At 41.5% G+C, this 121,896-nt stretch overlaps 2 protein-coding genes across 3 annotated transcripts; both read left to right on the top strand.

Annotated features, from left to right (window-relative positions):
• Positions 1-6,159: 6,159 nt before the first annotated feature.
• Positions 6,160-59,006, top strand: LOC142143723 (allantoinase, mitochondrial-like). The gene is given in 12 exon segments (XM_075201802.1): positions 6,160-6,347; positions 9,706-9,863; positions 10,544-10,695; positions 14,670-14,784; positions 18,715-18,861; positions 23,525-23,567; positions 27,712-27,805; positions 37,913-38,099; positions 43,483-43,618; positions 55,824-55,996; positions 56,603-56,635; positions 58,669-59,006. Coding segments are annotated over 12 exon segments (1,422 nt in total). The 5' UTR covers positions 6,160-6,325; the 3' UTR covers positions 58,831-59,006.
• Positions 59,007-74,713: 15,707 nt separating this feature from the next.
• On the top strand, positions 74,714-120,346 carry AGXT (alanine--glyoxylate aminotransferase). 2 transcript variants are annotated; one of them, XM_075201800.1, is made up of 11 exons: positions 74,714-75,011; positions 88,184-88,376; positions 107,424-107,488; positions 108,093-108,193; positions 109,202-109,272; positions 109,652-109,736; positions 110,811-110,906; positions 113,730-113,799; positions 116,296-116,391; positions 117,392-117,520; positions 120,038-120,346. In XM_075201800.1, exons 1-11 carry the CDS (start codon positions 74,781-74,783, stop codon positions 120,143-120,145), a joined length of 1,245 nt encoding a protein of 414 aa, XP_075057901.1. In that variant the 5' UTR covers positions 74,714-74,780; the 3' UTR covers positions 120,146-120,346. The 2 variants fall into 2 exon arrangements, with proteins under 2 accessions (XP_075057901.1, XP_075057902.1); XM_075201801.1 differs by lacking the exon at positions 74,714-75,011 and adding an exon at positions 83,118-83,295.
• Positions 120,347-121,896: the final 1,550 nt, after the last annotated feature.

Here is a 121,896-nt window from a genome sequence, read left to right as displayed (position 1 = left end):
CCCCCCCCCGAATTAGTGCAGCGTTAAAGTTATTACCGTTATTACGGTAATTTTAACCCGGCCTTCTGCTTGCAGCTCAGGGAGCTACGAGAAAAAGCCTGCGTTGGAACTACCGTAATAATGTTAATTAAGCGCATTAATACCCTAATAACAGTAATAATGTGCAGGGCGCGTTACTCTTACCCATGGCCAATTGAATTCCCCCCTTAGTGGCATTGAAGTCTGTTGCTCAAAATGTCACTGATGTTTTACTATACTTTTTTTTTACATAACTTAGGATACTAGTGAAGTTTTTGAAGTTTGCTTGTTTTATTGTACATTGTGGTACATATTTGGGTTTGTACTTATTATGACAATGTTAATGTCCAGAGTTTCTGCTCATTTTGACCTGTCCCGCCTCTGTAGCAAATAGCAAGCACCATGGGTATTTTGTACAATAGCCACAGAGCAGCGGACTCATCAGCATTCTGCATGCAGATCCATAGTATTATGATCTAGTGTATATAATGGGACTTTTATTTAAATACTTCCTCAAATTACACTACTGCACTCTCATTGAAGTTAAAAACAACACAGAGGTGCCCTATAAATAAATTATGAATAATGAATAAAGACTGTCCCATTGTCCATTCAGCACCATAATTAGTTTAGTACATACATGAGGCTAAACTGAGCAGCATTGTAGTTGAAATGAAAATAGTTAAAATCAATGAAGGGACTGGTACTAATGTGTCCTCAGATGAAGTTATGTTTTTACTCTTTCCACCCTATGCATTCCCAACTGGACTCACAAATACATTTTTGTCTCCAGTTCTCTATGATTTAATATAAAACTAAAAGCTCCGTTTTGTAAGATTGCACCTTTTTTGTTTGTTCCTTTTTTATTCTTTTGGTATTCCTAATGTTTTTCATTTTCTTTTGAAGACTATGGTTTTTAAGAGATTCTCTTTGAGCTGCCTTTCATTTGAAACGGTTCTTCTGGATAAACAAAAAGATTTTAGGAAACCAACAAACCCTAAATATCGAAGTGTCCAAGTGTCCTGGCGCTTCTCCCAATTGACTTGAAAGTTTACAGCCCTGAAGAACTCATTTGGATTTGGACCTATGATGTCCATGCTCCTCTAATTTTCAAAAAATTTCATGTATTATCAGGTCATCCATAACAGGGGTCAGTATCACCTAGTGGTCACCACATTTTTGGTTATACTTGAGCCTCACAAGACATTCAGTTGCCCGTGATAAAGCCAACACCATTCTTGTACGTAAGCTTTGTGCCCATCGCACTCAAAATAGAATAATGTTACTAAAAACGTCAGTGGGTTCCCTTCTTTATGACCCCCAAAAAATTGCACAGAGATTTCGTGACTACTATGCTTCCCTCTACGTTTATGTCCAACAATAGATGTCCCAGCCTTGCTTAAGGAAAGCAATTAGCGTTCCTCAACACAGAAGTCACGTCAGAGTATTGTCTCTGATGCTATGAAACCATTAAAACGCCAGTCCACCCCTGGCACTGACGGATTCACTGCTATATACTATAAAAAAATTGCTGGCCAACTGATCCCCTTGCTCACAGGGTTGTTCAACTCGATTTTAGAGGGAGGAAAATTTTACAGGACAACCACCGGAGCTGGAATTGTGGTGATACCCAAACCAGATCGATATCCAACTGAAACGAGTAGTTATAGACCCATATCTCTTCGAAAAGTGGATTTAAAGCTTTTTGCAAAAATACTGGCAAAAAGATTGGGAGCTGTCCACCCCTCACTAGCTCATCCTGATCAGGTTGGTTTTGTACCGGGTAGGCAGGCTACCGACAATACCAGAAGGATAATCAATTTAATTATGGGGATCCAAGGGGCTTTGTGTAAAGGTATATCAGCCCTATATCATAATCCTACAGCGTCCGTATATGCTAATGGACACATTTCCATATAAACAATGGAACCCACCAATGTTGCCCCTTATCCTCGTTACTTTTCGCTCTCATTATGGAACCCCTAGCAGTGAAAATTAGAAATAATCCTGACATCACAGGCATATGGCATCATCTATATGCCGATGATGTTATAATAACAATATTTAAACCTCACATCTCTCTACCTAACCTCTTTAAAGAAATATCTGACTATAGTTCTCTATCAAACGCAAATAAATCTGAAATACTAGACTTCAATATTCCCCAACAGACTGTCCAATCTCTCAAAGCTAATTATAATTTCTGTTGGCAACATAAAAAGATCAGGTCTGCCTAACAAAGAATTATTCCCAACTGTATACGGCCAACTTTCCCAGACTCATCAATACAATAAAATCTGAATTAGCACAATGGAATAAACTTCTTATCTCCTGGATTGGCCTCTGTTAAAATGAACATTTTAACCAGACTACTTTACTTCTGGCAAACACTTCCAATCCAAGTTCCCACACACATACTCAAACACCTACAACAAATCTTTTCCAGATATATTTGGGCGGGACGTAGACCTAGGGTATGAATGGGAATTCTCTCTAAACATCAAACTGTCTGAGGTCTAGTCCTCCCAAACATATTAAAATACTATCATGCAACTTACATGTCCCAATGTATTCTTTGGCACTCTCCCCCCTATTGCAGAGTTCGGACCCTTATTGAGTCAGATATGCTACAACTATACTCTTCGTATTCACTGCTTTGGATCCCGCCCCAACACCTGACCAGACGCTTAGCTCAAATCCCTACAGCACGAGTTTATGTTTCCATATGGGACTGGGTAACCCGGACCTATAAATTATGATCCGAATACCCGTTATTAGTCCCACTAAGGAACAATAAAAACTTTGCGCCAGGCCTGGACCATAAAATGTTTCACCATTGGACTTCACATAATTTACTTTGTATATGGGATCTAGCACAGATGAAGTTTTCCCCTACATTCTCGGATCTCCCAACATGATTAGGTGCCACACAAAATATTTATCAATACCTGCAAATCAGACATTTTTATAGTTCTTTACAGACACCTCACATCGGACCAATGCTCGACTCCAGAATCTCTGTGTCGCATTTCTCCCACTACAAGGGGCCTAATATCTACTCTGTATCAACAAATTAACAAGTACAATCTACCAGACAAAGATCCCCATGAAATAGCCTGGGAGTGGGACGCAGGGGAGATCCTGGCTCCTAAAGAATGGTCGAAAATTATATCAAATTTAGCTAAGTCGTCAATTGCAGTTAAATAAATGAAAATTCCTTTCAACTTTACTATAGATGGTATTTAGTCCCCTCCCGTCTACATACTAATTCCAAAGATAGATGTTGGAGAGGATGTGGATTACATGATACCCTGGTGCACGTTTGGTGAAGTTGTCCAAAAACACAACCCTATTGGGGACAAATTCATACCCTTATTGATTCTATTACTCGGATTAAATTGCCGGAATCCCCGTTATATTCTCTTCTTCCTAGACCTGGTCCCGGACACCACTCGACATATACAATAACTTATCAAGCACATCTTACACGCAGCTAAATGTTTAATAGCTGCATCTTTGAAAAACAACCCCCCCTCCCACCTTTCCTGCAACTATCAACAAAATTTGGTCAGTTTATCGAATGGTAAACATATCAGCTTTTTTTAATGATGCTCCAGTAAGTTTAAAAAACACATGGGGCTAGATTTACTAAGCTGCGGGTTTGAAAAAGGGGGATGTTGCCTATAGAAACCAGTCAGACAGATTCTAGCTTTCATTTATTTAGTACATTCTACAAAATGACAGCTAGAATCTGATTGGTTGCTATAGGCAACATCCCCACTTTTTCAAACCCGCAGCTTAGTAAATCTAGCCCATGGTCTCTCTGGACAAGTCATTATGAAGCTGAACCTCCACTAACAACCGTTTGACATCCTCTTGTTGCTGTAACTCCCAATTAACATCAGATTTGGTGACTTGTACCTCACCCCTCCAGGTATATATCTTACCTACATACCCTTCTGCATTCCTGAATATTACTGCCTTCGTTCCTCAACATTACTTTATCATTCCAAATATAAAAAATCTCCCACATCTCTGTCATTCCTCCTGTACCCTTTTCTACCCCTGTTTGTCTCCCTTAAAATACATGTCTCTGCTGTAGTAACATGCATACTTTCTTGTAACAAATCAGAGCTTCTGTCAATGTTTAGTTCCTTTTTTATTGTCAATTCACTCTGTCAAGAACATATATTGTATGGTATATATTTTATATGTTGACTTTAAATTAATAAAATATTTTGTTTTCAAAAAGAAATTCAGTTGCCCAGACTACAACATGTCCTTTTTTAAGAATTTATTCTGCCAGTCATGACCATTGGCTTGCCCCTGATTCTGTTTTTGTCCAAGCCAGTAAACTGCTGTGTAATGGGTCTGAAGAATGTAACCCGTGGGGCTTTGCTGTGGAATTCAAGCTCCCTTGGTTTTCTAGTGAATACTGAGATCCCATTATGATGACTACATCCTCACTGGTGTCTTATATATAAAGTGAAGCCAATTCTGGTGGTAACTGTACAAGACTGAGACAATTTTTTTTGTTTAGTATAAAAATCAGAGCCCATTATTATGGATAGTGTTGAAAGAAGAGTCCATTCTGGACTTAGTTGTACATTTCCGAGCACATTCTGATAGATAGCATACAAAATACACCCCAGTCTGGTGACTAGTATGGACAGCAGACTACCCATTGCATAAAAAGGTATAACATGGTGGCTAGTGTATGGTAGATCTCTAATATCTGTGGCTAGCAGACATTATTCCCTCTCCATGATGTATTCACCGTCCACCCTTCTCTGACAATGGTTCATTGCTAGAAGGGCAAACCACTGGAAGCTGTAAGTAATATCTAGTAGCAACCAATAAGAAGCAGAATGGGCGACCTGTGCTATAAACCTTGGGAGTGCCAGGCAACCTTTCCACCACTGATCCTCTTTGCCGCCCTGCCCAGCTGGTTATAAGAGTCCTTTCAGATGCTTAGCTTATGACAGAAAAGAGGGATTTACCTTTTAGGTGACAAAAGTGCTTTAGCCTCCTGATGACAAGGCTAACTTTTTCATCCTGGAGTTGAGCTGGTCACAAGACACAGCCACTCTAATTGGAGAACCGATTTGCGGCAGTGGGAGAGTACCACTAGTACCACTAATTGGTGTACTCTCAATGTGATTGGCTGGTTGAGAGCACCTTTAGACAAGAATGGGGGTCTGTCTGCACAAGCTAATTTGGGCTCCACCACTCCAAGGTTTTCCAAGCAGAAATTATTCTATATAGACTGTTTCTTTCCTGGTTGCTAATTAAAGATTTCCCCATCGGATACCAAAGCTAGAAATATATAATATATCATCTGCATCTAAGATGGTTCTCTAGACATAAAACAATATATTATTATATCATGTTTGTTTACCTGGGTTCTACAAACTGACATTCAGCACAACAGATGTCTATGCCAAATGTTTTTGAGGTATCAAATTTAACTCGGATAAAACCAGTGATGCCTACAGGACCAGTACTAGACATCTGGGGCCTGATTCATTAAGGATCTTAACTTAAGACGTTTCTTATTTAGGTCTCCTGGACAAAACCATGTTACAATGCATGGGGTGCAAATTAGTATTCTGTTTTGCACATAAGTTAAATACTGACTGTTTTTTTATGTAGCACACAAATACTTGATAGCTTATTTGTACACTGAAATTTAAAGTTGGTATTTGTGTGCTACATGAAAAAACAGTCAGTATGTGCAAAACAGAATACTAATTTGCACCCCTTGCATTGTAACATGGTTTTGTCCAGGAGACTGAAATAAGAAGTTAAGATCCTTAATGAATCAGGCCCCTAGTTAGTCACAAAAAGGCCCATGCTCATAGACCCTGGAGAATAGGGATGATTTTGTCATGCTAGTCTGCCTGTAACCTAACATATTTATTTAATGATGGTGATGATGATTTTTGCAGATAATAAAATTCTGCAACTTACAAAAAATGATAAACATACTTAAAAAACCTAAACATTTCCTATCCACTCTCTGGATATTAATGTCTATGTTTGCCTCTGTTTAGGAAGGGATGTCAATCATTAATCTTCATTTAGGTAGAATCAGCAGACTAGGAGGGATTGAACATTATAACAATTAATAAGGTCAGCAAACAGGACAGAAGAAAAAAACTTTAAAAGTGGTCAGAGAGCAAAGATTACTGGGGAAGCCAGAGGTACATGCAACAGTGAGGTAGAGTCAAGCAAAGAGTAGCACGGAGTACAAGTAGAACAGATATTAAGGGAGAGCGAAAGATCCAGACTGCAGAGTGAGACGACAATGTCTTTGAAAACAAGACCAGGTAATTGACACTGAAATTAATTTATTGGTATTATATCAAGCATTTTATACTGAGCTGCAATGCTGCATACACTTCTGTCCGGACTCTCAGTAAAACTGTACTATTGTATTATGAAATATCTGGTTGACCCTGTTGTCTGTCCTAGGTTTGACAATCTGTCTCGTGAAGTTTAAAGCTCAACGACTATACAGAGCAATTTTGTTTTGTTTTATATGGTCAATGCAGTTTCCAATATTTATTTTTATTCTGCTAGTGCAAGAGCCTGTACCCATTATTTCCCTGTCCAAGCCTTGGTCCCCCACTAATATACTGTATTTGATTTGCTGAATAGGATCTAGTGGACTACAGTGAAAGGGGTCGACACTATCAGCAAGATGGTGAAAAAGAGAATATACGCACCAGCTCTGTACTGTGATATATAGATTTGATACGAATATTAGATTTGGTTCGATTTTTCAAATAGGACATGACATTACACATTCTTGCCTACATGTTCTACCTTCTCTCCAGGAGATCCCAGAGGGGAGCTCGAAGGGGCAAGTGTGGTGGGTGTGTAAGAGGGTAGTTCTACTACCTGCTCTGTACTGTGATATATAGATTTGATACGAATATTATATTTGGTTCGATTTTTCGATTAGGACATAACATCAAATCAATTAGCCAGTGAGCGCACAGGATTTTTATTCTTCTATGATACCTGAATGTCCTTAAAGCTTCCCCCTCTCACAGGATAGGTCCAGGATTTTCCTCGCAATGGCAGGATACCACACCCTCCTAAAATGTAGCAGAGCAGAAGCTAGTATTCTGACAGAACCCCTATTCACTTACAACCAGGCAAAGTAGTAACTATCCTCTTACATTGGGGGGTGAATTCAATTCCCTTTGATGACATCACAGTGGTGTCCTGCTGCGCTCACATCTAGGTACTAGGGTACTACGGTACCCAAACATCATGTGCACCTCTAGTGGATGTGGGGAAAAATCCATTGTGTTACATTGCTGCAGAATGCGTTCCAGAGGAAATTTTAGGAGTCTAAACTAGAAGACATTATTCTAGAAATTAATTTATGACAATGACATTCCCCCTCTCATCAACATAGCTCTTCATTTATACAGTTCTTTCCTTTACTAAGTATTTGAGGTTATTCAATGGTAGTGATAACAATTCTTCTAATACATAGTGATCTGTCAGTGTGGTAAGGAGAAAATTGTTATGTTCATTGAACGTATGGCAAGAGAGAGACAGATAGGGTAGGGCCTTGTTAAGTTTGGAGAAGACCAAACTGTTTTCAGAATCTAACTTCAACATCTATAATTCCAAAACTGTCCCTGGCTGTTTCTCCACAACAATTGTCAAAATGTCACTGTTCCAGATTGCTAAGAAAATGTAAGTTTCTTATTAATCAGCTCTCAAACCCGTTTCTTACCCTCCTGTGTTACTTTCATTCCTAAATAGCCGGTAGGCCATAAATGGATGGTACTAGTGATAGCTAGCAGCAATGTACATTTGTATGCAAAAATATATTCACCCCTGGTCAGATTTTTTGGGATCTCTAAGTGAAAAGACCTTCACACATCTGGGGGTAAATGTATCATAGTGCAGGTTGTACAAGTCGGCGGAAATCGGCGAGATGACAGCTTACATTTAAAGCGGCGCTGCCTTGTAAAGGGAAACTTCCCTTTACAAGGATCCCAATTTTTATCCCTACATTATTATTAACCTCATTAACATTAATTTCCAATAATTTCCAGTCAATTTTTGTCAAGTGACAAGAATATTGCTACCCCTCCTGTTTCTGTATGAGCAATGGCACTGAGCAATGTCACTGGAGACTGGAGAGTGACAAGAACACTGCTACCCCTCTTTCTGTGTGAGCAATGGCACTGGATGTCCTGGGGAGGGAGGTACTTATGGAATCCAAAACCCACGAGATCCGTCAATGCAACAATGACGTTTTGCATTGATTCAGATCCAAGGATGCGCAAAAGTAACGAGCTGGCTCGTGAGCTTACTCGGATCCCCTAAGTTCAGATGGGCTCGATTTTCAGAGAACAGAGCCTGAGCATCTCTAATATAAATACAGTGGTAGAAGTGGGGGTGTTAACAATGGTATGCCGCACTGCCACTTCTCCTACTGCCGGCATCTTACAACTATAAAATTCCATTCACTTACATTCCCATTATATTTTCCATAATGCCACTTCTGATTTTCTATTCAGCCACTTCTAAATTCCCCTTCAATCACTGTATATATAGCAATGCGATACTGGCTGGCAGCAGTGAGAGTACTCTTACGCCAACCATTCTTTCGTCCATCTAGAACTGGACACCCGGACTTGTGCTTCCAATTCCAGATTAATTAAATAATAAAAAATCATTTAAAAATTAGAATAAAATTTTAAACATAAAAGTAAGTGAATCTGAGTACTTGTATTGCCACTATTCATGATAAATAGGCTTTTCCATACTTTGCACGAGGAAGCTTTCCCGGAGGCCCACAATGAAGGCTACCACCAGCGATACCCAGGGTATTGTTAAATAAATAGAAACCTTTTATCCGCAAAACACCCTGTTTTCGGCTTTTCTCCCATTGTTATATAGACCCCATTGACTTTTGTCTTGGGGTCATAGGATAGGTTTCCTTCTTACAGCTCTTCCATGCAGATCAATTATATAGCACCGCTCTACTGTGGTGCGCTGATGTCAGATAAACCTTCCTGCAGGGTCGTAACTAGGGCTGTGCGACAGGGGCGACAGCCCAGGGTGCAACGCTGAAGGGGGGCGCAATTTAGGAATATTTTAGGTTAATTTGGTTAAAATTGAGGGCTAGGGAGCGGCTTTCTCGCCCCAGGCGCTGGAATTCTAAGTTATGGCTCTGCCTTCCTGTATGTCTTCTGTAGTGATTCGTGGGTTCCGCTTAGTATATTGGACCAGTTTTCAAGATGATTTTGTCTTCCAGAGTTCCCTTGCCTTCAACATTTCCTGATTTATATTCAGTTAAATATTTAATTGGACCAGGTGTGCCCAAACATTTGCATACAAATGTATACTACCTCCCTGTAAAGGTAGTGCAATGGCCATTTGTCTTTACAAGCCCTAGTCATAGGGTATCAAATGGGAGCCAAACTGACTGGGGGGGAGGAGGGAGTCATATTGGTTGTCATTTCAGGTACAACATATCAAGCAAGAAACCAGGTTCATGCTGAAGGTCCACAGCAGGAGATTCACTTTATTCCTATGAATTTAGGGATGTTATGAAAGATAAAACTGCCAAGATGGGAAAACACAACTTAAAGATTATTTATATTTCTTGGACCACAGATATGTCACTGACAAAATTTTATTTTTATATTTTAGGAATTATGGATGCAGCATTAGGGTCACCGTTGAGCATCATTAGGAGTAAGAGAGTGATAATAGGTAACACCATCGCTCCTGCTGACATCATCATCAGTGAGGGCAAGATCAGTAGTATTTTACCTTGGGGAAGACAACTACCAAACGCTGGGACAAAGGTAATACTCTGGGTCATTAGGCCTAGAAATATTTTTTTTCTCACAATTTTATAAAATGTTGTGATGACCATTATTTTCCACATTATTATGTAGATTCAACTGTATTCATTAAGGGAATGTAACAGTAGCAATATACAAAGAGAATGGCATGTAAACTGTGTTCTACAACAAGGGAGAATATGGGGTGGAAGTAGGGATTTCTCAAATTTATACAGTCTTAAAAACAAGCATGTGGTGCTTACCATTTGTGCTGGAGGATGCTGTATTGTTACCAGTATCTGTTTACTTAAATAATACTTTTTCATGGGAATTCAATTCTGCTGAGAGTAACGCGGCGCTAAGTCGATTACCGCCGTGTTACTCACGGTAATAGTAACCCTGATTTCTGCTAGCGGCTCTCCGAGTGGCGAGCAAAATCCAGTGTTAAAGATTACCGTATTAACAGTAATAATGCGCACTATATCGGTAATAGTGCGCAGGCCGCATTACTTTCGGCAGTAACGTTCACAATGTCACCATTTTAAACATGTCGACAGACTGGATATGTTGACATTTATACTGTCACCATTTTGATGTCGGCAGTATAAGTGTCAACATATTCACCATCCCCAGAATGACTACATCCCCATGGAAGTGGTTGTGTTTAGTTTTCTTATAATGTTGTTGTTTTCATTCAACAGTTGCTGGATGTGGGGGACCTTGTGGTCATGGCTGGCATCATTGACCCACATGTACATGTTAATGAGCCAGGACGCACTGAGTGGGAGGGTTATCGGACTGCCACACTGGCTGCTGCTGCTGGAGGAATTACTACTATTGTAGATATGCCACTGTACGGAAAGTACAATACCCAGGCTGCCTATAACTGCTCTTTCACTATGATTTTGTACCTCTTACTTTCACTGCTGTTTGTGTTCTCACATTCAGAACATTTATTATTCACCTCTCACTACCTCTCACATGTGGTCTTTCTTTTTCTTTGTTTCATCACGATTTACTAATAACCTGTACACTTTCCTCATTCATGCTCCCAGCTATCCAATTACTCCCGCTGTCAGTCTTACATAAATGCTGCATGCTGTTATATTAGCTTATCCTGTCGCAAATGCTGACGGTTGTTGGAATGACCTTTGGCTAGTGTGAACATTTCCTACTCCATACCGTTATTATATATTATACGTTATTACATACCTGCTACCTGCTCACCCCACTTGGCTCTACATTATTGTACTTGCTTTCCACACTTCTGTATGCATCTTACTCTGTCTACTCCATTGTATCCTCTCTATGCCCTTCCTCACCTCTCCCCCTCTATTTCCCCTGCTTTATTTCCCCCTTTAGTCCCCTCCTTCTAACAGCCTCCATGCCCTCAACCCTGGCACTGTCTCCTTCTATACCACTGCTAGAGCCCCTTGCCCCACCTCTTCTCCCTACCCTGCACTTCTGCTACTGCTTGTCATCATCATCATCATCATTTATTTATTTATTTATATAGCGCCACTAATTCCGCAGCGCTGTACAGAGAACTTAATCACATCAGCCCCTGTCCCAATAGAGCTTACAGTCTAAATTCTCTAACATACACACAGAGACAGACTAGGGTCTATTTGATAGGAGCCAATTAATTAATTAATTAAGTATGTTTTTGGAGTGTGAGATGAAACTGGAGCACCCGGAGGAAAACCACGCAACCGCAGGAAGAACATACAAACTCCACACAGCTAAGGCCATGGTTGGGAATTGAACTCATGTGCTGTGAGGCAGAAGTGCTAACCACTAAACCACCTTGCTGCCTGTCCTCCACCTGCTCTTTGCCTAACCTACCCCTACTGGTTCTACCCTATCTCCACATGTCTCCTGCCCTTATCCTGTCTCTCTCTCAGATCCTCATCATGGCTACTCTTGACATCAGTCAAAACCCCAGGCCTGTTGCATCCCTACTAATAACCCACAAAGCTGCAAAAACTCCCACTCACCTTTCACCTTTAACGCCTCCAATTTTATTGACATACTTACCCTCACCCAACTCCCCTTCTACAGTACTCCCTGGAGTGCTAAATCTGTCTGCAAACATACTTTCAACAACTCATCATCCCCCTGAACCCTCTCTCTCCATCTCCTACTTCAAAGTTCACTCAGATTTTCTTTCCTCTTCATCTGCGTGTCACCGTTATCCCCTGCTCCCCTGGTTCCCTCCTTCTAAATTCCTAGATAACTTTGCTGCTTGGCTTTACCAGTTCCTCTCTGCTGATCCCTCCCACTCTTATTCTCAGAGAATTTCAACATTCCCGTTGACAACCCTTTCAGTACTACTGCCTCTAAACTCTTCAAGCTCAGCTTCTCCCAATGGACATTGTCTCCCACCCACAGTGACTTGATCAACCTTGTGATTCCCCACCTTTGTGACATCTCCCATTTCTCCAATTTAGTCTTCCACCCTTTCTAATCACAATCTCCTTTTCCTCTCTCCACCTCCTACCCCACCCACAAAATTACATGTACTCAGAAACATCTTAAAAGCTTCGACCCTATCCTCTTTCAACCTTTTTAGAACCCCTTTCTTCTAAGTCCTGTCCTAACCCTGTCATCTCTGTCTACAACACCACACTCTCTAATACCCTTGATAGTGCAGTAGTAGGCACCCCACTTCATATCTGTCACTACAACCCCCAACCCTAGCACTCCCTACAGACTCGTCACCTCCAAAAGTGCACTCGCTCTACAGAGCACCAACAGGGAAAACCTGCTCCGAAGTTGACATTATCCTTTCTTCTTACACCCTCCGCTCACCAAACATACCTACTTCAAGTCCCTGATCTTCTCCCTGTCCAACTGCAATGGAGCTTATATATGAACTATAGTTTAATTGTAAATTCCATTTATTCATGATTCTGGCTTTATTAATTTATTATTTTAAAATTAGTATGTTTGTCTCCAGGCTATCACGCTTTAAGAATACATGATATTCAGATTGGTTGACTGTTTAACAATTGCTTGTATGTTACAATCACACCCAAGCTGTAGTTAAAGTTGCTTTAATGTTTGAATCAAAAGCAGTGAAAAACAACGGAGAAATAACTCACGATACAAACACTGCACAAAATAAGATAAACAAATAATATGTATTATTCAATATGTAGCAGAAGAATGGTTTCTGGTGGTACATGTACCACCTGGATACTTGTTAACTAGGCTTCCCAATGATCTATTTGGGGATAAAATAAGTTGGTCACCTCCAAGTACTGTAGGTAGTTTTACAGCTGAAAATGAATATGTTGGTGACTGTAGCAGTGGTTGTTGCGTATTTGTGCTTGGGGTATAACTGTGTAGTAGTTACCATGCTGATAGTGTCTGAATTATGAATATTTACGTGGGCCTAGACATGGGTGTTGTATGTCTGTGTATATATAATTAATGTATTCAAATCCAAAACCAGTTTAGATACAATGGAAAACCCACATGTCTCGTCACTGTTGTCTGTTTTCAACAATGACTACTTTAGTTTTAAATCTTAGTTAAAGGTCCAGTAATATACACAAATATTGTAACATGTTCATTTGTCTCACCATCAAAGAAAAATACCTCTAAATTATTTATCTCTGCATAGCCAATTTGCAAAATGTATATATTGGATAAAAATAGAAATGACATGTCAAAACTATTATCACACACTTGCATAATGACATAAATTCTAATTGTATTTTGAGAATAAGTTTTATAGCTTACAGGTTCTATTTATGAATCGGATAAAAGCCCTTTCTCCTGTTTCTGGCAAATTTAGGATTTTTCATATTTATCAAAGTCTCCTTGCGGACAAGGACTAGTGCCGGCTACTACCAGCCTTTGCCGGGAGCTGCCAGTGAAGCTTCCCAATGCCTTGTCTATTTAACAAGGATAGTGGCAGTGCAACTAACCGCAGCCCTCCAATTGCTACCGCCATCTCAGGATGGCAATAGCCAAGGGTGCCCACAGGAAAAAAATGCTTATTTTTCTACAATTTTTTTTAAGAATCTGGGACTGGAAGCCCAAAACAGGCTCCCAGTCCCACTGCGTATGTGCTAGCGCATTCACACAGAGACCCTGGTTTGGCCTGGTGCGCGATAAGTCTGCTGTCAGTCAGTATTGCCGGGGAGCTGAACATCACCCAGCTGTCCCTGTGGCCTTTTAATTGTAAATTGGGCGATAGAAATTTTAGCCCATTATAGCAAACACTGGCCTCTATTTATCGAAGGACAAAGTGCCCATTGCCAGTTAAAATATATGTTTCTGCCAGCGACAGGGCCCTATCAAAGGAGTTACTCTGAGATCAGAACATAAGCATTATAAAATAAAGCCTTTTAAAAAAGAAGTATTGTTTAAATAATATTTCTTTAATTATTATAAATAATAAAATTATGTTTATTAATTGTGTCAACAAACAACATTATGTACAATATAAGTTATATAATATATTGTATATTGATTCTAAGATGGCAGTAGAGATAGGAGGCCAGCGGCAGTACAAATAGGAGACCCTCGGAAAAGGCTTCCAGTGGTGATAGGCAGTAATAGTTCTTACTGTACAGGGGCTTTGATAAATATGGATTTAGGGCTTTTCTCCCTTTGATAAATAGACTCCTAGATACATGAAGTGGTCCATTTACATTAGACACCTATTTGAGTCACTTGGAGAGTTTTGCCTACAACTACAACTAAAGGAACGGTATTCTGGAAGCAAAGTAAGCAGAGGAAGATAGACTAATACGAGCGACTACTGAAGTACAGTATGAATAAAGCACAACACAAACATTTTTACCATCTTTGCAGAAACAGCCTCCCACCCACTACATCTGTAAGCAATTTTGACACCAAGCTTCAGGCTGCTGCAGGACAATGCTATGTGGATGTGGCATTTTGGGGTGGAGTCATTCCTGATAATCAGGTAAGCATATGATCTTCTTCCAAATCTATGTGGGCTATGTTTTTATTTAAAAAAATTAAAAAAATGCCCTTTTGTTGGAACAACTTTTTTGCAGCCTAGAATACGGGGTGTCTCAAAGGGAAGAAATGTGGGAGATAATCAACCAAGATCAGTAGTCAAAGATGGCTGGTATGTGGTGGTTCCCCCATACCACCGCTTCTCCCACTGCTTTGATTGTAAAACTATCAAATTCTAGTCACATATATTTTCCATACCACCACTTCTAAATATCCACGGCTGCACAAGATACCATAAAAGTGGGAACAACTGCTTATAGTTTTGAAACATTCATTGTGGGCCTGATTCGGACGTAAGTCTATTAGCGTGCTGTATCTTGTGGGAAGAAGCTCTGTGCATGCGCTAGAACGGGACTTATGCCAGTGAACGCAATTGCATGAAATTCATGTTTGAACGCAAATGACACGAGTGTCTACGACTTGCAGAGCGGAAAAGGGTTGGTAAAGGAGGATGGCCATAGGCAATGTATAGTTAAGGCAGATGCAGCTGCTGTAGCTATATGGCAGGTGTAAGTGCCGACTGATAGTGATGACTTACATGTGTGAGTGGCAGAACATGTGTTTGGATGTAAGAGAAACTATAAAATGCATTTTATGTACAGTAAGCATTAAAACATCCTGATTTATATATTTCATGAAAAAACAAATGAATGATTACAGAGTTGTAAATTTATTTTAGAAAATATTTGTTTTGTCCTACGTTCTGATGGGACTTTATGTGGCACATATGCATGTGCGTATCCTGCACTGTGTTCTGTCTGTCTACATACAGCAAGTAATGTACAGCCAGAGTGTATACCCAGATTCAAATGGAAACATATATTGGGACCCGCTTGTATTTGAATACGGACGGACGCGTGTACAAGTTATGTGAGTTCTTTTAAAATGCAAGTTGCGTTCACATTGCATTCGAAGATTAATCAGTTCCAGAGTCTCTACCTCCGTAATGCAAGACTCTGAAACTGAGACTGTGTACAGTAGGATTATCTGCACCCTAAGAGAGGTGTCAAGTTCTAGCTCTAAGTATTGTTCTGCCTCTGATTGTTGTCTGTAATGATATAGAGCTTGTTCTAGGAATTGTGCTTATTACACAATATCCAGAGGTTGAAGTGGAGATTTAGAAGCGGCAGTATGGAAAATGTAAGTGAATGCAATTTGATAGTTCTACAATGAAGGCAGTAGAGAAGTGGCGGTATGACATTCCACTGTATACACCCCCACTTACACCACTGACAACATCTGGTGCAGTTATTGGTCCTAAAATTAAACGTATACATTTTTATACTTTCCTTGCCCGCTTTTTTTTATTGATCATGGGGAGATGCAGATGGTTCTTCCCAACTGCCAGCACTATTAGATTCAGTAGGCTTTGTTCTAGAGACGGAAGAATTTAGCACATGAAGGATGGGAGAGAATGATACATACACTGCATGATAATGATTAATCTCATTACCATGCGTGCTGTAGCTTAGCCCTGAACCTCCTCAGGACACACCAACCACCACACCCCAATCCGACAGACACGCAAAGTGGTACAAAGAAGGCAAAGATCTCTCTCTCTTCTTCTTATAACTTTTCCTAAGTACATAGATCCCAGTGGACCCGGATCTAATAGTTTGTAAACTTGAAACAGAGTCTTTATTAGAATTTAAATCAATACTTGGATTTATCACCTGCATGGAGTGTGTGTGTCTAGTCTGATAAAAGAGGGAGTGGCACATTCTAAGGAGTATTCCTTCAATATATATATTAATATTATTAATTCAATATTAGTGATATATTATTACAATATAGAAAAGAGTGCGCTGGTAAAAGCCAATAATGATTTATTAAAAAACAATATAAAGTACTATCAAATTAATCATCCAAATTCTTGCATATACGCTCAACATAGCAGATGTGTCAATTAAATGCCCAAATAACGATCAGACGTAATAATATCATATAAAACCCGTATCCCTTAGGATTCTCCAGATTTGTATAGAGAACATAGTTCCTATGATGCCACTTAAAGGATAATCCAATAAAGATTGATATGTACAAGGTACTTTACAAATATAAAACCAGCGAGTCTAATAGCAACAAATCCAGATTAGCTGCATCTAGTGTTTGCTGTACCTTATAACGATTATAAACATGTCTCCTTACAAGTATTTTAATGGCTGGAACTCCTGAAGGCACAATGTTTACAAACAGGCGCTGCTATTCCGGAGTTTGCATTAAGCTGGACAATGATGGACAACGTCTGCACATGTGAGCGTCATCTGATGCGTTTCTCCACCTATTGATTGGGTGGTTTCATCAGAGGATGAACGTCTAAGTTGAAAGTACCCTTAAATACCCATTCATATGGGGTATTATCCAATTGCATATAGTGCAACATCAAGGAAAGTAAATACTAAAGTGTCTAGTGAACCTAATACCAAAATTATTACTATACAAGTGAGAAAAAATAAAGAAAAAAGTTTTACCTGCCTATTAAAGTCACTAGCCCTAGAGCAACTCCTCCGAAACCGTAAAAACTGTCCCTTAGGCATGTTATTTTTCCACTTACTGGCATAATTGATTTTGTAATTTGGATAATTAAAGGTATCTACCTCCTTTGTATAAGTTTCAGAAGCTATCTTAATTTCCCTCACTGACAGTGCAGCATCAAGGAAATTAATTGATAAGTGTCCTGATGACTAGTGAACCTAATACCAAAATTATTACTATTCAAGTGAGAAAAAAAGAGTCTTCATTACCATCCCAAATGAAAAACAGATTGTCTATATATTGCCATGGAGAACCAGATTCGCCCCGAAAGTAGAACCCCAAATGTACCTCTCCTCAAAGAGGCCCATATAGAAGTTCGCATAACTTGGGGAAAACCTGGTTCCCATTGCAGTCCCCTTTGTTTTTAAATAAAACTGTAAGTCCAAAGGAAAATAAATGTGCTCTAAAATGAATTTGATAGAATCAATTAGAAAATCACATAATCTGCCATCCAAAATATTGTCCTTACAAATATAATAATTGACTGCCTCCAAGCATTGATCATGTGGAATATTAGAGTATAGAATAGAATATGAGAAAAAAATTTAACATTACATGTTAAAAAACAGTAGGATTATTTCCAATCGATAGCATCAATCAAATGCAGAAAATTAGTGGTATCCTTAATATGTGATTTTAACAAACAAACAAAGCTTTGTAAATGTGAATCTACAAAAAAAGATATATTACTAGTAAGGGAACCCACACCCAAAATAATAGGTCTCCCGGGAGGTGTAGTCAGTGACTTGTGAATCTTGTGCAACTGATAATAAGTGGAAATGATCAGATACAAGCGTAATAAAAAGTGAAATGTGTCTTTATTTTTTACACTGCCAGTGAGGGCCCCATCCAATAGACATCTCAAGTCAAGTGGAAATGAATGGGGGATCTTTCTCAAATTTTTTATAGAATTGCTCATTCTCTAATAGTCTCAGGGTCTCTGCTTGGTAGTCAGAAACAACCTAAACAACCAGCCCTCCTTCCTTATCTCTGGCTTAATTATTATTAATTCATCCAATATTAGTCTTGCTAATGCTTTTCTTTCATACTTAGTTAGATTATACCTTAGTGGTCATCTACCTGATTCTGCACAGAGGACTTTAAAGTCCTCCATTGTACTATTGTAGAAACAAGTCGTCCTTTATATCGCAATGGGTAAATTATTATAATAGACAGCAAAAGTAAATAACATGTTGCAGAGATTTCCTCAGTGGCTCTCATGAATTATTACTGTTATTATATTATTAGTGTTATTATTATTATTATTATTATTATCCTTTATTTATACAGTAACATATCATTCAGTGATACTAATTGACTATGTTACATCCTATGAAAGGTGGAACTTATACCTATGCTGCATGCCGGTGTGGCTGGATTTAAGTGCTTCCTTATCGACAGTGGGGTTCCGGAGTTTCCACATGTCAATCTAATGGATCTGCACGCGGCCATGGCGGAATTGCAGGGGACCAAGTGTGTTCTACTGGTTAGTGCTATATGCTCAGTTCTATGGCTTGTTTAACTAATGTAATGGTAATGTGCACTTTTCATTTACTTTTTCATCTTGCTTGAGAAGAAGAAGGGGATAAAAAGCTATGGGATCTATAAAACAAAATGATTGTTCCTAGCTATAGACAGAAATCTTCTAAGCAGGCAAATATTTTAAGAGAGAGTGGTCTCCTCTGTTGCTATTGTACGCAACACATGCAGTTACCAGTCTACAATATTTAGGTAGTTTGCCTCATAATGATTTGTTATTTTGAATTCAATGATGTTTGTAAACTCACTATTGGTCTAAGAATAATATAAGTGTGTTAACCTGGAGGTACCTGGAGTTTACTAATAGATGGAATGCCCATATTATTATTAATGCTGCACTACCACCAGGTAATATATATTGATAAAGTGGCCTTCCAACCTAGCCAGAGCCCCTGGGGTTGATGCATGCTGCCATTTTCCCAGGGCTCTGCTAGTTGTGCAATAAAGAAACAATGTAATAAATGTAATGTAATGTAAGCAATGTAATAAATGGTAGCCAAATTTACATGCTAGGGGGAGGGGTGATGGGGCAGAAGAACCAATCACAAGCTGCAGGACTCATGATTGTGTCATGTGATTGGTCTTCCCACTGAACCCCTCAGTGAGGCTATGAGAGGAAAGAATGAACCCTAGAAAAATGACTGTAGGGGGGGAGGGAATTGTTAGTAAATTATTTTACTAGGTGGTAGTGAAGCTTTAATATTAATGTCCTCCAAACAATGCTCCTATTACCAGCCCCTCCTGCTGCCAGTTTGGGATCCAGAAATCAGTTATGCAGAAAGTTTTGAAAAATAGAAACAGGAAAAAGTAAATTATTGTGCTGCTTAGTGATTTTGTCATACACATAGACTCACCTAGTATATGTTTCTGCAGTTACTATGAGGAGCTCTGGTAAATAAATTAATAAGAAGGGGAATACTAGGGCCACTATGGGGGAACCGGTATCAATAGAATGTAGCTGACAGATCCACGTACAGACAGATGTTTATTTTATACTTTTAAAAAATTTTATTAGTGGTTTTCTTTTCTGATGACATAGCCTCATTGTCCATACCTGATCCCAGGGCTTATACCCGTTTATGATTGTTTTAAATCAGACATTAGTCATTTAGGCATTTAAGGAGTGTATTAAAAGCAAATCCACAGCACTGAAGTGCTTCAAATACACTCCAGGAAAAGGGTCCATTTGGAATTATCATTATATAGTGGAAACAGAGCACATTCATTACATTATTACCATTGTTATAATCAATTATCTATAAGATGCCACAAGAGGTCCGCAGCGCCTTACAATGGGGGGAGCAAATAACACAGAATTACACAAAGAACAAACAGCATACGTAGTACATACATAGTACCTACATAGTACCTACATAGTACATACATAGTACATACATAGTACCTACATAGTACATACATAATACAAAGCATATGACAGTGACATAGTAGGGCAGGACAACTACCAATTCCATGACGAACAAAACAGCAACGGGGAGCTACAGTGGAGGGAAGGGAACAAAAGAGGGAACATACCAGTTTGAGGCGGTATGTGCCAAGGAGCATGGGCAGAAACCGCCTCAAACAGGGCCACAGTCGCTGAAGGCGGTGACTGAGCAGGTGCATAAGATGGTGAAGGCAGGAAAACACGAGGAAACAGGAGCCTGCTCGTGAGGAATTACAGTCTATATCAAATATATTACCAGCCTGGGCGCAACTGAATGTAAAATTTCACTGCTGGTTCATAAAAGGTTTCTATGTATTTTTTATACATCTGTATGAATTAGAGATGGGCGGGCTCGGTTCCCTGAGATCCGAATCCATCCAAATTTAGCCTATCCGAGTACCAAGCCGAGCAGGCTCGGTACTCTCCCGCCCATTCGGAATCGAAATCAAGGCAAGACGTCATCGTGACGTATTCGTATTTTTGAGCTCGGTTCTCGCCATTTGACAGAGGGAGAGAGCAGGGTTAGGTCACACTGGCTATATCAGCGCAGGGACAGAGCAATAATTGGACACATTATTGTTTCTATTCTATACAATTCTAATCTTAATACATTAATTGTTACAGCAGTAAGAGGAGGATAGAGGAGGGTTTTTTTTCAACTTCTGGCACTCCAAATGCTTTTGGGGTGTCCTGTATTCCCCATTCTTTTGCAGTAATTTTTCTGGCTGTCAAAAGTCATATTTGTCAGCAGTATAAAAAAAATAATATTTAGCACTCCAAGTGCTTTTGGGGTGTCCCATATTCCCCAGTGTTTTACACTAATTTTTCTGGCTGAAAAAAGTCATATTTGTCAGCAGTATCTCAAACAATATTTAGCACTACAAGTGCTTTTGGGGTCTCCCATATTCCCCAGTGTGAAACACTAATTTTTCTGGCTGTCAAAAGTCATATTTGTCAGCAGTATCTATCTAATACAATTTTGGCTTTACAAGTGCTTTGGCCTCATTAAAATGGATTCAAAGCAGTCCACATATGAGCAGAATCAGCAACCCGGTTCTGTCACCAGTCCTGATTATAGTGTTCCCAGTACGTCATCTGGGAAAGATGATGTCAAAATATATAGTCTTTTTAAATCAGGGAAAAAAACACACACCAAAAGAAAATTTACCGTGTTGAAGCGAAAAAGAAGTGTAACTGAGGAAAAGTGCAGATACAAAAAAAATTGCCAACATGCCATTCTACACATGCAGTGGCAAAGAAAGAATGAGGCCTTCGCCTTTCTCTATTAGTGGCAGATCAAAAAATGTTACTGAGCCTTCTTCTTGTACGATCACTCGTGACCAAGCAAGACCAAGTAATTTGGAGTCTAAAAGTGGTGCACAACTACTGTTACGCGTGAAAGCCGAGCTGCAAGAAAACAGTAAGGCATTAGAGGATAATGTATGCTCTGAATCAGAAATGACACCAATCCCTGTGGAGAGTCCATCCACCAGTGGTATGTCTAATCGTGAGCATTCTGTTAGTGACAGTGTACCCATAAAGAAGGGCCCTTTCAGCACTTCCGCTGATGTGTGCCTTAACAGCCCGAGTGTAGCCAGTGATACATCAATTCAGGATGCCACTTTGGAATTAGAAGAGGATGAGGGGGAGATTTGTGTAGGCGACGAGGGCACTAATGATGATGTTGATGATTATGATGCAGACAGATATCAAATTGCCTTTCTCAATTTTTATTTATATTCTAGACTCTATAACGGCTGAATAGTTTTCTATTTTACTCCTAGTGGAGAGGGGGTCTGATGCAGACAATTACCAAACTGCCCTTTGTCCATTTATTTTTATATTCTAATTCTACAGTCTATGCAGGCTGCTTTTTTTCTATTCAACTACAAGTGGAGGGCGGGGAGTCATAGACAGCCACCAAACTACCTTGGTCCATTTATTTTAATTTTCCAATTCTACAGTCTATGCAGGCTGCTTTTTTTCTATTCAACTACAAGTGGAGGGCGGGGGGGGGGGGAGGGGTCATAGACAGCTACCAAACTACCTTGGTCCATTTATTTTTTATATGGTTCAGTCTAAGCAGGCTGATTTTTTTCTATACAACTACAAGTGGAGGGCGGGGGGGGGGGGGGGGGGGGGGTGTGTCATAGACAGCCACCAAACTACCTTGGTCCATTTATTTTTTATATTGTTCAGTCTATGCAGGCTGCTTTTTTCTATTTAACTACAAGTGGAGGGGGGCTATAGAGACAGAAACCAATCTGCCCTTGTCCATTTCTTTATATATTTAACTAAAAACAAAACAAAACCAAAACACGCAATGCCGGTTTGGCAAAACCAAAACCAAAACACAAGGGTCAGTGCGCATCTCTAGTATGAATAAACATTGTGTTGACTACTAAAAAAACAAACTTATGTTGTTAAATGTTGTTTCTTCCACTGCCATGTGTAATCTCTTTGTAGTAAGGTGGCTGTATTTAACTAACCCACCCAGTGTGAATCTGGGGAATATAACTATGTTAGTGCCCACAATTTAACAAAGAGTAGGAATTGTGTAGGATTTGTTCCAACATGATGCTGGTAACCAGACTGCAGCAAATTACAAAGGTTACTGTGGCATCATCTTTTGTATATCAGTTTGGTTAATGCTGCTTTTGCGATGTTTTTAAACAACCTCACTATTTTTATTGCTCTTTATCATTCAATCATTTTTATTTAGTTATACTCTATGTACCCATAATGGGCAGCCACTCAATGACACTGTTCAGAGAACAGAGATGCTTGCCATGGTAAATAAGAAAATAAACATTATTTGGGATACATCATTATGCCGTGTTGGTGTATTGGTGAATAAACTTGAAAAGGGGTAAATTGTATTTAGTGTTTATAAGGCCAGCTAGATACTGAAACCATTACATTCTGCCTTATAGGATATCATTCGTAACATGGTAATGGGGTGTGTTAAAGAATGGTGTTGATAGCGGTTTAGCGGTCTATTTTTATTAACATAGTGGTCCATTTATATATATATTATTAATTTTTTTTTTCAAATAAAAAGGCCCATACCTACTTGTGCTTAAAAGCGAAGACAAAACAATATTAGACACATAAAACATGACATATATTCAGTGCTTTTAACCGCGTTTTTGTGTTTTTTTTAAAGTTTCACGCAGAACTTGAGTCAAAAGGTGCCTCAGTCCCTGGAGGTAAGAAGACATATTTGATATCATTCCAAATGTAAACTGCCATAAAAAACTGATAGCCACAAATTATCATAAAAAGTTATCAATGCAAAGCCACAGATCCCAAAAGAGCTGGGGCTATATTTGCTAAACCGCAGGTTTGAAAAAGTGGAGATGTTGCCTATAGCAACCAATCAGATTCTAGCTGTCATTTTGTAGAATGTACTAAATAATTGATAACTAGAATCTGATTGGATGCTATAGGCAGCAAATCCACGTTTTAAAACCCCCAGTTTAGTAAATATACCCCCTGGTGTTTGGAAAGAGAAAGCAGGGTATGTTACAGGGGCCCTCAAATGTCAAGAGATCTCAAATACTTCTGACATCTACAATGTCAGGCACACTGGAACGCTGCTAATGTAAGATACTCTGCCACCTCCTGGACACTCTTGGCTACATTTATAAAAGTCAGATTAAAAAAAAGAAAAAAAACACATTTGTTGTTGCAAATTGTCTCAAAATAAGACAACTTGACAGTAAATTGCAAGAAAAGTCCTAAAAAAAAGGTGAAGGAGACCTTCCCCCTTTGCACGTCCTCCCCCCAACAGTTCGTTTTTCTATAGAAATTTGGAAATATTGCACCCGCACTTTTAAACTCTTGTCTAATCCCAAGCGGATGTTCCCTTTGTGGCATAACCCCTCTTTCCCTCCAGGGGTCAATCCTAAATCTTTCTCCCAATGGACAAGACAGAATATCTTGTTCCTGTCTGATATAGTCCCAATGGGTTTTTTCCCGACTTTTGCTGATCTCCGTGAGCGTTTCCATCTCTCGTCCTCCGTGTTTTATCAATATCTACAAATTCGACACATTTTCTCCACCTTAATAGACCTTAGTGCTCCTCACAATCGCTCCCCCCTAGAATCCTTCTGTAAAAACAAAACGTCTTCTAAAGGTTTAATATCCACTTTCTATTCCCTACTGATGAATCACAATTTGCCTGAAAAGGAGGCTCATGAGCTCCGCTGGGAGGAGGAGATGGCTGAATCTTTGGATCCGGAGGAATGGACGGAGATTCGCGAGGCAGTCGCTAAATCCTCTATCTGTACACAGATAAAGGAAAACTCCTATAAACTCTTATTCCGGTGGTATTTAGTCCCATCCAGACTGAAAACAATTTATCCGGCAACCTCTGACCTTTGCTGGCTCAACTGTGGTCAGCGCGGCTCCCTGTCCCACATCTGGTGGAGCTGCCCAAAAATCATCCCCTTCTGGAAGGAGGTAGCTGATCTTATTCATAAAATAACGAATCAAAGATCTCCATTCCATATATCTTACTTTCTCCTCCCTCGGCTACCTCCTGACACCCACAAAATAATGTGGTTACTCCCGGGCCATATCCTGACCGCAGCCAGATGCTTAATAGCCAAGAAATGGAAGCAATCGGAGAGCCCTTCTGTTTCGCAACTAATTCAAAGTGTTTGGCATATACATAACCTAGAGCACATGACTAGTGTAGTTAATGATCGGCCTTACAAATTTCTCTCCACATGGCATAGGTGGCAAGATTACTTTTCTGCTACACAGTCCTCTTCTTGAAAAATGAAAATAATGATACTTTAGTAATTGTTTGCGCCGAGTCTCGCTAGATCCTGTGCCCCCCTTCTTCTTTGTTCTTCCCCTTACTAACACACCCTCCTCCCCCCCCCCCCCCCCCACAAACCCTCTCCTCTCTGTTTTCCACTTTTCTTATTTCCTCTCCCCCTCTCCATTTTCCCATCATGGTACTCTGGATATCTCATAACCATAACCCTTGATTTTCGTTTACCCGTATGTTACCACTCTTGAAGACCACTCAGTTGGTGGTGGTTCGGAGTTCTTTACCTCACTTGTTTTACAAACTCTTGATGTTAATACTGTTATGAGATGTATGATCATAATATATGCTGTACCGTTTATATTTGACAAAAACCTGAATAAAATTTATTTAAAAAAAAAAAAGGTGAAGGAACACAAAAATGTCACACATCCTTCTTATGGGACAAAAACTATACTCAGGGATATCAGGGTTAGCGTTTATAGCAATATGCAGGACAGTTGGTAAATATAATTAAAAACGGAAGTGAATTTTTTTTCCGCCAAAGACACTTGTGTTAATGTAACCCTCGGTACTGGGACATAGGGATGAATGTGTTGTGATCAACTGTGAGTGCCTCTCTTTTTAATGGAGCAGAATAACCAATGTTTAACTTTTGTATCATATCATTGTATGTTATTTACTTGTATTATTGTACAGCGCTATGTAATATGTTGGCGCTTTATAAATAAAGGATAATAATAATAATAATAATTGTAATAATAATAATAATGAGGACCAATCCTGTCACTGAGTAACTGAGGGTCTGATCACTCTCAATGCAGCAATTGTTACCATAGGTGCAGTTGAATTACTATAAGATGCTATTGCTGTTACCAAGTGGACACTGTGTCCCAGACCAAACATATCCTCACAGTATAAAGTCTCATTTATTCATTAAACGTAACGATAACCCAAGGTGGGAAATAATATATAATTTTGCACCCACAGTGCTCAGTGTTAGTAAAAGCAACAACTAGACATAGTGGGCAACTATCTCTATTTTAAAGGGACCATCCAAAGATTTTTTATTTGTATAGCACTAATATTATGCAGCACTCTCCAGGGGAGATATACATATTTGTCACTGTGAATGCCTCTAATTTTAATTCTAACAAACTGCACAATACATCATAATTCCTTTTAGCCTGTATTTAAAGTGCAGACAATTTATTCTTACTCCTGGGGCTTTATATGTCAATATCTATGTAAGAGGAGTATTTAAAATGAGGTAAAATTGCATAAAAATAGTTGTTGTACACAAAGGTCTATGTATATAAATCCATGGGTGATATACTTAGATGCACCTGCTAGGTGTGTCATTGTAAACTAGAGGTAGATGTCGGCACGAGACATGACCTGGTGGAGAAGCAATACAAAATAACACAATATGATAGAAGGAAAATAGAATAGGGTGGTCATCACTCTGAAATGACAACTAAGTAATTAACATTTTAGGACGGGATAATAATAATAATACAACAATTGACCTCTCTAGAGCAGAGTTGCAATACATTTATTAATTGAAATAACGATACTGATGATGATCGGATAACCTGTATCAATATGTTTTACTCTGTATGTTGAAACATATGGGTTTTGCAATGAATTAAAATATGCTAAAAAACATAATTATGTGCAGCATTGTTACTTGGTGATATTTACGCTCACTGTTGTAGCTTTAAAGGATAAATCCACCCAATATTTTTTTTCCCTTATACTCATGTCCACAATCCTGGAGTCGAGAGGTATTACATTGGTACCCCTGCCTAAACTCAGACACATAGTTATCCAGGCACTGAGGACAAAAGAATTGTAGAGCACTCACAGCAATATTCAGGCATTGGAGGACAGCACCACCGTCCAATAAGGAATCGTGTGCACTCAAACCCTTCCTTCAACAGTACAACACTAGTAGTATAGTTTGTTGAGCTCTGATAATATATAATCATTTGCTATTCAGTGGAGTACAAGCTCTGTTGTGGCGCTTTTCAGACAAATATAAGCTGGCTGCAGTGTCCTACAAAACATTTATTGACAGAATCTACTGCCATATAAAGAGAAAACATCTTATTAATAATCACAACTTTTACTCAAATATCTTTCATTCTGAAAGGTTAAAGAATCGTTTAAGCATACACTTTGATATTGATGTCTATATCTTGCATTTAGTCCCAAATTGCAATGTTTATGACCCCAAAACAATTGAGGTATCAGATAATAATGGTATCAAAACCGATCTATATGCGGACTTCTCTCAATTGTACTAGCAGGCCTCATTTAGACCAGAAGAAATCCAGCTGCATAAACTTTGTGTGGCAAATATTACATACATACATACATACATACATATATTTTATATACATTTATTAAATGCTGTTTATATATAATTTACGTGTCTATGGAAAACTCCTGTGATGTTTCATACATGGTACACACAAATGAGCCTAGAATTATTGGATGGTTTCTACGTTGTATGTCAACAATCAACTACAAAGGAACTTACTGCCTTGAACATGTTCTATTCTTCTCAGACCCTACTCTATATGAAACATTCCTTGCCTCACGCCCAGATCACATGGAGGTTGCTGCAGTGGAATTGGTGGTTGATCTTTGTCTTCAGTACAAGTTAGTGTCTGGTAAATATTTTGGTGTCTCCTGGAATGTCATCCTTTCACCCGGCACATTCTTAAATTATTTTAATATAGCTCAATTTATGAAATATACAGAAGGTCTTTGCATATTTTAACTCTAATGTTAAAAATAGGCCTAAAACACAGTTATTAATTATACTTTAATGTAATATTTTTATAGATGAAAGACATTGGCAAACTGGGAAGTGATTTTCTCTGTTTGCCTTTTCATGGATCAATAGGAGAGCATGACTATACCGATCTATAAATCGCTATGTAATATCATTCTTCAATATAGTATTTCGCTTTGGGTAAGAGGTTTTAAAGAGTCTTTAGGGAACTCGAAAGTGAATGCTGGCAACTAATTAATAATAATGTTAGGTAAGAGGAAAGGTGAGAATGATTAAACCTATTTTTCCAACAAAAATTTTAAAGGGTGCCCTTAAAGACGATCTGTCACCTTTTGTTAAGTACAGTCTTTCGTAAAACAAATAAAAAAACCCTTCCCCCATTGTCCCAGGCTCCATACCTTGATGATTAGCATGCTAATCTACTTAGCTGGTATGCCAAACCCTGTGGTCACCATGCTAATTAATGGCAGTCATAAGGAAGGCTCTTTAACAAGAATCAAAGGGTACAAGTACCACCAAAATCCTTCTGTTATCACCATCTCAGGAGCAAAAGATATTCCATGAAAAATGCTGTTAATATTGTAAAGTATATATGTTTTAATATTGTATAGTCCCCGCTCCACTGTGGGGCTATGGATGCCGGAACCTGCTTGGACTACATCCCCCAACAATCCTGGTGGCCAGGGGATGCAATGGCACATGCACAGGACCTGAGGCCAGGTCTCGTGGGTCTGGGGGAAAATGCGTAAGTAAGAAAGGCGCGAGAGCACTAGTGAATGGAAAGAACAAAATTCAGGAAGCAGGAAAAAGAAAAGTGACATGAGGGAGGATCAAGGAGGAAGAAGAAAGTGATGACATTGAGAGGAGGAAGGAGCAGCACCAATGACGGGCCATTGAGATGGGAAAAGAGAGTCTGGACAGTGAAATCCCTTGTGTGTAGGAGAGAGACCCCAGAGACAGTGAGTGACAGCATGTAAGAGAAAGACTGTCCTGGTTTAGAGTGTACCAGAGGTACCAAGACAGCCCTGAACATAGGAAATGTTTTATGAGTGACAAGTACTATTGAGCTGCCGGGGAAGCTGATTGTTTTATGCAGAGGGCTTTCAAAATGTCTCCCAGGGCAGAGAGGGAGACTCTCACCTGGTGAATTGTAAGTGAGCTGTAAGACCTGCAAGCAAGAGGAGGCTTGGGCTCACACCGTTGCTGAAGAGACATGCTGTGGAGACAGATAAGTGTGTTAACTTGTACATTGAGTCTATGCTGGGAATCAGACGAAGCCATGTGCAATTATACAGTAATAGTTTGAGAGTTAATCTAGAGCCCTGTAGTGTCTGCCCCAGAGACTGTGCCATATAATGTGAAAAGATTAACCCAGATATTCTGTTTGTTTATCCATTCTACCTGTACTATCCTTCACCTTGGGACATTGTTATTGAAGGTATCAGAGACTGCATCTCTTAAGCTTTCAATATCCACTGTATACCGGGGTAAACAACTCAAGTGCACCACAACTACCCATTGCAATCCTGGCCAGGTGTTAATACTGTTTATATTATTGCTTAGTCAGAAGGACGCCTGATAACATATATGAGTGTTGTTGTAGGACTTTAAGTGTCTATTCCAGACCATAATGTATATGTGGTAACTTATCATGATACAATTGTAGAGATATTTTGTCTATGTTAAAACCTTGATCTATTCTAATGTTCTACCGATCCCTATAGTTTCCCAAATGTTTAAATTGTACACTGTTGTCTTTACTGCCAGTCATCCATCTGTCAGGCGCCATCCCCGCACACAAACTGGGTGCCTGGGTGCCCCATTGCTGGGCAATGGAGACGCCAGCCACACTACTTCCTGTCAGCGGTCAGAAGAGCTGACCAACGACCCCACGTCCACCAATGACAGGGTGACAGCATATATTTAAACCTGACCCTGGGTTTCATGCTCAAACTAATGGCCAGATGGAACAAGTAAATCAGGATCTTGAACTTTTCCTCCGTTGCTTTTCCTCCGGTAATCAAGATGATTGGTGCAACTTGCTTCCTTGGGCTGAATTCGGCCATAATAATAATGTACATGATTCCACTGGATCCTCCCCTTTCTTTACGGTCTCTGGCTCCCACCCCATCCTACCTGATTTCTTTCCTCCTTTGGTACCTACAGTTCCGGCTGCTCATTCTTTGGTCCGGGACTTTGCTCATATTTGGGCCTCAACTAAAGAAAATCTATTAAAAGCTTCTCAACGGTACAAATGGGCTGCAGACCATCATCGTAGATTGATTCTTACTCTTCATCTGGGTGACAAAGTGTGGCTCTCCACACGGATCCTTAGACTCCGGCTGCCATCCATGAAATTGGCCCCACGTTTTATTCTACAAATTATCAACCTGGTAATGTACAGACTGTGCCTGCCCCTCTCTCTGAAGATCCACAATACTTTTCATGTGTCTTTGCTGAAACCACTTATCCTCAACAGATTTTCCTGCAAATCTTCTCCTCCACAGCCTTTGTTATCCGCATCGGGCAATGAATATGAAATCAGTCACATTCTGGATGCCCGTAATCTGCATGGGCGTTCCCAGTACTTGGTCCACTGGAAGGGCTATGGACCTGAGGAACGGTCATGCGTGTATAAGGAAAATCTTCATGCTCCTCATCTTCTAGCCGATTTCATCAAGAAACAATTTTAGAAGAACGCATCTTTCATTGGAGAGGGGGGTACTGTCAGGCACCGTCCCCGCACACACACTGGGTGCTGGGGGATGGTTGCCTTTGCTGCGGCCCGGGTGTCCCGTTGCAGCCAACGGGACGCCAGTTCTGGCGCATGTGCCTGAACATTGCGTCTCCGCAGGCAACGGAGATGTCAGCCGCACTTCCTGACGGTGGTCAGAACAGCTGACCGCCGACCCCACCTCCACCAATGACAGGGTGACAGCATATATTTAAACCTGACTCTGGCACCACTAGGGTGCCAGAGTATCTTGGTCCCAAGACTCTAGGATCTGTTTCCTGAATTTACCTATTCCCTGGATTTTGACCCGGCTTGTTTGATTACTCTTTTTGGATATTCCTTTGGACCTCTCTGATTTCCGGGTTTGACCTTTTGCTTGCTGACTCTTCTTCTGCCTATTCCTTCGGTACCTGATTTGCCCGCTCGGTTTGACCTTTGGATTCCACGACTACGCTATCACCTATACCTCGCTGGTAGCTAACTGAGAGGGCTGCGATCTGCACGCCTTGGCAGCGAACCCCAAATCCCCTTGCGGGGTCCCTTTTGAAAATCTGAGGCATGTTTTGACTCCGCGCTTCCTATCTTAGCAGCGTCAAAACCAGCGGGTAAGACCATCAGAGAAAGTTTGTTCTTGACACCATCATTTGTTAAAATATTGTTAAAATTGAATTTATTTCTAACGAGGCCTCGGTGACAACTAGTTATTCTTCTGTGTTTTGCTAAGTCTCATTGTCTTTTTTGTACACCTCTAATTACCAACACCCACTTCTCAATTAATAAACTCTGGGGGTAGGGGGGATGTTTCTTAAAATTCTGTCTGTGTGGGTGTATTTGTAGAGTCAATTATGTATGGTCCCAAGTTGTCCCTGGTGGAAGAAATCACAACCTCAGAAGATTATGAAGACTTGGGTGGAGGCACTGCCCCACAACAGATGAACGAAACAAACACATATAAGATATCTGCCACACTTTCCCCAGGGCGGAGTGAAGGGGTGTTACAATGTTTTTCTATTTTTTATTTTTTTTTAAACTCTTTATTTATGCAAAAAAAAACACAGAAGTTCCATATAGCAGATAATAACAGGGAAGAAAAACATTTGAACATAAGGGCCAGAACATGACAATTGAGAAACGGGAAGAAAGTCAGGCAGATGACAAATTGTTAAATAAATTCCTAAACATAAAAGGAAGCAGTAAATTAACCCATAGAGAGGAAATAGGCTGGCCCAATTAAAGATTTGTTTTTCTATTTTTAAATATTTTTTCTATTTTTATTTTCCAACAAGTAAAACTGAAAGACCATGTTTGCGCACTTGTGAACTTCCTAGCCAGGTCATGCATGCACATATCCCTAGATACAGGCTTGGCAAAGCAGTAAAGTAATCCAGTTTTCAGTGTTTATTTTTTGGTGGTATTTATTATTCCTGGTCAGAGGAATTCACATGCAAAAAATATGTTTTTTTTTTATATTAGGGGACAGGGTGCCAGGACATTCTCCCTGTTGACAGGAAGAATGTCCTACTCCAAGGTCACTGGGTACAGAAGAAAGGGTCCCCGGAGAGGGGTGTGAGAGGGAAGAGTGGGCAATGCTAAGGGCTAGGTCACCCACAGGTGTGACAGGGGAACACATCTCATGGGAACTATAAAGTCAGGGGGCCTGTGGCTATTATTGCAAGAACTTCGTTCTACCCCACAAACTTTTTACACACCCAAAATATAATAACATTTTTGTTTTAAATGGAATTTTATTATCTACATGTACATATGTAAATATTTTCAAACTCAGCTCTCTAGGAGAGGTGGATGCTAGATAAAAAATGATCATGGGCCGCGTAATTCTTATGGACAAGTATAGGGTGTCAGGGTACAGAGGAGATGGCCCAGGCGTGACATTAGAAGATGCCAGGGGTGAAGGGGAGCATGTTAAGGGATAGTATGCCAGGAGAGAGGATCCCAGGGTACAGAGGAATAGAGGAGAGGCCTACACACCAATCAAAGATACCACTTGTTATGGGAGTACAATGCTACATGAGACCTTCTGATCAAACTCTTCCCAAGCTGAAGCAGCCTGATTGAAGGCCTTTAGGCCTTGATGGAGATCCCTAGAATACCTAATAATAATGTAGTAGAGAAGCCACCATGGTTGCCAAACATTAGTAAATGTACTGATGGTCATGGAACAAAGTAATAACATTAAAATGACACAGTCCTGAACTGACTAAGTTGCATATCTCATTCCCCACACCACTAGTTTTGCATCCACATAGGGTTGTGTATAAATTATTTTCAGTCCTTAATTGTCTATTGTCATCTAGAAGATTGATACATTTTAGAATTGGATAAATAACAGGTCAGCTCAAAAAATTGACTGTCTGAAAAAAATATATATATATATTTTTTTATCTGTTGTCCTCCCTTGTCACAGGAGCCCTATGGAGGCACGAGTCCACAAAACCCTCAAATGGTTGTCATGCAGCTGATAAGGGTAATAAGGGTAGTGGGATTAAACATTATAGACTAAGAACCACTTGAGCGTGCTTTGAGGGTAGGAGAAAAGTGGTTCTATCAGAATAACAAAATGTTCTTTACTGTAAAAGCAGTAAAGATGTCAAACAGACTAGGAAGGACTGTATACTGTATCCTTTCAAGAATCATCTTGATATATTTTTGCAACAGACATTTGTGACTATTTAATCTTTGCATAAAGCAATGTATACCCAGAGAGAAATGTAATTGCAGAGTTTTATCCCCTTAAATCTGGCAATCTGAGCAAATGAGCAATGGCTTTGATGGAGATTTTTTTTTTTTCTTGTTCACATAGATCAAGTATATGACAGCAATGGGATAACTGTGAAAATATTGATCATTGTGAACTGGTGTCTTTTATGTTATTCTAAATAGTAGCATTTCTATACTGTACAGCTCTGCTGTCCTGCTGGTGCCCCACCTGTACTTGATGTTAGGTATGCACAGGAATAGCGAGGTAGTGTTGTAGTGAAAATCGTTATGGACTTTTTTGCAGAATCAAGAGCAAACAGGTAAAGCATAAACATTAAAGTAATGCAGGAATGAGTAATTGCCACAATGAAATGCAGGACTTCAACAGTCTTTTGTTGAATCACTAGAAAAAAACAATTCTTGAAGTTGACATTGAGTATATGCCATGGCAAGATAATGCAGAATGTCTCTTGCAGCAAAACTGGTGTAAATTAACACAGAGTCCAGTAATCACTGCAGTGGCTCCCTAGAGAGCAAAGGATAGTTACCACAGGTCGTGTCTGGGGATTCTGAATTGAGCTCTATGAGAATAACTTGTAGATGCAGACCCATAAACAGAATCCAGAAGACAAGCAGAAAGAGACTTGAATGATGCCATGAGATATCAGGAGTCCAATATGAGCACAGCCTGTACCTAAAGGATTTGTATGATGCAATCCAGACATAAGAATACAAATAATGCAGAACCAGGAACTAGTAGAAGAACAGAAACAAACTTGGAGAAGATAAACTGGATAATATAGAGCAGTCAAGAAGCACACATATCCAGTGCTATCCCGGTCTATCACTGCCAAGGCATGAGGACAGGAGGAGTCTTTAAATAGTGCAGCTCAACAATCAGCTATTCAGGGAAGCCACGTCTGCACTGCAGCTCAGAATTGATTGAAAGCAAGGAACTCACAAAATATTCATGTAATTATATCTAATATTATATAATTTATTTCTGTTGCTCATATTTACTTAAAAAAAACACTAGTAAAATTGTATCATTTTTGTGAAACAGCACTAGGATGCAAAAAAGAGGAGAGGCAGCAGACTTTTTTTGCAGCTGTTCCTGCTGTTAATATTGATACCATGCTGGGCCCAAATACCTCCACCATCAGCAGTAAACTGAGCAGGGTATGATAGGAAAGTGAGACAGCTCAGACAATTGGTGCTCTCTGACTAATCAGGTGGCAGTATTAGTAAGGACAATCCCACTGGTCAGACAAGGAAGGGTGTGTGTTTCATTTAAATCCCCAGGGAGGTGGCGCTCAGAGTTGGGACAACATGGAGTAATTATAACACTGACTTATGTCAAACAAGCAGTGGAATGTGGATTAAGCAGCTGCTAAACCTTGAGGCTATTTTTATATATATATATATATATATATATATATATATATATATAAAGTTAACCCATGCATGATACTCACGCATTCTAGTCAAATCAAGCTACTTAAGGTGTTAAAAAGGTTCTTGTCATGCATTTGGGCCATAGCCCAGGCTTCCTATGGGGAAGAGCATTACTTCCCGACGCAAGGGCCCTTTTTTAACGTGTTAAAAACTCCCCACTGTCACCCCCGGCAACCACCAACCACTCCCAACTGTCACTTCTCCTTCAAGAAATATATAAGTCAGTGTATAACTCTGCCCAGCAGGTGGCGCTGCAGCTTGTTTTTTTTTTTACACACACACCACTAGGCATTTATATAGTAGATACATATATATATATATATATATATATACTTACATTTGTGGGAACATAGCATGCTGGGAGTCTAAAGCCTGATTAAGATCCTGAGTAGAAATGTTTGTGCAATTCAAGCCTGTTTCAAATTTGATCGAATCAGCCCAATTCAACGAAAACAAGGTTTCAGTTGAACCAGTGTTAAAAATTCGTTGTTCAAGCTTAGATGGTTGCAGTTTATGGTATTTTTGACATATTTTTTTCTTAACTTGAACAATGCACATTACTGTGTTCGAGTTCAAATTTTCAGTTTGCTTGGTAAAACAAATATACTTAAATATAGAGAATTTGTTGAAAATATTCATATTTTAGAATTGACTCGATGAACCACTTTGAACATATTTCAAACACCTCTAGGCTTAATGCAGAAAGACCTAGTTACAGAACTTATGAAGTGTTTTTTTGTGTTTGGTGTTATTGTAGTTATACTTTGTTTTGCTCCTTACATCTGAATGAAAGACCTCTCTCACAGACAACATATATTTTACTATAACAGTTTAGTAGCTATAGTCAGGGCTGTTAGATATGTTGATGCTTTAGAAAAATGATCACAATATTATAGTACATACATTGATCATTGATACAGGAAGGAGTTATGGAACTTCATAGAGAGATGATGACTTCACAAATATTGCTATAATATCAATCAAAATTGTGGCACAGTTGGTAATAAATCTTCCAGTTAAGATGGAGGCACAGCACTAGAAATTGATTTTGAAAGGGCTGTTTTAGGAATGAAAAATGGTAAATTTACATCCCTGCAATGAAGGTGCTGGACATTCTGGATACCTTACAACTCACATTAAAATTGCTCTCTACATCAACAGGGGGGGGGGGGGGGGGGGCAACCAAGATTTGGCATATAGTATCCACACTCAAGCATTTCTCTCACCACAAAGAAGGCAAGTGATTGGCCTCTCCTTATATACTACAAATCCAAAATGTGGAACAGCATATCACTTTCCTTGTTTACGAGATGCATGTCTGTCCAAGCTTTTTGGGTAGAGGTAGCCAATATCCTAATAATACGTTACCAATTCAAGTGTACTCAGTGGGTAATATATGGTTGTTTGACAGAGCAATCAATCATTCCAAGAGTAGCTATAATGCTCCTCCTAATGTTAGCAGCAGTGAGACCTAAAGTCATACTACAACAGAGGTTCCAAATTGCGAACCCTACACTAGAATTTGTCAAGAAAGGATTGATTTGAGACGACACACAACAAGGGAACACTAACTTCAGCTCTATTGCACAGTTGGGAAAAGTATATAAACTCTCACACCAGTCACTAAACAGGTAATTAAAAAAATGTTCTCAACACACTGCTTGGTATTCTTACCACATGCTTACTAATCAACACCCAATTGATATCTAACTACTTAAAAGACTTGACATACTACCATTGAACTCATTAAAAAAACTTCCCTGTCAGATCGTGACTCCATACAGTCCAACTCCATGGATGGACCATTGATTTACAAAAATTGGGTGAGCAGCCACTGTTATATTGTATTTGTTAGGGCTCACGCCCCAGGTATCAACTCCTAGAACTGCTTCAGAGGTCTTCGCCTATAGTAGCCGCCTTTCCCGTAGAGCTAGATGTGCTCACAGGTACTCAGATGCCCCCAGGTCTTGTTCTCTAGTAGTAGGAGATGATAGCCTGAGAATGTAGCGCAGGTGTTTACACAGAGGTGGAGTGAGGATCCCGGCGAAAGGTTTCAGGGTCACAGGCGATACAGCAGCGTCAAAATCCAGGCAAGGGGTCAAAGGTCACAGGCAATTCAGCAGCGTCTAAATCCAAGCAAAGGGGTCAAGGTCACAGGCATATCAACAGTGTCAGTATCCAGGCAAAGGTCGGCAACAGAAGGGTATTGAATCTCAGAAACAGCAACACAGCAGGGAAAGTATGCTAGGAAGCATGGATAACCGGCAGGGAGGATTGACCCTTCCTGCTTTATATACTAGTATGGGCCAATGCAAATGATTGGGGTACAGGAGGAAGAAATTAGCCAGCTGAGGCTAATACCTAATTTGGGTGCCGGGACGCGGCGCTACAGAAAAAGAGCGTCCCGACCGTTGCCTTGGCAACGGCCGTGACAAACCGGAAGTGACGTCCCAGTCGTCATGACGACGGCCGGGACGCTGGGCCACAGAGGGAAGCCAGTCGCGGCGGTGCCCGGAGCCGCCGCGGCTCCGGGCACCGCCACGGCTCGTGACAGTATTTAAGTTAAAATTGTTATGCATTGGATTTTATAAAACTGGCTCCACTAATATCACTTTGAAAGCTGTCCTTAGAACACTAAATTTGTAGGATGAGTAAAGGTTATGAATATTAATATACCAGTAAAACTATACAATGTCATCCATTTCTAAATGGCAGATTCAATTGACCGCGGTACTCTTGAGAGTAACACAGTCTGCACACTATTACCGTTAATACGGCAATTTTAACCTGGATTTCAAAAATCAGTGTTGAAATTACTGTGCTAACGGTAATGATACGCACTATTACCGTAGTAATGGTAATAGTGCGCATGTCGCGTTACTCTTTAGAGTAATACAGTCAATTGAATCTGCCTCTAAATGTGACAAATGTATATTACTTTTCACGGTGTACTTTTATTTATTGATTGTATCCATAATAATAATAATTTGGAAAGAAAGGATGCAACATGTCTCAGAATATAACAAACTATTTGTCACAAGGAAACAAATCTATTTACCCTCAGAGTACGCTGTCACATTGTACATCTTTCATCGGCGCGATCACTTCCTATTATCTCAAGAGCAAAAAAAGCTGGAGCGCCCATCACTGTAGAGACTACTCACCATTACCTGACCCTAAGCGCTGAAAACATTCCCTCTGGTGCCACATACTACAAATGCTGCCCGCCTGTGAGAGGACAAAGCAACAAGGTACAGTACTGATATCCACTTACAAACATCTTTATAGTCGATAGCTACCTGTTATTTATTGATTGGTAATGGTAAGGAAATGTAACATTTAGCATATTGTCAATAAAGAACTAATGTGGTCATTTTTGAAACTCTAGTATAGTATAGAAGTATACTAGAAGTCATATTGTACTACACATACTTAGAAACTCAAGTCTAGATTTTAGCATGCTCAGACTTAGAAAGGGGTGTGTCTATGTGACAATGTGGGTGTGGTTTTTCCAGAACAAGGGAGGAGTTTATTTTGTCTCAATTTTGCTTCTCAAATGTTGGGAGGTATGATTTTGGATGTCATACTTGTATGTCATTAAACGGAGTCTGTCATATGATTTTGTATTGTTTTGAACTATCATTTCTGAAGAGTAAAATAAAGCTGTACAGAGGAACAGCAAGGGGTCTATTTATGATGCATTGTATTTTTCTCACGTTAGTTATCATTTTTTATCACATTGAAAAGAAATTATATAACATGTCTATTTATTAACATTTTTCAGCCAGGACAGCAGGCTCCGGCTCCTATAGGGGTCTGTCCAGGTGAATAGTTTATAGTAAAGTGATCGTAATTGCGATCACTTTAATTACAGGTTCCTATTGTAATACCCTGCATATCACAGGTATTTTACTGAATGCATTCATCCAGAAACCACCATCTCCCAGCCTGCCTCTGGAAAGTTTAATGCAAATTGCATCGGCTATTTTGAGGTGGACAAACTGCAAACTACAGCTCCAGGCTGCTCACTAGAGCTCCAGAATGTAGTAAAAGGCTCCAGGAGCTTCTTGGGAAGGGGAGGAGCCAAAAACGGACTGCTAGAGGCTAGTGTGGGTTTCGCTGTGAAGGCTGCCTGGCATAGTAGAGGATCCTCTCACAAAGAGCCACTATTGATGAACTGTTGTCCTGAGGGATGTTTGCATCCAAAGTATGTAAACACTAGCTTATAAGGAAACATCTTTGGAGAAACAGGAAAAATATCCAGCTTGCCACTGCCTATCAGACGTCAGCAGGACTCGTAAAACAGAAAATTTTATGGTTTATGTTGCTTTGCTATGTTCAATTTATTTAAGTCAAACAAGGGAGACATCAAACTGTGTTATTACAACCTCTGACTGGGACTGTAATATTGCTATTGAGAGGTTATGCTGCTCTCTGAAGGAAGAGTTTATTCCAGCCAAATCTGCTGTGTTTATCGTTACTTGCAAGATTTTGTCTATATTGCATCAGAAGTTTGAGTCTATGGTGAAACGGCCTAAAATGGTTGCTGATGAAGAGAATTGCTACAGTTGCTGCAAGAGATTGATTACTGATTGCATGCTGTACAAGTAAATAAGCTTCATGTGTCCAGCTGAAACTTTGTTTTAACCTGTGGATTACAATTTATCCCCGTGGGTTCTCTATTGTAAAGTGACCCTAATCTACAGTAATTTCTGCTAAAGCATCTAACCTGAACAAAATGGATTCATGCTTGTTGCACCCCTAATGATTTTATGTGACAAGTGTAAATTGTATAGTTGCAATAAAAGTCTATCATGATAGATTTGTCTCGATAATCTGCTGCAGTGCACTTCCTAGTATAGTGGGCAGATCCGGGAGATTGCCACATTCTCCCGGGAGTCCGTGAGACTCTTGCAAAATGCGGGAGTCTCCCAGACATTCCGGGAGAGTTGGCAAGTATGATCTAACATCCCCTGAAAATAGCACCCTTATGCCACCATATCTAATAATATATGAGGAATATTTTACAATGATGTCAATGCTATTATTTATATTCTTATAAATAAAAATTATATTTTTTTTAACAAACAAATTCTCCACATGTAAGTCAGGATTTTTCTTGTTTTATTTTTATTTTTTTACTATTAAATCTAGAGATGGCTATTATTGTCTTCTTAGAAATACCTTAATTACATGTTATCTTGGCCACTAGAGGGTGTGCTTCCCATTGGGATGTGGTTGAGGAGTTTTTTGGTACAAGCAGATGTCCGCATTGTAGTAGTAGCTGGGTGATCATGTATGAAATGTAGTAAGATAAGATATAAGTAGCACAAAAAAGTGTTAACAATTCATTCATTTTACAAAATATTAAATTAATGAGAAAAGATAGTCACTCAAGGTATGTTTGTGATTTCATTAAAGTCCTCAATAAAACTAATAGAATAAGAGTCTTCATAAGTAATGAGTTGGTAATATACTAGAAATGACCTATGAATACACAATATTTTTATGAAAAAGCTTCATGTCTGAGTTATAGGTTTCTCCTGTTACTTAGGGTTTACAAAGTAACGGTGAAGTTCAATTCCCAGAGGCTTCATCTTATCTTATATCTGGATGATGTGGTGTCAGATAAGACCCTTGAGACTTCAGAAAGGATGAATCAAGATTGCAGTTAGAGGAGCTCATTTACAATGCACACAAGATGCTTACCGCAGAGGGGTTTAGCATTGCACTAGTAGGCCTACCAGGAGCGTCCAACGCATTCCAAGGTGCTTTTCTGTCTCTGGAAACACCCCTGGGTGGAAAAATGTGAATATGTGCACCATGTAAGGTGTAAAAAACACAACAAAACCCAACCTATTGTCACTTCAGACGCTCTTTCATTTAATTATATTTTTCTCTTAAAATACTACCTTTTATTATTAATTATGGCTTAAATTATCAGTGTGAGAAGATATTATGACAGTCTTTATTAGTTGTGGGATTTGTGTGTGTTTGAAGCTTTTATTTTATATATAGGGCTCTTAGAAATGCACTTGAAGAGTGCAGAGTGCACAGCAGTAAAGACTAGGGGGTAAATGTATCAAAGTGCAAGTTTGCAACTCCAGCGATTTTCTCGGGAGAGTTGAAACTCGAGGATGTATGAAGCTGAGTTCTGCTTCTGTCAAAATCGCTACTTGCAAAATCGCCAGAGATCAAACTCACCACTGTTTGCCACTGCAGCTATACAAGTCTCCAATGTATGAAGCTGCGAGTTAGCAAACTCAGGAGAGTTTGCTTCTAAACACGCCAGATACAACACGCTGCTTGATAGCAGCGTGTTGTATCAACACATCACTGTTACACTGGCCCTGGTAAAAAGTAAAAGAATAGATAAAAGTTTTTAAAAAAAAAAAGCGTGGGGTCCCCCTGCTATTTATGTTTAACCCTAGTGCTGCCTGACTAGTGCTGGTCCCATGAAAATCGGGGAAAAATTTTGCGTGAGGTCCCCCCGATTTTCACTTTACCAGCACTAGGCAAACCAGCCAGGGTTGGCGGCACTATAGCAGGGGGACGCGCGGCAGGGGTCCCCCTGCCATAATGACTAACCAACCCTAGGCTGTTCAGCGCTGGGCTGGATTCCCTAGGGAGTGGGGTCCGCCGAAAAAAATGAGCAGGCCCCCCCCTAGAAAGAACCAGCCCAGTGCTGATAGCACTAGGGCTCTTCCTACTACCCCATGGCTGTGGGTAGTAGGGTAAGCACTAGGGTAAAGCATAAATAGCAGGGGGACCCCACGCTTTTTTTTTTTTTTTTTTAAACTTTTATCTATTCTTTTACTTTTTACCAGGGCCAGTGTAACAGTGATATGTTGACAACTCACTGTTACAACACAGGCGAGTTTGCCAAACACAGGAGAGTTTGCTAAACTCGTGAGTGCTTACATCGCTCAAAATCTTAGAGATGACCAGCGATTTTGAACATGAGCCTCAAAATCGCAGCTTGATACATTTGCATTTATTTATTTTTTACCCGCGATTTTCCGCGATTTAAACACGCTGGCAAACTCGCACTTTGATACATTTACCCCTAGGGGGTATATTTACTAAACTGGAGATGTTGCCTATAGCAACCAATCAGATTCTAGCTTTCATTTATTAAGTGCATTCTACAACATGACAGCTAGAATCTGATTGGTAGCTATAGGCAACATCTCCACTTTTTCAAGCCCGCAGTTTAGTAAATCTAGCCATAGGATTAGATCTGATCTCCATGCAAATGTTTGTGTGGAGTGAAAATGACTGAGAGCCCATCTACAAAGCAAAGTACAGTCCAAAGAGTGCAGTGTCTGTGCAAACGTTTTCTGATTGTTCTGCAAACCCATACACTTCTGCGCAAATTGAGCTGCCCTTGTGCAAAAATAGACCTACACTGGACCTAAGTAGTTTTTCACATAAGTAGAAATGTGACCTCAGTAAAATATTATCAACACTAAATGTAAAGTCTTGAAAATGTAATATTGGTTAAACATTTTGAGATTCAATCTTCTTTGTAACCTTTTTCAAGTTTAATGCGCAATCTTTCATCCAAGAAACTCTCTTTTCTGCCCATCAGGTAAAAACATATGGGAGTAAATGTAGCAATGTAACCTTCTAAAAAGGAAGAGTGCAGGTGTTGCTTATAACAACCCATCAGATTCTAGCTATCAATTATCTAGTACATTATAGAGAATGATAACAAGAATATGATTGGTTGATATGGGCAACACCTACACTCCTTTCTAGAAAGTTTGATACATTTACCCCGTGGGTATATTTACTAAACTGCAGGTTAGAAAAAGTGGAGATGTTGCCTATAGATTCTAGTTATCATTAATTTAGTACATTCTACAAAATGACAGAGAATCTGATTGGTTGCAATAGGAAACATGTCCACTTTTTCAAACCCGCAGTTTAGTAAATATACCCCCTGATGTCTATGTTCCTCACAACAAATTGATGGATTGCTAGTGCTAATACATTCTTCACACATATTATATTCACACCTCTATAGTCCTCTTATAAAAATATCATGTATATTGTGTTTATCTCGTGTTTAGCTTGCTGTCCTCCACAACTCTCCCTGTACTACTGTACTTCAGTACCACCTTCTTATATAGCAAATATATACAATCTGAATGTGGCGATAATGACCTAGGGGTTTAAAGTGTTTTTAAGGTCTAGTTGTTGAGTTTATCAGCATTGTTTAGTCAAATATCTTATAATGTGCATTAATATATTTATGTCTGAGTGTTATGTTGTCTTCTACTGTAGTGAGAAATTAAAGTAGATGGCTGTATGGTAGCACAGTGGTTAGCATTGTTGCCACACAGGGCTGTGGTCATGAGTTCAGTTCCAACCAGGCACTTATCTGTGTATAGATTGTATATTCTCTACATGGTCTCTTAGTCTAAAAACATACTGATATGTTAATAGGCTTCGTACGAAATGGATCCTAGTGTTTGTGTGGTAGGGAATTTAGACAGGGGCTTATTTAAATGAGTCATTATTCTCTGGAAACACTGCATAATATTTGCCCTATACAAATAAAGGATAATAAATAAATAATCAGCAGATTATTGCTCTTACCTAACACATACCTTTCTTCACCTGCATGAGGCGCTATGGAACGCACTTCTGTAGGGTCAAATAGACATGGTAGTGTCTGATCATTCACCGTGCACCCCAGACCTCAAGCTCCTGAAAAATGGAGATTTCCTGAAAGCCTGGGGAGGAATCTCCTCCCTACAGCTTGGTGAGTATTAATTTCATTTCAGATGACAAATGCTTCTGGGTAATCAGTGCACTGCCATGGTGGCATTATATTCAAACATTACAATTTCCTGGGTGAAAAGAAAATCCAATGTCCACATTCAGGTAAAAATTTAAATTAACCATCATAAGTGGTCCAGTCGCTGGCAGTGACCTAATAGTTTGAGGATGGTTTTATAGTGCAACTATTGCCTAAACACAGCGGAGGTATTATATGATGTACACTACAAAATGCCTTGGTTTTCCCCCAGTGCAATTGACGACCCACCCAACACACTCCACTCAGTGTGCGGAGAGGTGCACTATGCAGAAGTGTAACATTCACCTCAAAATCCCTTTACATCCTTTAGATAAAAGAAACTTTTTCTCCTAAATGAACACTCAGCTTAGTCATACAGTCGGGTCCATAAATATTGGGACATTGACACAATTCTCATATTTTGGGCTCTATAAACCACCACAATGGAAATGAAACTAACAAGATGTGCTTTAGCTGCAGACTTTCAGCTTTAATTTGAGGGGATTTACATCCAAATCAACTGAATGGTGTAGGAATTACAACAGTTTCTATATGTGCCTCCCACTTTTTAAGGGACCAAAAATAATGGGACAAACTAAACAATCCTACATCAAACTTTCACTTTTTAATACTTTGTTGCAAATCCTTTGCAGTCAATTACAGGCTGAAGTCTGGAACGCATCACCAGATGCTGGGTTTCATCCCTGGTGATGCTCTGCCAGGCCTCTACTGCAAATGTCTTTAGTTCTTGCCTGTTCTTGGGGCATTTCCCTTCAGTTTTGTCTTCATCAAGTGAAATGCATGCTCAATCGGATTCAGGTCAGGTGATTGACTTGGCCATTGCATAAAATTCCACTTTTTAGCCTTAAAAAACTCTTTGGTTGCTTTTGCAGTATGCTTCGGGTCATTGTCCATCTGCATTGTGAAGCGCTGTCCAATGAGTTCTGAAGCATTTGACTGAATATGAGCAGAAAATATTGCCCAAAACACTTCAGAATTCATCCTGCTGCTTTTGTCAGCAGTCACAATAAATACAAGGGAACCAGTTCCATTGGCAGCCATACATGCCCACGCCATGACACTACTACCACCATGCTTCACTGATGAGGTGGTATGTTTTGGATCATGAGCAGTTCCTTTCCTTCTCCATACGCTTCTCTTCCCATCACTCTGGTACAAGTTGATCTTTGTCTCATCTGCCCATAGGAAGTTGTTCCAGAACTGTAATTACTTTTATAGATGTTGTTTGCCAAACTCTAATCTGGTCTTCCTGGTTTTTTTTTATAATTCTTTATTTTGAATGGTCAAGCAATACAAGGCATACAAGATACAAAATCTGAAAGTCACAGTGTGTACATAAGAAGACATTTACATTGTAATGAAATCCAGGAAGGACATCCACAGGGAACTTAAGATGTAAACTGACCATTATTTTTTATATTATTTCTTGCTTTATCTTACATAAACCAGACAACATCAAAATAGAATGGGGGGGAGGTGTGTAAAAAAAGGGGGGGGGATAATAGGGGGGAGGGAGGAAGGAAGACCACAAAAGATAGACAAGAGTGCGGTCAGAGGGAAGGCAATTAAAGTGTATTAGAGGGTCAAGGGTTGGTAGAGCAGGAGCAGGGACTCACTCGCCACACATGGGCCTCCACGAGGAAATTAAGAATCGGAGGGAAACGCGCTTGCCGCCATTTGCCATGGAGCCCAGACTTGGCTGAAAGCATAACCTCTGTCGTGTAAGTGGTAAGTAATCTCTTCCATTGCTGCCACATTCCAAATTTGTTTTTTAAGAGCCGAAAAAGATGGAGAAGAAATATGCTTCCAGTTGAGGGCAATAAGAGATTTGGCGGCTGTGAGGATGTGCGCCGTCAGTTTTTTGGAGAATTTATCAAGATCCGAGGAGGATAACAAAGGAGAAAGATCCAGGGGTCCTTCGCAACGGGAGTCTCAAATAAGGTATTGATAAAGAAATGGATCGCATCCCAGAAGGGAGCGATAATTGGACAAGTCCACCAGATATGTATCATAGAACCCCTGTGGCCACAACCCCGCCAGTAGTCAGGCGACGAGGAGGGGAACATTGCATGAAGTCTAGTGGGGGTATAATACCAGCGATAGTAAATTCTATAGGATGTTTCTTTTAGTCTGGTCGACATAGAGCTTTTGGCAATCCCCAGTCTCATGTCCTCCCAGGCCTCCTCATCTGGCGGAGGGCCGAGATCTCTCTCCCATTCAACCTCGTGGGGGAGCTGAGGGTGAAGAGTGGAATCAAGAAAGATACTATAAAGCTGTGATATCATGCCCTTGGACATGGGGTGGAGTTTGCATAGGTTCTCAAATGGAGTGAGGGGACGCAGTATAGAATTGGGTGACAGGGATCGCAAAAAATGGCTGATTTGAAAGAACTCAAAGGTGCTAAGCGTCCGGTCTGGGGAGTGAGACTGGAGCTCAGCTAGTGGAAGCCACTGGCCTTGTTTCTGGTCTTTCTGTTTTTGTGGCTCGCCAATGGTTTACATCTTGTGGTGAACCCTCTGTATTCACTCTTGTGAAGTCTTCTCTTGATTGTTGACTTTGACACATATACACCTACCTCCTGGAGAGTGTTCTTGATTTGGCCAACTGTTGTGAAGCGGTTTTTCTTTACCAGGGAAGAAATTCTTTTTTCATCCACCACAGTTTTTTTCCATGGTCTTCCTGTTATTTTGGTGTTGCTGAGCTCTACGATGCGTTCTTTCTTTTTAAGAATGTTCCAAACAGTTGATTTGGCCACACCTAATGTTTTTGCTATCTCTCTGATGGGTTTGTTTTGATTTTTCAGCCTAATGATGGCTTGCTTCACTGATAGTGACAGCTCTTTGGATCTCATATTGAGAGTTGACAGCAACAGATTCCAAATGCAAATGTCACTCCTAGAATCAACTCCAGACCTTTTACCTACTTAATTGATGATGAAATAACGAGGGAATAGCCCACACGTGTCCATGAAATAGCTTTTGAGTCGATTGTCCCATTACTTTTGGTCCCTTAAAAAGTGGGAGGCACATATAGAAACCGTTGTAATTCCTACACCTTTCACCTGATTTGGATGTATATTCCCTCAAATTAAAGCTAAAAGTATGCAGTTAAAGCACATCTTGTTAGTTTTATTTAAAATCCATTGTGGTCGTGTATAGAGCCCAAAATATGAGAATTGTGTTGATGTCCCAATATTTATGGACCTGACTGTATATATCCATTATATCAATCATAAGTGTGTGGGCACACAGACTATCTTTGTTATAGGTGACATAATGTTGTGTGTGTGAACCATTTTCTTACAGTGCTGAAGTCTAACATGTAGGTGACGATTCCTTTTAAAAGTATCGGACAAGGCCTGAGCTTCACCATCTCTGAGCTTGAGTTAAATATGCAGAGTGGAAAAGGCTGTGTGTTCCTTCACATGGCAAGCCTTTACCTCACACTCCTTTATCTCATTGCAATAATCTAATTTCTGTAATGCTCCACAAAATGAGGCGCACGAGGGTCTTTGCAAGGCATGCCTTCTAGCTGTGTATACATGCCCTGGTGGAACTCGAGGCACTAGGCATGCCTTCTAGCTGCGTATACATGTCCTGATGGAACTCGAGGCACTAGGCATGCCTTCTACCTGCGTATACATGCCCTGGTGGAACTTGAGGCACTAGGCATGCCTTCTAGCTGCGTATACATGTCCTGATGGAACTCGAGGCACTAGGCATGCCTTCTACCTGCGTATACATTCCCTGGTGGAATTTGAGGCACTAGGATGCCTTCTAGCTGTGTATACATGCCCTGGTGGAACTCGAGGCACTAGACATGCCTTCTAGCTGCATATACATGTCCTGATGGAACTCGAGGCACTAGGCATGCCTTCTAGCTGCGTATACATGCCCTGATGGAACTCAAGGCACTAGGCATGCCTTCTAGCTGCGTATACAGGCCCTGGTGGAACTCGAGGCACTAGCCATGCCTTCTAGCTGCGTATACATGCCTTGGTGGAACTCGAGGCACTAGGCATGCCTTCTAGCTGCGTATACATGTCCTGATGGAACTCGAGGCACTAGGCATGCCTTCTATCTGTGTATACATGCCCTGGTGGAACTCAAGGCACTAGGCATGCCTTCTAGCTGCATATACATGTCCTGGTGGAACTCGAGGGATTAGGCATGCCTTCTAGCTGCATGTACAGGTCCTGGTGGAATTCGAGGCACTAGGCATGCCTTCTACCTGTGTATAAATGCCCTGGTGGAACTTGAGGCACTAGGCATGCCTTCTACCTGCGTATACATTCCCTGGTGGAATTTGAGGCACTAGGCATGCCTTCTAGCTGCATGTACAGGTCCTGGTGGAATTCAAGGCACTAGGCATGCCTTCTAGCTGTGTATACATTCCCTGGTGGAATTTGAGGCACTAGGATGCCTTCTAGCTGTGTATACATGCCCTGGTGGAACTCGAGGCACTAGACATGCCTTCTAGCTGCATATACATGTCCTGATGGAACTCGAGGCACTAGGCATGCCTTCTAGCTGCGTATACATGCCCTGATGGAACTCAAGGCACTAGGCATGCCTTCTAGCTGCGTATACAGGCCCTGGTGGAACTCGAGGCACTAGCCATGCCTTCTAGCTGCGTATACATGCCTTGGTGGAACTCGAGGCACTAGGCATGCCTTCTAGCTGCGTATACATGTCCTGATGGAACTCGAGGCACTAGGCATGCCTTCTAGCTGCGTATACATGCCCTGGTGGAACTTGAGGCACTAGGCATGCCTTCTACCTGCGTATACATGCCCTGGTGGAACTCGAGGCACTAGGCATGCCTTCTAGCTGCGTATACATGTCCTGATGGAACTCAAGGCACTAGGCATGCCTTCTAGCTGCGTATACATGCCCTGATGGAACTCAAGGCACTAGGCATGCCTTCTAGCTGTGTATACATGCCCTGGTGGAACTCAAGGCACTAGGCATGCCTTCTAGCTGCATATACATGTCCTGGTGGAACTCGAGGGATTAGGCATGCCTTCAAGCTGCATGTACAGGTCCTGGTGGAATTCAAGGCACTAGGCATGCCTTCTAGCTGTGTATACATGCCCTGGTGGAACTCGAGGCACTAGCCATGCCTTCTAGCTGCGTATACATGCCTTGGTGGAACTCGAGGCACTAGGCATGCCTTCTAGCTGCGTATACATGTCCTGATGGAACTCGAGCAACTAGGCATGCCTTCTAGCTGTGTATACATGCCCTGGTGGAACTCGAGGCACTAGGCATGCCTTCTAGCTGCGTATACATGTCCTGATGGAACTCAAGGCACTAGGCATGCCTTCTATCTGTGTATACATGCCCTGGTGGAACTCAAGGCACTAGGCATGCCTTCTAGCTGCATATACATGTCCTGGTGGAACTCGAGGGATTAGGCATGCCTTCTACCTGCGTATACATTCCCTGGTGGAATTTGAGGCACTAGGCATGCCTTCTAGCTGCATGTACAGGTCCTGGTGGAATTCGAGGCACTAGGCATGCCTTCTAGCTGTGTATACATGCCCTGGTGGAACTCAAGGCACTAGGCATGCCTTCTAGCTGCGTATACATGTCCTGATGGAACTCAAGGCACTAGGCATGCCTTCTAGCTGCATATACATGTCCTGGTGGAACTCGAGGGATTAGGCATGCCTTCTAGCTGCATGTACAGGTCCTGGTGGAATTCGAGGCACTAGGCATGCCTTCTACCTGTGTATACATGCCCTGGTGGAACTTGAGGCACTAGGCATGCCTTCTAGCTGCGTATACATGCCCTGATGGAACTCAAGAACCTAGGCATGCCTTCTAGCTGTGTATACATGCCCTGGTGGAACTCAAGGCACTAGGCATGCCTTCTAGCTGCATATACATGTCCTGGTGGAACTCGAGGGATTAGGCATGCCTTCTAGCTGCATGTACAGGTCCTGGTGGAATTCAAGGCACTAGGCATGCCTTCTACCTGTGTATACATGCCCTGGTGGAACTTGAGGCACTAGGCATGCCTTCTACCTGCGTATACATTCCCTGGTGGAATTTGAGGCACTAGGCATGCCTTCTAGCTGCATGTACAGGTCCTGGTGGAATTCGAGGCACTATGCATGCCTTCTAGCTGTGTATACATGCCCTGGTGGAACTCAAGGTACTAGGCATGCCTTCTAGCTGCATATACATGTCCTGGTGGAACTCGAGGGATTAGGCATGCCTTCTAGCTGCATGTACAGGTCCTGGTGGAATTCGAGGCACTAGGCATGCCTTCTAGCTGTGTATACATGCCCTGGTGGAACTCGAGGCACTAGGCATGCCTTCTAGCTGCGTATACATGTCCTGATGGAACTCAAGGCACTAGGCATGCCTTCTATCTGTGTATACATGTCCTGGTGGAACTCGAGGGATTAGGCATGCCTTCTAGCTGCATGTACAGGTCCTGGTGGAACTCGAGGCACTAGGCATGCCTTCTAGCTGTGTATACATGCCCTGGTGGAACTCGAGGCACTAGGCATGCCTTCTAGCTGCGTATACATGTCCTGATGGAACTCAAGGCACTAGGCATGCCTTCTATCTGTGTATACATGCCCTGGTGGAACTCAAGGCACTAGGCATGCCTTCTAGCTGCATATACATGTCCTGGTGGAACTCAAGGGATTAGGCATGCCTTCTAGCTGCATGTACAGGTCCTGGTGGAATTCGAGGCACTAGGCATGCCTTCTACCTGTGTATACATGCCCTGGTGGAACTTGAGGCACTAGGCATGCCTTCTACCTGCGTATACATTCCCTGGTGGAATTTGAGGCACTAGGCATGCCTTCTAGCTGCATGTACAGGTCCTGGTGGAATTCGAGGCACTAGGCATGCCTTCTAGCTGTGTATACATGCCCTGGTGGAACTCAAGGCACTAGGCATGCCTTCTAGCTGCGTATACATGTCCTGATGGAACTCAAGGCACTAGGCATGCCTTCTAGCTGCATATACATGTCCTGGTGGAACTCGAGGGATTAGGCATGCCTTCTAGCTGCATGTACAGGTCCTGGTGGAATTCGAGGCACTAGGCATGCCTTCTACCTGTGTATCCATGCCCTGGTGGAACTTGAGGCACTAGGCATGCCTTCTAGCTGCGTATACATGCCCTGATGGAACTCAAGGCACTAGGCATGCCTTCTAGCTGTGTATACATGCCCTGGTGGAACTCAAGGCACTAGGCATGCCTTCTAGCTGCATATACATGCCCTGGTGGAACTTGAGGCACTAGGCATGCCTTCTACCTGCGTATACATTCCCTGGTGGAATTTGAGGCACTAGGCATGCCTTCTAGCTGCATGTACAGGTCCTGGTGGAATTCGAGGCACTAGGCATGCCTTCTAGCTGTGTATACATGCCCTGGTGGAACTCAAGGCACTAGGCATGCCTTCTAGCTGCATATACATGTCCTGGTGGAACTCGAGGGATTAGGCATGCCTTCTAGCTGCATGTACAGGTCCTGGTGGAATTCGAGGCACTAGGCATGCCTTCTACCTGCGTATACATGCCCTGGTGGAACTTGAGGCACTAGGCATGCCTTCTAGCTGCGTATACATGTCCTGATGGAACTCGAGGCACTAGGCATGCCTTCTACCTGCGTATACATTCCCTGGTGGAATTTGAGGCACTAGGATGCCTTCTAGCTGTGTATACATGCCCTGGTGGAACTCGAGGTACTAGACATGCCTTCTAGCTGCATGTACAGGTCCTGGTGGAATTCGAGGCACTAGGCATGCCTTCTAGCTGTGTATACATGCCCTGCTGGAACTCGAGGCACAAGGCATGCCTTCTAGCTGTGTATACATGCCCTGCTGGAACTCGAGGCACAAGGCATGCCTTCTAGCTGTGTATACATGCCCTGGGGGAACCCGAGGCACTAGGCATGCCTTCTACCTGCGTATACATTCCCTGGTGGAATTTGAGGCACTAGGCATGCCTTCTAGCTGCATGTACAGGTCCTGGTGGAATTCGAGGCACTAGGCATGCCTTCTAGCTGCATGTACAGGTCCTGGTGGAATTCAAGGCACTAGGCATGCCTTCTAGCTGTGTATACATTCCCTGGTGGAATTTGAGGCACTAGGATGCCTTCTAGCTGTGTATACATGCCCTGGTGGAACTCGAGGCACTAGACATGCCTTCTAGCTGCATATACATGTCCTGATGGAACTCGAGGCACTAGGCATGCCTTCTAGCTGCGTATACATGCCCTGATGGAACTCAAGGCACTAGGCATGCCTTCTAGCTGCGTATACAGGCCCTGGTGGAACTCGAGGCACTAGCCATGCCTTCTAGCTGCGTATACATGCCTTGGTGGAACTCGAGGCACTAGGCATGCCTTCTAGCTGCGTATACATGTCCTGATGGAACTCGAGGCACTAGGCATGCCTTCTAGCTGCGTATACATGCCCTGGTGGAACTTGAGGCACTAGGCATGCCTTCTACCTGCGTATACATGCCCTGGTGGAACTCGAGGCACTAGGCATGCCTTCTAGCTGCGTATACATGTCCTGGTGGAACTCGAGGGATTAGGCATGCCTTCAAGCTGCATGTACAGGTCCTGGTGGAATTCAAGGCACTAGGCATGCCTTCTAGCTGTGTATACATGCCCTGGTGGAACTCGAGGCACTAGCCATGCCTTCTAGCTGCGTATACATGCCTTGGTGGAACTCGAGGCACTAGGCATGCCTTCTAGCTGCGTATACATGTCCTGATGGAACTCGAGCAACTAGGCATGCCTTCTAGCTGTGTATACATGCCCTGGTGGAACTCGAGGCACTAGGCATGCCTTCTAGCTGCGTATACATGTCCTGATGGAACTCAAGGCACTAGGCATGCCTTCTAGCTGCGTATACATGTCCTGATGGAACTCAAGGCACTAGGCATGCCTTCTAGCTGCATATACAGATCCTGGTGGAATTCAAGGCACTAGGCATGCCTTCTACCTGTGTATACATGCCCTGGTGGAACTTGAGGCACTAGGCATGCCTTCTAGCTGCATGTACAGGTCCTGGTGGAATTCAAGGCACTAGGCATGCCTTCTACCTGTGTATACATGCCCTGGTGGAACTTGAGGCACTAGGCATGCCTTCTACCTGCGTATACATTCCCTGGTGGAATTTGAGGCACTAGGCATGCCTTCTAGCTGCATGTACAGGTCCTGGTGGAATTCGAGGCACTAGGCATGCCTTCTAGCTGTGTATACATGCCCTGGTGGAACTCAAGGCACTAGGCATGCCTTCTAGCTGCGTATACATGTCCTGATGGAACTCAAGGCACTAGGCATGCCTTCTAGCTGCATATACATGTCCTGGTGGAACTCGAGGGATTAGGCATGCCTTCTAGCTGCATGTACAGGTCCTGGTGGAATTCGAGGCACTAGGCATGCCTTCTACCTGTGTATACATGCCCTGGTGGAACTTGAGGCACTAGGCATGCCTTCTAGCTGCGTATACATGCCCTGATGGAACTCAAGGCACTAGGCATGCCTTCTAGCTGTGTATACATGCCCTGGTGGAACTCAAGGCACTAGGCATGCATTCTAGCTGCATATACATGTCCTGGTGGAACTCGAGGGATTAGGCATGCCTTCTAGCTGCATGTACAGGTCCTGGTGGAATTCAAGGCACTAGGCATGCCTTCTACCTGTGTATACATGCCCTGGTGGAACTTGAGGCACTAGGCATGCCTTCTACCTGCGTATACATTCCCTGGTGGAATTTGAGGCACTAGGCATGCCTTCTAGCTGCATGTACAGGTCCTGGTGGAATTCGAGGCACTATGCATGCCTTCTAGCTGTGTATACATGCCCTGGTGGAACTCAAGGTACTAGGCATGCCTTCTAGCTGCATATACATGTCCTGGTGGAACTCGAGGGATTAGGCATGCCTTCTAGCTGCATGTACAGGTCCTGGTGGAATTCGAGGCACTAGGCATGCCTTCTAGCTGTGTATACATGCCCTGGTGGAACTCGAGGCACTAGGCATGCCTTCTAGCTGCGTATACATGTCCTGATGGAACTCAAGGCACTAGGCATGCCTTCTATCTGTGTATACATGTCCTGGTGGAACTCGAGGGATTAGGCATGCCTTCTAGCTGCATGTACAGGTCCTGGTGGAACTCGAGGCACTAGGCATGCCTTCTAGCTGTGTATACATGCCCTGGTGGAACTCGAGGCACTAGGCATGCCTTCTAGCTGCGTATACATGTCCTGATGGAACTCAAGGCACTAGGCATGCCTTCTATCTGTGTATACATGCCCTGGTGGAACTCAAGGCACTAGGCATGCCTTCTAGCTGCATATACATGTCCTGGTGGAACTCAAGGGATTAGGCATGCCTTCTAGCTGCATGTACAGGTCCTGGTGGAATTCGAGGCACTAGGCATGCCTTCTACCTGTGTATACATGCCCTGGTGGAACTTGAGGCACTAGGCATGCCTTCTACCTGCGTATACATTCCCTGGTGGAATTTGAGGCACTAGGCATGCCTTCTAGCTGCATGTACAGGTCCTGGTGGAATTCGAGGCACTAGGCATGCCTTCTAGCTGTGTATACATGCCCTGGTGGAACTCAAGGCACTAGGCATGCCTTCTAGCTGCGTATACATGTCCTGATGGAACTCAAGGCACTAGGCATGCCTTCTAGCTGCATATACATGTCCTGGTGGAACTCGAGGGATTAGGCATGCCTTCTAGCTGCATGTACAGGTCCTGGTGGAATTCGAGGCACTAGGCATGCCTTCTACCTGTGTATCCATGCCCTGGTGGAACTTGAGGCACTAGGCATGCCTTCTAGCTGCGTATACATGCCCTGATGGAACTCAAGGCACTAGGCATGCCTTCTAGCTGTGTATACATGCCCTGGTGGAACTCAAGGCACTAGGCATGCCTTCTAGCTGCATATACATGTCCTGGTGGAACTCGAGGGATTAGGCATGCCTTCTAGCTGCATGTACAGGTCCTGGTGGAATTCAAGGCACTAGGCATGCCTTCTACCTGTGTATACATGCCCTGGTGGAACTTGAGGCACTAGGCATGCCTTCTACCTGCGTATACATTCCCTGGTGGAATTTGAGGCACTAGGCATGCCTTCTAGCTGCATGTACAGGTCCTGGTGGAATTCGAGGCACTAGGCATGCCTTCTAGCTGTGTATACATGCCCTGGTGGAACTCAAGGCACTAGGCATGCCTTCTAGCTGCATATACATGTCCTGGTGGAACTCGAGGGATTAGGCATGCCTTCTAGCTGCATGTACAGGTCCTGGTGGAATTCGAGGCACTAGGCATGCCTTCTACCTGCGTATACATGCCCTGGTGGAACTTGAGGCACTAGGCATGCCTTCTAGCTGCGTATACATGTCCTGATGGAACTCGAGGCACTAGGCATGCCTTCTACCTGCGTATACATTCCCTGGTGGAATTTGAGGCACTAGGATGCCTTCTAGCTGTGTATACATGCCCTGGTGGAACTCGAGGTACTAGACATGCCTTCTAGCTGCATGTACAGGTCCTGGTGGAATTCGAGGCACTAGGCATGCCTTCTAGCTGTGTATACATGCCCTGCTGGAACTCGAGGCACAAGGCATGCCTTCTAGCTGTGTATACATGCCCTGCTGGAACTCGAGGCACAAGGCATGCCTTCTAGCTGTGTATACATGCCCTGGGGGAACCCGAGGCACTAGGCATGCCTTCTAGCTGTGTATACATGTCCTGCTGGAACTCGAGGGATTAGGCATGCCTCCAAGCTGCGTATACATGCCCTGGTGGAATTTGAGGCACAAGGCATGCCTTCTAGCTGCGTATACATGTCCTGGTGGAACTCGAGGCACGAGGCATGCCTTCTAGCTGTGTATTCATGCCCTGATGGAACTTGAGGCACACAGAAGGTACAATAGTGCTTCTGCGCTACAAAGCTACCGTTCTGCCCTTCAAAAATGACACCCAGTGAGAGCATCCAAAGTGCCTCCATGATAGGCTGCAAAGTTAGGAATTCTTATGACAATTAGTTTAGTCCACAAAGTAGCTGTCCCTACTGTACATAGACAAAAGCTGCACTTTAATTGTTTCAGATAATTTTCTTTTTTCATCATATAAAATGCCCATTCATCTTCCTTAAGGGCTGTCTCTTTTCTGGAGCTCTGCAAGGATGCGGGGGTTCTCTCTGCCAGATGTGTCCCGCTTACTGAGCAGTAACCCAGCCAAACTGTGCAGCCTCAACAATCGCAAGGGATCCATTCAACTGGGATACGATGCCGACCTGGTCATCTGGGACCCTGACAGTGAGTTTCAGGTAAGGAAAATGGTAGGAGTAGTTCTACTGTACTGACAGCTACAAATGTTGTATAAGCTTTACTAAAACATTACAAATATGTAAATAACTCAAGAACTGTAATGGTGACCACCACAGGAGTACACTTTATAAGAACACATTCACTAGTATGAGACAAGTAGCTTACACTACCTATGATTAATTAACTAACAATTTTAGTGCAATTGACTTTATTCTATCAATAAAAACAAACTGTACTTGATCTATGTGCATATTATTCTTTTGTCTTGTGCATTCCAATCAAAAAACCTACAATTAACCCCATTGCTGTGGCGGTATTACTTAGGATCCTACCTTTCACACTTAAGTCTGGCTTTTAGCCAGACTTAGCTTCTTATTATCCTTTGTTGAGCACTCACTATGCTAGAATGAGAAGAACTATGTCATGTGATCCTGCGCCTTATGTACTCAATGCAATATAATACTATACATTTATCCACAAATGTTCCAAAGGGGTGTTTATGTTACATTATCCTCGCTAAGTCAGAGATCTCTTCATGTATGATTTCTTGTAGAATTCCTCATTACTATCTACAAACTTAGTATTGTGATTTTCTGTTTTTATAGGTGCAGGGGAAGAATATTCATCATAAGAACAAGGTATAGCAAAACTGCAATGGAATGCAAAATGTTCATGAAAATGTAATCACTTTTTTCAATACTACAAATATAGCCAAGCCAGGTATTTAGCCAATTAAATAAACAAAACTGATATCCTGTTTGGAGAAAAGAAAGGATTTCTTTTTGGCAGGAAGGTGGGAATGTGGAGAGTGTAACTTTTGAAAGTAGTTATATCATCATCATCATCACCATTTATTTATATAGCGCCACTGATTCCGCAGTGCTGTACAGAGAACTCATTCACATCAGTCCCTGCCCCATTGGGGCTTACAGTCTAAATTCCCTAATATAGACACACACAGACAGAGAGAGAGAGAGACTAGGGTCAATTTTAGCCAATTAACCTACCAGTATGTTTTTGGAGTGTGGGAGGAAACCGGAGCACCCGGAGGAAACCCACGCAAACACGGGGAGAACATACAAACTCCACACAGATAGGGCCATGGTCGGGAATTGAACTCATGACCCCAGCGCTGTGAGGCAAAAGTGCTAACCACTTCGCCACCATGCTGCCCGACAATATAGTGTTAGAGAACTATAGTGTGTGACTGAATGATCTGTAAGTGCCCTGTGATATTCCACAGCATACATTAAAGGAGCCTGTGTACACAGCATGTGATGCATCATGTGACGGACATTATAACAGTTATTTCAGTGCAGCAAATTTATGTTTAATTTACGTCAACATTTCGAGCTGTTAAAGAACTTCTTTATTATTTTACCACATAAAACAATAAACAGAAAAATAACCCCTCCCACTCATGACATCACTGCCCAGCTGTAATTCACAACACCATGGCAAGAGGAGGTGTGACTGTCAATCACATGAAAAACCTGAACAGGTATAAGAGTGACAGGTAGATTCCACCTAATACAAACAGTATAAAACATGCAAAGAGGGATATAGTACATAGATCACCAGTTACTGAACTGAAGTGGTTACCGGGCTGATGATGGTTTGGAGGAGTCATTACAGCCTCCCCCCCCCCCCCCCCCCCAACCCCGACAAGATCATCCTCCATATTTGTCAGAGAGGTTAAATACTTCATAGGTCTCATTTCTCCATACCATGGTTTGCCAAATTGAACTGTAATTTTGTTGCTACTTGTGGGAGGTGTAGTTCTTCAATGGGAAATTATTTCACATAATTCAGTGTTCGCGGTAAAGGTGAATTGTTGCAAGGTGGGGATTTCAATCACAACTCCCAACGAAAGTGTCAATATATCCCGCAGTGTACAAACCTTACTACATTATTCCAAGAGAGGAAGATCATTGTCAGGCATTGGATATCCTGTGAGACCCCACATAAGGACAGTGGTTTGATTACATTATTTCATACACAAAAAGGCATAACTGTCCTGAAGATTTTGCAAACCAGGCCGGAGTGAACTGAAACATCTGTTCTAGAACTGTAATATATCAATTTCATGGGCATAGCTGCTAGGGTAGTACAGGGCCCAGTGCCTGATGTGGCCCATTAGGGCCAAATACATTAGGCACCTGGACCCTTCTTCCATCTCCTCTGAGGAATGCACTGAATATGCTATGTAACTACCAACACACAAGGCATTTGGAATCCCAGAATGCTATAACTACAAAAACTAAATTCTAAGTGCAGGTAGGGTATGGATGGGATTGATGGGGGATATGAGATGTGTTCCTCTTTAGAAACTTTGGGGGTCCCCTAAAAAGTTTGCTGTACGACCCACAGATTTATAGCTTAACACCTGGCCTTTTCACTCCATTGAGCTTCAAGGGCATAATGCCCATTGGTACATGTTATAATGGGCTGCACATACTATAAACATGCCCCCCTTTGTTGCGCATTCAGTATAACCTCCTGTTTATATGGGTTAATTGCTTGTGTCCATAATAGGCCACACATAATTGTGTTCTAAATGAGTAGGGCATCCCCAGAGGCTCACTGTAAAAATACTTTACCACAGTACTTCTTGACTGTATAACTTATACTGAAAAACTGGAATAGCTAATGCTGCTATTGTATCTTACAGCTTACCCCATATCTGGGATTCCTTCTTTCGGGAGAAGTTGTGGCAACTGTTGTCCGAGGGACTCTGGTTTATCACAAAGGCAAACACGCTCCACAGCCCACAGGAATACAACTTCTCATACACACGGTGGACCCCCCAGAAGCCAGCGCCCCCTATTATTAAGGAGAACCTACTAAATATCCAAACCCACCCCACATATTATTCTAAAACATGATCATTTTTAGATTGAGCCCTGTATAAAATAAGGAATCTGTGGTTGCCTGGTCTAACCTGTATATGTTTTGGTTATCAGCAATATAAAAGGTATTATTGTGAATAAAAAAAGAAAGCTAAAAATGTTTTATAGAAGTTTACTTATTACTATTCAGACCCATTTTCAATGGAGTAAATGGAAGCTGCACAAGCCTCCATGCTGCAAGTCAAAAGCTGGATATATATTTTACAGTTTCACGCTAAGTTCCCTGGAACAACTCCCATCCTCCCGTTCTATTATTTCTGTTTCCAGAAGCAGGTGGGACAGCTAAGTACAGGCAAATTTCTGTGTGTACATAGGGAGCAGAGGCTGCTGAAAACATCAGTAGTGTATAAAAGCCTAAACTAATAAGCGTATATGGCATAAACAGAACATTTCCGCACACCTGTGACATTTGTCCTATTTGGCAAAATGCAGTAAATCAGTAATAGGAATTTATTCAAACTTACATTGTTAATCTGCAATCTTCTGTAGTAGGAATACTACAAAAATAAGCATCCAAAGTTATACATTTATTCTGGGACTGTCCTGACAAATCCTGGACATATTGGAAATTAGCGCTCAGGAAGCATTTTCAATGAAAAAAAAAAAACTACAATAACAGAATTTATACAATGTTCTGCACGTTTGAGGATGTCAGGTACTTTGTGCCTATATGCCAACCTTCCTCCTATTCTGCTACAGAAGATTACATTTAAACAACACACACCTCAGTGACTGCACTCACCCATTTGTTTAAACTGGTCTATACAATAAAACAGTTGTAAATTAACCTGTGGGCCAGAATCCAAACATTTTCAAGGTGTTCAAGCCTTGGGCTAGTTCATATGATCCTCATCTTACCTTCTAATTATTAATTATTTAATATTGTATGCCACAAGCCCCCAATTTCTTAATTATTATACTTACTACTACTCATAATATCTGAGCCTCATGTCCTAGCACAAGATGCCATCACTGGCTACAATTATTTATTCTTATTATTTCCATTATATTTATTAATACAAACATATAATTGCAGTGAAGAAATTAAAAGAAAGTTCTTATTTTTCAGATACATTATCCTGGTATATGAAAGTTTAGAACCAAAGTCCCAGAGGAATTAATCTAGGTGCAGTTTTCTTCCTAGTGCTGTACCCCCCTTGGAACATACAATCGTATTGAGCTAACAGACTGTGACTTTGTGTATTTGGTATTTACAAGGCACATATTACACAGACAGAAGGTATAAAGCAGCAGTCATTACTTTTCCCACTCCACCAACAGAAGAATGAATGTGATACCTCATAATGCCAGTCTTCAGCCTCACACAGAGGTACACCTGCTGCAGCAGCCATGACAGGATATGACTTCCCCACAGGCCGGGCATCTATCAACGTGGAGCACACACAGCTTGTAGGCATACAATAACACTACAAGCATACACAAATGGAAAAGTCTGAACAACAACTATACACGTCACTCTAAGCAAGCAATTAAGGCACGATGCAGATCATAAGGCAGCATTGGAGGCATATTACTCAAAATAAACTATTCATTAAAATAAGTTGTAATATATGTTCTCCTTTTTTTTTTTTTTTTTTAAATCAAGTAAAATTTTATTGTATTTTTTACTTTTAACAACAAAAAAGAGCCCAAAACATTAGGCTGGTACAACAAACTAAAACCCACACAGGGGCACAGGCAGTGTCAAATATTCATGAATAGCACAGTCAAAATGCATTATAACTCAGATTTTATGAACAGATTATGCACATTGTCTAAAATACAGGATACAATGAGGTAATAACATAGCAATATTGACGGCAAATACAAAACTTTGTCTTTAATAATAAAGGCGGCTGGGTGTCTGCTCTGAACGCTGCATTAGGAAAGCTCCACCTCCCTCAATCCTTCTGTAACATATGGGGATGTTCTCCACCTGTACCAGATCCTTTCATATTTATCCACTAGATTCCTACTGGTGTACATGAACCTCTCATGGCCTACTGTGTCAGTAACAAGATCAATCCAACTCACTGTCGGGCCTTCCAGTGCCATCCACTTCCTAGCGATGACCACTTTCGCCAGCATAAGTATCGTGTTAATGAGTAATCTAATTAGCTTATGAATGTTTTTGTCCAAACCCAAACCAAATATACATAGTTTTTGGCGTGGCAGATACTCCCACCTCCAACCTGTTAATACAAACCCCCACCTCTCTCCAAAAGTATGAGACCAACGGGCACTCCCAGAGCATATGCCAAAAATTTCCTCTCTCACTCCCACACTTATATGTTCTCCTTTTTAATGCTTTATTTTCAAGTGATGTTACAATAATAATACAAAATGCATGCACACATATATATATATATATATACACTCATTTATATTAGACAGAATCTCCCAACAAATGAATTAATCCCTGGCTAGTCAGGAAGGAATTCCTCTTATCGTATAGGATCAGCAGTGTTCTTAGTACTGTTCTTCCAAAAATATGGGGTTCTTCCACAGATATATTGATTCAAGAATTCATAGAAAATCCACTTGGTTTACAAAAAAATGAAAAGACCACTCGTCCCCAAAATTTACATTTTCAGATATGTATTATGAAGTAAAATACATTCATTGTTCAGTGCTAACCTGACATAACTCTGCTAAAGTGTAAAGTAATAACTCCCCACTCCATTATTACAGACAGCTGAAGCTCCTCCGACATCTTTAGTGTCCTGATGGGATCTGATCCAGGTCAAAATGCTGAAACTGCAGTAATTTGAGTGTCTGTGACATCATTGCCCCTGTCTATAAGTCCACCAGTTTACCCAATGCATATCTGCAAAGCAAGTCTGCCAAGCTGTCAGTCACTCTGTGTCTGCTTTGTCAGAGACGTGTGGACCTCCTAACTTGACAACCTGCTGCAAAGGATTGAAAGAGAGGATGGTAGACATTATCTCATGTATATTATTCAACTCAGAAGTTTACAGCCCTTGATATATATTATTGTCCAATATTGGCTTTACTTGCTTTTTTAAAAATAGTAGATTAAGCCTACAAGAAATCAGTATAGTCTTTATAGTCTTCAACCTGCAACTGAAGAAGTTACATGCTAGGAGATACACTTGTGTGCAAGCCAGGGTTATCACATATGTTTCATATTGCCTATGTGACTGCATAGACAAAACACAAAAGAGATTATGCAGAACTATATTTACATCACTTACTGTCTTTTTCTTTATGGTACATCAAATCTATCACCAATTAGGTTGAAAATTGGAGTTCTTGCAGATCAGACTCCCAAGCAATCATATAGGCAGTAGGTGTGGATATCTGATGAGAGAACACCCTAAGAGAGAGAGATTAGATAGTGTACGACAGGGTTTCCCAAACCCAGTCCTCAGGGCTCCCCAACAGTGCAAGTTTTCTGGATCACATCTGACATAATTAGGACCACCTGTGGATCTGTTACAATGTGTCAGTCAGTAATGAATACACCTGTGCTCCAGCAAGGAGATATGGAAAACCTGCACTGTTGGGGAGCCCTGAGGACTGGGTTTGGGAAACCCTGGTGTACGACATTATCTGCCTCTCATACACCTTCTATTCTGATAAGCCCCTTCAATTTTTACATATACATTATATTTTTGACCACCATTAGTAACTCTTTTTTTTTTTTATAATAGACCAAGCTGCATTTCAGGCTCCTCAATATATAATTTGTGGTAAAAATGAGCATAGAAGATTACTTAAGCTTAATCATTTCAGTAATGGGGGCTCAGATCATTCCAACCAAGTATTAGGAACAATATATCAAGATTTGCAAAAATTATACATTTTTGGTGTATAAAAATCTGACATTCCCAAATATATACTGTATATATTTACTTATGTCTTCTGTATGCTAGATATCTATATTTCTGTATCAGGGGCATATTCAATCACCTTCCGGGATCGTGGCTACGCATGTCCGTGCACGTAAAGTGCAATTACAGTACCACCACTTTGCAGATTTCCCTTCACAACCCTATGGGATGCGAAGGGAAATCTGCGGTGTAGCGTTATCAGGATGGAGGAGGCCGGGAGTAGACGTGATCCCGGAAGGTAATTGAATATGCCCCTAAGAGTTGAAAAAATGTTGTTATGACATCAGACAACCACTTTTGCATTAACCTTTGTACCCCATCTTTACATGTAAGAGCACGGATTTGGCGCAATTGCAAATGTTTGTACTTCCTAATGAGTGGAGTTGGGTGGATGGGGCTATTCCTTGCTGAGTGCGGCTTAGGTGCACGACATGGAGAAAAACAAAATTAAATTTGGAAGTTGAGATTATTTAAATTAGATGAAGGGGTGTAGAAGGTGTGTTTATAAAGCATTCCATACTTTGCAGGGGGTGGGGGGTACATTGTCTTTTTCTGCCTGGAGAAGTTCTTCATTTCCAAACCACCTCTAATGTGTCAGAGATTGTTTCTCATCCTATACACAATGGGATGAATTCCTTATGTTCCAGCAGCACTTTTCTAGATCAATATAAAATACACAAACACACATAAGTGACACATGTAATAAAGACAGTATCAATGTCCCATCACTCTCATGATGATTGTAAGGCACCAATGCTAACAAAAAGCATTTTTTATAAAAAAAAAAATGTAAACGTTGAAGATAATGAAGGAAGTGTCCTAAATTATTAGTAGGTTGAACTGTGAAGCTACATTTTTATTCTTTCCACCACGCAAACTTTCATATGGATCTGCAGACCTGCAAAACAAGGCATAGATTGACTTTCCAGGGGCAGTTTCAAGGACCGGCCAGAGGGGGAGCACTTTCAGGAGCATCTGCTTACAGATTTTAAACCTATGTGTTCCATTCATATGTACAGATATGACTGGGACTCCAGGAGCTCAGTGTGAGATGAATTAAATAGTAACTTTAGCCAGTGTTTTTCACTGACCCAGAAACAAACAAGGGGAGTGAGAGAGAGGTGTGACGGGGGCGAAGCTGATCAGAGTGCATGATGTTCTCTGCTGCCTCTGAAAAGAGCAATAACAAGACACAGAAATGGGAATATATTGTGCGATAATAGTGTTTACAGCAGATCGGAGGTGACTGAACTCAATAGAAACAGTATGAGACATAGTCACCATGTAAAAGACTAAGGGGCACATTTATCATGTATCGGACAAAACAAGAAATACTTATCAGTCCTTATCGCATGGATAAGGATTGATGTATTTATCAAATTTATTAAAAATGGATCACAGAAACAGCAGTTCCGAAAAACTGCTGTTTCTGTGATAAAAAAACCCATACTCACCACTGCCTCTTCCGTCGCGCTGGCTCCGGATCTCCTCCTCTTCGGTGTACTTTCTCTTCTTCATGCTACTGCACATGTGCCGACCAGAGAACTTGAGGCTGTGACAGGGAGGGATCACAAGATCACTCCCTGCGCATGCGCTGTCCAGCTCTGCTCTCCGGAGCAGAGCTGGACATATCAAAGAACAGAAGTTTTAGCAGCATTTCCTATGATGTACGTCAGCTTCAGCTGGCGTACATTAACACAACAAGTTCCCGAAAAAAACATTTTTTCGGGACTTGTTAGATTGCGGCCAGGAGCAGTCACCATTCTGTTGAATGGTGACTGCTCGCAAAAACGATCAGGAGTGCAAAGTAGCAGATATCAATGATATCTGCTGCGATGCACCTTTAATAAATTTGCGGAGAGCACATCCTGGCCTAATTTACACGGTAAGTGCACGATAGTGCACTACCGTGCTTTCTTAAATATACCCCCATATGTGGCTAAAATGTCACACAGTCTATTGTTTTCATGTGTCGTTTGAGTACATTTCAGTTTTCTTTGTGTAATTCTCAAATTCCTTTGTGTGCCACATTTTATACTATTGTTCTCCTTGAGTAGTGATTACCTTTTCATAAGCAGCGAATAAAACCCTCACTCAGAATCTAGGCAGCGGTGGACTGGAATGTCCTGGCAAAGATACCAACTCACTTTTATCGCCCCCCCTAGCAGGTGCTTGCTGCCGACAGCTGCACAGTATGTGCAGGTCCGTTCAGCAGGGCCAGCGTGCTGCCCGGCTGCTCTGATTGTGTTTTAAACACAATCAGAACAGCGGGACAGCACATTTTCACTGCTGAACGGACCTGCACAGTGTACAGCCGCCGGCAGCCTTAGAACACAGGAAGGGGGCGGGGCCTAAATCGCCCCCCCCCTAAAATCGCCCCGGGTAGGGCAAATGTCTGGGTCCGCCCCTGCTTTTATCTGCAAGGACATTATCAGGTTTTCGAGATTTGCCCCTGGAAGTTTTTGGGTGACAGCTTCCCTACTTGCCTTACTCTACAAATATATAGACAGAAAACCACAATCCAGGAGAATGAAGCTCATGTTCAGCATGTCCCATTAATAATTCTTTGTGCATGCATCTTAATCACAAAGAAGTCTCTACAGAATTGTTTTGCTGTGCTATAAAACTGCTTAGATGTTATTCTAAACACAACTATGTGTAAGAATTGCTTTATACATACTATTCCCTAACAATTATCCATCCCATGCCCTTCATGTCCTTAATTTCTTATTGCTCCTTATTTTCAAGCTATATACCATTCTGTACCACACTACCTGGCCACCACTATCCTAATGCCAGACACCACTATCCTAATCCCAGACACCACTATCCTAATGCCAGACACCACTATCCTAATCCCTGACACCACAATCCTTTGCCCGGACAACACTATCCTATCAATGGGCATATTATAACAGCATATTCCCAGACACCTCCATCTTTTTCATGGACCCCACCACCCTATTCCAGGACACCACTATCCTTTCTCTGGACATAAGCACCTTATTCTCAGACACCTCCTTCTTATTCCCAGACACCAAAATTATATTACTGATATCACCATCCTTTCCCCAGTGATCAACATAATATTCTCAGCCACTGCCATTCTATTCTTAGCCACTTCCAGACACCCCAATCCCATTCCTGGAGAGCACCATCCTTTTCCTGGTCATCACAACTGTATTCACAGACACCACCTTTCTATTCACAACCAGCACTATCCTATTCCTAGACATCACCATTCTATTCCAAGACACATCTATCCTATTCACAAAAACCACTATTCTATTTCTGGATATCACCATCCTTTTCCCGGACATCAATATCCTATTCTCAGACACCACTATACTATATCCGACACCATTCTATTCTTGGACACCCCTGTCCTATTCCCAGACAATATACTATATCCAGACACCACCTTTCTATTCTTGGACACCCCCGCCCTATTCCCAGACAATATACTATATCCAGACACCACCATTCTATTCTTGGACACCCCCGTCCTATTCCCAGACACTATACTATATCCGACACCATTCTATTCTTGGACACCCCTGTCCTATTCCCAGACAATATACTATATCCGACACCATTCTATTCTTGGACACCCCTGTCCTATTCCCAGACAATATACTATATCCAGACACCACCATTCTATTCTTGGACACCCCCGTCCTATTCCCAGACAATATACTATATCCAGACACCACCATTCTATTCTTGGACACCCCCGTCCTATTCCCAGACAATATACTATATCCGGACACCACCATTCTATTCTTGGACACCCCTGTCCTATTCTCAGACAATATACTATATCCGGACACCACCATTCTATTCTTGGACACCCCCGTCCTATTCCCAGACAATATACTATATCCGGACACCACCATTCTATTCTTGGACACCCCTGTCCTATTCCCAGACACTATACTATATCCGGACACCACCATTCTATTCTTGGACACCCCTGTCCTATTCCCAGACACTATACTATATCCGGACACCACCATTCTATTCTTGGACACCCCTGTCCTATTCTCAGACACCACTATCCTTTCCTCGGTCATTAAAATCTTATTCTCAGACACCACTATCCTAACTGCAGACACTGCCATTGTATTCTAGGACATGTTCAACTACAATATAGTTATTTGGGAAATGGTATAAAATATGCATTCAAGTAAGGTGGCCACAACAGCAATCACAAAATAGGAAGATGTTCAGCAGATATTTATAAATGGACAATTCCAAATTTTGGCTAAACATAGCAGCCTGTTTCCCTTCCCCGGATGTCACTCACTAAGTGAAAATAAACACCATGGGGTAAATGTATGAAGCTCCGATTTCTGCAAGTTGCCTGAAATCGGCGACTTTCCAAGAGAAATTTAAAACAGCGGTCGCTTGTAAACTGGCCTTTACAAGCCATCGCCGCTTTACATTTCCCCTGCAAAATCGCCAATTTCCGGCGACTTGCAGAAATCGGAGCTTCATACATTTACCCCCATGACTCTTTGGACTTGGCTCTCTTGCAACTTAAAACTAGGAGGATAGCAATTAATTTGTGTGGTTAGTCTCTGATTATCTATTAGCTACACAAAATGTAATGCAGTGCTCTAATTTATTATACAATGACAATAAGAACAGAGGGCTGGATATAAGCCCGAGGGATAATAAAAGCTAAGGCTGTGTTGAACTGTATTGGACTCTGGGGGATTAAAGGGGCTGGTCTGATCAGGACGTCCGGATGAGTCATGGGGAGGAGTTACGGAGGTTATATATGGGATAGGCGGAGAAGAATCCATCTCTTACACTGCTGGACGTTACCCTGCTGGACGTGACCCTGCTGGACGTTAGAGGCTTCTTGACAAAGATAAGTATATCTCTTAGTTAGCTGTCCTTATTTCTCAAGACTTGTGTATAGCTGCTTGTGTCTCCTTTCCTTGTCTGTGCTCTTTGTTTATTTTCTTTTTTACCTTATTGTATTGCACTTTAGTTAGCGTGTATATCCCTGTACCTGTACCATCTCCCGCTACATCCCCTTCCACCTATCTCTCCTCTTCCTCTCTCACGCCCCCTCTCTCCCCCTCCCTCCTTTTTGGTGTTTGGTCTCATTTTTAACCCAGCGATATGGAACATCGCTCCCACGCTAACTCCCGCTCCCCCCCCCCGCCCGGTGCCTTACCTTTAGCTGGCCAGGCATCCCGCTCTCATATGAGAGCCAGCAGTCGCCGGGCCTTCCCCCCTTCACGCGATGCGGCGGAGGGGTATGTTACAGCCCTCCATGGCCGCCGCCCGACAGGAAGTGACGTCGGACGTCACTTCCGGTCCCGTCGCCATGGCAACCCCACGAGCGGAGGAGCCGCTCGTCTAGTTCCAGCTAGGGGTAGGTCTAGTGGCCAGCATTCAGCGGCGGAGGGGGCAACGCACCTCCCCGCTGGCAGGCATCACCATAGGTCTGTGGGCCAGCAGGAGGATAGCGCTGGCTCACGGACAGTACAGGGGGGTGGTGTCCCGTCCCCCCCCCCCCAAGGAGTGTTAGCAGGCCCAGCAGTTCCCCCCCTTTTAATAGGGGGAGTAGCCCCAAGGTTCCTGTAATCAGCCAGTCCCAATCCCTGTCACGTGCAATCAGTGTGCATGGTAGTTTACAGGGTAGGGGTAGTCCTGTTCCAGGGGAGGGCAGGGATGAGCGGAATGTCCTGCGGGGGATAGACAGTGGTCTTCCTCCTTCTTCATCTCCAAGGGGTAGTCACCAGGGGCAGGTTCAGGATGTTGTGCATGGGCATAGCCGGGCCAGAGTGAATAGAGCCCTATCCCAGAGTAGTCAGCAGTCAGACCGGGCAGCAGGGGGCAGCAGACAGGTGGTTTCCAGGTCCCGCAGGGGTAGATCGAGGAGTGGATCAGGTCCCAGCAGTGTTGCCCCGAAAGGACAGGGGGAGCGGCCTAGACGGTTGGTGCAGGAGACTCACAGGCCGGGTAGTCAAGGAAGGCGCTCTTTGTTGATTGATGCTGTGTCTCTGGCGTCATGTAGTAACGTATCTCTCCCAGCAGATGGCGTCGCTTTCAGTGGTGGTCGAAGGGATGGGTTCGTGACTCGAGAACGACAGGCCTCGGCTGAGGCGGAGATGGAAGGTCAGTGGACGGGCTTGGAAGGAGGGTCCGCGGAGCAAGGTGAGATGAATGTCTTTAATATGTATGACGAGCAATCTGGGGGGTCTGGTAGCTATAGCTGTAGCTCAAGCATGTCTTCTTCGGATTCACAAGGTAGTCCGCAGCGGTTAGTGAAGCGCTTGCGGAAGCATTTTGTTACCAGACAGTCAGAGCGCTCTGCGGATAGACACAGACATTTCAGGGGCTCCAGGCTCACGGGTGATGACACTATGCGCTGCGCAAGCACAGGTATATTTCAAGGTGTCAGGAAGACAATACGCAGTAGAATTCACAGGGGGCGTTTTGTGGATATGTTTGAAGTCTCCAAGCAGGGCAAGAAATTGGTGACAGAGGCCATGGCCAGGGGAGGGGGCGGGGAAGCCAGTTACAAGACCTACAAGAACTGGCTGTCGGGCGCTTACCTCTTTGCGGCCTGTTATCTGGAGTCTCGCCCTAGCGAATGGATGGATATGCTAAAATATCTGCATATGATACACGAGATGTACGTGTCCTCCCGTCCCGGGGTTTGGCTGGCCTACGATGAGGTGTTCAGGGAAAAATATAAGGGACACGCCAGCCTTATGTTAGGTTACAAAGACGTTGAGACTTGGTTGAAGGTGTCCCAGGAAGGGTGGGGGGCCGCCGCCACAAGCGTCACGTGGCGGAGACAGACAGGGCGGGTGAAGGGTAACGCGCCCTTTCTCAGCAAGGGCCGCTGTTTCCTGTTCAACCGATCAAGCTGCCCTCACGGACAAGGGTGCAGATTCACCCATGCATGTATTAAGTGCGGGGGAGGGCATCCAGCAAAGGCATGTGACAAGCAGGATAGAAGAGGTGGCTCAGGTGGTCAGCCCAGCACTGGCGTTGGGGAAGGCAGGGTCGCCGATTAATTTAGTGAGCCTGGGCAGGTGGCTTAGCCGCTATCCTCATAGGATGGAGGCAGAGTTTTTGAGGGAAGGTTTTAGAGAAGGGTTTCGAGTTCCTATCGAGGGAGCGGTTCAGTCGGGAAAAGGGAGAAATTTGAAATCGGCTAGTTTGCACCCAGGGGTTCTATTGGAGAAAGTTCAGAAGGAGGTGAGGCTGGGGCGCATGAGTGGACCTTTTCGGGACCCCCCATATCGGGAATTGGTGGTGTCCCCGGTAGGGGTGGTTCCTAAAAAGGTGGCAGGGAAATTTCGACTCATTCAGCATCTCTCATTTCCACATGGGGCGTCGGTGAACGATGCGATCCCAGATGAGTACTGTAGTGTCACGTACCAGTCCTTTGAATCGGCTCTGGACATGGTTCGGGGATTCGGGGAAGGGGCATTGATGGCGAAAGTTGACGTGGAGTCGGCTTTTCGTCTGCTGCCGCTTCATCCGGATTCCTTCCCCTTTATGGGTTTTAAGCTAGAGGAGGGCTATTATGTAGACAGGTGCCTTCCCATGGGGTGCGCGGTGTCCTGTGCATTCTTCGAATGCTTCAGTTCGTTCTTGCACTGGTGTATCTGCGCGGGCACAGGCCACCACGGAGTCGCCCACTACTTGGACGACTTCTTGGTGGTAGGGCCCGGGGAGGATGAGACTTGTAGAGACATGTTGTTTGCGGTGAGGGCTCTTTTCCATTCCCTGGGGGTACCAGTGGCTGGGGAAAAAACTGAAGGCCCTACCACCAAGTTATCATACCTGGGTATTGAGATAGATACTGTCCGGGGTATCTGCTGCTTGCCAAACGATAAAGTGAGTAAGCTAAGGGGAGCTATAGGTGAAGTGATAGGCCAAGGGGGAGTGTCGTTGAGACAAGCGCAGGAGTTATTGGGACGTTTCAATTTTGCTTGCCGGGTGATACCCATGGGCAGGGTATTTTGTAGGAAGCTGGAGAGGGCAACGGCGGGGAACAGGCGATCGCATTGTCGAATCTCACTCTCGGAGGAAATCCGGGAGGATTTGGCAGTGTGGGACCTGTTCTTACAGGATTTCAACGGAGTACGGGTATGGCCCGGTCCTCCGGTGTCCAGTCCGGAGCTGGAGCTATTTACAGATGCAGCTGGGTCGGTAGGGTTTGGGGCATACTTTGCCGGCGAGTGGTGTACTGCTTCATGGCCCGAGGAGTGGGTGGCGTCCGGCTGGACAGCTAACATGACGCTACTCGAGATTTTCCCCGTGATCGTGGCACTGGAGCTATGGTCAAGCAGGTTAACTGGAAAACAGGTAGTTTTTTGGTGTGACAACCTCGGTGTTGTGCAGGCAATAAATGGACAAAGGTCCAAGTCCCCCCCAGTAATTACACTTCTGCGTAGGTTAGTCTGGCGCTGTCTGGCCTGCGATATATCCTTTCAAGCTCGACATGTGCCGGGAGTCGAGAATGAGTTGGCGGATGCGTTATCTAGGGGTCAGATGGAGAGATTTAGGGTCTTGGCTCCTGGGGCATCCCTAACGGGTGTGCCCTGTCCCTCTTACGTATGGCAGATTGTCAAGCCAGCATAGAAGGGCTGGCCGAAGCCTCCCTGGCTCCCTCGACGAGGAGAAAATATCGGGCTGCATGGACGGAATGGTGCACTTTCCACAGCCAAGGCCTTAGCGGTAAGGAAGGTGGGGATAAGAGGATGCTGGCGTTTGTCTGGGCAGGGTATCAGGCAGGCAAGTCTAAGGCCTCCATGGTGGCCGCATTGGCAGGGATATCATTCTTTGCTAGGATGAAAGGAGAGAGAGACTTGACAAAAAGTTTTTTGATTTCAAAGGCCCTGAGGGGTTGGGCGAGAGAAAGACCGGTTCATTCGGATCAAAGAAGGCCGATCAGTGACTCGTTGCTAGGGAATATGGTGGCCGCAATCTCGACAATTGCTAGGGATAGCTACGAGGTTGCTTTGTTTCGCGCTGCTTTTGTTATGTTATACTTTGGCGCTTTGCGGGTGAGCGAGCTAGTTGCTTCCTCTCGGACTTTCCCCTTGTCAGGTATGCTAGGTCAGCACGTAATAATATCTAGCAGCTCTGTTTGTTGTAAGGTAAGGAAGTCTAAATCTGACCAGTTAGGGAGAGGGCGCTGGGTTACATTGGTCCCAAGGGTGGGTTGTGCGGTATGCCCTATTGTGTTAATCAGCCAATTTGCCTCACTTAGACCGAGGGGTGCATTACCTTGGTTGGTGCATGTCGATGGTTCACCTCTCACAAGGTACCAATTTTCAGTGGTCTTTAAACGCACATTGACAGCTGTGGGTGTGGATTGTAAGCAGTTTGGCACACATTCTTTCCGTATTGGTGCAGCTACATCTGCTGCGGTTGCAGGGGCATCAGAACCTGCCTTGAAGGAACTGGGCAGGTGGAAAAGTAATGTCTACAAACGTTATGTGCGACCCTCTCTTCTTCCCTGAATTTTTGCTCTCCTGATCTGAAGCTGCGGGCGGATTCACAGGGCTGCGGCTGCTCATGCTTTTTAAGCAGGGCGCGAGGGTTTTGTCCGTTTTTTCCCTCTAAAGTGGGGCCATGATTGGCTTGTTGGCTCCATGAGGTTTTAATGGTTTTACCCTCGCTTGTGTTTCAGCTCCCCTCTTTGTTTCCTGTTGCTACTTGTGTGAATGTGTACCTCTTGTGTGGTGGTCTGCTGAGTTGCCTGTTATGGGTGTGCAGGTTAGAATCCTGGGGCCATGCTGGTCTTTGCTTTTCTTCTTCTTATTTTTCAATTTCCAGCCGCTCAAAAGTTGCTGGTATTTGTCGTTAACATATATATTGTTTTTCACTGCCTTCTTTACAGAGCACAGGACCCCGCGGCTGGTATGGGTTTTGGGACATTCGTTTGTGCATTGGGCTGCTTTGCATAGGGCTATAGGTGACACTTCAGCTATTCCGGGGTCGGTTGTGGTTCAGTGGATTGGTCAGAGGGGTTTAAGATGGACGGGTTTTCGTAGGTTGTTAGTAAATGAGATTGCTAAAAGGGGTGTGCCTCATGTGTTGGTTATTCATCTAGGAGGAAATGACCTGGGTATAGGTAGGACCGTAGATTTGGAGTTCGTAATTCAGTCGGAGTTGGCTTGGGTCCGTGCCTCCTGGCCTGACCTGTTAATATGCTGGTCGGATATAGTGCCTAGGTTGTCTTGGAGATATTTTAAGGAAGGCAGAGTGGCTGACGAGGTACGGAAAAAAGTGAACTCGGTGATTGCTCGATTTATTCGCTCGATTGGCGGAGTCCGTATACAACATCCTCTTATACGTTTCCAAAGTCCTGGCCTATATCGGTCTGATGGTGTTCATCTGAATGAGGAAGGCATGCGTTTGTTTATTGAGGATATTTATAGAGGCTTAGCGGGAATTCTTTAGGTGTGGTGGCGGGCCGCGGGTCTGGAGGACCCGGGCGTGGCCGGAAATCACAGTACAGTCGACGGCCAGTGGTAAGGGCACATGATGGTATCGGGCACACTTAACCCACCTGTTTTCAAATGGAATAGGCTATTAGTCTCGGTCCAAGTACTTCCCGACCGGGTTGACTTGTGGTTGCTTCCGTTAGCCTAGAAAAGGGGAGGGTTCTGTAGTGCCCGGGGCGGTAGCCCCGTTTAGGTAGATATGTGCGCCTTGGGGTGTGTGGTTGTCCCCCGTTTGCGGATGCCCCCTGGAAGGCTTGGGGCATCCTGGTTGGCCTGGCGGATGTCGACTCGGTCTGCTTCTTTCTCCACCACCATACCTTCAATAAATCCCGTGTTACTTTCCTCATATTTAAGTTGTCGTGTCTTTATTATGGTTATGGTTAAAACGATAAGAGAATAATGTAAGGAAAGGTATCAGCCATTAAGCATTTTATAAGAACAGAGGGCTGGATATAAGCCCGAGGGATAATAAAAGCTAAGGCTGTGTTGAACTGTATTGGACTCTGGGGATTAAAGGGGCTGGTCTGATCAGGACGTCCGGATGAGTCATGGGGAGGAGTTACGGAGGTTATATATGGGATAGGCGGAGAAGAATCCATCTCTTACACTGCTGGACGTTACCCACCCTCCCTCCCTATGCATCAACAAAGATGGTCATCTGCGGTGATCGGGGACCGGTACAGTTAGCGGTGGTGGTTATCATGGAATAACAGGGCCGGAAATCGCAGTACAGTCGACGGCCAGTGGTAAGGGCACATGATGGTATCGGGCACACTTAACCCACCTGTTTTCAAATGGAATAGGCTATTAGTCTCGGTCCAAGTACTTCCCGACCGGGTTGACTTGTGGTTGCTTCCGTTAGCCTAGAAAAGGGGAGGGTTCTGTAGTGCCCGGGGCGGTAGCCCCGTTTAGGTAGATATGTGCGCCTTGGGGTGTGTGGTTGTCCCCCGTTTGCGGATGCCCCCTGGAAGGCTTGGGGCATCCTGGTTGGCCTGGCGGATGTCGACTCGGTCTGCTTCTTTCTCCACCACCATACCTTCAATAAATCCCGTGTTACTTTCCTCATATTTAAGTTGTCGTGTCTTTATTATGGTTATGGTTAAAACGATAAGAGAATAATGTAAGGAAAGGTATCAGCCATTAAGCATTTTATACATTTTGTCATTATTAATCAAGGGAATAACAGTTCAAACATGAAGGTTTTCCTTTGATAAATTGGACATACTTTACACTGCTTTGATACATGTTTTGCCTCAAGGAGTCCTTGGCAGATAATATTCAGTGTGATTACATGTCTGGTTTCAGCGTGGAAGATATTTTATCAACAAGGTGTAACGTCCCTGGTGTTATAGAGCACAGGTCAGACCCCTGTGACCCTGGTGTTGGAGGGAGTAACATTGGGTGACAAATCGTGAGAGAGGGAGGGAGGAGAAAAAGCAGCATTGAAATGAGGCTTGATCTGCAGTTTCAGAGATTGGGTTAAGGTTCAGGGTGCATCATCCTCTATTGTCCAGTCAAGGGTTAATAAAGATGCAAGGGACAGTGAGAACTATATCCTGTTCCATACGCTGTGCTGTCCGGCTGTCAGGACCTGTCAGGATGTCCTCCCATGTAACTGTGCCTCAATCCCCAACCCTCCTGCAGCCTCTAAATGTCCCCCAACGTCTAATGCTGGGCCCTGGCCCTTCCAATGTACCTCCTCGGATACAGGCAGCTGGGGCTCTGCAGGTGATTGGCCACATGCACCCCGAAATATTCCAGGTGAGTCACTAACTTATTAAGGACTTGTGCTGCATTAAAAACAGACCATGCACTGCATTGTCCTCCTTGCCTGAGTTAATAACTATTTAAAAACAGCTTTGTTACAGAATTGCAAAATATATATTTTTATTGTTTAAATTTTATAGCTGTCCATTGTTGTGACAAATATATGTCTTTTAGTAATGCTGTTTAACATTAATATGCAGGTGCACGTACAGTTGGGTATACAAACAATAAGAACTTCACTGAAATGAAACATTTGTCATCAAAGCATCTGAGACAAAGGCGGCCTGTAATCCTTCTTGTCCAGTTGCTTTATCTCTAGACATAAATATTGTTGAGGGTTAAAAAATTACTAAACTAGATGTAAACTAAAAAACTTTTGTTATAGAGAAGAATGGAGTGTTTTATCTAACTTTCCCTTGAGAAGCAGGACAGGTATTTTTACTTATAAAGACATACAGAAAATGCTGCTCACTGTAGGCTTTGACGAACAAGCTGACCTGCTAAGCAGCACTGCATATGACAGCAGACTTCTTACTTCCTCTATAGTACACTTTCAAGAAATATACCATATTATTTTCTTAGCTCTCAGTATAAATAGCACAGTGTTGTATTACCGTGGCAGTAAGTGAAAATTCAAGAAAAATTCATGTCACTATAAATTAACCATTTATCACTTTTACGCATATGAACAGATTTATAAAACAAGTAATTTTATTCCTTCAGTATTCATTAATTCATTTAGTGTCAGTTTTGTTCTACTTTAAAGAGTAAGTAAAGTCATTCCCTGAGATGAATATATAACAAAGGTAGTATTATATGTCACACATCTCCAAGCTGATTTCTGATATTTGTGAAAGTGGGGGATGTTATACTTTATAATCATCATCATCATCATCATCATTTATTTATATAGCGCCAACATATTCCGTAGCGCTTTACAATTGGGGACAAACGTAATAAACTAATAAACAAACTGGGTAAAACAGACAAAGAGGTGAGAAGGCCCTGCTCGCAAGCTTACAATCTATGGGATCAGTGTTATAATCAGTGGTCAAAGTGGACATTTAGAAGTAGCGGTATGTGAAATGTAAGTGAAAACAAATTTTACAATGAAGACAGTGGGAAAAGTGGTGGTATGCTCTACCAAAGTATACCAGCCCACTTCAACCACTGATTATAATATTCATGTTTTCCTAATGGCCAGTAAAGTAATGATATCAGAACTCGCCTTTTATACAGATGTAACTTACTGGAGTTTATATATGCTGTATATTAGCATCAAGTGTGTATTACCGGTACATTTAAATATGACCACCATGCTCTCTTTCAATCCTTTACAGCAGGTTACTGTGTTAGGAGGGAAGTGCTTCTCTAACTAAGCAGGAAGAGTTTGTGTGATAGTCTTGTACACTTGCTGTGTAGAAGTGCACTGTTTGGATTGATTGATTGATTGATTCAAAGGGGCAGGGCCAGTGATGTCACTGTAATACTGAACAATGCATTTTACCACATCTGAACATTTCAGTTTTAGTGGTCTTGGAATGTCATGGAACTCAAGCTATAGTGTATAAAGCAGTTTTTGTTAATAAATGCAAAAAGATGGACATAGAACATGCGCATGGTGCAACAGACTGCAAACAGTTTTTGATGAGTATTGAAATGATATCAGTTAATTTAAGGAACCACACATTTTTAACAATTGGGTTGTGTTGATTCCTGCATCTATCCTTGGAGCATAAGCATAGATTAAAAAAAAAACCATCACTATGCTAAATATATAGTCCGTGGACATGGACTAAAGTGCATAACTGAGCAAGTGGTGGGTGCACATATTTTTAAAATAACTTTATCAATAATGTTTTTTGGATGAATCTGGAACTGGAAGCCCAGCACCAGTGTACATGCATGAGCTGGCTTAGCGCAGAGGTCCATGCATTGTCTGGTCAGTGGTAAGACTCCTCTACCGCTGCCGGACAGTGTCGCTCAGCTGCTCCCCTGACATTTAATTTTTAATAAATTCTGATGAGTGAAGATTTTTAATAACCAAGATAAGCAGAGCTAGAATATCTTCATAACTGATGGCTCTTGATAAATAGACCCGATAGTGTTAAGGAAGGGCTGGATAACTAATGCTGTTATAGACACGGACTGACACAATAGTGATTAAATAGGGATATATAAAAAAAAAATGTCCTAGTTTGTACATGGGGAACTACTGCAACTTCCCTTCAATGTTTGGCAACCTGCAGCCAATCTCTATTTGTTTAGGACATGACAAACATTGTTACAAACTACAGAACACTAAAACAGTACACACTGTTTCCAAATACAGCCTGTACTTAATTGTGCAAACACTATTTAGGTTATAGACATCTTGACCTCCTCTCTCTTAGATGGAACAAGATAAAGAGAGTTCAGTTGTGTTAAAAATAACAATCTGATTAATGTTCATATTTAAATTCTATGTACATTCCATACACCTGAACATTTCATATGGCCAAAAAGAGACACATAAAGACATAGTGGTATAGTTACTATTGAAAAACTGGAAATGTTGCCTATAGCAACCACTCAGATTCTAGCTGCCATATTGTTGAATGAACTAAATAAATGATAACTAGAATCTGATTGGTTGCTATAGGCAACATCTCCACTTTTTCAAACTGCAGTTTAGTAAACATACCCCAAAGCGTAAGAAGCACCTGCTGCCCTATGAATATGCATACACCTAGGTAGACAGGGACTATTTTATCATTAAGCAGAATAGTATCTAGAGGCAGCAGAAAATTCTAAGCACCTCATTCCTCTGCACAACAAGTTTACATAAAGCCAAGGACTGCGATGGATTGATTTGGAAACCTCCAGTTGCAAAATATCATTTCTGGGTTCAATATTATATGTTCCGAGTGGTGACAGACCTACTAAAAAGTAATTTTGTTGTTTCATTCACCTGTTGAAATATAGGACTATTGTAGACACCAGTTTAAAACCACGTCAATTCCCTCCCCTATATCGCCTCTCTGCCTTCACCCTGGGACATTGCCTCTCTGGACTTAGATCCTGACAGGAGAAAACAGTCAGGGTAGTTAGAGATAAGTTGGCCTCAGGTCAATGTATCTCGCTGCCGGAGATGCAAGGAAAATTTAACATTCCAATTATTAACCCATTTTCTTACTTACAAGTTAGACATTATAATGACTCCCTTCCAAAACCTGATATAACTAGATCTTTAACTCCTATGTTTACTAAACTGCGGGCTTGAAAAAGTGGAGATGTTGCCGATAGCAACCAATCAGATTCTAGCTTTCATTTATTTAGTACATTCTACAAAATGACAGCTAGAATCTGATTGGTTGCTATAGGCAACATCTCCACTTTTTCCAACCCACAGTTTAGTAAATATACCTTATAATGTATTCATACACCCTTATATAAAGGAATTATATCCACTTTATATAATCTCCTCACCTCCTCCTTACAATTCACCACCGCTATTCATGAACTTAAATGTGAAGCTGACTTGGGCAGACCACCAGATAAGATTAATTGGCCAAAAATTAGGTAAACGATCTCTAAAACCCCTATTTCTCCCTTAAAGAAAATGCATACAAAATATACTGTACATGGTACCTGGTTCCCACCAAACTGAAAAATATTTATAGAACCACTTCTGACTTATGTTGGAGAGGTTGTGGGAATCAAGGATCCTTTCTCCATCTCTGGTGGTCCTGCCCAAATATTATTCCTATTTGGGATGATGTCGCAGCTTTGATAAGTGAAATTACCTCAATTTCAATTACTAAATGTCCATGGTCTTTTCTTCTGGGTTCTCCTCTGGAGGTCCTAGATGATTACTTCAAAACACTATCTGTTCAAATCCTCAATGCAAACAGGTGCACCAAAAAACACAGATATTCTTCTAGACAAGTTCTCCTTAATAAAATTTGGTATTTGGCATCCATGGAAAACATATCTGCATATTTAAATAAAAAATCTCACATATTTTCCAAAATGTGGTATGATTGGTTACTATTCAATAACTTCTGTACTTCAAATACATCCTAAAACCACAATCAAGACATACTGACCTTCTTCCTATAAACCAAATTTGCATTATTATTAGTTTACCTTCCATTCCTTTAATACCCACAGGCCACCAGGAATCCCAGGTTAGATCATAGACCTCCCCATCCCTACACCATGCTTTCTCTTTTTTCCCTCCTACTCCTAGTAAATAAGTACAAATATCAACACATATCTATATATTTCATTGAGATTCTTGAATAACTGTTTATCGAAATGTATATAATATTTATAATCTCTTTGTATTATATGATCATCCTATTATTATATTCTTATAATGCTATATATTATATGATTATTATTATATACTATCATTACATTATTATAGTTAAGAAATTGATCCATTTTGATGTTCAATTTATATGATGTCTAATTTATTTACCCCTAATGTCAATACTGGGTCATTGTATATTATGTGATGTATCTTACAAATAAAGTTATAAAAAATAAAATAAAATAAAAAAGTTTGTCAAACCCTTTGTTACATTATCAGTAAATCTTATGGCAGGGTTTCCCAAACCCAGTCCTCAGGGCTCCCCAACAGTGCAGGTTTCCCGGATCACATGTGACATAATTAGGACCACCTGTGGATCTGTTACAATGTGTCAGTCAGTAATGAATACACCTGTGCTCCAGCAAGGAGATATGGAAAACCTGCACTGTTAGGGAGCCCTGATGACTGGATTTGGGAAACCCTATCTTAAGGGGTAATTTAATTAGCCGCGATGTTCTTCAAAACACTGCTGCTGTAGGATTTTTACAGAAATCTTCATTGAGTGGACATTTTACCATAGTAATGTTAAAAATGAGCAGCTGTGATGTTCTGAGGAACATTGCGGCTAATTGAATTCCCACCCTAGGGGCAGATTGAATCCGGAGCAAGGTGACGCAATGTGTCTCTGCACCGCGCCAGAGTTTTTACAGAAATCTCCGCTCGTTTTCAGTCGCATCCCATAGAGGTGCACTGAAAAATGAGCAGAGATTTCTTAACGTTATAGCCGACAATGTGCACATCTGAACATTGAGGCACCTCACGCTGAGTTGAATCTGCCTCGTAGAGTGAGAAAAATCAAGATGAATTATCTTGGTAGTGAAACTATAATGTACTCTGAGACACAATGGCTACAGAATGTTTTGTAAAAGGGTGGAGCAAACTGCTATAGCCGGCTTGAGAAGCATTCAATTTTGTGTCTACTGGCTCCATTGATGTAAATCTGACCTTGTTTCTGGATCCAAACTATAATACAACATAGCTTCAAACACCAAAAGAGAACTAAAACATAATTAATACACAATACAGATCATTCTGTAAAAATCAGATTGAACTGAGGTGTCAAGATGATGGTGTCTGCAGGAGTGCAGTTTACACCGCTCAATAGGTAGAACAAGGGTGTGACCGGGTAAGTGCAGATCAGGCGTACAAGTACACCTATGTTTGCAATAAAGTGTCAAAAGGAGATTTAATTTCATTAGATAGGATTGTTTAAATAAATTTGGAGAGGGAACACTTACATAATGTTCCCTGCATTGAAGGAGGGCGCACAGCCTTTTCTTCCTCATTAAAAGACAAGTATTGTCTACCACCTCTGAGGTGACGGATATCAGGTTTCACACCTATACCCAGGGGCGCCGAGAGGGTGGGGGGGGCGGATACGAATTACCAGGGCCTGGGTTTGCCGGTGGGCCCCTGACCTCCACTGGCAATCAAGGGTTTTTTTTTTTAAAAAAAAAGACTTTATTTAAAAAAAAAACCTTTCTTCTCATCTATGGAGGGGAAGGGGGAGGGCAAAATAGTTGGTGTGCGAGGGCCTCAAATTTCTTTTGGCGGCCCTGCCTATATTTTCACCTTGCCATACCTATAATGGGATGTATTTGTCACCTCACCATACCTATAATGGGATGTATTTGTCACCTCACCATACCTATAATGGGATGTACTTGTCACCTTACCATACCTATAATAAAATGTATTTTTCACCTTACTAAACCTATAATGGGATGTATTTGTCACCTCACCATACCTATAATGGGATGTACTTGTCACCTTACCATACCTATAATGGGATGTACTTGTCACCTTACCATACCTGTAATGGGATGTATTTGTCACCTCACCATACCTATAATGGGATGTATTTGTCACCTCACCATACCTATAATGGGATGTACTTGTAACCTTACCATACCTATAATGGGATGTATTTGTCACCTCACCATACCTATAATGGGATGTACTTGTCACCTCACCATACCTATAATGGGATGTACTTGTCACCTCACCATACCTATAATGGGATGTATTTGTCACCTCACCATACCTATAATGGGATGTACTTGTCACCTCACCATACCTATAATGGGATGTATTTGTCACCTCACCATACCTATAATGGGATGTACTTGTCACCTTACCATACCTATAATAAAATGTATTTTTCACCTTACTAAACCTATAATGGGATGTATTTGTCACCTCACCATACCTGTAATGGGATGTATTTGTCACCTCACCATACCTATAATGGGATGTATTTGTCACCTCACCATACCTATAATGGGATGTACTTGTCACCTTACCATACCTATAATGGGATGTATTTGTCACCTCACCATACCTATAATGGGATGTACTTGTCACCTCACCATACCTATAATGGGATGTACTTGTCACCTCACCATACCTATAATGGGATGTATTTGTCACCTCACCATACCTATAATAAGATGTATTTTTCACCTTACTATACCTATAATGGGATGTATTTATCACCTCACCATACCTGTAATGGGATGTATTTTTCACCTTACTATTTAGCAATCAAATAGGTGCACCCTGAGAGAAGATATACATAAATGTATGCATAGCACTTAGCTACAGACATGCATAAACAGACACAGAAAAAGCATATTATATTATTATCATCATTTGTTTATAAAGCACCAACATATTACGTAGCTCTGGTACGAGTGGGATGAGGAGAGACAACTGAAGGAGAAGACATGACATTGAAAAGTTGTGGTGGTAGCTGCTGCCACCAAGGAGGCCACGGAGATCACTATTGTAGGAGCTCAGTCACCAATCAGTGATCTATTTATTAACGCTGCCATATGTGTGTGTGGGGCTAGGGTGGTAGTCCTGCGTGAATTAGGGCTCTGTTGCCCTAAGTGGTATACTAAACCGCTGCTCAGTTACACAGCTGCTCAGTTACACAGGAACAATTTCCCAGGATTGGGTCTGGATTGAAATCCACATCAAGTATCTAACTACAGCTGAGAATCCTATGTAACAGTAGGTAGGTACACTGCCCTGGCATATCAAAATTATGTATAGTGAGATTGGCACAGCTGGTTAGTCAGGATCGTCTGACAAAATATACTCAGGCTCAGTGGGTGCAGATAAATTGGTCGCCCTACTAGACATTAGAGGAGGTTTGGCCAGGGTCCATGAGTAGTATCAAAATAATTCATAAATATGTTGTGTAAAATTAATTATAATTGAACCTTTATTATATAATATAATATAATTATATAAATGTAAAAATAATGCCAACTTTGGAAAGCACACAGATCATTTTAAAGCATGCTCATAAATCCGTCTGACAGACGACCACTGTTGGCTTGTGTATTCAGTCATCTGTTGACTACATTAACAGGTCTCCATATAATCCGCATACTCGGAATGAAAGCCATCCAGATGGATATGTCCAGATTGGCCACCCTCGTGGATACAGATCCTGTCAATCAGCTCACAGTGAAGAGATAATACTGGCAGGATTTTTAGTTACAGTACTAAAGAAGGAAGATTTTCCTTTACTTTACTTACCTTTGATACCTGGAATTTGTTTCTAAGAAGTATGTGTATGTCTGGAATATTTTGGATTGGCTGCCACAAAGAACATGGTTGAGCAGATTAATGATAGCTTAAGTTAATGAGTTAATGAAACGTTAGATTGAGTTAATGAATAGACTGTATAAAAGACAGTGAAACTGTGTTTCTGATACCTGTTATACGCTCCATAACTGGCAGAGAAACATGTCTTCCTTGCTGTCTGTGAGCAGCCCAGAATGTCTACTGCTGCCTCTATATGTTCCTCAAATGCTCATGCTGGGACCTGGTCCCTCTAATGTGCCTCCTCGAACCCAGAGTGCCGGAACACAAGCTATAATTAATCCATTACATCCTGTGATGTTCAAGGTAAGAATACACCAAGAGAAAATACAATCATATATTTAAGTGCAGGGGGAGAGATCCAACCAGTAGAACAGCCCATGGATGGGTACACACTAATAAGTGCAATCTACATAGTCTGACTATTAGTCTTCTCTTAGTGTTTGTTTGAGTCTTCAGAATAGTTATGTTTTACATTAATGCTATCAAGCACTATAAACAGCTATTGGTGATAATTTCCTGAATACTCAGTATATACAACAAAAGGATTTCTTTTGTGAATCAAAATTGGGTTTGTTGGATTTCTTGGCCCACTCCACTAAAGCTCTTCCTTGGTCTCTACATTGTAATTGTAAGAAACCAACTAGAAAATAATTGTATTTAAATGTCCTTACAGTAATTGTATGTCTAGGGCCGGTCTGGAAATAAAGAAATGGGAATTAAAGAAAAGCAGTTATTATGCTGTCTTGTAACCATTAGTTAACACTTACAATAAATGATCTAAAGCAAATGTTAACTAATGTACTGTCAACATTTAGAAAATATTTCAGTTCTAATGTCTGTACGTCAATTAGAAAATTGGCAGTTCCATCTAACTGTTAAAGGCACAGTAACACCTCTCCATGAAGTGTGTCTCTTGACACTTGGGTGGAGATAAAGCTTACATTAATTATAATTGTTTCTATATTTATTTTTTTTACTATCAAGAAATCCACCTTTCTCAACAACTTTGTTAAATGATGCTGAAATAATGAATATATTTCTGGATTTGGGCAGGCCCTATGTAGCATCTATTGCAGGGTTCCCCTAGCCCGCATACGGAGGCATGGCTACTGTCACAGGGGTGTGGCTAGAGTTACAAAAGTTTTTTAAAAATCTTACCTTATAAATATATATATATATATAAACATTATTATTATTAATTCCATAGATTCCTTTATTTTATTAATACCTTTTTAGGAGTGTATTAACCATTGTTTTTATTAATATGTCTTAATATGTTTTTTTATATGCCTTTTATTAATATGTTTTATATGTCCTCTGTATATGCTTTATTGGTATGCTATACTTTATTCAATACTCACCACATGTACTGTATATCATATACATATTATATATATTTATATATGTGTACTCATGGCAACATGACCCCTATGTTTATATAGATATATAGGGACTTGCAATTATGACATTAAAAATGTCATTTTGACAATATCACGTGGGCTCCACACAGGTTGCCCTCATCCAACATGGCCACCGATGTATCCCTTTATAGGGATACTGCCCACACTTTGTAAACTCCTGCTGCATACCTACTCTTTCCACCTTTTTAAAAACCTTCAAAGGCACAGGATAGATGTCCCTATAAAAGAATCCTACTGCATCATCCACAAAATAGTGTCTAATGCACAGCCGCTATATCGCGGGCTAGATTGCCGTTTCGCGCATGCGCGATGACGTCATCGATGACGCGGGCCCAAAATGGCGCCGCGCATCGCATAAAACAGACCTAAACTTTCACACAAGCCACTCTATTACTCCTGATGAAGTTCTTTCAATGAACGAAACGCGTTGAGCCCCTACACCACATCTGGAAGACCACTGGCTGTACTGCTACACCCTGAGACACATACCATTAGAATATCCTGCACTGAGCTTCTGTGTGGAGCCTGCTGAGAGACTTCTACTATACAAGGGGATGAGACTGCAGACCAGTCACTTACAGATAAGCCTATTTAAAGCATATATATTGTGAGTTTGTACTCTAAATGCTATACTTGAATAAAATGTTTATATGAAAAATACTACACCATATGGCTTTTTATATATTTCCTTTTATGATGAGCGGATAAGTTTGGTGTCGCGGTTGTTTTAGAACATACATTTTATCCATCGTTAAGGAGAATTGGTTGCAGATCATACTCCGGGATTTCTAAGGAGCTACTATACAGATAAGCGGTTTGATTTTATATATCTGATACGCACACCACTTCTATTTATTCTGCACGATCAACTTTTGAATATATTTATCCTGTACTACAGTGATTTTTAGTCACCTGCGGTGCAGATACAGACACCGTCCTGTTCTAACTACTCTGGACTATTTCTGTGTACATTTGTGCTTATATGTTTATATACATTGTATACACCTGAAGGCGCCTTTACCATTTATATCCTACTATGTTATCGGACTAACCATCCGCTTTTAAGGTTGGCTGCCACACGCACATTGTGGAGGTGTTGCTTTTACTATTATATATTCATCTATTTATTTATTTATTGCCTTATACACGCACATGCAATTTTGTATTTGTGTTATCTTCCATATGTTGGGTAAGCGCCATCTGTAGATATCTTGTTTGTTCTCTCTATATATATAAACATGTACATATCCTCCCCACAAGTACATTTACTATGCTCCCTCCCACCCCTCAATCATTACCCTTCTCCATCGCATTGTCTCACTCGTCAAACTCCTCTCCTCATAATCCCTATATCAGAATGCCCCTTTAATCATCCTCTCTCACACAATACAGACACAGCAAGCTTGCCCCTTCCCCCATGGTTGTCTCACCCCTCACCAGTTCTCTTACCTTACCTTATCTCACCACGCATGGTTCTCTTACCTTACCCTTCACAGTTCTCTTACCTCACCGCCCATGGTTCTCTTACCTTACCTCACCCTTCACAGTTCTTCTACTTACCTTACCGTCCATGGTTATCTTGCCTTACCTCACCGCCCATGATTCTCTAACCTTACCTCAGCAGCAATGGTTCTCTTACCTTACCTCACCCTTCACAGTTCTTCTACTTACCTTACCATCCATGGTTATCTTGCCTTACCTCACCGCCCATGATTCGCTTACCTTACCTCAGCAGCCATGGTTCTCTTACCTTACCTCACACTTCACAGTTCTCTTACTTACCTCAGCAGCCATGGTGCTCTTACCTTACCTCACCCTTCACAGTTCATCTACTTACCTTACCGTCCATGGTTATGTTACCTTACCTCACCGCCCATGGTTACCTTACCTTACCTCAGCAGCAATGGTTCACTTACCTTACCTCACCCTTCACAGCTCTTCTACTTAAAAACAGGGATACTCTGCACTCTTCAAACACATAATTAATGCTGTATCAAGTACTGTTCTATATTAAAAACAGGGAATGTTAGTTCCACATATTGCAATATATGTTTAAGCTGACCAACTCACGCCAAAGTCTTCCCATTCTGGTCAGTCCTAACATGATCAAATGCTATGCTATTTTATCTGGGCTTAAGGCTTACCTGCACACAGCTTTCAAAGGCAAGTCTTTCCCTAGCACTAGCAGCCATGGGAGACCTGGGACTCACCTGACACAAGTTGGAATTAATTAATGTAAAGAATGGGGTGCAAGAGTCATGGGACTTACATTGTATAAACAAAAACAGACATAGGTCCTCTGCCCAGATAAAATAGCATAGCATTTGACCCAACTTTTTCCCTTTGAATGGTGGCTGATTTTCTTTCTTTTACATCATTAGGTAGAGAGAGAGAGATTTTTCATCCCTTCAGTTCCGCAGTGGAACGTTCCACTGACAGGAAGTTCGGCATTTGGAATGCAAGTTTGCGTTCCAAATGCCGAACTTCCTGTCAGTGGAACCGTTCCACTGCGGAACTTAAGGGAAGAAGCACCAAGCTCTTGTAAGTTCATGTTAATCTCTCTCTTCAGCCCTTATGCGGAACTTAAGGGCTGAAGGTATGGAGGCAGGTAGCGGGCGGCTGCTACGCCCCCTTGGCCTTGCGCCCTGGGCGACGGCACTGCCCACACCACTCTCGTTACGGCCCTGCCTCATCACCTATGATTCTCTTACCTTACCTCATGACCAATGGTTCTCTTACCCTACCTCACGACCCATGGTTCTCTTACCTTACCTCACCCCCTTAGTTCTCTTACCTCACCACCCATGGTTCTCTTACCTTACCTCACCCCCTATGGTTCTCTTACAGTGCCTCACGACCCATGGTTCTCTTAACCCCCCTCCCCTGCTCCTCCCTTCCCCCTCCACTTCTCTCTCCTCTCCCTCCTGTTCTCTTACCTTACCAGACCAACAGGCCAGGCGGTGTTCCAGCGGCTCCTCCCCTACATAAAACACTTAAATACTTCAGATATGAAAAATAAAATGTCAAGGTTTAATGGTCCTTTACAAAACTGGTATTGTTCTTCACATGTGGTGGACTTGCCAGGAAAGGATACCCTATACAGAGTGCTTGGAAGCACAATACAACTTGAACTTTCTGCATGCCTTATCTTACTTATAGTAAACATCTTCATATTTTCAGGATTTGTGTGTATTGTGTGGCACTGTTCTACTGATGGATGATGTTTTACTCCATATTTGCAGTACAAGCTATGTAGTTACTTTGACCACTATTAATATATAGACCTAAACAATAGTCTCTACAACAAATAATTATGTCTAATAGTTTTACTTAACAATTACTGAAAAATAAAGGTAAAATAACCCCTATACATATCACCTTCAACTCCCTGCTCATTTTATTCGTATACTTTTACTCTCTAATACAAAGTTTTGGACCACAACCAGACACTCAGGGCTAGATTTACTAAACTGCGGGTTTGAAAAAGTGGAGATGTTGCCTATAGCAACCAATCAGATTCTAGCTGTCATTTTGTTGCAGGAACTAAATAAATGGCAGCTAGAATCTGATTGGTTGCTATAGGCAACATTTCCACTTTTTCAAACCCGCAGTTTAGTAAATATACCCCTCACTGTGACAAGAAAGGAATGTGTGTGCTTAGCTATTATGCAGATATTTTTATTTTTTAGAGAACCATGGCTGGAGTATGTGGCTGTGTATCACTATAGATGTGTCACAATTATACACACTGTATTATTTCTCTATTGCAGATAATGGATGACATTAAACTAGGAATACAGTATGCCTTCCAGACACAGAACACCCTGACACTGGCTGTGAGTGGCTCGGGACATTGTGCAATGGAGACTGCCTTTTTTAACGTGGTGGAGAAAGGCGACGTAGTCCTTATTGCTTCAAAAGGCATTTGGGGGGAGCGAGCTGCTGATATTGCTGAGAGAATAGGTAAGGAGGACAGATGTGTCAGTCTCCTTGATGTGAAATAGGAGAGAGCTGCTCCAAGTATAAATGGTAAAATGGTACATACATTATGTGCATCCTGGGAGCTGCTAAATGTATTCAGTGTTTACATTTCCAGCACAGAATCAAAATAGTTATTTTTTTAACATGGATGGTACAAATGTTGTCTGTAACCTGTACAAACCTCAATACAATATATGATCATCTCAAAACTCCAAATTTACTGTACGTATTAAGTGGGAATTAAAACTTAAAATTGTAATAGATGAATCAGGGAGGTAAAATATTTTGTTCTGTCTTACTGTTCAAAGTCTTGTTCTGTCTTACTGTTCTATGTCTTGTTCTGTCTTACTGTTCTATGTCTTGTTATGTCTTACTGTTCTATGTCTTGTTCTGTCTTACTGTTCTATGTCTTGTTCTGTCTTACTGTTCTATGTTTTGTTCTGTCTTACTGTTCTATGTCTTGTTCTGTCTTACTGTTCTATGTCTTGTTATGTCTTACTGTTCTATGTCTTGTTCTGTCTTACTGTTCTATGTCTTGTTCTGTCTTACTGTTCTATGTCTTGTTCTGTCTTACTGTTCTATGTCTTGTTCTGTCTTACTGTTCAATGTCTTGTTTTGTCTTACAGTTCTGTCTTGTTCTGTCTTACTGTTCTATGTCTTGTTCTGTCTTACTGTTCTATCTCTTGTTCTGTTTTACTGTTCTATGTCTTGTTCTATCTTACTGTTCAATGTCTTGTTTTGTCTTACAGTTCTATGTCTTGTTCTGTCTTACTGTTCTATGTCTTGTTCTGTCTTACTGTTCTATGTCTTGTTCTGTCTTACTGTTCTATCTCTTGTTCTGTTTTACTGTTCTATGTCTTGTTCTATCTTACTGTTCAATGTCTTGTTTTGTCTTACAGTTCTATGTCTTGTTCTGTCTTACTGTTCTATGTCTTGTTCTGTCTTACTGTTCTATGTCTTGTTCTGTCTTACTGTTCTATCTCTTGTTCTGTTTTACTGTTCTATGTCTTGTTCTATCTTACTGTTCAATGTCTTGTTTTGTCTTACAGTTCTATGTCTTGTTCTGTCTTACTGTTCTATGTCTTGTTCTGTCTTACTGTTCTATGTCTTGTTCTGTCTTACTGTTCTATGTCTTGTTCTGTCTAACTGTTCAATGTCTTGTTCTGTCTTACTGTTTTATGTCTTGTTCTGTCTTACTGTTCTATGTCTTGTTCTGTCTTACTGTTCTATGTCTTGTTCTGTCTTACTGTTCTATGTGTTGTTCTGTCTTACTGTTCTATGTCTTGTTCTGTCTTACTGTTCTATATCTTGTTCTATCTTACTGTTCAATGTCTTGTTCTGTCTTACTGTTCAATGTCTTGTTCTGTCTTACTGTTCTATGTCTTGTTCTGTCTTACTGTTCTATGTCTTATTCTGTCTTACTGTTCTATGTGTTGTTCTGTCTTACTGTTCTATGTGTTGTTCTGTCTTACTGTTCTATGTCTTGTTCTGTCTTACTGTTCTATCTCTTGTTCTGTTTTACTGTTCAATGTCTTGTTCTGTCTTACTGTTCAATGTCTTGTTCTGTCTTACTGTTCTATGTCTTGTTCTGTCTTACTGTTCTATGTCTTATTCTGTCTTACTGTTCTATGTGTTGTTCTGTCTTACTGTTCTATGTCTTGTTCTGTCTTACTGTTCTATGTCTTGTTCTGTCTTACTGTTCTATGTCTTACTGTTCTATGTGTTGTTCTGTCTTACTGTTCTATGTGTTGTTCTGTCTTACTGTTCTATGTGTTGTTCTGTCTTACTGTTCTATGTCTTGTTCTGTCTTACTGTTCTATCTCTTGTTCTGTTTTACTGTTCAATGTCTTGTTCTGTCTTACTGTTCAATGTCTTGTTCTGTCTTACTGTTCTATGTCTTGTTCTGTCTTACTGTTCTATGTCTTATTCTGTCTTACTGTTCTATGTGTTGTTCTGTCTTACTGTTCTATGTCTTATTCTGTCTTACTGTTCTATGTCTTGTTCTGTCTTACTGTTCTATATATTGTTCTATCTTACTGTTCAATGTCTTGTTCTGTATTACTGTTCTATGTCTTATTCTGTCTTACTGTTCAATGTCTTGTTCTGTCTTACTGTTCAATGTCTTGTTTTGTCTTACTGTTCAATGTCTTGTTCTGTCTTACTGTTCTATGTCTTGTTCTGTCTTACTGTTCTATGTCTTATTCTGTCTTACTGTTCTATGTTTTGTTCTGTCTTACTGTTCTATGTCTTGTTCTGTCTTATTGTTCTATGTCTTGTTCTGTCTTACTGTTCTATGTCTTGTTCTGTCTTATTGTTCAGTTTCTTATTCTGTCTTACTGTCCAATGTCTTGTTCTGTCTTACTGTTCAATGTCTTGTTCTGTCTTACTGTTCCTCCCACTGCACCTTTCAGCTTGTCTGTTACCTCGGACATGCTATGCCCTGGCTGCAAAGCACCTTCATGAAGGTGACCACTGTCATCAAAGAAATGGGACACATAACAAACATTATGAGGAGAATTGGTTTAGTTTCTTCAAGACAATATACTATTTGGCTCAGTAATATTAAGGCTATGAGGTATGTTAAAGGTCAGTAGTGGTTTTGTCTGTTCCTAATGGCTAAATAACTTCTGCAATTATGCATGCTATTCATTCTTACGCCAATCCCAGTTGGCCATCCCAGAACTCATATGATGCTATTGCATGTGCTTGTGTCAACATTTGGTGCAGACATAAATGACTGTACTTGGGAGTAAAGGCTGACTACAGTTCATATGCCAGCTGCTGTATAGTCTGGACCGTACACATGAATGCAACCTTTACTCACAAAGTCACACATGACGGCTATCACAACTCATGAAATCCTCAATTAAAACCTGTATAAATCCTTGTATGAGCATCTGCTAACTCACCAAACTTCCATACACAATTAATGGTTGGGAAACAATATGCTACTGCTGCTGGCACCATGGTAGTGTTCAGTACTAGTATTACTAAGAGAATGCAATGTAAAGGTGGTTTTCACTTTCCTATGACATCAATGCTTGGGCTTCTACCGCTCCTCCTGCAGCAGCTTATACTAAATACATTAGTTTATGTTCCCACGCTTTTCAGTCATGTATTTATACCATCAGGCAGTCCTGTGCGGAGGATGAAGTCTTACTGATTTATAAGATTAAGGCCCCCTGACGTTCTGCTATTCTGTCTTCAGAGTTGTACATCTTACTTTGCCACCCCAGAAATATCCAGGGTGTATGAACCAGGGATATTGGCGGTGGACAGTGCAGGACACCCAGGCAAATACCCAGGTAGACCGTGGTCACACTGACCCCGGGTCTGCCTGGGTGTCAATGGCAACATTACAAGAGGAGCTCTGATTGTGATTACATTGGTGTTCGGTGAGACACGGTTTGAAAAACCCGGGTTTCACCATTTACACTGGCGGCTACCCGGGTCAGACCCGGGAATATCCCTCCAAAAAGACCTGGGTCTAATTCCCTGGTCATCCGACCTGGGTAGATGCCCCGGGACCCGTTCACAGTGAGCCTAGACCCGGGTTGTCGGGACTCGCCCCAGCAAAAAATCAGGTCTTTTAGGCAGTGTGAATGGGGTATAAGTTGTTCTAAACCTGATGGCTAACTAGGAATGCCCACAGGAACATGCAGTGACCAGCTGCCAAAACATAGCCTGTGCTCAGGATATTACAGGAATGAGCTGAGTTTGTACTTCAGTACACAAACCAGTTAATTATTGGCATGATCTTGTTTTTTAGAACATGCACCTGGTCAGTTCCCACTAGTGTTGGCCTGGACTCTGCACTGGTTGTCTTATTTGACATCTGCCAAACATTCACATTAATATTTAACCCACTTGAAACTACAGGTGAAGTCTGGAAATTAAATGTATTGTTCCTAGATACTAATTCATCTTTCACCCTTAGAACTGTGATGCTGTAACAATGGGCTATATTTACTAAACTGCGGGTTTCCGCAACCAATCAGATTCTAGCTGTCATTTTGTAGAATGTACTAAATAAATGTTAACTAGAATCTGATTGGTTGCTATAGGCAACATCTCCACTTTTTGAAACCTGCAGTTTAGTAAATATACCCCAATAAGTCCAATAAGCAAGGTAATTTATTCCAAGCACTAACAACCAAGGAGTTATGTACATTTGATCATTACAACCTCATAACTATCCATCTGCTACAACTAAGCTCCCTGATACTATACTCTTTAAAAATATCTCTCTTTGCGGTCTCATGCATAGATCTATACTGTAGAAATGAAATAATGCGCTGGCTCTTAAAAGTTTCTACTGGGCTCTAAAATGTATAATACCATTGTAAAAGTGTCCAGGTATGGCACATCATAATAATAATCAAAATCATAATCACTATTATTAACTATAATTTACATTTTACTCTTCCTAGGATACCCCATTGTTTAATTCCACACATTTCCACACTTTCCTTTGTGCTATTTATACCACACCAAATCCACTCCTTCATTATTTACATCAACTTTGTAAGAACACAAAAGTTACTGTATCAAGGCTACATATACTATAGAAAACCCACAATCACAATACAGTTACGTATGTATAAAATGGTATATTTTAATTACATAAATCTATAACATTATGAACCTCATTTAGAGTCGGACGCAAAGTCCGTTTAAGAAGTGTAGGAGTGGGAGTGTGCCGCAGCTTGGTAGGGTATTATGAGTGGCAAGCAACCCCAGTTGCGTCCCACTCGTATTACCCCATCGAGCTGTGAGCAGTTCCTGCAGCTAGCTAACCACTTGCACCACCTAATTCCTGCCGCACAGCTTTAGACCTGTTTTGACGTGTGTTGTATCTGCGCCTCACTGTGACTAGGATGTATTTACATGGTCACGCCTTCACAATTCCACATTCCGCCCATTCTCTCGTAGTGAGTCACAAGCTATCGCAAGTGTTAATTGCGTCCAAGAAGCAGGCGGATATGGTGCTTTCTGCACATGCGTTGTAGTGTTTTTTTGTTGGATGCGCCTAAAACGGACTTTGCGTCCGACTCTAAATGAGGTCCTATATCTTCAATAATATAAACTTACACACAGTACATATAACGGTTCAACATAGATAATACAATATCTCCGTAGGTACATTAACTTCCATTATTGATCTCTTTCTTACGGGTCTATTTATTATAGGGCAAAAAGTCCTATCTTCAGTGAAAAAACTGAAGATAAGGCTTCGCCCATGTTTTTAAGGGCTCACTGCCAGCGACAGTCGACAAGATTTGCTGGGTCACGCTGGCAAAAACTTGCCAATGGGAAGCCTTTTTAATAATGTACCGCAGCAATCCTCCTTCTGTTATCATCATCTCAGGATGTTGATAGCAAAAGAAAACCAATGAAAAAATGCTTTATTAGTTAAATAATGTATTCTTTTGCTCTATCTCCTCCTTTTCAAGATCTGTGTATCAATTAGGGAGGTGAAGTTTAGGAATCCTGTTCTTGATAACCTGTGGAGATGGGAAGAAACATAAGCATCCGTCTTAGTCAAACCATGTTATTTCACCTAATTCTTTGACCCCAGGACACACTCTGTTTGGAGATTTACCCATTTATCTTACTGGTGACAGCAAGGCCACCCTGTTGCACATTTAAACTACTTTAAAGTGGCAATGTTCCATTACCACTGTAGCCTTTACAAAGGTCCTGCATTACCGCCTCTGACGGGTATCCACTACTACTTTATCTAACCACCACCTGAGTTTGGCATGTGAGTCCCCACTGGCCACCAAAGCAATACATACATGAAAGTTACAAAACCACTTTTGTAAAAAAAAAAACCCTTTACAGTAGTTGTTTTAACTGCCTCTGGTACAACCAAAAAAACGTAATAACATGTTTTATTCTTCTGAGTTATATGACTCCCCCTCCTTCCTGTCCTGGTGAATAAAATACATTATCACCCATCAGGATGCCTTTACATCTTTATATACTGTTTATCAATGGAAAATAAGTATATTGTATAGGCATAATTGTCCTTACTTAAATTGTAATACTTCTAATGGGGTGGTTACATTACTTATGTGAAGTTTTATAATCCTAACCTTACTGTTTAAAAGAAGATTTTTGTACTTACGTTAAATCTCTTTCTCCGATTCCATCTGGGGGACACTGCTACCAGTGCCGTAACTAGACATTTTAGTGCCCTGGGCGAGACAGGGCACCGGCGCCCCCCATCTAAGTGGGAGTGGCATTTGGCAAGTGGGTGTGGCCAACCTAATGTGTGGGTGTGGCTAGCACTTTACTGAAAGAATTCTGTTACACATATTTGCAAATGCATGATATATATATAGATATATATATATATATATATATATATATATATTATACACATATATATATATATTATACATATATATATATATATATATACATATATATATATATATATATATATTATACATATATATATATATATATATATATATATATATATATATATATATATATATACATATACATACAGTGGTGAGATTGAAATAAATTAACAACCGGCTCTCTGCCCTAATGACCATTTAAAGTATGCAAAAAATATATAGCGAAAGGTATTATAATATTTCATGCACTTAATAATCAAATAAGAATGTGTCTGTGTGTTAGGGAATTTAGACTGTAAGCCCCAATGGGGCAGGGAGTGATGTAAATGAGTTCTCTGTACAGCACTGCTGAAGAAATTCATAAGTTTAGTTGTTTTATGTAGAGGACAAAGTATATATTTATTTTACATAAACTGTATGTAAAATGCCTAACTTCCTGTCAGTGGAACGCACATGAGTTCCACTGCGGAACTTAAGGGCTGAAGGTACAGAGGCAGGTAGCGGGCAGCTGCTGCGCCTCCTTGGCCTTGCGCCCTGGGCGACAGCACCGCCCGCTCATGCCTCGTTACGGCTCTGTGTTGAAATTGCATTGAACATGACATGTTGCACAGCTGTACAGTATTCCCCTTCTTGAGGTGTGATTCAGGGGATGAAGATCTAGATTGGGTGAACATTTGTTACTTTTTGCTTTCTCTATTTATTTAGTATATCTCAGAAAAGAAAAAAAAGAGAGAACAATGACTTTCCTAGTGTTTAACCCTTTATTATAACTCACAATAAAAAGAGCAGGTATGGAATGAAATTTGTAACATAACTATAAAACTTTGAATTAGATAATATCCCATTTAAGTTGTATTGTCATTTCCATAAGCAAGAGCTTGTATTTAGCATGTAAAACAGGGAGAAAATATGTTAATCCCACAATTCCTCCTCTGTTAGAGCTGCTGTATCCAAACACTCTCAAGTGTGAAGACCCAAGTACTCCACCAAATTAACCTATTCTACAGACACGTTTCAACCTGTCCTGGGTCTTTGTCAGAGCAGTGGGGATATGTCTTCATTACTGGATTAAACAGCCATTCCCTCATGCTAATCCAATTAAAATCTCTTACACATGTGTCAGAGTCCAGAAAAACGTATTCAAAGTTCCGTTTATTCAAAGCATTACCTGACTTATATACACACATACATATACAAGTACACTTTACCTGTAGTTAAAAAGTAATAAGCAGTAAATTAAAGGTACACTTTAACGCCCCCTAGTTTTGTGTGTGTCTAAAAGTATTTTATAGCTTAATGCTTGGAGGGGAAAAAATAAGGCTATAAATCAGCTACGAAACTCCGACTTAATGTGTACATCCAGTATCTATCCTACCCGAGAACCATATATTGGATAAATAAACTAGGCACAAAATTCAAATTTGATACATCACTCCTTCTCTCCATACACCCATTCACTCCTGACAACTTTCTTTCCAGACCTCTCACCAGCCCTTTCTCACAGACCTCTCTCACAGCCCCCTCTCTCCAGACCTCTCACCAGCCCTCTCTCACAGCGACCTTTCTCTCCAGACCTCTCTCACAGCCCCCTCGCTCCGCTTCTCTCCTCTCCTGCCCCCTCTTCTCACCAGTACAGCAGTGTTTTAAATATAAATAAAGAAAGGTAAGCGCTCTCTGATGTGTGTGCAGCACCTTTTAAATAACAATATAAATAAGGAAAAGAGAGAGGGCGCAGAGGAGTTGAAATGACCGTAGATAATGTTTATAGCTCCTCCGTGATTGTGTCACGTAGAACTGTGTAGATGCACAGAAGCAGTATTCGATTTTGCAGAAAAACGGTGTAACAAAAATCAAAAAGAGGTTTCTTACCCTACATTTCCCTATGGAAGTCCCGGGACTCGGTGCATCAATTTGCACTGAGTCCCGGGACTTCCATAGGGAAATGTAGGGTAAGAAACCTCTTTTTGATTTTTGTTACACAGTTTTTCTGCAAAATCGAATACTGCTTCTGTGCATCTAGTGCATCTACACAGTTCTATGTGACACAATCACGGAGGAGCTATAAACATTATCTACGGTCATTTCAACTCCTCTGCGCCCTCTCTCTTTTCCTTATTTATACAGCAGCGTTTTACTTACCATACATCTGTCATCTTCTTCCTTCAGTGCCGGCTCCTCGTCGCCTGTTCTGACAGCGTCCTGACGTCAATATTTGTACGTCAGGACACTGCAGGAGCAGGAAGCCGGCACCCTGCTCCTTGCGCTGCTGTCTTCAATGGGCAAAGTAGTCCTGCGGTGCTGCCACTGAAGGACTAGATTGCCACTCCATCGGGGATGTAACGGGCGGACGGGCGTGCGGACGGGTGTTGCGCCCTTACTAGGCTTGCGCCCTGGGCGGCCGCACCGCCGTCGTTACGGCTCTGACTGCTACCATGGGGTTGTATGAGGGCGCATGGAGTTGGCACTTAAATAGTTAACAACTAAGTTTGCTGCTGACTCCTCCCCTCTGCAATCCCACAGACCTCAGTAATTCTAAAGTCCCAAGAAAAGGGCTCAACAACACAACTAATTGTAGAACAGCAAAAGGGAGGGAACGCAGTGTCCCCCAGATGGAATCGGAGAAAGAGATTTAACGCAAGTACAAAAATCTTCTTTTCTACTTCATCCTCTCTGGGGGACACTGCTACCATGGGGACCTTCTAAAGTAGCCCCCAAGGGAGGGAATTCTCTGGTTTACTAGCTCGCAAAACACTGCGGACGAAATTGGCGTCCGCAGACGCAAAAATGTTGAACAGGCAAAACCTCGTAAAGGTATGAACTGAGGACCAGGTTGCCACCCTACCCAGCTGCTCTGCAGATGCCCCATGGTGAGCAGCCCAGGAAGCCCCACACCGCACAAGTAGAGTGCACCGTAAGAACCTGAGGCACAGGTAGATTTCTACACATAAGCAAGCTTAATCATAGATCTGATCCGACGAGCAATGGCCTGCTTGGTGGATGGCCAACCTCTCCTATGAAATTCGTAAATAACAAAAAGAGAGTCAGTCCTGAAACCAGCAGAGGTCCTGTCCACATAAACCCGTAAAGCCCAGACCACGTCCAGACTAACAGAGGAAGAAGGCCCAGAAGGAGCAATCCTTTCTCTAAAGGCCGGAATCACTATCTCATGATTTAAATAAAAACCAGGAACCACCCTAGGCAAGACAGTAGGTACAGTCTTATGAACCGTCCTATTCTCATGGAACACCAGATAAAGACCCCTACGGGACAAGACTCAAAGCTCCGACACACGTTGGTAGATTCAATGGCCAGCAAAAACACCACCTTCCACGTCAAGAAACGCAGATCAGTCGACTCCAGGGGTTCGATTGGAGGCTGCTGAAGAACCTCAATAACGAAGTTCAAATCCCCCGGGGCCAATGGAGAAACGTTGGGAAACTGAACATGAATAACCCCTTGAAGAAAAGTACAAACATCAGGGAGGAAAGCCAACTGGCGCTGAAAGAAAATAGAAAGTGCAGAGACCTGAACCTTCAAAAAACTCAATCTTAGTCCCATCTTTAACCCATCCTGAAGAAAGACCAGAAAATGTCTAATCTGAAAAAGGTAGGGTTATGACACTTCTTCCCTACAGTACATAGATCCTCCACACCTTGTGATAGATCTTAGCTGATACCGGCTTCCGAGCCTTTATGAGGGTCTGCACTACCCTGGAAGAGAACCTCATCGACCGTCAGAGGTTGGCTTCAACAGCCACGCCATTAAAGCCAGCCGAGGCAAGTGTGGATGGTGTAAATGGTTCATGACTGAAAAGCCCAGCCTGACCCTTCCTCTAGCAGCAAGATGTTGGCGAATCAGAGACAACCAAGCCAATTTGGTGCCACCAGAATGATCAGAAAACTTTCCAACAGTACTCGTCTTAGGACCTGAGGAATCATCGGAATTGGTGGAAAGTGATATCCTAAACAGGAGTCCAACCTCATGGACATTACCTCCACAGCCAGAGAAACTCTGGTTCTTGCGCAGAATCTTGGAACCTAGTGATCCAGATCTGGCAGGCCCATTTCCAAACTAACTCTGAAACACCTGAGAATGCAGTTCCCATTCTCCCGGCAGGATTGCATGCCTGCTGAGATAATCCGCTTCTAGTTGTTCACTCTGGAAATGAACACTGCCGAAATCACTGGAACAAATTTCTCCACCCACAAGAAGACCTGTTCCGCTACCTGCATAGCTTCTGCACGTCTTGTTCCTCCTTGGCAATTTACATATGCCACTGCAGTGACATTGAAGAATTGGAGGTGGACTGGTTTTCCTTGAAGGAGAGACTGAGTTCCCTGGAGGGCTAACAGCATGGCTCTTAGCTCGAGAACATCTATGGGCCGAAGCGCCTCCCTGTCTTTCCAAAGACCCTGGAGACGAAGCTGGAGAACAACAGCTCCCCAGCCCTTCAGACTGGCATCTGTGGTCACCAGAATCCAAGACAACAGGACAAAAGATCGGCCCATCATCAGAAGCTCTTGAACTAGCCACCATTTCAGAGGTTGACAATCTCCCTGGAGAGTCTGATTCGTTGGGTCACCAGATGAAAAAGGGGTACATGACCAATGTCTTAGTAGATTCCACTGTAACGTGCGAGAGTGGAAACAACCGTATGGGATGGTTTCGAACATCAACCTTAGAATCCCTATGCCCAAGCACATGGAAGGACCAGGGTGACTCAGGATTAACCGAGAGTTGTGGGGATCTGTAGAGAAGGTTCTGGAAAAAAAACTTCTGAAAAGTGGTGTCCATTATTAATCCTAGAAACCTCATCCTCTGTGAGGGCATCAACTGGGATCTGGAATAATTAATTATCCAACCGTGTTGCTCCAGAATTCGAATAGACAGGGTCAGATGTTAATAGAGAAAAGGACCTGATAAGTCTTTAAGGAGAAAATAGTCCAAATGCGGAATAATATTCTCTCACAAGGCATGTAAATGTTCTGCCATTACCGCCATAATCTTTGTGAAAACTCTCTGGGCTCTGGAAAGCCAAAGGGGAAAGCCCTGAATTGATAATGGGAGCTTCCTACTGTCAAAACAAAGGACTGATCCCATCCGAAACTTGTCTACTCGTAGATGTTGTTTTAGCCCCTTGAGGTTTAGAAATGATCAGTCCTGTTTTGGGCACCAAGAACAGGTTTGAATGAAGCCCCCAGTGTTTCTCCACTCTGGACCCAACACAATCCTGTATCCATATATATATATATATATATATATATATATATATATATATATATATATATCAGAATAATCCTTACAATAGAAGAATCTCAACAATAAGTTGATAACTATGTGAAGGAATTGGTAAATATGCTACAGAAATCTATTTGTACAGATATGTGTAAGGTACTCATCCCTCCAGAACCATGTCTAGGGCAGAGTACCCGCAGATAGAAAGCAACCTGTCAGACAGACACAGTCTACTGTTGATAGAGAACAGCCTGTCAGTCAGTCACACACAGTATATACTGCTGATAGAGAGCAGCCTGTCAGTCACACACAGTATATACTGCTGATAGAGAGCAGCCTGTCAGTCACACACAGTATATACTGCTGGTAGAGAGCAGCCTGTCAGTTACACACAGAATACTGCTGATTAGTGGCAGTGATACCCGTAGTACCCACAGATAGAGAGCAGCCTGTCAGTCACACACAGTATATACTGCTGATCAGTAGCAGTGATACCTGTAGTATCCACAGATAGAGAGCAGCCTGTCAGTCCCACACAGTATATACTGCTGATCAGTAGCAGTGATACCTGTAGTATCCACAGATAGAGAGCAGCCTGTCAGTCACACACAGTATATACTGCTGATCAGTAGCAGTGATATCTGTAGTATCCACAGATAGAGAGCAGCCTGTCAGTCACACACAGTATACTGCTGATAAAGAGCAGCCTGTCAGTCACACACAGTATATACTGCTGATCAGTAGCAGTGATACCCGTAGTACCCACAGAGTGAGCAGTCTGGGCAGCAATTGTCAATGAAGTGAAGCCAGCAGCAGATTGATTCTCCATTATTTCAGTCAGGAGTCCTCTGAGGTAAACTCTAGCTGAATTTTCCCACCTTTTGAGCATACCAATCAGCAGGGGGGGAAAGGGGTCTCCTTTACACTCCCAGCACTGGTGTTTTGTTTTGTTTTTTTCCTTTTTTTTTAATATATATCCCCTATGGGGTACTTAGCTGACACAAGGAGTAATTGTGAGGAGAAGCCAGCAGCAGGAGAACTCTCTGAGGTGCCTCTGAAGTCCGACTGCAATGACAGGAAAAGGTGCGAATATCTCCCGCTCCGGGGCATACCACTGACAGCCGGAGAATCTCTCACTCACTCCCCGCTGTCTGATGGTTCAAACGCCCATAGGAAGCCTCCATCAGCTCAGGCTGCCAAACTGCATTGTGCTCCTGTATCAATGCCCATTCAGGATTCTTCCTAGGGCTCTATGAGATCCAAGTCCCCCCTCCGCCTCAGCGGGGGACTTGGTATTTCCCAGTATGTCCGGTCCTCGGACGGAGTGCGGCACTCTCTGCCTGTGGCAGCGCCGGACCCGTCGGGACAGTGCAGTGACAGTCGCTTAGCGCTGTCACTGCTCTTGATCAATAACCACCACACTGAGCTGTGAGGTCTTTCTTTTATAAATATTCTTCTTTTTTAAAGGAAAATGGAGCATTGCTCCATTTGAAATATGTGAGGAAAAAAATATTAAATACATCCATCCTCACCTACGCTCATACCAATAATCTAATAAAAATAATAAAATCTAAACCTAAGCAGCAAGTACTGCTAAGCAGTACTAAATGCAGCCCAACTCCTTGGGTACTTAAACAAAACTGAGGTCTGTGGGATTGCAGAGGGGAGGAGTCAGCAGCAAACTTAGTTGTTAACTATTTAAGTGCCAACTCCATGTGCCCTCATACAACCCCATGGTAGCAGTGTCCCCCAGAGTGGATGAAGGAGAAACATGTTTTATGGGGATTCACAATTTTTTTACTATGTAGTGATAGAGTAATTCTGATGGCATTTATCAGATTCTGTGTCACATCACATAATAATGGGGATTTAACAAATCTCACTCCTGAACTGCCTAATCTTCAAACTTCTCCCTCCCTATTCTTCCTGGTAAATATATCCATTACCAATATCCTGGGGATACATTATACAGTTTGCTGAACATTTCCATATATCTCAGACATTGTTATGACCTTAAAGGATAAATCAGATAGTAGCAGTGGTTGAATGGTTCTGCATGTTTATTTTTGCATTCAGTGTTTTGGACAAAATTTCAGGAACAGTTACAGTCCAAAAATGCTCTATGGGCCTATATGAAGATGGTCCAAAACTGAAAGCCCAAATGGGGCTTCATTGTGTATGCTCCACCCCCCGCACAGGCTCTGAAGAGCAGGTGGCGATGTGTGGGGGTTTAAAATCACCACCTAACATGATTTTTGGTAAATCTACAACCAAATTTACAAAATTATCTGATCAGACAAACATGAAAAAGCTGAATGGGCCATTCTGCAATGTATGCGTTCACTGGATTTGTTTCTGCTTCATCACTGACCAATTCTGCCAAACACACAGCACCAAATATTGAAAGAACTGTTTACCAATCAGTCTATTCATCATTCTTCCTAGTGAAGTTGGCAGAGTTAAAGCTGCAATGACGTGATTCTCATGGAATCGCGTCATTTTAGTAGAGATGAGCCGGATTCGAGACAGATCCGGGTATTCACGCCAATTGCAAAACTGAAACCGAGGCTCTGAGCCATAATCCCGCTGTCGGATCTCGCGATACTCGGATCCTATAAATTCCCCGCTAGCCGCCGCCATCTTCACTCGGGCATTGATCAGGGTAGAGAGGTTGTGTTAGGTGGTCCTCTGTCCTGCTATATCTCGTGCTGTGCTGTGCTGTGCTGGGGAAATAACAATGCCCTTAGAAGGACACAGCACAGGACCCAGCAGCACCACTGAACTCAGAAGGACAGACCACAGGACACAGCACCACTGGACTGAGCACAGCACAGCACGAAAAAATGTAAAAAAAAGTTATAAAAAAAAGAAATTAAAAAAAAATATCCAAAAACAATCCTGCAGTATAGGTCCATTGGTACTGCAATATTACAAAGTTCACTGATTCTGCAGAATAGACTAGGAATTAGTGGAAATGATTGTTATTGAATGTTATTGAGGTTAATAATAGCGTAGGAGTGAAAATAAACCACTTGATTTTAACACTTTTTATGTTTTTTTCAAAATAAATCCGAATCCAAAACCTTAAATCCGAACCAAAACCTTTCGTCAGGTGTTTTGCGAAACAAATCCGAACCCAAAACCTCAAGCAAATAGGAATCTAAAACACAAAACATGAGACACCAAAAGTGGCCGGTGCACATCCCTACATTTTAGTCCAAAATAACGCAATTTGCCAAGCCCCTCCCCCATCGCCCATACCTACCCCCTCCAGGAACTCCCAGAGGCAAAGATGAAAAAGTTGACAAGTATCCTATTCATCCAGAAACAACAAACTGCCAAAGACATACAGAGAGCAAATGTACCGATTAGCTAAGACTGATTTGCATATACAGAGTACAATCCAATCATTAAAGTTGGCTTTGTCAAGATTTGTCACACAGGTAGGTGGAATTACTGAGGCCTGTTACTACAGGACACAAAGGCTGATATATCTGCAGTGTATTCCTTCCAACCACATTTACCCACATGTCCATAATAGTCTGATTAATTCCGATCAGATTATTATCAGTAATGGGGCCAGTATTGTACAATAAACTTTCACAGTGTGTAGCCAGCTTAAATATATTTGTAAAACACATCTAGGCATATAAACTTTAGCTACACATTTTTTTTCCAAAAGTAATGCACTTCTGCAAGTAGTGTGTGATAAACACCATGGACCTGATTCATTAAGGAAAGCAAAATGAACATAATGTGTGGTTCTTGTAAAAGAAACGTAAATCGCACATACACACGTCCATACTCAACTACAAGTAGATCTGAGGAAATGTCTCTTGTTGAAAACTGGTCTAGGTACGCTGTACTCTGACAAACAATACACTGCAGGATATATAGAATACATATATAGTCCCAGGAGACCACACAGGAAAAAAAATAATGTAGTCATTAATGAAAAAACATAAAAAAAAAGTCTGTTTCTTTCTCACCCCCCCCATGAAATACATTTCTCATATTGATGTCTCCTGTACATAACTTACATTTTTAAAGTTGTTCTTGATTGTAAACACATGTTCTAGCATACATATGTGACCGTCATCACTTCACTCTGCACTTACATCTGACCAGGGCCAGACTGGCCATCTGACAAATGCCAGAAGGGCCGATGGCCAGATGGGCCGCTGTGAATTCGCTATCACTGCCTTCCAGGACCTGACTGCCATTTCAGGTCCCGGCAAGGCAGTGTATACAGCAGAGCTAAAGGGGCCGGCCCTAGCCTATTAGTGATCGGCCCCAACACTCCCTGACTTCTGGGTGGCTGGCTCCTCCCCAGGAACCAGCCACCTTACTATCAGTGCCGCGCGCGCGGATCAGCCCAGGACTGCTCCGTCCCCCCCTTCCCTTCCCAAATACTCAGAGCCTCTTCTGTCTCCTGCTCGCCGGCAGGTGCTCCCATCACGCAGAAGCTGACAGCTGCAGGTCCCTCCTTGCTCAGCGCCCAGAACAGCACCATAATCAGGTATGTATATATTTTGATATGTGCAATGTGTTTTTGATTACTACTATGTTGGAGCTATTTTGTCATAATTTGAACCTGGGGGAACTACTGTGGGGCATAATTTGAACCTGGGGGGCACTACTGTGGGGCATAATTTGAACCTGGGGGCACTACTGTGGGGCATATTTTGAACCTGGGGGCACTACTGTGGGGCATAAATTGAACCTGGGGTACTCCTGTGTGGCATAAATTGAACCTGGGGGCACTACTGTATGGCATAAATTGAACCTAGGGGCACTATTGTGTGGCATAAATTGAAAATGGCACTATTGTGGCATAATTTGAACATAAGGGCACTATTGTGGTATAATTTGAACCTGGGGGCGCTATTGTGGCATAATGTGAACCTAGGGCACTATTGTGGCATATTTTGAACTCGTGGAAACTACTATGTGGCATATCAATTGGGGGCACTGCTGTGTGGCATAAATTGAACATGTTGGCACTAATGTGGCATAATTTCAACATGTTGGCACTATCATGGCATAATTTCAACATGTTGGCACTATTGTGGCATAATTTGAACCTGGGGAACTACTGTGTGGCATAATTTGAACCTGGGAGCACTATTGTGGCATAATTTGAACCTGGGGGTACTATTGTGGCATAGTTTGAACTTGGGGGCACTACTATGTGGCATATCAATTGGGGGCACTACTGTGTGGCATAATATGAACTGGGAGCACTACGGTGTGGCATAATGTGAACTTCTGCCAAAGGGGTGTGCCCTAGTCCTTTTTCTGCACAAGTCTTTGTCATTGTGGACTAATGAGGGGGCTCCAAGAAGTTGCTGTACCGAGGCCCAAAATTCCTCTTGGTCGTCCTGCCTGGGAATCAAGGGGGCAGACGTCTCCAGGTAATCTAAATGTTTCTTATCTAATCAAACTGATGGCTCACATCCAATTAGCTCTCACCCACCCCCTCCTTCCCCCTTAGTTTATATACTGTGTTATTTAAAACAAATAGATAAGACTCTTATCCAATTACTGTAGTAAAAAGATTATTTTCCTCTGACATTTTGCTGTAGATAGAAATACTTTTAATGTGGCCGTGTAGGGTTCAGGTGATCATTCAACAGTTATTTTTCTGATATATTTGTTAGCGTTTTATTTCATGTGGAATGGTTCATGAAAATTCTGCCATTCCAGCTTAATTGAGAGAAAGGGGTACATGTTAAATATATAAGTGCAACTACTCTGCTGCTATTTTGTGGGAGATTTGAAAAAAGCAGAACATTGGTTCCCTACAGTGGCGCCCGTATAATTGGTGGTATTAGTGTAGTGTGAGGGTGGTGGTAATGTTGTAGTGTTTGGGGATTAGTATTTCTAATAAGTAGGAGATGGTATTGCTGTAATGTGGGGGGTCATGTTGGTTGCTGTAATGTGGGGAGTGATGCTGGTTGCTGTAATGTGGGGGTGATGCTGGATGATGTAATGTGGGGGGTCATGCTGGTTGCTGTAATGTGGGGGGTCATGTTGGTAGCTGTAATGTGGGGGGTGATGTTGGTTGCTGTAATGTGGGGGGTCATGTTGGTTGCTGTAATGTGGGGGGTCATGTTGGTTGCTGTAATGTGGGGGGTTATTGATGTATTATAAGAGTGTGTTTTATGCATTTCCCTTGTGCTCCAGGTGCTTTGCAGAACAAGGGAAATGATCATGTGGGCAGAAGACCATACATAAGTTTGTATCGGTGCTTCATGTTGCACTGCACCAGCGACGTCACATCACGTGCAACAATGTCGTGCATGGAGCCCACAGCAGGTGGGCCTGAGTGCTGTAAATGCCAGGGCTGATTTGTAGTCCCAGTCCGGCCCTGCACCTGACCTGTAGTTGGTGCAAGTGATGCGGCTTTTAATCACATACCTACAGGTTATCTGTAGCTATTTCACTTATCAAGAATGCAAAAATCCCAGAGATTAGTTTACGAAGCACTGCTGCTAGAAGAGGTTTTTCTTTTCCTAGGAGCATCAGCAAGAATCAGTTTCCTGCCCCCAAACCATAATGAAGTAGTAAATATCTAAAAAAAAACTCAGGTTGGGGTCAACAGACTTTAGCTGATCTCACATTTATACCTGTACCACCTTTAATAACACCATGGCGAACATTTATCAAGCTGCGGGTTTGAAAAAGTGGAGATGTTGCCTATAGCAACCAATCAGATTCTAGCTGTCATTTTGTAGAATGTACCAAATAAATGATAACTAGAGGCCTGATTCATCAAGGTACGCAAACTCATACGCATCTGCTAAACGGGACCTGAGCTACGTAAAACACCACATACGCAGCGCAAACAGAGCAGATACGGCACTCAAAGTCAACTCAATCTCAAACTCCAACGCAAATATAAGGGTTTGCGTCACTCAAAGTATGAAACATGAGTTTGCTTACCTTGATGAATCAGGCCCTAGAATCTGATTGGTTTCTATATGCAACATCTCCATCTCAAAACCCGCAGCTTGATAAATTTACACCAATATCTGGTTCATAATTTTCCCTACCCATTTTAGTGCAGCAAGTTTTCCACTGAGCCACAACAGGGTATATGCTACCAAGTAAGTGTGTGGCATCCCACCATAGATCCCACTTTGTTTAATAACACATGATGCGTATCTTAATCCTTCTCCCCTGTCAAGTCTGTAACAGTGCATGTTCTAATCCCAAATATTATGACAAGCATTTTTTCAGAGCCTCCCTACCCCATCCATTCCAGGAGCTGTGCCACCTGTGAAGCACAATCATATAGGTTAAAGAAATACTATTTTTAATCTGATTCATACAGATAACCTGGGTCCTGGTTATAAGAGTGTAAGAACCCCTTACAAATGTGTTTTTACGCTATAGTAAATGCTCTTTCTGTGTAACTTAGGTGCTGATGTGCGTCTCTTGACAAAACCACCTGGTGAAGGATTCACGTTACAAGAAATAGAAAAGGTATTTATGTTACACTGTCATTTTGCTGTTATTGATGACCAGCAATTTATTTGACCAAAAGCTATTTGTAAATATTATGTATTAATAAGCTTTGACATTGTTTCCTCCCGATCAATTTTAATGAGTCCGTCAAGGGACAAATAAATTGTTTAACTATATAGAAACTAAGCTCCCTAGGTGCCAAGGGGTGTAAATTATCTACTCCATAAATTGAACTCATCTTGATAGCTAAACACATTTTCGTTTGTTCCTGTTACTAACAATGGGTTGTGAGATGTTAATGAATCTTATTTTGCTTTGCAAATTTACATACTTGTCTGCCATATATTGTCAAAATGATATGTGTCCATACCAAAACATAAAGGTTCATAATTGTCTCATTAACCAAAGTTCCAAGCCTTGTGAAAATCGCATTACTATACATGCAAACAAGGAATAATAACTTTTGAGTGGTGCGTGAATTAGGATCATTTGGAGATTAATAAAAAGGAGATGTAAGAAATATCATCATTTTCCGTGTAATCATACAAATTTCAAGATGTGATAAAATGCTGTAGAGTTTTATGTTTTGCACTTTATTTACTATTGCTCTCTTTGTCTACAGGGTCTAGCAGAACACAAGCCCTCTCTCTTCTTCATCACTCATGGAGAATCATCCAGTGGAGTGGTGCAGCCATTAGATGGTGTAGGAGACCTATGTCACCGGTATGTGAAACTTCAACTGTGGAAGGGAAAGCAGCATTAAAAAGTAACAGTTGTATGCAATCTATACTGTAGCACAATTTAGAACTAATGAATATGTTTATTATCGGGCTGTTTGGCACTGATATCCTCTGTGAATCAGTAGACTTCACAGACCTCCCTGTCTGGATAATCACACAGCACCTTTCACATCCCCCAATTCTTAGGCTCAGCCTTTATTTATGATGAGCAATTGAGGAGTATGAGCAGAATAGATTGTATCCAGATTCCATTGTCTTATTAAAAAGGGTTTAAACAGTTCTCTTTACTTAGTCGCAGTGAAGAGTTCCACAGGGAGCTGAATATTGACAGTAAGTCCTCTGATCACAGCATTGTAACGGTCCCTGTACTTTAAACCGCTGACAGGGAACATTAAGGTACAGCCGCTGTGCATTATAATGGAATGTTTAGTAGCCAAATGCAGGGTCCAGATTGGTAACATATTTTCTTAATTGGCACCAGCATCACCGGGTAGTCATTAGCTCAGCCAAATAAATAAATGACTACTTACCCATTTATATGTAGGAGAGGAGTGACGATATCCTGGTGGTATAAGTAGCAGTGGACAGCACTAGCATTGTACCATTATCTAAGGCAGCTATACAAAGATACACGTATCACTATAAAGCATACGTCTTACATTTGTAGTATGGACTGTGAATCCCTGACAATACACATATCTATACATGTAATAAAATAATGTCATTGTTACTATTCACAAGTCTTAAAGTTTTGGGTGAACTACTAGTAGTTGGCGATACCACACTAACTTTCTGACTGGAAGAGCCTGCTTGAAGTTATAGTTTGATAATAACTGGAGCACCACAGGTTGGCTACAAAGAACTCACAATCTGCTGAGACACACATGTATTGGAATTAGATGTGACAAGTTATCTCACATTCAGTGAACATGACATATTCTAATCTTTGATCAAAGTAGCTTCATGTCTGACCTCTATGTGCTATTTACAGATATAAATGTCTGCTTCTGGTAGACTCTGTGGCATCCTTGGGAGGCGCTCCCATCTACATGGACAAACAGGGTAAGAAGCATACTCATATATAAACTTAACAGGGTGTTTTATATATATGTACTCACAGGTATTCTGTTACCAGGAGGTCTAATGGTGTATTAAATGGCCCTGCTGTGTCAGTACATAAATTGGCGAGTGTGGCCCAAAAAATACCACGTTGCACGATAACTGAGTAATCAAAGTAAAATTGAACGTTTTTGGGGCAGTGATGTCAAAAGGCTGCCATATAAAGGTGTTATATAAATAATTATTATAATTATGCTAAATATGCTAGTAAAAAATAACAAAATATATTTTGCTGATATTATGCTCTATAATATATAGAGATATTATATTAACTGTGCTCTCTCCACTGTCCATCTATGTATTATTATTGTGTCTCTCCTAGGAATTGATATCTTATACTCTGGATCTCAGAAGGTATTAAATGCTCCTCCAGGCACAGCACCTATATCATTCAGTGAAGCAGCAAGGTACAGTATGATTTAGTCTATTACTTGAAGCAGACATCTGTTATCAAGATTCTCCTAAATGAGGGGGGAATTATGTGATTTACAAAGTAGCTGGAAACAAATTTAAAAAATACTTTATTTACCAGATCTAGCAACAAAAATACCCATACAACCTGTGGTGAAATCCTTTTGTAACAAGTTTTCAGCATTATCGTTTTCTTTATACTCAACAGCTTCTTCTTCTTCACATCATTAGCAATTCCTTAACAAAGGAAACTAGCAATGACTTTAAACAGTAGATGGCAGTAGAGCCCCATCTAACAACTTACAATTGTCTACAACTCTTGTGTGTATAGTTTTCATAAAAATAAAAATATTTCATAAAATATAATAATAATAATAATATATAGAAAGTGCAATGTTCCAAACACATCCAGTTCAATGGTACCCGGATAATTTATTTATTTTTTGCTGTAATATATATATATGACCTTTAGTCTTGTAGGCTCATGTTACTATTAGACCAATGAAGTGAAGTGGGCACCGCCATGACAAAGTAGGATAATAATGCACAGCAAATACGGCAGGACCTCCCTCTGTTCAGTTGACATTGCCCTAGGCATTGTGAATAAATACACCCTAAACTAGTAACTTTGCTCCCTGCAGGCTTAATCTGTACTACACATGGGGGTAAATGTATCAAAGTCCGGTTTTTTCGACGATGGCTTGTAAAGGCAAACTTGCCTTTATAAGCCATCGCCACTTTAAATTTTTAGCTGCAAAGACGCCGATCTCCCGCGAGATGAAAAAACCGGACTTTGATACATTTACCCCATGATCTGCATTGATATATCCAGCAGCAATGTTACTGAAAAGTATTTCTAAAATGTTTGGAACGATTTGCGTATACAATAATATGTAAAATGTTCGACACTTGGAAGATAAACTAAACTACTTAAGGTTGTGCCAAGTATAATCAGAAAATATTTTTGTTATATTTGGTTAATGTAGTAAACAGCAAAGACAAAAGTATAATATTGCCGCAATGCTAAAATAAATATTTTAGTGACACCATTGGTTTGATTTTCTGCATAGTAAGAAGATATTCAGCCGTAAGACGAAACCACCGTCGTTGTATCTGGACTTGACCTGGCTTTCAAACTACTGGGGTTGTGATGGAAAACCAAGAGTGTGAGTCACAATATCAAGGACCCACAATAACTTCATGGCAATCATCATGAGCATTAACCAACCTATAAACGTGAAATCCCGTAAATGCCAGAATTTGTCTTGCATGGTACAAATGCCCTACATTGATGAAAACCAGACAGGTTTCACTACAGTGACTTTACAGTATGTATTTCTGTATCTGGAGAATTGTTTGGTAATATAATTAGCATGGGCTATATGGAAGTTTTTCTAAAGGGTGTTTACAGATCACCCCCCACCCTTGCTGCAGCACCACTTAAGGATAGTTAGTGAAGCAGTGCAATCTATTCATTGCACACCATGGAGATTAATTACAATTAAGTAGCACTAACAAACACAGAAACTTTTCATGTCAAACTGACATCACATGAATATACAGCATGATAAGGGCTTGGGTGAAGTAACAAACTTTAGGCTGCACTGCCTAAAAAGTACTAGTATAATCAATACAAATAAAATGTTAATTACAATGTTTGTGATTGTCATGAAATATGGATGTAAAAGAGTTAATTAAAACAACACAAGGTCATGCCACCACCATGATTTAGTCCAAGAGCTGACACTATTAGGAAGTCTTCAGTTACTCCCTGACTGATCCCAAACTGCAATCACAACCTAATTTAATCAGAAATACTGTAAACCAAACATAGATGTAGTGTTATAAAAATGTGACTGACATGTGAATTCTTTAAAGGCACAAAGACAAAACATTATTAGTTATAACAAATTGAAATTTAGAAATATAAATGCAAAACAGTTCTTTAACACAAAAGAGAAATAAAACACAGAAACAGTAATAGCACAATCATTTACTTTTTGTGCAATTTGGAACCTGGGGAAAGCTAGAAAATATTGACAATTCATCAGCAGAAGAATGACTCCAAAATCATTACTTTTCATCACTTTTTAAATCTTGATCTTTCTTGCCCAAACACTCCTCCCCGGTGACATCAAGACCAGATGTGTTCTGGTATACTAATTTGCTTTACGACAGTATGTCCAAGAAACAGTTTTAGTAGAGTTCAACAAATATATTATAACTTTCTACAGAGATATAACATTAATTACATTAAACATGGTGGACCTGATTCATTAAGGAAAGTAAGGCAAAAAAAAGGAGTAAGTTTTCTCCTGGACAAACCATGTTATACTGCAAGGGGTGCAAATTATTATTATTATTATTATTATTATCTTTGACTTATAAGGCGCCACAAAGGGTCCGCAGCGCCGTACATTACATATACAGAAAACAGAACCAAGACACAAGATGATACAAAAATGTATATAAACACATGTGACAGGGTAAAGCAAATCAGATATAATCTGATTTGCTTTACCCTGGGACAGATAGTGAAAGGGATGGTAGAAATCAGCGAGAAGAAGGCCAAAGCTTAAGAAGACAGGGAAAACAGGGCTAGGGAAGCAGGCCAAGAGGTACAGAGGGTGAAGGAGCAGAAGGAGCACACAAGGAAAAAGGGCCCTGCTCATGAGAGCTTACATCCTAAAGGGAAGGGGGAGACACCATTAGGGTGGTACTAACTGGGGGAGAGAGCCAGGACAAGGAAGTTAGGAGGACTGATAGACTTGAATAAAGAAATGAGTCTTAAGGGCACGCTTGAAGCCTTTGAGAGTAGATGCTAACCTGATGGAACGTGGAAGATCGTTCCACAGCAGGGGAGCAGCCCGGGCAAAGTCCTGAAGACGAGAGTGAGAGGAGGTGATCAGTGAAGTAGTGAGGCGGTGGTCACGGGCAGAGCGGAGGGGGCGGGTAGGAGTGTAGGTAGAGATGAGATTGGAGATGTAGGGAGGGGAGGATTGATTAAGAGCTTTAAAGGTGAGGGTGAGGAGTTTAAATTTAATTCTGTAGGGTATGGGGAACCAATGTAGTGACTGTTGGAGGGAGACTGCAGATATAGAGCGCCGGGAGAGAAAAATGAGGCGGGCAGCAGCATTGAGGATAGACTTAAGAGGGTCAAGGCGAGAATCAGGTAGACCAGAGAGAAGGAGGTTACAGTAGTCAAGGCGAGAGATAACAAGCGAAAATTTGTTTATTATTTTGCACATAAGTTAAATACTGGCTGTGTTTTTATGTAGCACACAAATACTTGATAGCTTTATGCTTACACTGAAATTCAAAGTTGATCTAGGACATGCCCTACCCCATCTATAAATCTGCAATCGCATTTTAAATTTACCACCCCCTCTAATAAAACATGGTTTTGCCAAGGTGCAAAGCTACTCCTTTTTTTTGCTTTACTTTCCTTAATAAATCAAGCCTGGTATGATCTTCCACACACCCATATGAAACATGATTACATTGTATGGATTCCTTGGAGAGAGACATTATCCCTATAGGTTCCTTAGGTGCACGTATATGTTTTGATCCATGTTATCTGGCTAGTTCTAGTGCTTATAAATTTATGCAAAGACTTCTCAAACATTGATTATGGAAAGTATTTCTTTGATCCATTATATTTATCATAATGAATATTATACATTTAACTTGTAGTGACCCAATATAAGGCTCTTTCTAGCCAAAGAAATGTCAGCAAAGCCCTTAGGATCTGTGGACTGGGCAATAATAAACTGAGTTGATGGAAGCAGGCCTCTGATGCATACATCAACATACGTTAATACCTTATTTGCATACACACAGTGATTTGCTGGAAACCATGTTATCTAAAGCAACTTCAAATTTTAAGATTTACATTAATATATTTATTTCCTTATTACTCTGATCAGGCTATATTCATGACAGTGCTGATTGTATTGAAGTATTGATTTTCCAATATTGATATCTCTCAGGTACCATCACACAGGACCAGTGACCAACTTTTTCTGCTTGAGAGAAGGACTGGCTATCCTGGCCGAGCAGGTGATTCTATTTCACAGATTAAAATAATCATATGAGATTATGTGCTTTATATTACTACTTTGTAGTAGTAAGCATTGTCCCACAGAACCAGAAAATGACAGATTTGGCATCTATAACCCCTCATCCTCCATCTATAACCCCTTATCCTCCATCCATAACCCCTCGTCCTAAATCTATAACCCCTCATCCTCCATCTATAACCCCTCATCCTCCATCTATAACCCCTCATCTTCCATCTATAACCCCTCATCCTCCATCTATAACCCCTCATCCTCCATCTATAACCCCTCATCTTCCATCTATAACCCCTCATCCTCCATCTATAACCCCTCATCTTCCATCTATAACCCCTCATCCTCCATCTATAACCCCTCATCCTCCATCTATAACCCCTTATCCTCCATCCATAACCCCTCGTCCTAAATCTATAACCCCTCATCCTCCATCTATAACTCCTCATCCTCCATCTATAACCCCTCATCTTCCATCTATAACCCCTCATCCTCCATCCATAACCCCTCATCCTCCATCTATAACCCCTCATCTTCCATCTATAACCCCTCATCTTCCATCTATAACCCCTCATCCTCCATCTATAACCCCTCATCTTCCATCTATAACCCCTCATCCTCCATCTATAACCCCTCATCCTCCATCTATAACCCCTTATCCTCCTTCTATAACCCCTCGTCCTCCATCTATAACCCCTCATCCTCCAACTAGAACCACTCATCTCCATCTATAACCCCTCATCTTCCATCTATAACCCCTCATCCTTCATCTATAACCCCTCATCCTCCATCTATAACCCCTCATCCTTCATCTATAACCCCTCATCCTCCATCTATAACCCCTCATCTTCCATCTATAACCGCTCATCCTCCATCTATAACCCCTCGTCCTCCATCTATAACCCCCCATCCTTCATCTATAACCCCTCATCCTCCATCTATAACCCCTCATCCTCCATCTTTAACCCCTCATCCTTCATCTATAACCCCTCGTCCTCCATCTATAACCCCTCATCCTCCATCTATAACCCCTCATCCTCCATCTATAACCCCTCATCTTCTATCTATAACCCCTCATCTTCCATCTATAACCCCTCATCTTCCATAATTAACCCCATTTCATCATGACCATTATTCTCCATTAACCTCCTTTCGTTATTATCATCATCATTCTCCATTAGTTGATTCTTATATTATCATCCACCTGACCATCTCGCCGATGGGGAACTGATCATACACCAGTTTCCCCCAGAGTAATTTAATGCTGAGGCCTGAGCCTTTTGCTCCTTGATCAGAGAAAAACAAATCAGTCTCCCTAAATTCAGATGTCAGAGTCAGCGATCGTCATTATAGAGCTCCGTGATCTACTGGTCAGTTTAATAATGTGACCCAACATTAGGATGTACCTGAGCACCCAGCAAACCCATACGCCCACCTATGCTCCACCACTAGGGACTGTGTGTGAAAAAATTGAAATCACTTATTGCTTACATTAGGTTACCAATACAACAGGAACTGCTGCAATAGTAAAATAGATACAGGCAGAGATATAGAGCCATAAATAAAACTTGAAGACATCTTCAATGTTAGTATGGTAGAGATACTCCCTGTAAGAATTGGAACACTGTTACTTAATTATACAATCAAAGTGTTCCCATATAGCGTGGGACAATTGAGCACAGTCGCATTAAATAGAAAAATATGTGAGGGACTTCTTAAGTACAGAGGAAATGGGTTTAATGCAGACTTGTCTCCTATACACAACTGCACAATAAACAGATATAAATGACAAACAACAGTTAACTAAACATGTTTACATTTATTACAGCTGTACAGTCACTTCTATATTCATCATTTTACATCTAGCCATCTTCTTCTGCAGCTCTGAATATATCCTATTTAATATATATTATTAAGAGGCTGGACAGCCCATGTACTGGCGGGAGCATGCTCAGTGTGGTCCTGTGGCACACCCAGTGACATCATCAAGCTGCCAGCTTTTGGTACATTGGTTCTTGAGGATCACCTTAGTTCATTGTCATAGGAACTTCTGTGCACATTGACAGCTAATGTAAATAATACCTAAGGCATGACACAGAAAGTGAGAGGGTCACAATGTTATAGATGATTTCACCAATGTATTGTATGTCTATTTGCAATTTTACTAATACTGTACTATTAATGTACTATTAAGGGTTAATGTTTGTGGCATATCCAAGAACTGGAGGTAGAGCATGCTGTAGACAGCTCAGTAGAAGGGTTACAAATGAGCAATATAGAGCAGGATTCTCTTACCTCTCTGTCTGTATGTATTACCCAGTATTGTTTTATTAATGTTTGTTCCCAATTGTAAAGCGCTACGGAATTTGCTGGCGCTATATAAATAAATAAATGATGATGCAAGAAGTCCAATACATATTAATACACAGTTGGGATAATGGTCTACTGATGCCAGGTCTGAGTACTAACTTATGTCCATTTCCAGGGTCTACAGCGCTCCTGGGAGATCCACCGCGAGAATGCTCTTAGACTGCACAAAGGATTAGAAGCTCTAGGACTAAAACTCTTTGTGAAGGACCCTGTGAGTAATAACACATTAATGTAATTTTAGCACATAAAATACATTGAAAGTGAAACTAAAGCCAAAAATTCAAAATGTATTTAAAACTACATGTACGAGACATCTATGCATACAGATGAATAGGTATTTTATACTGACTTTATTTTTTGATAAGCTCAGTTTTGGCTAAGTAGGACCTGCCATGATGATGTCTCTTATAGTGAGAGTTGCTGGAAATCATTTATGCTGTGTACTTAACGCCATACTTGCCAGAAGGCGACGTCCGGGAGATGGGCGTGACTTGAGGGCGAGTAAAATGACGTTTTGCCGCGGGGGCGGGGCTAAAATGACGCGATTCACTGAGAATCGCGTCATTTTGCCAAGGGAATTGCAGGATGAGGGAGAAATGCCAGCTCTCTCGGGATTCCCGGAGACCGACCCAAATTTTGGGAGTCTCCCGGACTTTCCGGGAGAGCTTGCAAGTATGCTTAACGCGTGCTGTATAACATCTTGCTTTTACCCTGTTGCTGCCTTGCTGGTCTGCCCAGCAGCCATTAAGATACAAGCCTTCTCCCCAAACTCAGTATAAGGCTCCGCAAGTGTGCCCCAAGTGCGGAGAGTACCAACCCTTCCAATTAAATAAACTAGACATCGGGACTGTTTATATTACATGTACAGACACTACCATAGTAGCAGGGGATGCTGCTGCTATTGGACTGAGACGCGGCCACTCCCAACAAAGCACTGTATGAGAACATGCTTCTAGTCTACCATTTATGAGAGCTAAAGAAGCATGAAATCGGTGTATATATCACATAAGAGGATTTAGCTTATCCTTTGTTTGACTTTTTCTTGCAGTTGACTCCATTTACCAAGTCTGGACATGCCTCAAATTGACCAGTTTGAGCTATAGTACATGTATGAAATGGTATTTGCTGTGGGATTTTTTTTCTCTTTGAATTGTTGTAGGAAAAATTCCAGCAATTTCACTTTGTAAATATTAACACTTTATTCACTGCAGGCGCTGAGACTCCCCACTGTGACAACAGTCAGCGTGCCAGACGGGTATAACTGGAAAGACATCACCACATATATCATGAAGCATCACAGCATTGAGATTACTGGGGGGCTGGGGCCCTCTACTGGAAAGGTACAGAGGGAACTAGGAATATGAGCTACAATGCTGATATTAAAGGATTAGTCCACATCTGTGGCCTTCAGTGGACATTTCAGTACTAATGTATCTAATTGACCCAGAAGGCCATTTACTTACCTATCTTTCTTAGTTTGTCCTATACACTCCCTAGCATGACAAACAATAGCAAAATATATCATGGTATGGAAAATTTTACATATATTACCTTTTTAATTTGTTAGATACACTCTCTAGCAGGACATTATCCAAATATTAAATTCTAAATTAACTTCATGGTATGGGAAGGTTTACATATAATTTTGTGTTACCAGATGTCTTTTAAGGTTGTATAAAGCTTGTATTTTTGGCTTATTTACTTCAGTACTTTTACACACAACAAATATTACTTGCAAAGTCATCATGTTCAATGAGACCTCACTATGGGCCGGATTCATGTTGCATTTTAAAAAAAGAGTAGGAACTCGACTGTATTCAAATCCAAACATATCTCAAGATGCGCTTGGATTTGAATCTGGGTGTAAGTACGCTCTGCCTAAACCAGGGTTGTCCAACCCGCGGCCCGCGGGCCACATGCGGCCCAGCGCGACTGTAAATGTGGCCCAGTGGTTGTGGCAAGGGGGCAGCGCTGTTAATGAAAAAAATATCCTGCAAAAAAAAAAAAGAAAATACTTACCTTGCGGTCACGTCAGCTGGCGCTCCGGCCCCTCCCTGGTCTCCTACGTGCGGTGCTCGCAGTGAATGTCGGGGGTGACGTCATCACACCCGACATCCATTGCGTAGCGCAGCACAGAGGAGTCACTCGCACGAACTATCAGCAGCAGTGAAAGATTATCCAGTATCTTATTGTTGTTACTCTGAATTTGGACTTTCTGCACCATGCAATTATGAACTAGCTGTGTTCTCTGTATGTATCTAATATAAATATTAAGAGATGATTGTATTTTTAATATTTTAAACCATTTTAAATGTGCAGTGCTGAGTAGGGTGAAATTATCACCCACTGTTACCCTCATCGGAGGCTGCTCCATGAGCCATTTTTCCCGCCACCCTATCTTTAAATCTCTGTAGATTTCTATTAGTCCTCCTGATGCTACCTATATCGGTGACCATTTCAAAATTATCAATAAAAAAAATGAAATGCAGAAAGAGAGGAAAAAAAAGTTTTTGGCATTTAATTCCCCGAACCCCACTAAGGGACAGATGCAGGTAGGTTAAATTGCAGCTGGTAATGGGACTACTGCTTTAATCATGATTCTGCAACAGGTTTCCTAATTCTTACTAACTTCATTTCCAAGTATGTTTAATATGTTAACTATGTTTTCTATGTTTTTTTTGGATGATCAGCTATCGTTAGTGTTAGTGTATTTTATGTGCGGCCCAAACCAACTCGTCGTCTTCCAATGTGGCCCAGGGAAGCTAAAAGGTTGGACACCCCTGGCCTAAACGTTACCTGCCGTATGTAGACACACATAACAGACTGCAATATACGCACAAGCGTCTGTTCACTGAAAGGTCACCTAAGAACACGTTAAAAAAATGTATATTATAAAATTAATGAACAACTCTTACAGTATAATTTTTATTAAAATTATTGGTTTATTTTAATGCGTACTTTACATACAATGTGTTTTTAAAGTCAATTCCACATAAAGTCCACACAATTTCTGTGCTAGCTAGTGGCACACATACGTGTAGTTTTTAATACAAAGGCTATGTCATGTCAGTCATCAGTATCAGTCGGCATTGACACCTGACCTGTAGCTGGGGCAGGTGACATGGCTGAAACCACGCATACTTACGAGAAACCCAGGACTTGAATCGTCTGCATCGGCATCGGCACGCCCTTACGGTAAATTGCCAGCGTTAGTCTACCCCTTCCCTCCGCCGTTCCGCCTCTCAAGTCATAGGCAGTCGTGTCATTTGTGTTCAGACATGAAATGCATGTTATTGCTTTCATTGGTATAAGGTTCACTTCTGAGCAAACGCAGAGCTATTTCATGCAAGATACGGCATGCAAACGGACGTAAGTCCAAACATGAATGAGGCCCTATGTTTGTGGCACACAAAAAATCTTAAACAATGCAATTTATTTGAAAAGATCTTTAAAAACAATTGTGGGGACTGATTGGATGATTATAATTAAACAGTCTCTTCACACCACATTCACTCTATAACAAGTTTATTAGATATTGCTTGTTCTGTGTACAAATTATAAAATCTGTTGTGTGTGTGGACACCATACGCTGTATAAAAACTGTCCATTCTCGGAGTAACACAGTGACAATTCAGCATATAATGTGGGTTACATGCATTTACCACTCACATATCATTGCTTGGATGTATGAACAAGCCCTAGGGTGAAACTCACATTACATCATAGCAAAATCTAATTTTCTACGTATCTTTTTAAGACTTTGCATTATTGAATTATCAATAAGTAAAGACAGAGTAATATGAACTAACCTTATTCATCACAAGCACTAGACTAACATATCTGCCTTCACTTTATAGGCTCTTCGTATTGGACTAATGGGCTACAACTCCACTAAAACGAATGTAGATCGTGTGTTGGATGCTCTGCGCGATGCTCTGCAGCACTGCACCAAGAACAAGATGTAAGTGCTCTGAACTGCAGCTGATGAAGAAACTCACTGTGTCAGTCCAGCAACGACTCCTGTCCACCCAAAACTTTGAGTCCCTCCTTCCTGTTCTTGAACAATAACAATGCAAACATTTGTGACGGAACCTTAATAAAATATTAAAATAAACAATAAAATCATTTACAAATAATGCATTTCAATAAACACGTTTATACTGTGATTATAGTCTTACTAGAGTGAGAGCACAACATTATCATGAAGTGTGTGGTTGACAGCATCGCTAAGAGCCATTTATGAACCGTTTGTCTCAAACTGCAGCAAAAATACTCTTATGTGTCATCAGATGCCTATTTATATGCAAATGCAGCTAGATTTATGGTGAAGCACATGGATTTAAGGGGGAAGATGGGGGTGGGGATGCAAACACTGGCTAATTGGAGTTTTGGGCGGACAAGTGGTGTTTCGTGCTAAGTTCTTTAGGCACATAAGTGCACCTAGTTTTGCACTGAAGTGCAAAAATTAGATTTAATTTTGTGAGATGACATAAAGGGGTGAAGAAGGTGCATTAACAAGGCGTTCCTGCTTTGCTACAGCGCAGACAGCAATTTGCTCCCTACAAAAGGACTTTCATTCCCCTCTGAGTTCCGGGCAATCAAGTCAATCGCTTTCCTCATAGTGGACGTACTTTGCAACTTCTAGTCGCACTTCTGCAGGAAGCACATCAACTAATGTAATAAAAAACTTTAAACACACAAATTTGACACGTTTAATACAGTCACTTCACTGTCATGATAAATTTAAGCAATAAATTAGTCGAAACTGACCTGTATTTCAGGAGAAAAAAATAAATGTTTAGATAAATAAAGTTGTGGTCCTAGGTTGGACTTTGATGTGGCGCTTTTAATTTTTCCACCCTGAGGACTTACTGGAGCATTCACCAACCCGCATTTAGGTGCAGATTGCTTTAATGGGGGTGTTTCCAAAGGCTGTGCAATGGGCGAGCAGCTTGAAATGCACTTGGCATAAAAGTAGGTGTACTTATGACATTAAAAAATTGCAGCAAAATCCTAATGAAAGAATTCAAAAAATTTGGTGAATTGTCTAACTTTAAGATTAATTACTGCAAATCCTTTATCCTTAATATCACGGTCACTGATTCTGTAATTCATGGATTACAACAAGCGTTCCCATTTTCATGCCATCCAGCCCATATAAAATATCTTGGGATACAACTTACCAAAAATGCATCAAATCTATCTATCTATCTATCTATATATATATATATATATATATATATATATCTAATATATATATAAGCCTAGTGGCGTGTGTTAGTCTGTGTGTGGAAAAAAACAAAACAAGCTGCAGCGCCACCTGCTGGGCGAAGTTATACACTGACCTACTAAATTCTTAGCATTATCTAATATATAAAAGTTAAAAGCTAAATTTACGAGTTGAGGGCTCAAACTCAGTTTCGTGAGGTAATTTTACCTCATGAACACACATGTAGCGGCGTGTGTTAGTGTGTGTGTGTGTGGAAAAAATTATTTTCTCAGAAAGGGCTCATCCAATTGACCTGAAATTTGGTATACTGACATTATTTGACAAAAAAAATAGAATAGTGAAGTCAGTTAACTTCCATCATCCCCCCTTCCCCCTGTGGGAGGGGTAATAAAGGCTAAATTTACGAGTTGAGGCGTCAAACTCATTTTCGTGAGGTAATTTTACCTCATGAACACACATTAAAAAGGGCGCTTGTGTCGGGAAGTA

This window comes from Mixophyes fleayi, chromosome 3 (genome assembly GCF_038048845.1).
Source record: "Mixophyes fleayi isolate aMixFle1 chromosome 3, aMixFle1.hap1, whole genome shotgun sequence".
NCBI lineage: Eukaryota > Metazoa > Chordata > Amphibia > Anura > Limnodynastidae > Mixophyes > Mixophyes fleayi.
This window is presented reverse-complemented; position numbering and strand designations above follow the sequence as displayed.

Bases quoted from the DNA above. Each gene is read 5' to 3' on its own strand.
- AGXT (XM_075201800.1), top strand. From the start codon at position 74,781: ATGCAAGGGACAGTGAGAACTATATCCTGTTCCATACGCTGTGCTGTC. The intron at 88,377-107,423 runs GTAAGGAGGACA...TGTGTAACTTAG, and splicing joins TGATATTGCTGAGAGAATAG to GTGCTGATGTGCGTCTCTTG. The intron at 108,194-109,201 runs GTATGTGAAACT...TGCTATTTACAG, and splicing joins GTAGGAGACCTATGTCACCG to ATATAAATGTCTGCTTCTGG.